The sequence below is a fragment of the Lepus europaeus genome, chromosome 21 (genome assembly GCF_033115175.1).
Source record: "Lepus europaeus isolate LE1 chromosome 21, mLepTim1.pri, whole genome shotgun sequence".
NCBI classification, from domain to species: Eukaryota; Metazoa; Chordata; class Mammalia; order Lagomorpha; family Leporidae; genus Lepus; species Lepus europaeus.
Genome location: NC_084847.1, coordinates 13,244,056 through 13,386,425, shown reverse-complemented (window position 1 = coordinate 13,386,425; position 142,370 = coordinate 13,244,056). Strand labels below are relative to the sequence as shown.

Here is a 142,370-nt window from a genome sequence, read left to right as displayed (position 1 = left end):
TTGTTTTATTCATCTTAGAATCCTCAGTACCCAGCTCTGGCTAGGCACAGGCTGAGTTTTTAATTCCTGTGTTTTAGACGCTGTTTATATTCACCCATAACTATCATATCAAAAACATTTATTTTATGTTTTAAGCAATCATGTATTAACATTGACCTTTCATGGTGTACAGACAGGTTTCTGTAACCAGCACAATAATCAGATTACAAAACAGGAGGTGGGCACATGGTACAGCAGTTAAGATGCGCTCAGGATGCCCCCAGCCCATACAGGAATGCCTGGTTTGAGTCTCAGCTCTGGGCCTGACCCAGCTCCCTGCTAATGTGTTCCCTGGGAGGCAGCACATGGTGGCTCCAGTACTTGGGTCCCTGCCAGCCATGTGGGAGACCTGGATGGAGTTCCTGGCTCCTGGCTTCAGCATGGTCCAACCCTGGCTGTTGTGGGCATTTGGGGAGTGAACCAGCAGATGGAAGATCTCTGTTTCTGTCTCTGCCTTTCAAGTTGAATAAATAAATGAATTTTTAAAAGAATTCAGAACAGTTCTCCAAACCTTGCACTTTTATTTATTTGTTTATTTGAAAGTCAGAGTTGAGAGAGAGAGAGAGAGAGATCTTCCATCTACTGGTTCACTGGCCAAATGGCTGCAATGGCCAGAGCTGTGCCAGAGGGAAGCTAGGAGCCAGGAGCGTCTATAGGGTCTCCCACGTGGGTGCAGGGGCACAAGTACTTGGGCCGCTTTTTTGCTGCTTTCCCGGGCACATTAGCAGGAGGTGAATTGGAAACGAAGCAGCCAGGACGCAAACGGGTGCCCATGTCGGACGCCAGCATCACAGGCAGCCGCTCTACCCGCTATGCCACAAGGTCAGCTCCTGCAGTTTTCCTCCCTCGCCCTCATCCCCAACCCCACAACACCCTTACTCCGTCACAGCAGCTTTCAGAATGTCACACAGCACATCAACCCTGAGACCAGCTTCTGCCATTCAGATTACTAAAAATATTCCTTTTTTTGGGGGGGGGGGGAGCACCTGCTGTGTGCCAGGTACCGGGGCTATCCCAAAGGCCAGGGCAGGTGTGGTCATAGATGTCGAGGTCGGACTCCCAGAGTCTCAGGAGACGCAACCTTAGCAACTCAAAAGGTGGTCTATGGGCGGGTGGCTCCCGAGAGCTGGGTAGGAAGGCAGACCCTCAACCCCACCCAGACCTGCAGAGTCAGGGTCCGCGCATGCGGGAGATGGCCCATCCTCCAGGCACGCGTGGGACTTAGAGACGCGCAGGGCAGGGATGCCAGCCCTGCTGCCTGGTGCCCGCTCGGTCTCCGCAGAGATGCCTCGCAGACAAGGCCCCTTTCTGTGCCACAAATGCCAGTGCTCTCCAGCCACGGGTGGCTCCAACTGTTTGCAGTTTTTCTTAGTCTAAACGAAAATTAGCTTTTGTATAAATTCCACCCTATGGTTCGAGTTCTGACTTTCTGGTCAACCCAGATCTCCTCTCTCTGTGGTTCTTTGCAGACTGCACATCCCCCCCCCCCCCCCCCCCCGGCCTACAGTAATTCTTCACGGTCATTTGTTCACCCCTGTGTGTGTTACTTTCACTGGTACCTACTATATCCAGACACTGAACTTGAGCAGCTCAGCACAAACTGACATAACGTTATAACGGGTTGTTTTACTTCTGGAAAGATAGAAATGATAGACAAAAGCTTTTATAGGAAGTATGGAGATGGTGGCATGATAAGAAATGCAAGGGCGGGCACCTTGGGACACCCACATTTTCTATCAGAGTGCTGGGTTCAAGTCTCGATTCCGCTACTGATTCTGGTAGCAGGTGGGGATCAAGTACTTGTGTTTCTGCAACCCACCTGGGAGGCCCGGGTGGAGTTCCTGGCTCTTTGTTTTGGTCAGACTGGGCACTGGCTGTTGTGGGCATTTAGGGGGAGGGGTGAACCAGTGGATAAGTACCTTCTCTACTTCTCTTTGTCTCTCTCTGCCTCTCACATAAATAAAAAATAAACACATTTTGAAAAAAGGATTATTTCAAAATTTTATATATGAGAAGATAAAATATATATGGTCTTTGTCCCTGGTTCTTGGCACACAGCTCCTAAAATCCTTGGACTCTCTGGCAGGTTAAGGCTATAGTTTGAATTTTATTTTATGATTTTTTTTTAAAGCAGCCTTTTTGAGATATAATTCACCTATTATACAGCCCACCCATTTAAAGTATACATCTAATGGCTTCTGGTATATTCAGAGAGTTGCACAACCATCACCATGATCAATTTTGGTACATTGTCATCACCCAAGAAAGCAGCTCCGTAACCTCAGCACGCATCCCCAGTTCTTCCTGCCCTCTTCCTACCACCCCAGCCCCAGGCAATCATTTATCGAATTTCTGTCTCCACATACGTGTGCTCTGTTTTATTTTTGTTTGAGAGGGCATAAGGGAGGGAGGAAGGAAGGGAAAAGGAAGGGAGGGAGAGAAACAGATGTTTCACCCCCTATTTAATTCCCCCAAATGCCTGTAACAGCCACGGGGTCAAGGCTGGGAGCTGGATCCTCCAACCCCGGTCTCCCACGTGGGTGGCAGAAACCCTGTCTCTCGAGTCATCAGTGCTGCCTCCCAGGGTCTGCATTCGAGGGGAGCTGGGGCCAGAAGCTGGAGCCAGGGATCTCACCCAGGCGCTCTGATGTGGGACTCAGATGTTCCAATATCAGGCTGAACCAATCTCACCTGCCTCATGAGACCGCTTGATTGACAAGGCGTGGAGAGCGTCCGGGTTGGTGAACGCAGGGAAGGGCTGGGCGGTGGGGGTAGTGGGGGGTGCTCCGGGAGAGGGCCTGGAAGCACCGCACCCAGCCCTGCCTGCATACCTTGGCTGTGGCTGTTTCTGTGTCCTCTCCTTTATAACGAACCACTTGGTGCCAGCCTGCTGTTCCAGCGTGGGCATCAAGGCACACAGCAATGGCCAAGCAGCAGGGGCAGTCCTGCCAGTGGGCACACAGCGGATCGCACCAGGGAATTCAAAGCCGACGTGGCACTGCTGCCGCAGCACCTTGAACAATGACCTCCCAAACCGTCAGCCCTGCAGCTCGGATATCTTCCATCTGCCCTCTTTGTTCAAAACACTGGGCATGTGTTCCAGTTGGGTTGTGTGTCCTAGGACCCTGGCTTCCAGGGAAATGGGGAGAGAATATAGAGAGATAAGGGAAAATAGACATCAAGATCTATTTTGGGGGATCCCTTCAACATAAAAATTTTAGGCACTGGGAGATTAAAAAAAAAATCTGAACACAGCAACCATATTAAGAATGCTTTCAGCTGCAAGGAACAAGAACAGCTTAAAACACAAGGACATGTTGGGCCGGTGCTGTGGCTCACTTGGTTAATCCTCCGCCTGCGGCACCGGCATCCCATATGGGTGCCGGGTTCTAGTCCCAGTTGCTTCTCTTCCAGTCCAGCTCTCTGCTGTGGCCCGGGAGGGCAGCAGAGGATGGCTCAGGTGATTGGGCCCCTGCACCCGCATGGGAGACCAGGAGAAGCACCTGGCTCCTGGCTTCGGATCGCTGCAGTGCGCCGGCCGGAGCGGCCATTTGGGGAGTGAACCATCGGATGGAAGACCTTTCTCTCTGTCTCTCTCTCACTGTCTGTAACTCTACCTGTCAAAACAAACAAAAAACCACAAGGACAGGAGCAATCAGAGCCGGCCCAGTGACTCCATGATGTCATCGGGCACAGGAAATAACACCGCACACCCCTAGTCATCAGGGAAATGCCAATCAAAACCATAGCGAGACACCGTTTCACTCCAGCAAGACTGGCTGTTAAAGATACCAAGTGCTGGGGAGGCTGTGGAGAAAGAGGACCCCTTCCCACTACTGATGGGAATGCGAGTCAGGACAGCGGTTGGGGAAAACCGTATCGAGGGGCCTCACAAACCAGAAAGGACAACTGTGATATGATCCAGCAATGCCAGTCCTGGCTATATATCCACAGGACACCAAACCCACCTGCCACAGAGCCGTGTGCACTCCCACATTTATTGCCACGCTATTCACAGGAGCCCAGATGTGGAAACCACCTGAGTGTCCAGGCACTGATGAATGCACACAGCAGGTGTGGTGCAGGGGAGCCCCCTGAAAGGATGCGATCTTGCCATTTGCGACAACAAGGATGGAACTGGACGTCATGATGTTAAGTGAGATGAGCGAAGCAGAGAAAGACAAGGATCACACGACCGCCCTGTGCGTGGAGTCTGAGGAGCCAGGTGATCTCACAGCAGCTGCAAATGCAGTGGTGGGTCCCAGAGGCCAGTGGGGAAGGAGGGATGTGGAGAGGTTGGTTGATGGGTACTGGGCTATAGCTAGGGAGGAGTGACGGGTTCGGGGTTCTGCTGCACAGTAGGGTTAACTACACTTAATGTGCTGTTCCAGCTCTCTGCTATGGCCTGAGAAAGCAGCGGAAGATGGCCCAAGTCCTTGGGTCCCTGCACCCCTGTGGGAGATCTGGAAGAAGCTCCTGGCTCCTGGCTTCGGATCAGCACAGCTCCAGCTCCGGCCATTGCGGCCATCTGGGGAGTGAACCAGTGGATGGAAGACCTCTCTCCCTCCCTCCCTCCCTCCCTCCCCTCCTCCCCCCTCCCTTCCTCTCTCCCTGTTTTCCTCCCTCCCTCTCTCCCTCCCTCCCTCTCTCCCTCTCTCTGCCTTTGAAATAAATAAATCTTTTAAAAAAAGTCATGTCATTGGTGCAAACAGCCAAATTTAGTCTGAGAGTCATTGGTTTGCCTTACCCACTTTAACAAAATACCTGATGCTGATAATAATGAAAAGAGGTTTGTTTAGCTCACAGCTTTGGAGGTCCCATCCGTTCAGCCTCTGGCGATGACGGTCTCTTGGCTGTGTCACAACGTGGCAGAGAAGTGGCTGCAGGTGGAGGGGGCCAAGCCCTGGGGGTGGGCTCCCTCTCCAACAGCGCACTCTGAAGAGAATGCTCCCACTCCCGAGACGGCATGAATCCCTTCGGAGGGTGGGGTCCCCGTGACCCAGTCGCCCCACAGGGGGCCCACTTGGTTTTTCTTAATTTTTATTTATTTTTTATTTTATTTGAAAGGGGGAGAGGGGGAGAAGAGGAGAGGGAGATGGAGAGGGAGACGGAGAGAGACTTCCTATTTGCTTGTTCACGCCCCCAAACACACAACAGCTGAAACTGGCCCAAGCTGAAGCCGGAAACTAGGAACTCTATAACCCAATCAACGTCTCCCATGTGAGCTGCAGGTGCTCAAATACTTGAGTCATCCATTTCCTGATACCTCCCAGGGTGCTCTTTACCAGGAAGCTGGGATGGAGTGCAGCTGGGACCCGAACCAAGACCTTGGGAAATGGGATGTGGACCTTAACCAGGGCGCCAAACGCCGGCCTCGTTAGGTTCCATTTGGGACACAGCCCTTCTGCTCCCAGGAGACTGAGAAGGGGGTTCAAAGTGGGGTGACCTGCATGGATGTCCCGGGCAGAGCCTGGAACCTGCCTGCACCTGCCACATACTTCTGAATCAGGCTCCCATCCGGCAGGAGGAAGGCTGGGATTTATTTATTTATTTTTATTTATTTATTTATTTATTTTTGACAGGCAGAGTGGATAGTGAGAGAGAGAGAGAGACAGAGAGAAAGGTCTTCCTTTGCCGTTGGTTCACCCTCCAATGGCTGCTGCGGCCGGTGCACCGCGCTGATCCGATGGCAGGAGCCAGGTGCTTCTCCTGGTCTCCCATGCGGGTGCAGGACCCAAGGATTTGGGCCATCCTCCACTGCCTTCCCGGGCCATAGCAGAGAGCTGGCCTGGAAGAGGGGCAACCGGGATATAATCTGGTGCCCCAACCAGGACTAGAACCCAGTGTGCCAATGCTGCAAGGCGGAGGATTAGCCTAGTGAGCCACGGCACCGGCCTGGCTGGGATTTATTGAACTCACTGATGCTGACCACCCACAGAGGACGGGATCCAGAAGCAAGATAAAGAGCAACAGGACTCAGCTGGGATTTGGGTTCCGCCAGGTGGAAGGAATAAAATCTGCAATTGGCTCCAAACACAAACGTCAAACAAAATCTCGGGCCATCACAGACATGGTTCTTTGCGTTATAGAAACGATTGAAGCAAAGGTGGAGAGACTCCTGTGTGGACCTCACTTTCCAGCTTTCATTGTCGGGGGCATCTGAGGAGTTGAACCTGCGCAAGGGAGTCTCTCTCTCGCTCATAAAAACAAGCGAAAGTGAAAAAATATTTTAAATTTAATTTTAAATGAAATGAAATTTCATGGGGTGCTGGATTCTGTCCCGGTTGCTCCTCTTCCAGTCCAGCTCTCTGCTGTGGCCTGGGAAGGCAGTGGAGGATGGCCCAAGTGCTTGGGCCCTGCATCTGCATGGGAGACCAGGAGGAAGCACCTGGCTCCTGGCTTTGGATCGGCGCAGCGTGCCGGCTGTAGCGGCCATTTGGGGAGTAAACCAATGGAAGGAAGACCTTTCTCTCTGTCTCTCTCACTGTCTAACTCTGCCTGGCCAAATATATATATATATATATATATATATATATATATATATATATATAATTTGGATACTTGGTGAAAGTTCTGTAAGTCTTTGTCCCAAACAATGGCAGCCTTGTCTGTGAGGTTATGTTTCCAGGGATGGGTCAGCACCATCCCTGTGCTCCGGCATCCACAGTTCCTTCCCTTGATCCAGTGCAGGCTGCAGCTTGGACCCTCTCCAAGCCTCAGGATCTCATCACATCTCTGGGCTCTTCCGGACCAGGCAGGGAGCCCTGGCCCTTGGGGGCTGCTGCCACTGCCTGCTTGGCCCTTAGGTCAGGAGACAGAAACCAAATCCTCCCCAAAGATGTTGGGAAATTAGTTCAGCAGCATCCGCTGGGGTGTGGTGACTCAGAGGCAGCCAGCCCATCGGTTCTTGGGGCTCTGGGGAGGGGATGAGACGGATACTGTTGCGAATGCGGAGCAGGTGCAGGGGGCCAGGGCTGGGAGGCAAGGCAGGCGAAGGCTTTCTGTGTGCTACTAGTGCCTCTTCTAGGTGAGCCGTGGTCCCAGGTTGTTGCATCGGCTACTTTCCATGATGGCAGAGAAGCCAGAGGGCTCTGAGGAGGGGCAGGGGAAAATGATGCCCTCCAGTTGACCTTGAAGAAGCAAACTGTCCACAAATGTATGTGTGGGTGGCATGTGTGGGGAGCAGTGGGCAGCCACCGGGAGCAGAGGGTCCCAGTCCTACAGCTACGAACGGATCTCTCAGCGACCAATAGAGCTTGGAGGAGGACCCACGTTGTAACCTCATTGAACATGGAGTCAGAAGGAGAAGCAGCCTGGACTGGCCCCAGCATCCTACCGTGTGCCGGGGAGGGGAAGCCGCATCACCAACGCTGTAAAACAAGCTAACGATTGAGCTGGAGCGAGACCCAGGTGTCCGGGAAACAGCAGGAGCTTTGGCGTTAGGAGGACGCTTGTTCAGAATCTGGGGAACATTCCTAGAAACCCCTGGGCCTCAGTTTCCTGATCTGTAAAATGGCCTGAAAAGCTTTTGCAGAGTCATCAGAGCTACATTCTGCAAAAACTTTACGATCCTGAATCTCTCCAGCGCTGTTACAGAGGCGGCGCCATGTGTGACAAGCAGAGCAGCTGGGGGTGGAGGGGGTTGCTTGGAGCTCCGCACAGTGCGTGCTAAGGGCCAGACACTGTGCAGAGAGCGCTATGAGAATCATTTCATGAACCTTCCTGCAAGGCGTTATTAGAGCCTCATTGGGTTCACGCATGCTCTAAACAGCTACAACAGCCAGGGCTGAACTGGGCCAGTCAGGAGCCAGGGACTCCACTTGGGTTTCCACATGGGTTTAGAGACCCATGCACGTGGGCCATCCTCTGCTGCTTTCCCAGGTGCGTTAGCAGGGAGCTGGATTGGAGGCGGAGCAGCCGGGACTCAACCAGCATTCCGTTTTCTCTGTGGAGGTAGTCTTTCCACTCTCTAGGTCCCACCCCAGGCTCTAAAAGTTGGCAAATCTCCCATGTCATCCAGTTAAGGTACCCCATCTTTCTGGCTACAGTGACTGGTTCAAGGATGGGCTGTCCCTCAAGCCAGGACAAGAGAATTGAATCTCAAGGCTATTGTTGGGAAGAGCAGTCATCCTTGCCTGGGGGTTACTAAGCCCCAGAATGATGTGGGGGTGGGGGGAGCTGCCAGCAGACCCTAGGCTACCCAGTAGGGAAGACTTTATGGGAAGAAGGCAGCACTGAGGAACATGGGGTTAGAGGTGGAGACTGATCCCCGGTGTTGCCCCACGTTCCTGGCTGGCTGAGCCCCTGTTCCAACAGGTGTGTCGGGAACTGGTGGTTATGATATTTTTAATTAAAAAAACAAAAATAAAAATAAAAAAATATCATTCAGGTGTGATAAGGCCAGCAGGTCAGGAGTCAGCTTGTTATGCTCACTGAGCCTGAGCGACGGAGTCCATGTGACACTTCAGGGGGCGACAGGGGGAGCATGGGCAGACAGAGGCAGAGGGAGAGGGGGAACTGTGGGCAGGAGCCTGCACCGTGGCTTCTGCAGGAAGGGATGGGTGGGTTGGGGCTGGCAGGCTGAGGACCAACTCCCTGGAAAGGTTTCCGTGGACTCTGGAGATCGGGGCTGCCCCTGGTGGCCTGGCACTGAGCCCTGGCGGCGTGGGCGCAGGCGGACATGAGGACATGAGGGCATTAGGGTTATGGCTCAGGGGTAGAGCATTTGGCTGCAGACCAGTGTGTTTCAGAGAGCTAATGGGAGGTGCAAGGGAAGCTTATTTTGGTGCAAAAACTTTTTTTTTAAGCTCTATATATTTATTTGAAAGGCAGAGTTACAGAGAGGCAGAGGTGGAGAGAGAGAGGGAGAGGGAGAGGTCTTCCATCTACTGGTTCACTCCCCAAATGGCTGCAATGGCCAGAGCTGGGCTGATCTGAAGCCAGGAACCAGGAGCTTCCTCCAGGTCCCCTACGTGGATGCAGGGGCCCAAGGACTTGAACCATCTTCCACTGCTTTCCCAGGCTATAGCAGAGAGCTGGATTGGAAAAGGAGCAGCCAGGACTTGAACTGGTGCCCATGTGGTGTGCCAGCACTGCAGGTGATGGCTTTATCTGCTAAGCCACAGTGTTGGCCCACAAAACCTTGTGTCACTTGTTTGTAATACATATTTTTCTTGAGCTTTTTGGAGATTTCTCATATGCATGGAGTTCAACTTTTTTGCACCAAAGTGAACTTACCAGTTATTTTTAAAAAAATTTTTATAAATTGTTTCACACACACACACACACACATTTGGAGGCAGGGGAGGGAAGAGAGAGAGCAAGCAGTGCTACTGTCCGCTGGTTCACTCCCCTAATGCCTGCAATGGCCAGGACTGGAGCCAGGAGCCAGAAACTCAATCCAGGTCTCCCACATGGGTTGTAGGAACCCTATTACTTGAGCTATTACTACTGTCCCCAGCTTCTGTGTTAGCAGGAAACTGGGGTCAGGACCCTTACATGGGAATTGAACCCGGGTACCCTGATATGGAACATGGACATATTAACATCTAGGCTAAATCCCCACGCCTAATAAACTAACATTTGAATCCCATGTTCCAGGAAATTCTTTTTTTTTAAATAGATTTATTTATTGATTTGAAAGTACACAGAGAGGAGGAGAGGCAGAGGCAGTGAGAGAGAGAGAGAAGAGAGAGAGAGAGAGAGAGAGGTCTTCCCTCTGCTGGTTCACTCCCCAATTGGCCACAACGGCTGGAGCTGTGCTGATCGGAAGCCAGGAGCCAGGAGCTTCTTCCAGGTCTCCCACGTGGGTGCAGAGGCCCAAGGACTTGGGCCATCTTCTACTGCTTTCCCAGGCCATAGCAGAGAGTTGGATCAGAAGTGGAGCAGCTGGGACTCAAACCGACGGCCATATGGGATGCCGGCACTGCAGGCGGCGGCTTAACCTGCTACGCCACAGCGCCGGCCCCCCAGGAAGTTCTTGAAGTACCCTGGTAGCCTCCTGGAGCATGTGTCCCCACGAGGGAAGGGTTAGGATTAGACTCTGGATTTGTCACTTGTGTTTGAAAATAACATCCCTGAAAGAGGACTCCTTCCCGGGGTGGGGCACCGGGGAGGCAGAAGGCCAAGGCAAGGTGACTCAGGCCTGGGTGGATCGTCAGGTTGTCTAGAACAAGAGTGTCCAGCGCATGCGTGCACGGCAGACGTTAAAGCACCAGGCTTCCAGAAGCCAGGAGCAGGGCTAATTCAGTGTCTGGGTCTGGCCGTTCCTTGATTTTGAACGTGGTCAGCTACAGGAGGCAATGCAAGCCCTGCTCTTTTGTGGAAGCCAGTTTAAATGTCATCACTTGCAAATGGGAGACTCACACAGATCATGCAAGGCAGGGTGTGGGAGCAAAGAAACCAGGTGTCTTAATGCCCAGGCCAGGGTGTCGAGCACGGTGCCTCTGTGTCCCAAACATATGCCCTGTGTCCCCTGGACTGCAAGAAAGCGTGGATGACTCAGTGGACATCGTAACATCTGGGTCGTCAACCACAGCCTCGCTGCTTCATGGGAGACCAAAGGAACTGTGGTGTATTTAGCCAGGGCTGTGAGCCCATCAGCCAGGGCTGAGCACCCAATCCTTCATGCTGTTCTCCAGGATAAGAGATAGACATTCCAGAAATGTGCACCTGCTCTGTAGTCGGGAGATTGTTTTCGTGCGTAAAGAGACCACTTGAGGCTCTGTGAGCAGAGACTAACGGAGCTGAGTTGTAGTCTGGCGATTTGATGAAGTAACATCGCTGGATGGATAGGACGCGTGGGCCAAGACTGACAGAGTAAGTGCTGTGGGCTGGTGACAGCACTGCAGCTGGAAAGCGCTTTCGTGTCCTGCGGGGTTTGTTGTCCATGCAGGGCCTCTCCAGAGGACATTGTCAAGAGCCTGCTAGCTCTCTGACTGCATGACGAGATTGGAGACTTCATCATATTGTGTGCTTAGCACAAGACTCAGGATAGCAATGGCTTCACCCCAATAAAAACTTGCTTCTCATGTGAAAGTCACAGCTGGTGTGGCAGTTTGTTCTGTGACATCATCGGGGTGCAAACTCCCCTTGCCTTGTTTCTCTGCCATCCCCGGGAGGCCATGCCCATCTCCAAATTCCAAGATGGCATCCCTGAACCAGCCAGGACAGGGCCAGGTGCACATCAGGAGCTGGGAACTCCATCCAGGTCTCCCACATGGTGTTAAGGGACCCAAGGACTTGAGGCATCACCTTCTGCCTCATAGGATGTGTATCATCAGGAAGCTAGCGTGGAGGGCAGAGCAAAGACTCAAACCCAAGCACTCTGATGCACTCTGATGTGAGATGAGAATGTCCCGAGTGGCATCTTAGTAGTCGCTCCCAATGCCCGCCCCTGGTACTTTATTTAAATTAGAAAAGTCCTCCCCTTCTGTGAGACCCTTTGCTGCCATCTGCTGGACCCCGTCACAGGAAATCGGTCATCCATCCCTTAAAGACAATATGTCCTGAGAAGTGTGTGGTATGCAAACATTATACGTGTGATCTATTTTTAAAAATTGCATTGCTACTGAACATTTACAGACCTTGTTTGCCATTGATCTCTAATCAATATGGCCTACCAACTATTCGCAAAGCATTTTGCAAGGTAGTAGGTGTTAGAAGTCACCTGGGGAGGAGGATTTGAAGTACGCAGGAGGATGGGCATGGGTTCTGTGCAACACAACACCATGTTATGCAAGGGATTCCAGCATCTGTGGATTTTGGTAGCCATGGTGGGGGTGTCCTGGGTCTGGTCCCCAAAGGAAGCGGAGGGGTGGCTGTGTCTTTATCTTTTTCTCTTCCCTCCTTCTTCTTTCTGCCACATGTATTCTCTCTCAATCCAGCCTGAGGCAAAAAGAACACTCATTCTGAGCTTCTGCCTGGTCAGTCTGAGCAAAAGTTACCTGCCCAGTGCAGGGAGCTCCTCCAGCAAAGGCTACTAGTGTGATGTCAGAAATGGAGTGCTGGCCCCTTGGCCGGAAGGCCAGTGCATCGGCAGCAGCTGGTGAGACTGGCTGCCTTCCAGACCACCACACCTGTCTTTCCAGGCAAGAGCTGTGATGTCCTCACAGTGGTTGCCGTGGGAGGCCACACAATTTTCCCCCAAGATGCTGCCTGCTGCAGAATTTCTAGAATCCTCCTAGGACTCATTTGTCAACAATAATAACATTGAAGAAAAGTGAACAGAACCTGCAAGACTGTGGAACTACATCAAGTAGATCAACACACATATTGTAGGAGCCCCAGAAGAAGGTGAGAGAGAGAGAGACAGAGAGAGAGAGACAGAGACAGAGAGAGACAGAGACAGAGACAGAGGGAGACAGAAAGGGAAAAAAGGAAATTATGGGGGCTGGTGCTGTGGCATAGTGGGTAAGGCCGGTGCCTGCAGTGCCAGCATCCCATATGGGCACTGGTTCGAGTCCCAGCTGCTCCACTTCAGACCCAGCTCTCTGCTATGGCTTGGGAAAGCCATGGTCGGGGTGCCGGATTCTGTCTCGGTTGCCCCTCTTCCAGGCCAGCTCTCTGCTATGGCCCAGGAGTGCAGTGGAGGATGGCCCAAGTGGTTGGGCCCTTGCAACCCATGGGAGACCAGGATAAGCACTTGGCTCCTGGCTTTGGATTGGCCCAGCTCCGACCATTGTGGCCAATTGGAGAGTGCATCAGCGGATGGAAGACCTCTCCCCCTCCCCCCACCCCCGCCTCTCATGCTCTGTGTAACTCTTTCATATAAATAATAAAATAAATTTTTTTTTAAAAAAAGGAAAGTATGGCTGAAAATTTCACAACATTGATGAAAAACATGAATATAAACATCTGAGATGCAAAACGAACTGCAGTAGGATGAACTCAAAGAGAGTCACACCAAGGCACATTGTAGCCAAACTGTCAACACCCAGTGACAAAGAACCTTTGCAAGGAGCAAGCGAGTAGTGACTTGTTACATACAAGGGATCTGCACCAGCCTCTTAGCAGATTTCTCAGCCGGCACATTGGAGGGCAGAAGGCAGTGGACTGATGTATTCAAGTGGCTGGGGGTAAAAAAAGCCCTGTCAATCAAGAATCCAGTATATGGAAAAATTGTCCCTCAACAGCAAGGGGAAAAGACATTCCCAGAGAAGCTGAAGCCGGGGGAGTTTATTCACAACAGCCCTGTCCTGCAGGAAATGCTGGAAGGCGTTCTGCAGGCGGACGTGAAAGGAACCAGTCAGAAACTCAAAGCTGCACCAAGAAGTAAAGAGCTCAGCAAAGGTGAGCCTGCGGGTACTCAGATTAGCGATATCAGTAATATGATTTAGTAATATCAGTCATTAAAAGGGGCTGGGGGGCCGGCGCTATAGCTCACTTGGTTAATCCTCCGCCTGCGGCGCCAGCATTCCATATGGGTGCTAGGTTCTAGTCCCAGTTGCCCCTCTTCCAGGCCAGCTCTCTGCTGTGGCCCAAGAGTGCAGTGGAGGATGGCCCAAGTGCTTGGGCCCTGCACCCGCATGGGAGACCAGGAGGAAGCACCTGGCTCCTGGCTTCGGATTGGCGCAGCGCCGGCTGTAGAGGTCATTTGGGGAGTGAACCATCGGATGGAAGACCCTTCTCTCTGTTTCTCTTTCTCACTGTCTAACTCTACCTGTCAAGTAAAAAAAAAGCAGTGTGTGTGTGGGGGGGGGCTGGGAATAGAGCTTATAGAAGCGGAGTTTTTGTACGTCACAGAAGTTAAGTGGAGATAAATTCAGATCGGAGTGTTATCACATTGGGATGTTAAATGTGATCCCCATGGTAACCACAAAGAAAATAGCTGCAGAATATACATCCATACACAGAAAGAAGTGAAAAGGAATTAAAACATTTCACTGCAAAAATAATCAGTTACACACTAAAGAATACAGTAATGCAGGAATCAGGGACAAAAAACTATAAGGCACACACAACTCCAACAGAAAAACAACAAAACAAGTCCTCCTTTGGCAGTAATTATGGTAAAGATTTATTTCAAAAGCAGAGTGATGGAGAAGGAGAGACAGAGAGCTAACTTTCTTCTGCTGGTTCACTTCCTAAAACCCCCCCAACAACCAAGGCTGGATCAGGCTGAAGCCGGGAGCCTGCAACTCAACCCGGACCTCCCAGGTGGGCTGCAGAAACCCAGGTGCTTGGACCATCGCTTGCTCCCTCCCAGGCACACTAGTAGCAGGAAGCTGGATCGCAGGATTGGAGTAGCCGGCCCTCGAACCAGGCACTCTGATACAGGGTGCAGGCTTCCCAGGCAGTGGCTTCACCCGCCGCCCACAATGCCCACTCCTCGGTCATTACTTTAAATATAATCCATCCTACAAGCAAATTAAGCTCTCTATTCAAAAGGCAGATGGACAGAATGAATTTTTAAAAACCCCATGATAGAACTGCGTGCTATTTACAAGACACTTCGGTTAGATCTAGAGACACAAATAGGTTGAAGGTAAAAGAATGGAGAAAGATATTCTGTGCAAATAGTAACCAGAAGAGAGCAAGGTGTCTGTCCATGAGCCAATCACAAAGAGGCAAGAATTGCAGAGTTGTGCATATGAGCGAGGCTCCCCTCCCTGAACAGGTGCTTTGCTTAGACAAATTCTAATGCCTAGAATATCCCTTCAACTATCCCTGTGAAGCTCTTTCTGCCATCCCTCCCATGAGCGAGCCAGCCAGCAGGGGAGAGGGTGCAGGCCATGATATGGGCTGGCTGTGGGAGGTCAGCACGGGTGACAGGTTCATAGAGCTGGCTATTCGCACAGCAGGGTTTACCAAGGAGGTATCAGCAGACATGGAGCTGCCCAGGCCCACGTGGAAGAGGGGAGAGCAGTGGAGTCTGTGAGGGCTCCCGCAGGGCCTCCCCCATCTCTTCCTGGTGCCCACGCTCATAGCACAGCTGGGGACTCAGCCCCGGGGGAGGGGGAGACCTGTGGTATCATTATTGCAGATGGATGCTCCCCAGAAGCCTGAGGTTTGACAGTAAGTGTGATCGGGGGATTCTTTTCATTGTAAAGCAAAAGGCAATGACTCCAGTGGGCGTGGAGCAAAGTGTAGGCTCCTGTGGCGGGGAGCTCACTGGCTGCCTGGTTGAGGGGGACAGGTGCTAATTAAACGGTCCCGAGGCTGTGGGAGGTTGGCATCGCCCCACCTCAGAGTGAGTGGAAAACTTGGCCCCCTCCCTCCGCCCCTGCCCGCCAGTTCAAGAAGATGACCAGGTTTGCATCCTCAGGGGCAATCAGAGAAATAGTAATTAAAAACAGGACCAGCGATGAGGGCTATTGTCTGCCTAGATCAGGATGAAAGTTGACTTTAGTTTCTTGGAAGCATTTTGGCCACAGCTATGAAGACCGTAAAAAAACTAGTGGGAAATCGCTGCTTCCCAGAGGCTACAGAGGCAGGAGGCTGGAGTCAGGGGTCTTAACTGGTGCCTTCACTTCCAGGCCACGTGCCCGTCCCGGTCACTTTTCAAACTGTACCTACACTGCCCAAAGTCACAGCCATGATTCCATCTGACTCCTGCAACGATCCTGAGAGAGAACGGCATGGTTGCTAGACCCACTTGCCAGATGGGTAAACTGAGCTTCAGAGGGGTTTAGAGGTATGTAATGCGCCACTGTGACTTAGGTGCAGAACCACACCCTAAAAATTATTCCCAGGGGATTCTTCCCTCCTGCCTTCTCTGTCCGCTCAGTGTCAGCCACACAGGTCAGAGGTCAGCAAACCACGGCCATGGGCCATGGTTGGACCACCACCCATTACTGTACGACTTGAGATTAAGAATACATTTTAGGGCCGGTGCCAGCTGTGGCTCACTTGGTTAGTCCTCCACCTGTGGCACCAGCATCCCATTTGGGTGCCGGGTTCTAGTCCCGGTTGCTTCTCTTCCAGTCCAGCTCTCTGCTGTGGCCGGGAAGGCAGTGGAGGATGGCCCAAGTGCTTGGGCCCTGCACCCCATGGGAGACCAGGAGGAAGCACCTGGCTCCTGGCTTTGGACTGGTGCAGCGCCGGCCATAGCAGCCATTTGAGGAGTGAACCAACGGAAGGAAGTTTTTTTTCTCTATTTCTCTCTCTCACTGTCTATAACTTTACCTGTCAAATAAATAATTTAAAAGAGGAATACATTTTACACAGTTGGAAAAGAAGCCAAAAGAAGAATATCTTGTGATACATGGTAATTCTGCAAAATTTAGATTTTGGTTTCTATAGTTTTTTTCTTTTTAATTTGAAAGAGTTACACAGAGAAAGGAGAGGCACACACACAGAGAGAGAGAGAGAGAGAGAGAGGTCTTCCACCAACTGGTTCACTCACCAATTGGCCTCAATGGTCAGAGCTGGGCTGATCTGAAGCCAGGAGCCAGGAGCTTCTACCGGGTCTCCCATGTGGGTGCAGGGGCACTTGGGCCATCTTCTACTGCTTTCCCAGGCCACAGCAGAGAGCCTGTTCAGAAGTGGAGCTGCCGGGACTTGAACTGGTGCCCATATGGGATGCCGGCACTGCAGGCGGAGGCTTAACCTACTACACCACAGCACTGGCCTCCATAAACAGAGTTTTATGGGACAAAAGACTACATCCGTATTGGCTGTGGTTGCTTTCCCCTATCCACTGCAGAGTTGAGCAGTTGAAACAGATGGATGCAGGAAGTCCAAAACATGACCGACTTTTATCTGTGCTTTTACAGAGAAAGCTTGCTGTCTGTGGGGTTAGATGTCGCTTCTCCGAAACCTCTTCCTTTTCCCAAGTGCAACTTTTGGAGAGGAAACCCAGGGAGTAAAATACTACTGCTCTGTCAATAATAGTAACAGCTCCTGCACACTGAGCTGCGTCGTTGACTCTCTCTTTTTAAAAAAGATTTATGTATTTATTTGAAAGTCAGAGTTACTCACAGAGAGGAGAGACAGAGAGAGAGAGAGAGAGAGAGCGAATCTTCTTTCCACTGGTTCACTCTCCACGCGGGTGCAGGGGCCCAAGGACTTGGGCCATCTTCCACTGCTTTCCCAGGCCACAGCAGAGAGCTGGATCAGAAGTGGAGCAGCCGGGACTCGAACCGGCACCCATATGGGATGCCGGCACTGCAGGCGGCAGCTTTACCCTCTGCGCCCCAGCGTCAGCCCCTGGTGTTTACTCTTTACAATACGATTGCTTCTACCCACTGCACAGAGAAAAAGAACAAGGTTCTCAGAGGTGCTTTTCTTGGGGTCACATAATCAGGGTGGGTAGAGTTTAGGGTTGAATTCAGTCTTTGAGACTCTGTGGACTCTGGGTTTTAATTAAACCTTCCCCGCCCTGCGCAGAACAGCTCACCACCTTCCCAAGCATTCTACGTTGAGCTGTCTCACCCCAGGGACTTACAAACAGGGCTCCTTGAAGAACTACTGCCTTCAGCCACGTCCATCCCATCTTGCTGTCCTGCAGTGTCACCTTGGGGGCATTCTGCAGCGTCCGGCTATTAAGAGGGCAGAGCAGGCCTAAGTCTCCAGGCTGAGCTGAGTTATGTATTTCTTTCTTTTTTTTTTTTTTTGACAGGCAGAGTGGATAGTGAGAGAGACAGAGAGAAAGGTCTTCCTTTGCCATTGGTTCACCCTCCAATGGCCGCTGCGGCCGGCGCATCTCGCTGATCCGAAGCCAGGAGCCAGGTGCTTCTCCTGGTCTCCTATGCAGGTGCAGGGCCCAAGGACTTGGGCCATCCTCCACTGCCTTCCCGGGCCATAGCAGAGAGCTGGCCTGGAAGAGGGGCAACCAGGATAGAATCCGGCACCCCAACCGGGACTAGAACCTGGTGTGCCGGCGCCGCAAGGCGAAGGATTAGCCTGTTAAGCTACGGCGCCGGCCTGAGTTATGTATTTCATCTTCCATCATCAGTGGAGGCCAGGCTACAGCCCTAGGTACTCAGGGTGGATGGGGGCCACCATTCCCTCTTCCTCCTCTCTTCTTCTCCAGCCCCTTTAAGTGGAGTGGGACCGAGGATGTGGTCTGGTTCTGGAACACAGGTCCCCCAGCCCCTTATCAAGGTCTGGCTCCTCTGGCTGCGAGCTGGGAAGGACAGAGAGAAGACAGCCAACTTCGCACAGAGCGTGTCCCCTGTGGGTGGTACGGAACGTCCCAGTGGCCCTTCAGCCGCGTCTGTAGCCAGTGTGACCTCTGATGAGGGTCAGTTTCCCAGTAGATGGCGGAGGTGCTTCTCTCAGGCCATGTTTTACCTAGACGCCTCCTCCCCAGATAAAGACCCCCTCCTTAGAGAGGGGTAAGTGGTGTTCCTGGGGCTCTGAGGGCGTTGATGCCTCCAACCCTGCTCTGGCCTTGATCTCACGACGCCTTCTGCACAGCCCCATAGCTCCTGACTTTCTCTGACCATACTCGTGTTACACTGGCCTTGATCCTTCACCCCTGCCTGCACCTGTACCCCTGCTCTGGCCTCAGAGAGATGACTTCGGGCTTGGTCACATGGCTAGTTTGGGCTAATGAGGCAGAGCTGACCCTGTGCCAGTTCTAAGCTCAGGCCATGAGAAGCCTTGCTGTTTCTGCTTGCCTTTCTGAAGCACAAGTGGAGCTGGACAATGTCACATAGCTGGTTAAGCTGCCACCTGCAGCACCGGCATCCCATACAGGCACTGGTTCGAGTCCTGGCTGCTCCACTTTCGATCCAGCTCCCCGCTGATGTGCCTGGGAAAGCATCGGAGGATGGCCCAAGTCCTTGGGCTCCTGCACCCATGCGGGAGACCTGGAAGAAGCTCCTGGCTTTTGGTTTTGGCCTGGCCCAGCCCTATTTGTTGTGGTTATTTGGGGAGTGAACCAGCGGATAGATGACCTGTCTCTGTCTCTCCCTCTATCTCTCTCTAATTCAGCCTTCCAAATAAATAAAAACATCTTTAAAGAAGAAAAGAAGCACAAGGCCAGCTAATGCATGCATTTAAGAAACACGAAGCAGTCGCTCGCGCTGTCCCCAGCATCTGCAGAGAGAAGCGTTGCCCTGTGGAGCTAAGCCTAGATCAGCCCAGCCCCAGCTGAGCTGCAGAGGCATGAGGTACGATAAATGATGGTTATTTTAAGTCACTGAGTTCAGGGGTGGCTGGTTCCTCAGCGTGTTTGTGAAACTAGCCAACCAACACAATAATAATGGTGTGTAACTGACACAGCACCGTCTGCAGGCACTGCCCAAAGCCACTTCTTGTAGCAAATCCTGGCCTCTATGAGACACGTACTATTACTGTCTTCATTGTGTAGATGGGGAAACTGAGGCACAGATCAGCTACTCGGACCTCTGCGCTTTTTTATTTTATTTTTTAAAAGATTTTATTTATTTGTTTGAGAGGTAGCGTTACAGACAGACAGAGGGAGAGACAGAGAGAGAGGTCTTTCATCCACTGGTTCACTCACCAAATAGCTGCAATGGCTGGAGCCAAGCAGATCCGAAGCCAGGAGCCAGGAGCTTCTTCTAGGTCTCTCACACGGGTGCAGGGGCCCGAGGACTTGGGCCATCCTCCACTGCCCTCCCGGGGCACAGCAGAGAGCTGGACTGGAAGAGGAGCAACTGGGACAGAACCGGTGCCCCAACCGGGACTAGAACCTGGGGTGCTGGCGCCGCAGGCGGAGGATTAACCTACTGAGCCGCAGCGCCAGCTGGAAGTATCTTCAATCTCTACAAATAATTGTAATACTAGCCCAAGTTATTTGACTCCCTTGCAATAGAAATTGACAAGATGTCCATGTGCAACCAGACAAGGTGTACTGGGAGCACAGCAGGGTTCCCAACAACTGGCTCACGACAGGAGTCGGACACGGGAACAGAGGTTTTCATCGGGCAGGGGTGGCATGGGGTACCCTCTTAGTGGCTCATCCCCCTGCCCTTGCCACATGGCAAACTGGTTTGCACCTGGCTTGGTGCTGTGTACCGTCATGGTTGCTTGTTTCTGCACATGACATAATGGCTGTGATACTCACAACGACCTCCCTTAGGGAGATCATCTGTCAGTCCTCCTGGGCATGGGTGCAGGTTGGGGAAGGCCCTAGCAGGACATTAGGGTTTGTGTGTGTGTGTGTGTGTGTGTTAGGTCTGGACACTCCTTGCTCCTGATCGGTTTTGGACCTGGAGATGGAGCGGCTTGGCTTAGCGGATCCTGTGTCTGTCCCGTCTCACACAGGACGTGGACAGGAAGCATCTCTCTCTGGGCCCTGTCCCCCTTGAGACCTAGGGCCCCAGGTTTTCACTGCTCCCACCCGTGAGGCCCATCTTGCGAACTGTTACACAAGCTCCGAGGGCCGGTGACGGGCTCCGCCCTCCTTCAAATGAGGCATGATTAGTACCTGTTGTTTTCAACCACAGGCCCCAGGCTCAGTTCTGAAGCAGTAGGTAAGCCCCATGTTAGCAGCCTTCACAGAAGGGTATTCTTGCAAAATCTGAGAAGCAACACAACGTGGCAAACGTCAGTTACTGTTTTTATTCTCCCTCTGCCTTCTCACTGGTGCCCAAGGGCACAAATGGGTCCAGAGAATCATACATAGAACTCAGCTGCCTGCCTCACTGTCCAATGCCCTATTGATAAATAACCATCGGTTTTCAGGCCTGGCACGTGTACTTTTGACAGTGGGTGTCCTTTTGCTGGGCTCCTCATGGATGCTCCATACATAAAAACGTCTTAAGAGTCCCCATTCTTTCCCTGAAAATGTCCCCATTTTACGCTTTAACAGTGGATCAGATCCTATTTTTCAGGTTTCTGCTTTTTTTTTTTTTTTTTTTTAAATGCATGCTAGGAAAGAACCCAGCGTAGGGCGCCACCTGGTGTTGGTCCTGGGCACATGCAGAGCAGGGTCCGCCCATCAAATTTGCCTTGTAGGTTATTTCCGCTCGCCAGCTATCTCCTTCATGAGCTATAAACACTTTCACCTGCTCCACAATCAGGAAAGCAAATTGGAGATGTTTTCCTGCTTCCCTATTTGTGAATAATAATAATAATAATACCACCTTCTGTTCTCTAAAGACTGTGGCTGTGCAGTGACCAGGGGCCTATAACACTTCCTCCTGGTATCATTCTTAAAAATTGAAATAAAATTCATATAATATAAAATTCACCATTTTAATCCTTAAAAATGTAAAATGCAGTGACTTCTATTACATTCATAATGTTGTGCAGCCGTGGTCACTAGCTGCAGAACATTAAAAATTATTTATTTATTTTTGGGAGGGAGGGAGAGAGAGAGAGAGGGAGGGAGGGAGAGAGGGAGGAAGGAGGGAGGGCAGCCACTGGCTCGTTTCCCAGATGGCCAGAACAGCTGGGACTGGGCCAGGCCAAAGCAAGAGCCTGGAACTCCATCCTGGTCTCCCATGTGGGTGGCAGGGTCCCAGTACTTGAGCCATCCTCTTCTGCCTTCCCAGGCACATTAGCAGGGAGATGGATGAGAAGCAGAGCAGCCGGGACTGGAACCAGCCCTCTGATACGAGATGCCAGGTCACCTGCTGTGCCACCACACTGGCTGCTGCAGAACATTTTTCACCACACAGAAAGGAGCTCCATGGCTGTTAGTGCTCCCCTCCTCCCCCTCCACCCATCCCCTGTCCACGCTCTCTCCCCATAGAGTGGCCTTTTCTGAACATGCGTGGCATCCTATCATGTGTGGTCTGTATGACTGGCAGCATCGTGTGTCCATTCAGACTGTAGTAGGTATCAGTACTTCACTCCTTGTTGTTATGTTACTATGTTGCTAGTGACGTGTTACTATGCCTGAGTAACCATCCATTGTACGGATACACCTCGTTGTGTGGATCCATCCACTTGTTGGTGGGCATTTGAGTAGTTCCCACTTTTTTGCTATTTTGAACAAGGCTTCTGTTACCATTCATAGTTGGGCACCTGCTCTCAGTTCTCTGGGGTGTATATCTAGGCGTGGAATGGCTGTGTCCTATGGTAACTCTGCTTAGCTTTTTGAGGGAGTGCCCGATGGTTTTTCACAGTGACATCACTATTTCAGCCTCCATCAGTAAGAACCGAGTTTGGGTGATTGCTCTGGTCTTGCTTCCCAAGCTCATGAGGACTTTCAAGCTCAGTCATAGGGTAACGGTGCTAACAGTGTGGGATCTTGATCCAATGAAAGCTCAGAGGTGGGGCCTGGTGGGAGGTCCTTAAGTCCTGGGGGGCGGGTCCTCAGAAGCTAATTCTCAGGAGAGGGTTGTTATGAAAGCCCAACTAATGGCCCAGCTCCCTCTCTGTGTCCTGGCTCACCACGTGATCCTCCCTCCCATACACTCCTCCACTTCCATCCACCGCCCTCACAGAGGCCACACCAATGGGACTGTCTGAACTTGGACTTGAACCTCCACACAGTGAGGTAAATCAATCTTTTCTTTTTATAGTTAGTTTCCTTGAGCATTTTGCTGTGGTAATGAAAGGCTAACACAGCGATATTTTCATTTCCCTTTGGAAAACCAATGTCCTCTGTGGGGCTGAGTGGTTCAGAACACACACACACACACACACGCAGAGTAACTTTATTTATTGATTAACATATTTTATTAAGGTAAGAGGGACTAATACAGCATCCACGGAGGATGTAGAGCCTGGTATACACTGTGAAGTGATGGCCACCATCAAGTTCATTAACGAACTACATATTTACCTCTGATCCTGGTGAGGGTACTGAAGATCCACTCTGGGCAAATTTCAAGTCTACTACATATCACCCTGAACTATGATCACTGCTGTGCATTACAACTCTAGATTATCTGATTCCAGAAAGTTTTCACCCTTTGGCCAACATCTTCCCCGGGGTATTGACTCCCACCCCTTTCTATCCCTGCGATGTCTACACTGGGCCTAGCCTCTGAGCAAGTGCCAAGATTGAATCAGGGTTGGGCATCTGACCCAAACCAGGCCAGTGGGATTCAACCCTGAATCTAGATCAACTCCTGGACTCCTGATTCTTGGGTCATTTTGACTTGGGCTTCCTGTTATGTGGCCAAGAGACAACCCTGTAGAATTAAGATTTACTTGCTCCAAATCTCTGTTTGGGATATTGGCCTCCTATGTGTGTTTTACATTTGTGTGGGGTCAACTCTCCACTAGGTACAGCTACGAGCTGATGCTGAAGCCGAGCTCAAGCGGGCAAGACTGGATCAATGAATGCTCAGAGAAGGGATCTTGCAGACAAAGGGGAACCTCTGGCCGCAGGCGTTGTCATTCCAGGACCTCAGAGCTGTGTGGGAAGAAGCAGAGAACCACAGTGAGAGTGACCCCCATCACTCTCTGGAGGAAGAGTTTTCCCAGTAGGTCTCACATCTGCACTGGTAGCCCTTTCTTGATGATACTTGACAAGGTGGCTGTCCAGCTTTCCTCTCTCCTAAGGTTGAACTTTTTAAGATTTCTTTTTTATTTGAAAGGCAGAGTTACAGAGAGAGAGAGAGAGAGATCTTCCATCTGCTGGTTCTCTCCCCAAGGGCTGAGTCAGGCTGAAACCAGGAACCTGGAACTCCATCCGGTTTTCCACATGGATGACAGTGGCCCAAGCGCTTGGGCCATCTCCTGCTGTGTTCCCAGATACATTAGCAGGGAGCTGGACTGGAAAGGGAGCAGCTAGGACTTGAACCAGTGCTCATGTGGGATGCTGGTGTTGCGGGGAGGAGGGAGTGGCTTGCTAGCTTTACTGTGCAACAATGTTCGCCCCTATAGAGCTATCTTGACTTGCCACCATGGCTGGGTGGGAAAACTTCACCTAACCCTGAGTACCAGGCTATAGGATGGCTCCCAAGGTAAAAAAAAAAAAAAAGTCATTATTCCACATCCATATCCCCTCCCCTAACCAGGAAAAGAAAAAGAAGCAAAGAGGGCATAATAGTAAAATGCTTGGACTGGAGTTTTGTAGATGTAGATTTGAAACCTAACTACTATGTTTGCGTGATGGGTGACCTTGAACAAGTTGCTCAACTTCTGTGACTCAGTTTCCTCACCTGGAAAATGCGCATAAGAGTAGTTTTATTTCTAACATAGGTGGAAGGGGTGAGGACGGCGGATAGCACGTGATAACCGTGGCATGTACACTTTGTGCACATTTTCTCTTTTCTTTATATCAACTCTGTGAGATAAACCTTAGCCCCATTTTGAAGGTGAATAATGAGACATTGCCCTTGGCTGTGTTGGTGAGAAGACCCAGAAGCACCACCCTTTGACCACTTGCTGTTCTAGTCTTTTCCTTATGTTTCTACTTCTAACGTCTTTTTATCCAAGTGAGAGTCTGCCTGCCGACAACACCCACTAACTGTTGTTAAAAATGTATTCTCTGAGAATGGCCACTCCCCAGGCACCCCCAATTGCTCTCTAAGCTGCTGAAAACATTGTCTGTCTCCCAACCATTCGTGATGCCTCCCCAGTGCCCCCGTGAGAGCCCTGGTCTTGGGGTACCCACCGCTGGTGGGCCGGTACCACATCTGCACACAGTCCTCCTCTTCTGGGCTGGCATGGATGCCATCATCCGGCTGGCTCCCATCCCAGTAGCTGTAGTCATAGGCTGAGCCGTCGGTCCACTCAAACTGCCCTTCCTGGGGGGTTCCGCCCAGAGGCAAAGAGGCAAGCCAAGGAGAGGAAGATCAGGCATTGTCCAAAGGATGGGATTCTTTTTTTTTTTTTAAAAACTGAATGTGTGATTTATTATATTTAAGAATTGGTCTATCAGGCTTAAATATGTCTGTCATAGTTAACAGCAAATGAATGCAACTTTACAAAATCAGTATTTTGATATAGTACAGGACTAAATGTGGCAACTGTGCATTGGAAAAGTAATATTTCCTCAATGCAAATATCAAATCTGCAGCACCGTTAAGAAGCTTCCACTAAAAACTCAAGCTGCAGTATTTATTACAAGCTCTACTCTGAACACAAGACTACCTAAATCAAGCATTAGAGAAAAACAGTGGAGTCATTCAGGAATAATATGTCAGATTTGGTACAGGATTAAAATACTAACTTTTGGATGGGATTCTTGTGCCTCCATAGGTGGCACCTGCTTGCAAAAGCCCTCACTTTTTTTTTTTTTTTTAAAGAAACCTTTTATTTAATGAGTACAAATTTCGTAAGTACAACTTCAGGAATACAGTGATTCTTTCCACCATACCCACCATCCCACTCCACCTCCTCCTCTCTCTCCCATTCCCAGTCTCATTCTCCATTTAGATTCCTTTTCAATTAACTTTATACACAGAAGACCCACTCTATACTTGGTAAAGATTTCTACAATTTGCACACACACACACACAATATTTTTTAAAAATCTGAGAACAAGTTTTACAGCTAATTCTGATAGTACAACTCATTGAGGTCAGAGGTCCTGCATGAGGAGTAAGTGCACAGTGACTCCTGTTGTTAACAATTAACACTCTTATGTATGACATCAGTGATCACCCGAGGCTCTTGACATGAGCTGTCAAGGCTATGGAAGCCGTTTGAGTCCACAATCTCCATATTTGGACAAGGCCATAAGAAAAGTGGAAGTTCTCCTCTTCCTTCAGAGAAAGGTACCTCCTTCTTTGATGGCCCCTTCTCTCCACTGGGGTCTCTCTCGCAGAGATCCTTCATGTAGGAGCCTTTTTTGCCGCAGTGTCTTGGCTTTCCATGCCTGAGATGCCCTCATGGGCTTTTCTGATCTGATTGCTACGACCACTACCACTGTTATTAGCTGCTGTTTGCAGAGGGCTTATCATATGCCATGCTGGGCACATTACTCATTTTCTTCTCACCAGCTTACAGAGCAGGCATTGCCAACTTTATTTTAGAGAGGAGAAAGCTGACACTCGGAAGGGTCTACCTAAATTGATACAGCTAATACAGCATTAATGCTGGGATTCAAACTCCATTGCCCAGAATACTAATGCTACACCTCACCAGTGGATGGGTCATTCTTCATCTCTTTTATTTTTGTCCAAATAGTCTGTTTTTCTTGCCTGATGTAGAACCACTGTGGAATTGCAAGAAAAGTCCTGTTGGCAATTTGATTAGTGTTGCAATAAATGTGCAAATTAACTGTGGGAAGCACTGTATCTTTGTAACATCCAGAATGAAGAGCCATTTCTCTCTGAATTCAAGGTCTTAGAAAAGCAGCCTTGTAAACACTGATGATTATGGAGCTCATCTCGTATAATGAGTGTAGTGTATATTTCTGAGACACACAGGCGGGGGTTGGGGAAGGAGAGAGTAGGGGAGGGGGGAGAGGGAGGAGGGGAGAGATCAGAGCTGGAGATCCCGTCTCCAATCACTTCCTGTGACCTGGACCAGTCGTTTCACCTCTCTGAGCCTCAGTTTCCAAGCCTGTACAAGGAGTCTATATCTACTTCGGAGAGCTGCTGTGAGGGTTGGATGGATTAAAGCTCGTGACGGACTTGCCACAGCGCCCCCCACAGGGTGCCCAGCCCTGAAAAAAATAAAAAAGCTCTTTTTCTGGCGCCCCAATCGGGACTAGAACACAGGATTAGAACCCAGGGTGCCAGCGCCGCAGGCAGAGGACTAGCCTAGAGAGCCACGGCGCCATGCCTGCATGGGAGACAGGAGGAAGCACCTGGCTCCTGGCTTCAGATTGGCGCAGCGCACCGGCCATAGCAGTCATTTGGGGGGGTGAACCAACGGAAGGAAGACCTTTCTCTCTGTCTCTCTCTCACTGTCTAACTCTGCCTGTCAAAAAAAAGTTGCTATTGTCAATAGAAATTGTGGGGTTTTAAAGAGGTACAACTTCATACGATTCTTGCCAAATCTATTGATTAGAAAACTGTCTGCTGTTACCTTTGCTGCTTTAACAGTAATGTCCACCATCCCTGAATTCTCAGTGTGCCAAGCAGCACGCCAGCTCTTTACATATGTTACTGCATCTATTTTTCACAACAGGCACTCTTGTCATTATTATCCCCTTTGACAGACAGAGAAACTGAGACCCAGAGAGAGGTAAAGCTGCCTAAAGTCCCCTACCAGCCTTTAAGTGGCAAGGGGCATTTATGTGAAACGCAGACTCAGCATATAGTCTGCCCAGGGAAAGTCTATGGACAAAATCTCCAGATGGAATTTGCTGGGAGGCTGCCTAGGGGATATGATCCAAGTCACTCTCTTCAGCCTTATTCTCCACCGTAACTCCACCCAGCTGCCACTGTAACTCTGCCTACATGATCCTCAGCTTCCTCGAATGTGCCAAGGTCTCCCCCACCCCAGAGCTTCGACCCACGCTGTTCCCTGCACCGGGGATGATGTTCTACTTCTGGTTGACGTCCATCTACCCATTAGACACTGGCTTGAAATGTTTATTTTACCCAGCGACGCTGTGGCTTCCACGGAAGTGCTTGCTGCTCCGATCACCTTCCAGAGAACCCACTTGATTGACAGCTCGGCTTTCCTGCCTCCTTGGCGTCACCACCTGGTGTTGGAACTGCCATTACATTCACCGTGAGAAGGAGCTTCCTGCAGGCTGCTCCCAGTGTGACTCAGCATGACTCAGCATGACTCAGCATGACTCAGGGGTACCCGTGCTGGTCCATTCCCGGCCAACGCAGGAGCCTTTGAATGTGCACCCCTCGCTTTGGGGCTCCCCAGGGGCCTCACCAAGCAGTGACCCGAGACTCTTCAGGCCCAGTCCTATCGGCCCTCTTGGTGCGCACGTCTCAGACACACAGTTTCCCTAAGGCCTCACCCACTCCTCGTGCCCCTTCCTCGTGCTCCGGTCATAGACGTTTCCCCTCAAACGCCTCTTGCATCCCCAATCGCACTTTGTTGTTGGCGTTTTGGAGAAACCACGGCAAAGCAGTTGCCTTCTCTGACCAAGAAATGCGTTCCCATCACATCCCTGAGCCCTAGCCACTCCTACCGTGTCTTGTTTCTCTCCCCAGGCTCGGTGCAGAGCAGTGACCTGGTTCCTGTGGGAAAGTTCAGCACATCAATGGGGAATCTTGATTTGTGCTTAGGCCCCTGCTTCCTCACCTGTCTGTGATCATGAAGGCCTGTCCAGATGTCGGCTGGGATGCCAGGAACACAGCTGTTGACAAGGTCGTACACAAAGACGTTCTCCTCCCAGCTGTAAGACACGGAGCAGCAGGTTTTAGGATGACATGGAAAACTGAAAGCAATCCTTGTTAAACTTCTGGAAATATCTATAAGACTGAATTTGCATTATAACAGCAACTATTTTTTATTTTTATTTTTGCCAGGCAGAGTTAGACAGTGAGAGAGAGAGACAGAGAGAAAGGTCTTCCTTTTTCTGTTGGTTCACCCTCCAAGTGGCTGCTACGGCCGGTGCGCTGTGCCGATCCGAAGCCAAGGGCCAGGTACTTCCTCCTGGTCTCCCATGCGGGTGCAGGGCCCAAGGACCTGGGCCATCCTCCACTGCCCTCCCGGGCCACAGCAGAGAGCTGGACTGGAAGAGGAGCAACCGGGACAGAATCCGGTGCCCCGACCAGGACTAGAACCTGGGGTGCCGGCGCCGCAGGCAGAGGATTAGCCAAGTGAGCCACGGCACCGGCCTATAACAGCAACTTGAAAGTTGGATTATAATTGCATCAACTCAGAGTTCAAAGAACTAATAATAGCAATAGCAAATAATACAGGAAAATGACTTGGTTCTAGGCTCTGGGTTAAATCTTCATGTATTTTCTTTTCTTACATAAGAAGCAGACAAACATACAGAAAGAGAGAGAGAGAGAGAGAGAGAGAGAGAGAGAGAGAGGCAGGGGAGAGTTCCAATCTACTGGTTCATTCCCCTCAAATGCATGCAGCAGCTGGGTTAAATGCCCACTCCATCTGCTTTATTTTTTACTTTTACTTTTTGTTTTAAAGATGTATTTTATTTATTTGAAAGACAGAGTTACAGAGAGAGGTAGAAGAGAGAGAGAGAGAGGTCCTCCATCTGCTGGTTCACTCCCCAGATGGCCTCAACGAACAGAGCTGCGCCAATTCAAAGCCAGAAGCCAGGAGCTTCTTCCGGGTCTCCCACATCGGTGCAGGGACCCAAGGATGTGGGCCATCTTCTACTGCTTTCCCAGGCCACAGCAGAGAGCTGGATTGGAAGAGGAGCAGCCGGGACTAAAACTGGCGCTTTTGTGGGATGCCGGCGCTTCTATCCAGGGCATTAACCTGCTGTTCCACAGTGCCGGCCCCTTTTACTTTTATTTTTAAAGATTTATTTTATTTATTTAAAAGGTGGAGTGACAGAGAGGGATCGAGAGAGATCTTCCATCTGCTGGGTCACCTCCCAAATAGCCATACCTGGGGCTGAACCAGACTGAAGCCAGGAGCCAGGAACTCCATGTGAGTCACCCACATGACCATCTTCTGCTGATTCCCCAGGTGCATTAGCAGGGAACTGGGTTGGAAGCAGAGCAGCTGGGACAGGAATCAGCACTCCAGTATGGGATGTCAGAGTGGCAAGCAGTGGCTTAACCTTCTGCACCACAAGGCGGGCTCCACGTGCTTTTATTTTTTAATGAGGTCACCTGTATGTAGCTGTCTGTACCTGGTCATCTCTGGGTTTAAACCAAACCAGCTCAAAGATGGACTCAGCATTGCTATTCAACCCTAAACATTTAAATCCATCTCAAAAACACTGGTAAAGCAGGTGGATTATATTGAAGATATCACAAAGAGACAATGAAAGGGGTTTCCATTGCCTGCACACACCACTTAACGCACACACCACTTAACGAACATCTCCACCAAACGTGCTTGCTCTCTCCCAAAGGCCCTTTCCACACTACCCGTCCTTACACACCTGTCTCATCTAGCCTTTTCTCACACTCTGCCTCTAACATATTTCCTGTTTCTCTGGGAAACTCAACTGCAGGTTTGAACTCCCAGTGCCCACTCGGCCTTGTGGTCAACAGCCCACCTTCCTTAGAGCCCCCTTCCCATAGTGTCTTCTTGGGGGATTCTCTTTCTCTATTTCAAAGAGCTTATCAAATGATTCACTCAACAAAAGACTCATTAGAGGACCCTGAGGACAGTCCACAGCTAAAACACCAAAGAAATAGAGGTGGAGGGAGGGATGGATGGATGGACGGACAGTTAAACAGACACATACAGGCTTTCACCATTGAAATCTTTCCCGAGCCCTTATTTCATGCCAGATACTATGCTTAATACTTTATATATGCATGAATTCATTTCATCTTCACACCAGACATGCACTGGGGCAGACACTACTGTTGTCTATCCTATAGCCATTCCTAATCTGTTTACCATTGTCTACCTTATAACCTAGGGAAGCTAGATTTTATTTTCCCAGTTCCCTTTGCAGCTAACATTGGCCATGTGCTCAAGTTTGATGAATTCAATATAAGAGAACACTTCAGTTGATTAGATATAGGGGCATCTTTGAAATGCTCTCCTCTGTGGTGAGTGGAGACGGCCCTAGTCTCCACCACTGTGCTTCCTCTGGTCGCAGCTACATGTAGACACCAAATTTGGAGCTGCTGTGTTGGAAACCTTGGAGGAATGATGAGCTAACTCCTCACCCAGTGCCCTGATTTCATTCATCCTGGAAAGGTCATTTGCAGGAGTTGGAAGAGCGAGGAAGGGTTATGAAAACAAATGGACAAGGGGTAGGCACACTCCATCAAATCCTTCAATCACAGATGGACAGATCCAACTGGACAAGCGATTCCTGTTATTGGCTTCTACCTACCACTAACAGGTGGACTTCAGTTTGTGCAAAGAAGCTATTATAAAATAAAAATAATAAGCCCTAGACTTAGCACCTAACCAATAACTCATTTCAAGGCAGAGCTATGCTGAAGTTCCCTTTATGGTGCAAAAAGATCTATCTGCTCCTATTAGTTTCTTCCAAATGACTGCTTTCCAAAAGATGCCACCTTGTCTAAAACCCTCTCATTAGATTTCCTTTTGCTTGAGGCATTGGTAGCAAACCAAAGCACATACATTTCCTCTCCTCTTGTTTGCGGATGACTCTGCTGATCTAGTCCATGTTAGCAGCACTTAGAAGCCTTCCCAACACAGTGCTCCAGGAAGTCGAGTGCAGAGTTGTTTATCAGATACTATTGGGGCTGAGGAGGAAAGGGGCGGGAGTGGGGGTTGAAGCAAGCTTGCATGCCCTCTGGAACGCTAAGAAAAACTGGGCCTCTTTGAGAGACTGAGAATGACAGTGAACGAAAATGATAACGGCTGACATTACTGAAGTTCAAGTTAGGTAAGCACTGTCTAAGAACTTTGGATACACCGACACCCACAACTTTTTAGAGGTCAGCGTGATTACTGCTACAGTGAGAATGATTCGTCACTTGGTCAAGATCGTGCATCCGTGAAGCAGTGGAGCTGGGGCTCGGGTCTCGGACTGCCTGCCTCTCCTGCTCCTGACCAGTGCCCCCAATGTCCCCACTGGTGTCTTCATTTGCAACACTGACTTGTCCTCATCCTCTGGTCCTTCCAGATCCTGATCCAGGGCTGATTTCCCCAGGAAACCTCCCTCCAATGTCCTCGAATCAATCCTTGCTTATCTGCAGCCCAAAGCCCCCTTCCCCTCTGCGGCTGGCTGGTTGGTTTAATTCTCCGTTTCTCCAGGGCCAGCCCTGCAGAGACCCCACAGGCTGATGTCATGTCTCATTTCTATTGGGCATCTTCTCCCAGGCTGTCACCAGGCGCTAATCAATGCTGGTGCTTTGGAAGCGTGTGTTCTGCCTGAAATGAGGGCAATGAAATTTCTGGGGACAAGGTATTCTTCAGTCCAATGGGTTTTTGACCTTGATCCTATCCAGCTGGGTAAGTAGTGATGTCCCCAAATGCCTCTCTCATGCACAGTTTTGTTGCTCCTAGCTCAACTGCTCATGCATTTTCAACAGTCATCTGGTAGACCAGCAGCCTCGTCATTTTATCATCCTCTTTGTTCAATGGCACCTGTTTGGACAACTCTGAATATTTTATTGCCTTTCTCCCATGTCTGATCAAAATAACTGAGAAATAGAAAGGCCCAAGCAAAGATCAAATGAAAATTCAGTTCAGCAGTCATTTGAGAGAAAGATGGAAAATATTAGGGAAGCTGGAAGTAGGAGAATCCTAAACCCCAATCAGATGTTGCAGGCACATAAGCTAATTGTGTTTAGTTCTTAGTGGAAAAAGCAAAATGCAAACGCATGGAGAAGTGCTCTGTTGAACTGGATGGTGCCTCAGAGCCAGGATGAAGGCAGGTGTACTGCTTAGCTTTATGAGACCTGAGCGCCACACATACCAGCCAAATGTGTTCTAATTCAACTCTTCTACGTGCTCTCAGGAAAGCAAATGGGGAACAGCCTGTATAAGAGAGAAAAATTGGTCTAAGTGCTTAAGACGCCTGCATCCCATATGTGTTGAATTGTCTGCATCCCATATTGGATTGCCCGGCTTTGACTCCCAGCTCTGCTCCCGATTCTGGCTTCCGGCTGATACAGACCCTGGGAAGCCATGGTGATAACTCAAATGCTTGGGTCCCTGCCACCACATGGGAGATCCAGATTGACTTCCAAGCCCTGAGGGTTAGCCCTGGCCCAGCAGCTCCTCTCCCTCCACTGTTGTGGGCATTTGGGGAGAGAACCAGTATATGGAAGCGCTCTCTCTCGCTCTCTCTCTCTCTCTCTCTTTCGCTCTCAAATAAATAGATGTAAAGAAAAGAGAGTGGGAGGGGGGAATAAGTTGGTGTCAGGGAAAGAGGGATGGCAGGAGAGGAGAAGACCGGAAAAAAGTAAAGTTGTGTCGGAAAGAACAGGAATTTCTGGAAAACTCCTGAATTTGCCAGGAATCCTTTCTGATGCAAAGAACAAGGAGGCAGGTTGGGTTGACCTCCCTGTGGGCTGGCTGAAGTGAAATCTTGATTTGGAATCATTTTTATATATTTACCCTTTTATAAGGGAGGTCTCCAGAACCGTTTGCAGAAAATGTATATTATGGAAAAACTATGTATGGATTTCAAAACTTTTTTTGCACCAAAATAAACTTATCGTTCAATCGCACTTCACCTTCTTACATTTCATTTTCCTCTATAAGCTCATTGGTCCATCTCTGTAAGTGCTCGTCCCGTACTGTGTTCCTTTCTGTCACAGGAGATTTGGCCCCTAAGGAATGCCTTTCCTAGTTTTCCACGTGTAGGGCGTCAAATCACAGTGAACCCATACTGAGACACACAGTCAACGCTGGTCCCACGCCTGTGTGAGGGAGAGGTCTGAAGGACCACTTCCTGGTGAACAGTAGAGGGAGCTCTAACCCAGGGTCCAACCTCCAGCTCTCCATCCGTTTGCAGAAGGCTACAGATTCCCGGGTCTGGAATCCCCTAGGGAAGTGGCCCCCGTAAGCTCTTTTATTCTAATATGGTGCTCCCTTCTTCAGTTTTTTTTTTTTTTTTTTTTTTGAAATCTCAGGATTCCTGTTCAGGTTGGAGGCCTCAGTTGCTGGGCCCCAGCGGCGCCACATTCAAGACACTGTGTCAGCTTCCTGCCAGCTAATGGGAGGCACTGGTGAGCCTCCTGGGGGGGGGGGGGGGGGGGGGGGAAGGAGGGAGAAGCTTGGAGGTCTCTGGCAGGGGCTGCCTCTACTTTGTGGCTCCAGCTCCCAGACAGAATGGTCTAGCCTCCAGCTTAGGGCTGGAACTGGCTTTGTGTTTCTGTGTGTCTCTACCTCACTACGTCCTCTTTAAGTTCTGAGCTTCCGTCATGTGTGTGTGTATAAATCTGTCTTAAATACCCATCGTGGCTATTTTCCTGGTCAGACCTTGTCTCGGCATATTCTTCAACTCCATGGAGAATACAGTGGAGAGAGTTTGATCTCTCTGTTGGATAATAGATGGGTGTGAATTCAAGACTCATCTAGGAGCTAAGACCCAGGACAACTTCTCTATTCTCAACAAAACTCAGTGACTCTAAAACATAAAGGAAAACCCCTCTTGCTCTCTTTCTATCTCTGAGAATCTTGAAGAACACACAAGAAGCCCGCAGGGAAGTCAGACGGAAAAACATGCAGTACATGGGGATGAATGAAGATCGCCAGGAGAGAGGGGGCATGAGGACATCGAGGTGCCGGGGCCACAGGCTACTTCAGTAAAGAGATCCTTGGTGATTGAGGCGGCCATTGTGGCTGTGAAGGACCCTTATGGGGGAGAGGGACAAGAAACTAGGCCTGGGCAGATATCAGGGGCTTCTTAAGAGGTTAGATGTTCCCCAGAGTCCAGCGGGCAGGACGTTCTCTGGGAAGGAAAAGTCAATCCCCTTCAGATAACCTCTGGGCATGCCCAGAGCAGAGTTGCCACTCCCCTTCGGAGAATCTCAGCACTCTCCTCAGCACTCTCCTCAGCTGGTTCCCTCAGCACTCTCCTCAGCACTCTCCTCAGCACTCTCCTCAGCTGGTTCCCTCAGCACTCTCCTCAGCACTCTCCTCAGCTGGTTCCCTCAGCACTCTCCTCAGCACTCTCCGGTATGCTAATTGTCCCTCCGAACCAGCCAATCCCGTGCCACCTCTGCATTCCATATGCTAATTCGTTGCCTATATAACCTGTGTGAAACTGCCGCTCGGGGCTCCTCACTGCCTGAGGTGGGGGCCCGTTTGCGCAAACGTTCAATAAAAACCTCGTGCTTTTTGCATCAACTGGTCTGGATCTTTGGGCGTCCTCCCGAGCAAGTGGGCATCTCTGCAACTGAGAGGTCCAACAGCTGGAGCCCGAGAGACACACAGCACTATGGGAGCAGGACTTGGAGGGGGAACTGTGCAATCTGATCACTCAGGTTCAAAACCCATTTCTCCCGTGTAATAGCTGTGTCATTTTGAACAAACTACTCACGTTTTCAGAGCCAAGGGTTCTTGAACTGTAAAATAAGGCTATCCACCTGCTATGGTTTGAAGGTTTGCGATGTGGTGATGTATGTGACATGCTCAACAAATCAATGCCAGTCATGTTTCCTTACACTATATTCTACATATGCCCAGTTGTATCACAGGGTCTAGCTCCCTGTGATATGGAGAAAAAATTGGCTCTTAGCGGGATGGATCTTTCTGCATGTTCTTAGCTACTGCTGCTAAACACTTTGCTATCTACTGTCAAAGATAATTTAACTGAGAAATTGGGCTGGTTAAAAAGTAGCTTCAGTGGAAGGCATTTGGTAAAGCAGTTAAGACATTGCTTGGGATCTGCATATCCCATATCGGAGCCCCTGGGTTGAGTCCCAGATCCTCTGCTTCCAATCTAAATTTCTGCTATTCACATCGTGGGAGGTGGCTAATGTGGCTTAAGCATCTGGGGTCCCTGCCACCCCCATAGGAGACTTGGATTAAGTTCCTGGATCCTGGCTTCAACCCAGCCCAGGCTTGACTGTTGTGAGCATTTGGAGAGAGAGAGAATCAGTGGGTAGAAGGTTCTCTCTCTCTCTCTGTGTCCCTCTGCCTTTCAAATAAAAACAAATAAATAAAATTTAAAAAGTGAAAAAAGAAAAGCCAGTAGCTTCAGTTACCAGAGAGAAACGTTGGTGGGAAATGCCGTTCTCCACTCCCTTGTCCAGGAGGTGCTTGGTTGGACCATGGGGGGCTGAAGAGCTCTCACCTGTGGATGGAGGCCAGTTTGGCAGACCTCCTGCCGATGGAGAACTCGGAACAGTGCAGGTCGGCCTCCGCCCAGGTCTTGTTCAGCGGGAAGAAGCGATAGCAGTGGCCTTGGAACTCCATCCAGAACAGGGGGCAGAGGGGAGCCCGGGGCAGCTCTGCAATGGCTGGGGACAGAGAGGAGACGGGCCGGGAGTGGGGTGGTGGAAGGCGGGCTGGGAGTGGGGTGGGGGAAGGTGGGCCGGAAGTGGGGTGGGGGAAGGAGGCCCGGCTCACGTTGTTTCCACAGCTTTTCCCATATCCAGGGACGTAAAAAAGTTTACTGAAAATGGAATTCAAATATACATTTATTTTGCTACAAAAAATTGAAAATCCATGCATTCAAAGATCAAAAAGTATGTATTCTTAAGATGCTATGCATGGATTGGAAAATCTTTTGCACTAACAAAAAATGTATGTTTCAATTCCATTTGCTGCCGACATGTTAGAGTCCCCTTATATTTTCAAGAAAACACGTCCTATCATAACAAATGCAACTCTACGCTTGAGGTTAAAACACACCCACGCACACACACACACACTCACGCACACGCACACACACACGCATGCCTAAATTTCAGAAAATAACAAAAGTCATATATGCTCGGCTTGGAACATTTGGAAATCATTAGTGCTTTGGCTCACTTTTCCTCATGTCAGGTTTGTATGTGATGAGTTATAGATGCAATTGCTATTACACTGTAGTATAAATACAAATCTGTGTTCTGATTTTCCAAAATTAAAGAGTGTAAGTATCTCCCCCTTGCCATTCTACATTTTTGTAAACATTATTTTAAATATCTCTTGACTACGCTCCTGAGTGGCACTCCTGGAGTTTATTTAATCAGTTTCTTATTTTTGGATAATTAGATTGCTTCCTTTTTTAAAAAAAAAACCATTACAATAATTCTGAGATGAACAGCTTTGTGCATAAAGCTTTTTTGGCATTTCTGATGATTTTCTGAAGAGAGGTTTTTCAGGCTGATACAATTTGCTAAATTGTCTGCTGAAAGCAATTTATACTCCCACGGCCACAGCTGAGAGTGCCTGTCTTGCTCTGCCCTTGGCTGGCTCTGAGTATCATCCCTTCCATGGCAATCTTCGCAAATGTTACACGCAAGGAAGGGTGTCTCATTTCGATTTGTATTTCTAGGCTCTCTGTGGAGGAGTGCCCATTTTCCCATGGGTATACCGGCAGGCTGGAGACAAGACTATTTATATCTCTGGCCCATTGAACTACGGGGGTTCAGGGTTTGTGGTTAATTCGGAAAAGGAGCGTATTAGAAAAATCTGTGTTTGCGACACTGAAACTCTCCAGTCTCAGCCCCTCTGAGATGCATTCTTAGGAGATGCTTTTTTGGGAAACCACGACACCAGATGATTTCTGGGAGAGCCAGGCAGGCTGAGAACCCTTCTCGCTGTGAGCTGGCCGGTCCATTCTGGAGCAGGCAGCGGTGAACCCGGTTAGAAGGGGGTTGCCACTTGTGGGTCCCACCCCGGATCTGTGCTCCCTCCGTCTGCCCTGCTTGTTATGAAACCAAACTAGCTGATCCCCGGGGTCACCTTGGTGGTCCCTAGGGGTGTGCGATCTTTGCTTTCAAGGCCACTGCAGTGGTTGGCTGGGTTTGTGGAAGAATGAAGCAGTGGATGGGCCGTGCTGTGTTGTAGCAGGTAAAGCCGCTGCCTGCAGTGCCAAAATCTCATATGGACGCTGGTTCGAGTCCTGGCTGCTCCACTTCCAATCCAGTTCTCTGCTATGGCCTGGGAAAGCAGCAGAAGATGACCCAAGTGTTTGGGCCCCTGCACCTGTGTGGGAGATCGAAAGGAGTGCCAAGTTTTGGATTGGCGCAGCTCCGGCCATTGCAGCCATTTGGGTAGTGAACCAGTGGATGAAAGGCCTTTCTCTCTGTCTCTCTCTCTGTAACTCTGCCTTTCAAAGAAATAAATGAATCTTTCTTTTATTTTTTAAAAAGATTTATTTATTTATTTGAAAGTCAGAATTACACAGAGAGAAGGAGAGGCAGAGTGAGAGGTCTTCCATCGGCTGGTTCACTCCCCAATTGGCCACAACGGTTGGAGCTTCGCCGATCTGAAGCCAGGAGCCAAGAGCTTCCTCCAGGTCTCTCATGCAGGCGCAGGGGCCCAGGTGCTTGGGCCATTTTCTACTGCTTTCCCAGGTCATAGCAGAGAGCTGGATCAGAAGTGGAGCAACCGGGACTCGAACCGGCGCCCATATGGGATGCTGGCACTGCAGGTGGCAGCTTCACCCTCTATGCCACAGTGCCGGCCCCAAATAAACAAATCTTAAAAAATAAACCAGTGGACAACATCCCTAGAGCATTGCAGTGGTCTAAGCACATTCAGGGAAACTGAGGCTTGAACAGGTTAAGTGACTTGCCCAAAGCATCCTCCAGATCAGTGGTGGGGTAGGGATTTGGGTGCAGGCCCCATGACTCCAAGGTCTTTGCTTCCAAAGTCCCTGTGCTTCACGGTGGCACGTCAACAGCAGGGAGCATGACCAGCGGTCTCTATAGCACTGCTCCCCAGGGTTTCTGGACCAATTCATTGGGCCAAATATAGTCATGGAGTGCCTGGCTTATATAGATTGTACCCTAATAGCAGGATTATCAATGATCTGATAGGGTTTGTGGACCTGAATGCAATTCATGTAAATCGTGCAAAGCCCCAAGTGTGCACGTGTGTGTATGCATGTCTATGTATGCGCATGCGTGTCCATGTCCATGTTCATGTCTCTGTGATTTTTCTGGAGAAAGAAAAGCACGGGAGAGCCATGCAAGGCAGGCAGTTTGCAAGGCACGCTGTCCAGGACTGGTCAGAGCCACGAGGCTTTCCCTTGTGAATGCTAATCAGCCCTGGAGAACCTCACCCCTCCTGGTCCATCCTGGCCAACTCTCTCTCAGTTCACGCCGGTATCCAAACTGGAGTCAACTGGTTAAGGATTTGCTCACTTGACCCTCTCCTGTAGCACAAAGGTCAGGAGCTCTGCTTGTGGAGTTGGGGAGCACAGTGGCCGAGGCCTGTCCTTGTCCCTCCCTGGGCCTCAGGCTCCTCCCTTCTCAGTGGAGAGCATCTTGATCCCGAAGGACTTGGTGTCCAATGAGGCCTGGAGGACTCCTTGTAAGGCTGAGGGTGGCCGAGCTCTTTGGGCTTTCTGGCACCACCTGCTACACAGAGACTGAACTGAATCCCTCCCTGGGGTCTGAACTGAATCCCTCCCTGGGGTCTACATTTGTAGCAACTTCCGCCTTAGCAAGGATGGGAAACAACAAACCATTCTCATCCTCTTCCCTCTGGCAACCCCTGCCTCGGCTCGGAACCAAGGACATTGATTGGTGAAAACTTGTCTAAGTTTGTCCAGGCGTGGCTGGCTGGGATGATTCACTACTGACCCCCTTTCCCGCCCCCACCCACCCTCAAATGACTTGGCATCCTGATTACTTACATTACAGAGAGAAGGGGGGTGATCCGCTCACCCTAGCGAGTCCAGAACTATCCCAGTTGTAAAACCAAAGGTCTCATATCCTAGGCACCCTCAGTTTCCAGCAAACGGGAATGGTGGTTTGCCCTCAAGCAGCGTGGGAGGATTTGGACCTCAGGGCCACTGGGCAATGCCTGGAGGTACTGTTGTCACAGACGGAGATGGATGCTACTGGCAATAAGTGCGCAGAGACCCGAGACTGTGATAAACATCCACAACAGAGAGTAACCTGACCCCAAATGCCAGTGGCATCCAGATTGAGAAACCCTATCCCAGTGGAGAGCAGAATCCCCAAATATAAAATAATCCCTCATGGCAACAACACCCTGATCGCATCTCACTGCACTGTCCGGGGGTCTCCACTGCTCACCCCTCTTTCTCTCTGCTCCCAGTTTGCTCAAACTCCTGCATTTCTCAAGCACATGCCCGGGCCTTGCAGATACTGCCCATGGCCTGCGTGCAGCCAGGCCCTGTTTCTTCTCCAAGTCTCGGCTGCACAGTGACTTCTCCAGGGAGGGCAGAGAGGAGCTCCCACAGCCTCGTCGCTCTGCCCTTCACACAGCCTTGTCAGTCCCTGTGCAGGGCTGGCGCTCTGGCCCCCATCAACGTCTGCACTGATGATCTCCCCCACCCGGCGCCTTGGCGCACAGTACGTGCATGGGAGTTAGTATTGAATGGATGGCTGCACGTAGGGAATCAGATACCACGTCTTGGGGAATCGGTGCACAGGCTGTGTGCCCTGCCCACGTGTCCTGATGCCGCTGACCCTGGCAAGTCCTGACACTGGGATGGCAATTTCTGGAGTTTCCTAAGCAAGCATTGAAGGCGAATGGCCTTCTGTGGGTTTGCGGGAAAGGACAACGCCAGCATGCCCCTGGGAGCTTCCTCAAAATGCAGATTCTCAGGCCCCCAGGCCCACACATTTAGAATCTGAAGTTTAACAAGGGTCCCAGGTGATTCTAGCACGTGTGAAAATGTGGGAAGCACCGGCCTACACAGTGCCAGACTGAAAGATGGCCGGCCCCTGTGCAATCAGCCATCGGGTCGTTCATTCTCTCCCCTAGTAGGGAGTGGGGAAGAGAAACTAACAATGAAATGAAGGGAGCTGGGTGGGGAGAGGAGGGGGGAAGGGTCCTTGGTCCTAAAGCCTGACGGGTGTTTCACAGGAAGCTGCTCCCAAGCCCCCAGGGTGGAAACCCAGCACCCTCTCCTCCCAGCTGCCGGTCCCAGCCCAGGCTCTGGATGCCTGGGGTGAAACACACCAGAAAATGGGGCTAGGACAGGTCACTGCTCCATTACTCCCCTTTCCACCTGGGCAGGCAAAGGCAGCCTGGAATTAGCAGGACCTGGGTGGGGGCAGGAAGGAGCTGGGCTTGCGCTGCCCTGGGGATTTAACTCCTGCCTGCCTCTGGGACTTTGGGAACTGGGAACCCGGCCCCAGCCCGGCTCCCTCGTCTCTTGCAGAGGGCTGTGGATAGCTTTGGAGGTGCACGGTCAGGGAATGATGACAACCCAGTAGCCAGAGCTAGCCCCAGGGAGCACGCACTAGCCAGAGCTAGCCCCAGGGAGCACGCACTAGCCGGAGCTAGCCCCAGGGAGCACGCACTAGCCAGAGCTAGCCCCAGGGAGCACGCACTAGCCAGAGCAAGCCCCAGGGAGCATGCATTGTGTGCTTTTGACACAAGGCATCTGCAAAAAGTCACGACAAGAAAAGCCATGCGTGGACTTCAGGGATTTTTTTTTTTTTTTGCACCAAAATAAATTCCATGTCCCATGAGCTGTTTGAAGTACTCTTGGATTTTTTTCATTTTTTTTTTTATAGAGGAAATGACTCTTTGTTTGTTTGTTTTTTGACAGGCAGAGTGGACAGTGAGAGAGAGAGACAGAGAGAAAGGTCTTCCTTTGCCATTGGTTCACCCTCCAATGGCTGCTGCGGCTGGCGCACTGCGGCTGGCGCACTGCGGCCGGTGCACCGCGCTGTTCCGATGGCAGGAGCCAGGTGCTTCTCCTGGTCTCCCATGGGGTGCAGGGCCCAAGGACCTGGGCCATCCTCCACTGCACTCCCTGGCCACAGCAGAGAGCTGGCCTGGAAGAGGGGCAACCAGGACAGAATCCGGCGCCCCGACCAGGACTAGAACCCAGTGTGCCGGCGCCGCCTATTATTATTAGCCTATTGAGCTGTGGCACTGGCCGGATTTTTTTTTTTTCATTTTATCAGCACACAACCTACGAGGGAAGTACTACTGTCACACCCCCGCCCCCACCCTTTACACACGAAGAAACCACAGCACAGAGAGGCTGACTAACGTGCTCAAGGTCACACAGCTTGTAATTGGCAGAGCTGGGACTTGAAGCCAGGCCGTGCGGCTCCAGCCCTCAGGACTCGCACTGCATTTCAAGCCATTCCCTTGTGCCCCACTCCCTTGTCGATTCCACTAAGTACTACAGCAGCCCCTGGCTGGTGGCAGGCAGTTGGCTCCATGTGGGGTTGACAGTGGCAAACTCTGTCATTGTGACTTCTGCCCTAACAGGTCATGCCGTCTGCGAGGACCACGAGCAAGAGACATAAGCATAGAAATCAAAATGTCGTTCGTTTGCCCTCTGTGGGTGTGTGCCAGGCGAGGACCTGAGGACGAGGTGGCCAAGGAGTTCTGTCGTTTGCTCCCGCCTTTCCTCTCCCGAGTAGAGTGGGTGACTGCCCCTCCCTGTCTTCATGGAGTCGGCGGGGTGACGAGAGCCCGGCAGGCCCCTTTTCCGGACTGGGGAAATACAGGGTGCTGTCACAGGGCACTCAGACCCAGAGATCCAGGGGGCTTCCTAGAGGAGTGAGGCCTCAATTCAGACAGCTGGGAGGAGAAGTCAGGGAAAGAGCATTCTAGGGGAGGGCAGAGCATCTGCCTAGGGCAAAGGCCTGGGGGTGGGAGACAGAATGGAGCCCCGGGAGAGCTGGAAACGGTTTGGTTGGGAATCTGAGCGCGAGGGAGGGGGAGAGGTGGGGCTGGTGGGGGGTGGGAGGGGAAGGAGAAGGCAAGGACATGCTGGGGTGGGGGGGATACACAGGGGTTGTTGCTCTGGAAACCAGGAGACCAAACTTCATGGTCTTTTAGCTCAGTTAGCAGCGCCAAAAGCCCACAAGTCCCCCAACCCTGGAGAGAGCTCTGAGTTTGTTAGGGAAAGAAAACACAGCAGTGGGATTCAGGGCTCTCCCTCCACCTCCTCCCTTTTAAAAAGAATAAATTGCCACCTTCCTACTCACTCTGGCTGCTCAGTCCCCTGGTCCCCCCACTCCCAGCCGCCCACAGATGCACTCCCCACTCTGCATCCTGCCCTGTTCAGCCTTGAGGCTCAGCCAGGGGAGGGGGTGGGGAGGCTCCGGGGCCACAGTGGTCTGCCCAGTCCCTGTTCTGGGCCCTGGGTGCTTGCAGCGGGCCTGGAGGACACACTGTCACCCTCATCACCCACCCCGCTGCCAGACTGCCCTGGCTCAGAGAGCGGACAACACAAGGTGCAGAAGCAAAAGCACCGGACGATGTCTGGCCTTGCTCGTTAGGTGCTCGGAAGTGACTCCTGGAGACTAAACTATAGGCGGTGTTAGTATCAGCCCCATTTCACAGATGAGGAAGCTGAGGTTCCAGAGGGTAAGAACCTTGCTCCCAGGATTAGCAAGGGGTTGCGATTCAGGTCTAACGACTACCCGGAAAGTCCTCAACACTACAGCAAATACCTTGCTCTTGGCTTTATCATTTGCAAAATAAGGATATTGAACACCAAATGTAATGATTAATTAATTAAGCAAGTTGGTCATTGATTCCTGGAGGCCTTTTTGGCTTGGAGTCTGTGGCCTTAAGTTGCGGAGTCTGGATGGAGGAACGTACATGTGTGGCGACAGTGAGCATGCGCGAAGACAGGTTCTCGATGCTCTGTGACCACAGAGGTGGAGCGGGTGTGGGCCAGAGTGTCCAAGGGACGGTCCAGGAGGGGGTCTGCTCCAGGGGTTCCCCAGGCCTCTGGGCTCTGGTTAAAGGGCTCGGATGCCGGCATCAGATAGCCCCTGCTGGAAACTCAGCTTTATAGTTCATTTTCTTCACCTTTACTGGGGGCGTGAGAGCAGTGCCCGGCTCCTAGTAAACATTAGATACGATGGCAGCAGAGAGAGCCTGGGACCCGGGGCCTTCCAAATGCCGGCTTTTGGAGGGAAGAAGAAAAGACCACAGAACTTTTGCTTATTCCCCATCTACACGCCCTGGAGCCCTGCAGAAACAGGCCCTGAGTTCTAAATGCTTTTCTGGAATTGCTTTGCTGTGGGGAGTTCTAGGCTCAGGCTCTGGGGAGAGGGATGCTTTTGTTGCTTGAAGAATTACAGAACAGCAATAACTTAGGCACGGTGCCCGCCACTGCCCCAAGCATTTTACACTTGCTACTCCGCTTAAACAATACAATCAAAGGCAAGTTCACGGAACAGGTGTTGGGAACAGGCGCTCATCTGGTGAAATCCTTGCAAGTCTCTCGATGGGGTCTACAGAGATTTTGCTTATTTCTACAGCAAACTTGGGGGTGTGGATGAGTTGTGCTATTTGCATATATTTGCATATCCAAAGGGTAGGCTATAAAAGGTCTGCTGCAGAGGGGTGAGTGACTTGTTCTGTTTTGCTCCAAAAGGTAGAGGAAAAAGGCCAGGCCTACCCTCCAATGGGAGGGCTTTTGGGTGTGCAAGGGCCCATGGAGACACACAGTGTCATGCTCACTCACACTGTCTGGGTTGAAACCCCTGTCCTCCAGTCTACAGGGTTTATCTGCTCCACCTCCAGCTGAGCTTTCTGCCCGGCTGGTAGCCTGGGGAGCAGCAGAACGGCTACTTGGACCAGTAATGACCTTGACCAGGTCAGCTGGCCTCCGTAGTCCGTTTCTGCAGTGGTGATGCGGAAAACCTTGGGCTGGATGGGTTTCCAGGACCCTTCTTTCCAACTCTGAGACCGACAAGGCTGCCAGGTTAGGTGTGGCCTCAGTCCCCTTCTGCGTGAACCAAGCGTGAGGCCTGCGGATGGATGGATGGACATCTGAGGTTCCTGTCTGTGATGAAGCCATTTGTCACTGCCGGAAACTGCCCTGGCCAATTCTACTGCAACATCGCCAAGCTTGGGGCCAGAAGTGGTAAAGGCGCTAGCTCTCATTTTTCAAGTCGTGCTGCGTGCAAAGCACTTCACCTGCAGGATTTCTGTGAAGATCCCCGAAGCCTAGGTAGGCACCCTCTGACCCACTTTCTGCAGGAGAAAACTTGAGGCTCAGAGAGGCACTGTGGGCAACAAAAGTTAATGAGAGAGAGGTCGCTTCCCTGCACTCAGAGCCAGCCTCAGCCCCTTCCCACGCACACTGGGCACAAAGGCAGGGGCTTGGGCTACACAGGGAAGCCTTCGAACACATTTCGTCTACCTTCTCTCTGGGGGAGAGGGGAACCAAGGCCCAAGAGCAAGGTCGCAAAGACACTGTCGTGGGCTGGAAGTCTCCTTCTCAGTGTGACGGTGTTGGGAGGCACGGCCTTTGGAGGTAAGTAGGTGTGGATGTGACATGAGAGTTTTATTATTATTGCCATTATGGAAAAGGAAGAGAGGGGCTGGCATCGCGGTGCAGTGGGTTACACTGCCGCTTGTGACGCCGGCATCCCGTGTTGGAGCACCAGTTTGAGTCCTGGATGCCCCACTTCCATCCAGCTTCCTGCTGATACAACTAGGAAAGCAGAGTTGAAAGTTGAAAGGCAGAGAGAGATAGAGAGAGAGAGATAGAAGGGTCTTCCACTCACTGGTTCACTCCCCAGATGGCTACAATGGCCGGAGCTGTGCTGATCCAAAGCCAAGAGCCAGGAGCCAGGAGCCAGGAGCCAGGAGCTTCTTCCGGGTCTCCCACATGGGTGCAGGGGCCCAAGACTTGGGCCATCTTCTGCTGCTTTCCCAGGCCACAGCAGAGAGCTGGATTGGAAGTGGAGCAGCCGGAACTCAAACCGGTGCCCATACAGGATGCTGGCACAGCAGGCAGGGGCTTTACCCGCTACGCCACAGCGCTGGCCCCGATGAAGATCTTTTGCTCTCTCTGATTCTCCCTGCCCCCCTCTCTTTCTGTCACTCTGCCTTTCAAACAAATAAGAGAAAATAAGAAGAAAAGGAAGAGAGAGCAGTGCTCTCTATCTGTGTCATATGAGCCACCGCCATGTGCGCGTCAGGAGGATGGCCCTCACCAGAGCCCGGATGTGCTGGTTTCCTCTCTTGCACCTCCAGCCTCCATGACTGTGAGCCACAGGTGTCTGCAGCTGAAGCCCAGGCCCTGGGAGTTTGCTGACTTGTGCACTCAGAGCTTCTGCAGCGCTGAAGCCCTTGTTGAGCTCGCGTGAACTACGCCTTCCCCTCACCCTTACTATGGGGGTTGTCAGATTAAAAAAAAAAAAAGAAAGAAAGAAAAAAGAATGCCAGTAAAATTTGAATTTCAGGGGCCAGCGCTGTGGCGTAGTAGGCTAAGCCTCCACCTGCAGTGCCGGCATCCCATGTGGGTGCTGGTTTGTGTCCCAGCTGCTCCTCTTCCGATCCAGCTCTCTGCTGTGGCCTGGGAAAGCAGTAGAAGATGGCCCAAGTGCTTGGTCCCCTGCACCTGCATGGAAGACCCAGAAGAAGCTCCTGGCTCCTGATTGGCCCAGCTCCAGGCATTGCGGCCATTTAGGGAGCGAACCAGCACCTGAAAGACCTTTCTCTCTGTCTCTCCCTCTCTGTCTGTAACTCTGCTTCCCAAATAAATAAATAAAAAAATCTAAAAACATAATTTGAATTTCAGATAAACAACAAATAATTTTTATTATAAGGATGCCCTGTGCCATCTTGGGGACACACTTACACTAAAAAAGGATTTACTGGTATTTATTTACTGGTATTTTATCTAGCAACTCTGTTTGAATTCACTCCCACACTGTAACAGCCCAATAACTGTGGCCTGATGAGAATTTCCATCTAGGTATTTCATTATTAGCTTTAATTTAGTGAGGATAAAAAGTAGTATTTCTGCCACAGGGTTACTGTGAGGATTGAGTAAGTACAGACATGGAAAGCACTTAGAATTGTCCCTGGCCCATGCAAAGGGCTACATAAGTCATGGAGACTGACACTGATAGCTCTATAGACGGCTCTGTAACAGTACAAGCAGAGGGAGCTTGTACGGTTGAGGTGCCTGAGCCCCCTATCAGAGGACCCGGGTTTGATTCCTGGCTCTGGCTCCTGACTCCAGTTTCCTGCCAGTGCAGACCCTGGGAGGCGGCAGTGATGGCTCGAGAGGCTGGGTCCCTGCCATCCGTGTGGGAGACCTGCACTGAGTTCTGAGTACCTGGCTTCAGACGGGCCCAGCCCCAGCCACTGCAGACATCTGTGGAGTAAAACAGAGGATGGAAGTGCGCTCTCTTGTTCTCTCTCTCTCTCCTGGCTGCGGCCAGTGCATCACGCTGATCCGAAGCCAGGAGCCAGGTGCTTCTCCTGGTCTCCCATGCGGGTGCAGGGCCCAAGGACTTGGGCCATCCTCCACTGCCTTCCCGGGCCATAGCAGAGAGCTGGCCTGGAAGAGGGGCAACCTGGATAGAATCTGGCTCCCCAACAGGGACTAGAACCCAGTGTGCCAATGCCGCAAGGCGGAGGATTAGCCTGTTAAGCTACGGCGCCAGCCTTTTTTTTTTTTTTTTTTTCTGCCTCTTAAATAGAAAATACCTATGTGTTTTCAGACAATGTTTGAAAAGATCCCAGAAGAAATAAGGAGGTTGCAGGATTCAACCCCCTCTGCACCCGAGGTGGGGGTCCCCTGGAGCCAGCACCCCGGCCTCCCTTTCCCAAAGCAGAAGATGTGCCTGGTCCTCTACATGGGACACTGGGAGGCCACAGGCTTGAGACTGATGGCTCCCCAATTCTGGAGACACCCCATACAACCCACAGGGCTGGGAGTCACGAACCAGACCTCCAGGAAGGCCACCCAAGGGACAGCTGTGTCCTCTTCATGTCTGAACTCCAGGGTGAGGGTAGGGGGCCCAGATTCCAAACCCAAACACAAGAATACGATTTGCAGAGTGGCGCGTGGTGCTGGCACTGTGCCAAGCATTGCGCCCGCGTCATCTCGCTGCCCCTGCGCAGCAGCCCCCCCAGAGTGCTCTCTCAACCTCCACTTTCCAGGGAAGCTCAGAGGAACTTGTCTGGGCCACAGAGCTTGAAACCTACAAAAGCGGGACTTATACTCTAGGCTTCTGGGGCCTGGGTCTAGGTCAGTGTCTGCGATGGGGCCTGCGGGACGGAACACTGCCAGGAGGCTCAGTCGGTGTCCTCCAACACCCCTGTGGCCAGGCAGGCAGCGGCCCAGGCAGCCAGGCCTCACACTCAAGCCCGTGGAGCTTTCCTCCTCTGCACCTGCTCCCAACCTCCGCCCCCGTGCTCACCTGGGCTGATATTGATGTCCGTTGGTGGAAAGGCCCGCGCAGACAGAAGCGTCAGGGAGGCCATGGTCCACAGCCCCCACCTCTGCATCCTGAGCCCTGAGAAACCACGGCGCAGCCTGGGAGGAGGACAAGGGGCTCTGTGGCCGGAGCTTGGGTCCACAACTGCCCTCCCAGGTTCAGGCGGGGCCTGTCGGGAGCTGGGACAGACAGGGTGGACCCCAGTCCCCCCCTCCTCCTCCCCGTGTCTCCTCCCCTCCACTCTGCCCTGCTGGAGACAGCTCAGAATGACAGCTGAGAGCTAAGCAGCCCCAGGTCGGCTCCCCTCCCGAGCCCTTAGCTTCCGGCCCTGCTTCTAAGCTGCTCCGGGCCTGCGGCAGCCGAGTCGTGCTCTGGGACTCAGTTTCTGCCTCTGTGAGATGGGATAATAATGGAGCCCACATCCCAGGCCGACGCAGGATCCACTGCATCTCTGCGTTTGCCAGATGGTAAAACAGGAGTCAGCCTTGGGTACAGAGCACTCCTGGGCCATCAGGTACCAAGGGGCCCACAGTTCTGAAGTCTAAAAATTTGTGGTCAGGGTGCAAAATCGGGGGATGTCTGGGCTGATATTGTGGCCCGGTGAGCTAAGCTGCTGCCTGTGGCGCAGGTATCTCATATTGGATTGCTGGTTGGAGTCCTGGCTGCACTGCTTCTGACCCAGCTCCCTGCTAATGCTCCTGGGAAAGCGGCAGAGGATGCCCCAGTCCCTGCCACCCATGTAGGAGACCCGGATGGAGTTCCAGACTCTTGGATTTGCCCTGACCCAACCCTGGTTCCTGAGACCATTTGGTGAGTGAACCAGCAGATGGAAGATCTTTGTCTCTATCTCTTCCTTTCTCTCTCATTCTGCCTTTCAAATAAATAAATACATCTTTTTAAAAAAATGACATCAGGAGACCTGGGGAGATTTTAGGAGATTTTTGGTTTTCTGTGAAACTGAAGATCTGGTAGGATTTGATTCTCACTCCCACAGCACAGCAATTGCAAGGAGCTGAGAAAGAGCGCCCCCTTCAGGTGATGCCTGCAAGTGTCAGTTTCCCGGGGGGAGGTCCAGGTAAGTCAGCCTCCTCCCCTATCCCATCACCCCCCAGGCTGTCCTGGTCTCAGGGTCCCTCAGGGATGTCAAAAGCGGATGTCCGTAGAAGGTTCCATGCAGAGTGTGACATGGAGTAGGTACTCAGCCAACAGCAGGGAATGTCACCATCAGTGCACAGCTCTGTCGAGGGGTTGCTTCGGCTTAAATGCTTTTAAATCTGCAGACATTTCATAGGGCTCTCGTCCCCGGCATACAGAATGCATTTTTTTGAAATATACTTTTAAAAAATATTTATTTATTTATTTATTTATTTGAAAGTCAGAATTACAGAGAAGGAAAGAGAGAGAGAGGTCTTCCACCCGTTGGTTCACTCCCCAGTTGGTCACAACAGCCGGAGCTGCGCCAATCCGAAGCCAGGAGCCAGGAGCTTCTTCCAGGTCTCCCATGCAGGTGTAGGGGCCCAAGGACTTGGGCCATCTTCTACTGCTTTCCCAGGCCACAGCAGAGAGCTGGGTCAGAAGTGGAGCAGCCAGGACTCGAACCGGTGCCCATATGGGATGCCGGCACTGGAGGCAGCAGCTTTACCCACTACGCCACAGCGCCGACCCCTAGAATGCATCTTTCTAAAAGCCAGAATTGCTTTATCTTTCACATCCTGTGGCCTTAGGGGAGTCACTGCTTCTCCGAGCCTCAGTGTGTCCCTCTATAAAATGGGGGCTACAATGCGTCCCCACTGCCCCAAGGAGAGGAAACACAGCTGTTCCTTCACACCACTTAGCACAGAGGCTGCAAGGGGAGACACTAGGCAAATCATGCTATCCTCATGGACCTACCGCAAGTCTTCCTCCGGCATCACCCCACCACCTTCCCACTTCCTCTCCAAGAATGCTCAGTCAGGTGCCCTGACATTTTGTGGCTGGCATTTATGGGGGAGCAATGCAGCGTGTCACTTCGGCTTCCGTCACTGGTCTTCTGTCTGGAATGTCTGCCGCCGTGCCTGTGAGGAATAGCTTAGCCAGTGCCCGCTTGGCCCTGCTGGCACTGGAGCTGAAAGTCTGCTGAGGCCTGACTCAGCCCCACCTCCAGCAGGTTGCAGGCCTCAGGTATACCAGTTGTCCCCAAAACTATTCCGCTGATGCTACCCACTGAGCATGTGTGTTTATTTATAAATGACATGCATTTACTGCATCTACTTTTTGAAATATTTTTTTAAAAAATATTTTACTTGAAAGGCAGAGGGGAGGGGGTCTTTTATCTGCTGGTTCACCCATCACCTGCCCGTGTGCAGCCAGGACTGGGTCAAGCATCCATGTGATGTGTAGGTACTACATATTATACTAGTATATTATGTTTGTACTAAAACACATACTCCAAAATTGGCATGCTTAAAGGCTGATACAAAATGTAAATACTACAAAGAAGGCTTGGGGATTCTCCCCCCGCTCCCCATTGGAGGCCCCTGCTGTCCCGTCCCCGGGGCCGCCTGGAAACGACATGCCTGTCTGGACCGTTTCTGGCTGCCATCACGAATGCCTGTGATGGAGTAACTTATAACCAACAGCACTTGTTTGGCTCACAGTTCTGGAGACTGGCAAGTCTAATATCAAGGTCCTGGCATCTGGCGTTGACCTTCCAGTTGTGTCATCTCACAGTGGAAGGTGAGAGGGTGAGATGATGACAAGAGGGGGCAAACGCACCCCCGTCCCCCCTGAGGCCTCTGACTCCAGACCTAACGTCTCTTAAAAGGCCCTTCTCCCAACACCATCACAGGAACGCTGACATTTCAACGTGACTTCTGGAAGAGCAGACTTGAAACCATAGCAACATCCCTCTGAGTGTTACTGGACTGGGAGGATGGAGGGGGTTGTCCAAAGCAGGCCAAGAAAAATCCTTTTTAAAAGTGGACAGGGGTCGGTGCTGTGGCACGGCGGGTTAAGCGGCTGCCCCTGGCACCGACATCCCATATTGGTGTCGGTTTGAGTTCCAGCTGTTCCACTTCCAATCCAGTTCCCTGCTAATTCACCTGGAAAAACAGCAGAGGAAGATGACCCAAGTGCTTGGGCCCCTGCACCCACATGGGAGACCTGGAAGAAGCTCCTGGCTCCCGGCTTCGGTTCACCCCAGCCCTAGTTGTTGCTGCTATTTAGGGAGTGAACCAGCAGATGGAAGATCTCTCTGTCTCTCCCTCTCTCTGTCTGTAACTCTGCCTCTCAAATAGATAAATAAATAAATCTTTTTTAAAAAGTTGTATTCATTGAGTGATAGTGAACTCCCACCCAGCTACACACACACACACACACACAACCTGGGAGCTCAGTGAAGATTCATACCTAGTCTATCATCTATCACACATAATCTATCGCCTATCTACCCACCCACCCACTCGCATCTCTACTATCTATGTATCATCTATTACCTCTGTCATCATCTATCCATCCCTATTGCTACCTACTATCTATTTTCCTATCTCCCTTAACTACTTAGCCTTAAAAACATGTTTATTTATCAATTAAACAAAGTCCTGGCCATTTCGCCATAATTACAAAAGAGGCAACAGAAGGTACTTAATTCCATGGCTTCTGATTCAGATGTATCCACGTTCAGATTCCAGATCTGCTGCTACGTGGTCACACACTGACTGTTTAATCCCTCTAAGCCTCTGTTTTCTCATCTGAAAAATGGGAACAAATCAATATTTCTCTCACACAAGGGCTTGACATCTCACAAGTGACTGGTATATGTTAAACCATTCTTAGATTATTCTAGAACATTTGAAAACACTGCATAGGGAGGTAAAGACTTGGGTAGTAAAATCACCAAGGGATAGCCACTGCCGACCTTTAGGGCACTGCCTTCCTGCCTTTTTCTCCAAGCATGGTCTTTTAGTTTTTACCTACTAATCATTCCGGAGTTGATTTCAAATGGTATTTTTGACCACAGAATCTAGGTGCAGGTATTTAGCCTAATGGTTCTGGTTTTGGTTCAGGTGCCCTGGTCCCATATTGGAGTGCCCTGGTGTGACACCAGGCTCTGGCTCCTGATTCAAGCTGCCGGCTAAGGGAGACACTAGACAGCAGCAGGTGATGGCTCATATAGTTCAGCCTCTGCCACCTACATGGGACTGAGTTCCTGGCTCCTGGCTTCAGCCTGACCCAGCCTCAGCTGTTGCTGTATTTGGGGGATGAATGAGCAGATGGGAGTCTGTCTCTGTCTCTCTACCTTTCTCGTGAACTTGGAAATGAAGGGGCAGCTATCCCCTAGTGGTGGGAAAACAGACCACCCAGCAAAAGAAAGCAGAGCTTCTTCCACGCAGCGATTCCCAGCTTTCTGGAAGAGAAAATACCAGTACCCAGAGAGCTGGGCAGGGCTGGGCAGGGGTGAGGAGCCCAGCTCAAGTCCTAGTGCGTGGGCTGGAATCCCGGGGCACTCTGGGGTCAGGAATGCACTTGGGGCTGCTGCCCAGGAGGAAGAGTATAATGTCTTTCCACCGTGAGACGTGAGGACCCAGCATGGCCCTGGTGCAGAACCACAAGTGGTTCTGCAATGCCCACCCCCACCCTCCGTCTGCCCTTCGTCTTTGCACTGGGGTCCCTACGCCCGGAAGAAGAGTGCGTTAGTGTCCTGTGTAGCTCTTCTCCCACATGACACTGGGAGGAGGAGGATGCTAATTAAAACAAGTAGGTAGCCCACGCCAGGGCACCCTGGGTCCAGGTTTCTATAGAAACTCGGATCTCCCTTCACCTCTCAACAAATCACTCTCGTCTCCCAACAAACTCGAGTCCTCAAGATGCGGATGACGCCAACATGTCCCACATCTGTCCAAGTTACGTGAAGATGGCAGGCATCTTCTAGCTAAACTCCACATCGATCCTACAGGGCTGTTTTCTGACAAGACAACCAGCAAAGCTGTTAGCCATGCTGGCTTAGAATGAATGACTCCTGTGGGGGCTGGGTACCAGGACCCCCTGTGGATACCCCAATCTCAAGGCACTCCAGTCCCTTACATAGGGTGCAGTATTTGCACAGAACCTAGCCATATGCTCCTTTATACTTTAAACCACCTCTAGTACAATGCAAATGATATGTGAACAGCTGTTTTCCTGTACTGTTTAGGAAAGAACAACAAGGAAAAAAGTCCAGACACGTTCAGTACAATTATTTATCAGTGTCTCAGCTCTGGAAGCTGAAGTCTTAAGTCAAGGTGCGGGAAGGGTTGATTGCTTGTTTTATTTTAAACTTATGAAAAATCTTGATCCACAGAGAGAAGAGAGGAAGAGATAGGAGAGAGAGAAACTCCCATCTGCTGGTTCACTTCCCAATTATGCACAATGGTCCAGGCTGGGTCAGGGCCACAGTAAGGAGCAGGGAACTCAATCCAGCTCTCCCACATAGGTGACAGGAACTCAGTTACCTGGGCCATCACCCCTGCCTCCCAGGGTCTATTAGCAGGATCCTGGAGTCAGGAGCCAGAGTTGGGAATTGAACCTAGGAACTCTGATGTAGGATGTGGGCATCTTAACTGGTAGACTTAATGCCCGCCTCCTGGGGTTGATCGTCGGGGTCTCAAGCCCAATGCTAGCCCCTGACCAGCAGGGGCAGCGCAAGCACTCCCCAACAAGGCAAACGGGAGAGGTAAGGTCGACAGGCGATGAACACACCACAAACACCCGTGAGGTCTGTCGAAGCAGGAACCGCTTTATTGAGGAAGTGTGCAGGCTTATAAAGCTTATGAAGGACATGCGCAGTAGGGGAGCCACTCAGCGAAAAGGTCACGCAGGCATGGGTGGACCACGCACAGGGGCACCTTAAGTGAAGTATAGGGATCACGCACTGTCCACGTGACCGGAACTAAAGTGGACCTATCCCTGCCGGTGGTCTGATCTTATGTAGCTTAACCGCAGCAGCCGCAGACACGCCCCTCGAACATCCGCCAGGCGCCATGTTGTAATGGAGGTTTTAGGCAGTGCCCAACAGTTGATTGCTTCTGCAGGCTGCAGGGGAAGTGGGTCTCAGGCCTCTCTCCTTGGTCTCTCCTATCTCTCCAAATCTTCCTGCTGTGTGCTGTGTCTCTGTGTCCACATGCCCCTCCCTCTCTTTGCCTTATTGGATTGGGGTCTACCTAATGACCTCTCCTACTTACCTTTATAAAGACCAAGCTCCAAATCAGGTTACCTCCTGAGGTACAAGGGCAGGGCTCCAGAAATCCTTCTCGGAAGACAGAATTCAGCCCATCACAGGCTCCAATGGAGGCCCGGGCCGGCCGTCTGCCTCTGTTGCTTTCTCACTACTTACCCTGATCGAACCTGGTCATCTCTTTGGACGGGTCCTCCTATCAGTCCTCTTATGGGTATACTTCCACATGCAACTGTGCTTCCTTCTGGGGCTGTATGCTAATGTCATGAGCCATGCCCAGCAGGACTGGCTGTTGGACTGCACCTCCCGTGGCAGGCTATATTTTTCCAAAGATGGCTGCACTACATAGAACCCATCTCACAAGCTCTGCATCCAACCTAACTCTCTCCTTTCCTTCCATTTCCTGTTCTCTCCCCTTCCTCTGAGCAGGAGCTGGTGAACACTCTGACCAAGACAGTATGACAGAGTATGTGAGTGTGTGGCTTCCGAGGACAGAGTATCAAAAGGCAATGGCATGCACCTGTGTCCCTCTTGCTCATGGATAATTTCCTTGGAACCCTGGCACCATGCTGCGAGGAAGCCCGAGCTATCTACATGGAGAGTCCTCATGGAGAGAGCTCAAGCTCCCAGCTGCCAGCCAGCAGCAACCACCATGCAGGGAGGGAATACACTTCCAGAAGATTCCATCCCCTAGCCCTCCCCTCTTCCATACGAGGCCCCAGCTAGAGCAGAGATAAACCCTCCTATCAGACCTGGTCTGATCCACATCACTGCTGTGAGTGATTGCGATGGTTTGTTTTGTAGTAAGGCAGCCGCAATACCCTCCTCCGTTGTGTCCCATGTTCACGAAGAAAAAGGTATCTTGAATGCATGGCACAAATAAATAATCTTTAATTTCAATAAATAGCTCCCCATCACACCAGACAATATACTGTGGGAAAAGATACAGAAGCTTCAGAGAGAGAGAGAGAGAGAGAGAGAGAGAGACTACAATAATTCTTTAGCACATGAGACATGACATTGGTTCACACACAGAAATATCCTGAAAGTGATTAAGGAAGGAGATTCCCGTGGATGGGATGTGTTGCCATTTAAATCCAGGTCTTTTGTGGGTCACAATCACCATGATTCGGTCAAAGAGTGTTACTTTTGCTCTATCATACCCTACTAACGTGATGTACGCACACATAACCACTGCCCAAGGTGGGGTCTTTGACGGACAGGAGGACACTGGGGGGACAGCTCACCGGATGAGAGAAGCAGAGAGAAGGGAGTGTTCAGGGTGCAGGTCCCGAACCATCCCCTGGTTCACCAAGAGGACACACAGGCACACACACATGTTCCCCTGGGAGGGCACACACATGAGAACACACGCACACGCAGAGTCCCTGGAATAAGCTAACACAAGATTCAGTTAAGCCGAGGGGGGTTTCTTATACTGGAACATTTTTGTTGCCATTGGTTTCTCCAGACAGGCTAACCTATTTATCACATTTACTAAGGAGAAGACGAAGATACTTATACCTTTGGAGAAAGGGACTGGGTGTGGGGGCCCTCGGGACACAGAAGTTCCCCAGAGGGTGTGTGGTTTGGGAGCAGGGAGACGGGCCTCCCACACACTGGCCAAACTGGGTCTTGATGGAGCTTGGCACCTTCTGGGAGGCCTCTTCTCCAGCCTGAGGGTTGAAAGTGCCTTTAGGGGTAGGGTATCAACAAGAGAGGCACTGCCAATAAGTCCCCAGCAGAGCCCCCTCAGCTCATGAGCTATGAATGGGGCTTCTGGAAAGTTCTCAGGCCTCGCTCATCGAAGGCGGCCACTCTGGGATCACTAGTTGGCTTCCCTTCAGTTGAGAGAGGACTTCGGGGATGTGTGTGTGTGTGTAGGCAGGTGTGGATGTAATAGGATGGGACACATTTGTTTATTTTTTTCCCCTACATATGAAAGCTGTGTTCCCCGTGGGTCACCTCAGGTCACCTCCAAGGAGGCCGGAGACACGCGGTCGCACTCGGCTCGGGACCGCAGGCTGTGCCACTGCTCCACGGCCGTGCGGTGCGTGTTGAGCATGCGCCGCCAGTGGTTGGACTCGGAGGGGCCGGAGGAGTACTGGCCAATGACGATCCTTCCGATGAAGTCGTTGCTGGTCTTCATGTTGTGGCCGAACACTGTGGGGCCAGAGGGGCAGGGAGGAGACAGCAGCCATTAGACCACACAAGCTCAGCTGCAAAGACAGGCCACTGCTGTTAGGGCTGCACAAGCGTTTGCTGTCGGAGGATGATCAGTGTCTTGTGGGATGGTTCGCAGCATCCCTAGCTGCCCCCGCCCCCACCTGGTGCAACCCAAAATGCATCCAACACATGGCCAAAGGCTCTTGGAAGGCCTGTTCATCCCAGATGAGAAACAGTAGGTTAAGCCATGGGGCAAGACATCCTTGGGTGAATCCTGGCTCTGTCATTTGGTGCTCTGAGACTTTATGGCAAATGAGGTAATTTCTTGGAGTCTCAGTTTCCCTATGGGTTAATAGGAACCTTAGTAGTACTTTACCTCACAAATCTATGTGAAGTTTCCATTAAATTATGTGTGTAAAATTCGTAGCACGCAGTGCTTAGCATGTAGGAAGTGCTCAATAAACATTATACTTTATTTATTTATTTATTTTTTATTTTTTTACTTTTTGACAGGCAGAGTGGCTAGTGAGAGAGAGAGGCAGAGAGAAAGGTCTTCCTTTTGCCATTGGTTCACCCTCCAATGGCCGCCGCGGCTGGCGCGCTGCGGCCGGCGCACCGCGCTGTTCCGAAGGCAGGAGCCAGTTGCTTATCCTGGTCTCCCATGGGGTGCAGGACCCAACCACTTGGGCCATCCTCCACTGCACTCCCTGGCCACAGCAGAGAGCTGGCCTGGAAGAGTGGCAACTGGGACAGAATCCGGCGCCCCGACCGGGACTAGAACCCGGTGTGCCGGTGCCACTAGGCGGAGGATTAGCCTGTTGAGCCATGGCGCCAGCCCATTATACTTTATTTTTAATGCTATTTATTTTAGAGAGGAGAGAGAGGGAGAGAGGGAGAGAGGTACAGAGGGAAAGAGAGAGAGAGAGAGAGAGAAACACCCATGTATTAGCTTACTCCCCAAATGCTTGTAATAACCCAGGGCCAGACCAGAGCCAGGAGCTGGAAACCCAATCCATGTTTCCCACGTGGGTGGCAGATACCGAACTCTCTGAGCCATCACTTGCTGCCTTAGGAGGAAGAAAAGGGAGCAAAGGCTGGGAGAGAAACCCACGACCTGGGAAGTGATACGGACATCCTAACTGGTGCATTAACTGCTAGACCAAATGCCCACCTCCACATTGCATTTTGTGTCTCCACTTCTGGCTGTTGGGCATTTATAAAGGAGCCCTCCTGTGTGCTCCATGGCACACAGCGGAGGCGAGTCTGCTGGAAGACACGGCTATGGCAGTTTCTTCCACCCCCTAGATGTGCTGCACGCCTCCTTGAGAGGCTTCTGTGTTGATTCCAACACAAGTTTAACTTGTGTCTTTCAAGCCTAATGAGATGGTTAGCCTGATTTATCTTCCTGGCCAAGTTCTGCTTAGTTCTCAATCTGCATGTGGGCAGTCCAAGCGTGCCATCTCACTGCTGTGGAAGCGACGGTGTCTGTGTTATAATGAAGGGCTACAGAAGGGGAAATAGCACAGCTTCGCTCAGCAGGGGCAGAGCAACCGCAGGCTGGGTCCCAGGAGGGGCGCTGATGATCAAATAAACCAGCGAAAATATGCAGTCCAAAGCCGAGGCTGAATACTAACAAGTCTCTGTTCTTCTCTGTGGGGTTCACACCAAGAATTTCAAATGATTAAAAAAAGGGTGGGGCTGGTAGTGGTAAGAAAACTGGAAAACCAAAACCAAAAACCCTACCCAATGCCTAAACAACAAAAAAGACCAAGGGCAGAGTGAAGTAGAGCACGTTGTCAATCCTATCTGGGGTATCTGGGGCTTGGCAGCGCTGTGCAGAAAAGCTGGACCATGTATGTTTCTTGTACTTGTGGAATCTGTTTACTAAAAATCAATTGCTAGGGCTGTGCCATGGCTCAACAGGCCAATCCTCCGCCTAGCGACACCGGCACACCGGGTTCTAGTCCCGGTCGGGGCGCCGGATTCTATCCCGGTTGCCCCTCTTCCAGGCCAGCTCTCTGCTATGGCCCGGGAGTGCAGTGGAGGATGGCCCAAGTGCTTGGGCCCTGCACCTGCATGGGAGACCAGGAGAAGCACCTGGCTCCTGCCTTCGGATCAGCGCAGTGCGCCGGCCGTGGCGGCCATTGGAGGGTGAACCAACGGCAAAGGAAGACCTTTCTCTCTGTCTCTCTCTCTCTCTCACTATCCACTCTGCCTGTCAAAAAAAAAAAAAAAAAAAAAATCAATTACTGATGAGTTCTCTGATGCACCTGGGGAAAAAGTGTGTTTTTTGTTTTGTTTTGTTTGGAATAGGTAACACTCAGGATGTATTTTTTTAACTAAACAGAGTGGGTAGTATAAGGTTTGCTCTCCCCAAATAAGAAACAAGTTGCCAGTCTCCTTCCCTGTAGACTTTGAATCTAAAACAAGAATCCATTATGCAACCTGTTGGTCTTCTTTCCTTGCAGAACAATGTTCTCACTTCCTGTGCCTCTTCAAAGCTTACGCAGGGCAATGAAGAGGGCCGACGTTTGGCACAGCGGTTAACTCACTGTTTGGGACGCCTGCAACCCGTGTCGGAGTGCCTGGTTTGAGTCCCGGCTGCTGTGCTTCTGATCCAGTGTCCTGCTAGTGTGCACCTTGGGAGGCAGTAGATGGTGGCGCACATACTTGCCACCCACATGGGAGACCTGAATTGTGCTCCTGACTCTGGCCCTGGTCTAGTCCTGGTCATTTTTGGGGAGAGAACCAGTAGACGAAAGGTCTCTGTTTCTTTCTTTCAAATAAATTTAAAAAAATAAGCATGGTAATGTAGAAACAACCCTTGTAAAATGGCATAGGTTTTATATCCTTGGGAAAGGGGCTTATTGAAACATCACATTGTAACCCAGAAATGAATGCAATTAACACATAAAAAATAAAATACATTTTTTTAAAAGCACATCTCAAGCACTGTCAGGTACGCTGGTGGGAGAGCAGTTTGACTCCATTTTTGGAGGAGTATGTAGTGCGTGTTCCCGTGTAACTGCACACATGGGTGAAGATACACATATAAGGACATTTTGCCCAGCAGGGGCTGGCAAACCACAGCCTCCCCGCCAAACCTGGCTAACTACCTGTGTTTATAAATGAAAGCTTGGGTGGAACATGGCCAAACCCATATTTTGTCCTGATTCTTTTAAAATCTGACGCTGCCTTTACGGCGGTACAAGGGCAAAAGGGATGTCTTAGTGTGTTCCGGCTTCCACAACCAAATGCCACGAACGCTGTGGCCTCACTGATCTTGAGTGGCTCATGGGGCCCAGTTAGCAGAGACCGCAGGCATGGCCCAGGCAGACAGCTGTGGAGTTCGATGTGGGACACCATCCACGGAAGCTGCCTGGAGCCCCCCCAGGGTGGGCTGAGGGGCGAACTCCAGCTACGCATCCTCATGGAGTACTTTTGTTTTTGGTCATTCTCAGCTTTTTAGTCTTAAAAACAATGCCTTCACCCAGGAATTGCACGCTTCTCTGGAGGGGACAGAGAATGACTACGGGAGGCTCTGAGGGCCACACGGTGTCTCCTGCGATTGCTCCGTGGTCTGAATGTGGCCCCCCTCCACTGAAATTCTCACCCCCAAAGTGACAGTGTTAGGAGGGGGGGCCTTTGGGAGGTGCATATGAACCAATGCCCTGTTGAAAGGGACCCAGAGGACTGGTGGGTGCTTTCCATCTCGCAGGGATGCAAGGAGAAGTGGCTGTGCATGAAGACGTGGGCCCTCACCAGAGCCCGGATTTGCCCGGGACCTTGAACCTCTGCTTCCCAGCCTCCAGAACCGGGAGAAATAAATGTCCTCGCGGGGTGGGAGGGGGGGATGGCAGCCCCCAGCCTCATTTTCAAGGGCACCAATCCTGTTCACGAGGGCTGTATCCTAATACCCTACCACTGTCCAATGACTCAGCTCATGCGGTCAACATAGCAGGGATCAGCATTCAACGTACAAACTTTTGGGGACACAGACACTCAGACGGCAGCAGCGACTGACGTCAGGCTACACCCTGCTGCTGTCATCAATGGGGATCGTGAGTGTCAACAGCTTTGCTGAGTGCTGTGAGTCCTTCTAATGAATCACGGGAGCGAGGACGTCCCAAACTGCAGACCTGCACGTGTCACACACCTTGAAGGATTTGCCTGCCTTGCCCGTCTCATTCCTCGCCCCCTGATTGGTGCTGCCAGGGGCCACCGTCCTCCCTGGTATTCTTCTTGAACCCAAGTCATCGCCTTAGGCTCGCCTTCGGGAGGCCCCTAGGTGAGGGCTGGTGGGGATGACTCAACAGCTTCCTGGGGGCAGGCATCTGCCACAGCAGCTTCAGCCGCTCGGGTGCCCACATTGGCTCTCGGAGTGCCTGCTTCAAGTCCCAGCCGCTCTGTTCCTGATCCAGCTTCCAACTGGCGAGCAGCTGGGAAAGAGCACCGATTGGCTCAAGGAGCTGGGTCCCTGCCACCCAGATGGGAGACCTGGACGGAGTTCTGGGCTCCTCCTGCCTTTAGACTGGTCCTGTTCTGGCTGTTGTGACATTTGGGAAATGAACCAGCAAGTAGAAGATCTCTGTGTGTCTTCTGCTTTTCCAATACAAAAATGAAAGAACATACACAAAAATGAAATAATTTCTTTGAAAGAAATGTTATTGGCTGAAGGCAATGAAATAGAGACTATATTCCACTGACTACATCTTTGTAGCCTTCATATATTAACCTGGTAAATGATTTTTTTTTTTTAAATACGATCTATTTAATTTATTTGAAGGCAGAGAGAGTGAGCCCATCACTGGTTTGCTCTCCAAATGCCAGCAAACTACAACAGTCAGGTCTTGGTTAGGCCAAAGCCAAGACCCTGCACCGGAAGTGGAGCTGAGTCTTGATCCAGGCACTCCGAAAATGGACACGGGAGTCCCTGGTGGCATCTTAACCCATATGCCAAACGCCCACCTCCAAATCACTCCCGATGCAATAATATCGTGGAAATCCACGTCACCGTTAAACACAAAACAGAGCCACCCACACGGAATGGAGAAACCTCTAAGACTTACTGCTAGGAGACAAAAGCACATTGCGAAACAGTCCACGTACACACCATCTCTTTCTGTTAAAAGGAACGTTAATGTATATAAAGAAAACAACCTGGAGGAATGTTTGGCAAATTGTTGAAAAGTGACTCTCGAGGGGGAGAGAGAGAGAGAGAGAAATGTCCACTTCTATGTTGCGTAAGTCTACACAGTTCGAACCTTCTTATGACAAGTACAGATTGCTTTGGAAAAAAAAAACAAAGAGAGAAAGAAGTTGCTATTAGAGAATCCACATCTAAACGGCCAGAAGGGAAGAAAACACAAAGGAAGTCTAATAGCCCACGCTCCTTATCCCAATCGGCAAAGTAACTTGGCTGCTGAATCATCTGGCCCGGGACAGGTGGGGGATGTTGAGTGATTCAGCTTTTCTGACGCGCGGCACTTGCTGCTGTGGCCATCTGAGCTAATTGGCAGGCATCGGCAATTGCTAATCACTTGGTAAAGTGATGGCAATCGTACCAGACTTTCAGAAAAAAAAAAAAAACACCAAAACTGAAATGCAAATTATAAAAAGCTGAAGCTGAGTACAACTAACCACCCCTGTTGTCAAAGTTGCCTGGGAGAGTATCAAGATTTGCCATCCCTAGGACTTGTAAGGAGGGTGTTGTTGGAGGGCAGAGAGAATTAAGAGTAGATGTGCAGAATTGAGACAGGGGCTCAGAGATGGGGGGCTGAACATCCCTTCCATTTAACAGATCAGAAAACCAAGTCACAGAGCTGGCTGGTGACAGAAACTTGCAGTACTTGAAGCCAACGATAACCTGTGAGGGAAGTCAACTCTTTGCAACTAGACCCCTAAATAAATCCCTTCTCTGCAGAAACACAACCCAAAGTTTTGTTCTAAGGGACACCTCCCTAACATCACTACTTATTGTAGGGACTCACTTCAATGCAGTCACTAATACACACTGGATAATGTCTGAGAGTACTCCAGACATCTCAGAGAAAGATAAAACCCAAAGTTTGTTTTGATGTGACAATTTTTAAAAATCTCTGCATAGCTTTCCCATAATACACATTGCCGCAAAATCTTCGAAGATCTTTGATACACAGGGTGCGTGTACCCATCAACCCCTGTGACCAAGAATACGCAGAAAAGCATCTAAACATCCAAACAGACGTCCCACAGTCAGGCCTGGATTCTGTGGGCTTGCTCTGAAGCCTACTTTCTCTTCATGGATGTAGATGGGATTTGAGTAAACCTGCTTATTTGGTTTCCCCATCTGGGCTGGACTGTGACTACCAGACAGGTGCAAGAACTCGAAACAGGCCAGTCGGTGAAGGGGCAAACTCCCTTCACTCTCTCACGGAGCTGAGGGCACTCACTGTGTGGTTACTGTTTCTGCTTATAATCGTGACTCTGAATGCACGAGAGAGCTCAGGCCCGGGTGGACGCCTGGCGTAGCACCCGTGACTCAGGTTAAGATGCCTGCGTCCCACATAGCCGGGACTCCAGCTTCCTGCTAATGTTGACACTGGGAGGCAGTAACAATGGCTCAGGGAGACCTGACTGTGCACCTGCTGCTGACTTCTACCCAGGGCAGCTCCTGCTGTGGCAGGCATTCGGGGAGTGAACCCACAAATGGAAGATCTTTCCCTATATGTCTGTCTGTCTCTCTTTGCCTCTCAAACAAGAGACTAAGAAATCTCAGTGTTTGGGGGTAATGGGTCAAAGGATGTTCAATGTTACAACTTTAAAGCTTTTTTTTTTTTTAAATTTAAGGGGGAAGTGATCATGAAGTAGAGGATGCACCTCCTACATCAGCTTCCCCGCGATCTGTCCCTAACCCCCATGGATCTTGGGGATCCCATAGGCGAAAGCCCCGGAGGATCACCCTCTGTGGACGGGTCAGTGCACACGCACAGCCAACTGACCTCTCAGGAGCTATCCACAAGCCTGCTTCCCTGGTGCCAACCACCACAGCACCTCAGGGTAGGCAAAGTGGCCAGAGGCGCCCCGTAGTGCTCAAAGAGCAGGCTCCGAGGGAGCCGGGGAGTGCCACTGCTTTACTGAGCACCTGCTGTGTGTTGGGCCCAGGGCTAAGCAGGTCCCATGGATTAACCTGCTGCATCCTTACATCAGCCCTGCAGGGCAGGGTCTCTGGCCCTGGGCACTCTCGGTCTTTGGGAACAGGTTGTTCTGTCTTGAAAGGCGCTGCCCTGGGAGCTATAGGAAAACCAACAACCCAAGGCATCTCCCAACACTGCCACCCGTCCTCTGAGTTACCAGTATCACCGCCCCTCCCCTGCTGAGAGCCGCTGCTCTGCGGCAGTCACCACCGCTGGCCCATTTTACGGCTGGGGAGACTGGTCTCCAGAGAGGTGAAGGGAATGATTTCACTGCTCCAGTCACGATTTAAGTGCTGTGCCTGAGTCAGGGGCAAGTTGATATTTGCTGTGAAAATGAATTCGTTCTTCGCTCTAACAGCTAAACTCTTTAGGTTGCTAATTTAGTTTGCCAAGGCAGACGGATCTGGAAGGGAAGCTGGATGACTTAGAATGTGGGTGTGATAAACACTGCAAATTAAAAGAAAAAAAAAAAATCCCGATTACTGCCAATGGGAAGGAACAAACTCACCAGCTCCCCACTTGACATGTTTGGTTCATAAGGGAACAATGGACTCCCAGCTGCACCCCCCAGCTCTCACTGATCCTCGACCCCATGCACCTTTGAGCCTGACAGCGTGGTACAGGGATACCCCCAGACTATGGCTGGAACCCCAGAGGTTCATCATTGTGACCTGTGGACCACCTCTTGGGTGCTGGGTTAGGGTGTGCCCCCATTTCTTTCCTATGAGAGAGAGAGAGAGAGAGAGAGAGAGAGAGAGAGAGAGAGAGAGAAATGCCCACAGTAGCTGGCACTCAGTCAAAGCCAAAGCCAGGAACCAGGAACTCAACTCGGGTCTCGCATGTGGCAACCCAATCACTTGAGCTACCACCTGCTGCCTCCAGGATCCGCATCAGCAGGGAGCGAGGGTCAGGAGCTCCAGGTATTGAACCCAGGTACTGCAATATGGAGCTCTGGTGTCCTAACCAGCACCTTTACCCTGGGTCAGACACTTGCCCTTACTCCTGCATTTCTGAGAATGAAAATGCATGGAGCCCTCATTCCTCACCCCAGAGGGGACCCCCTCCGCCCCCATACTTCAGCTGGACGTTCATGAGTCCTCTCAACTGTTAGAGGAGACCCAGTGTAGCTCACAACTCCCTGTTGTCTCCCGTCCCCCCCAGCCTGGCTCTGGCACACGTCACAGAGGAGGTCCCCACTCTTTCCAACTTTTTCTAAAGCCCCCTCAAACGACAGCACTTTCTGAGACCTTGAAGCTGCTCCAGGTGTGTCTTCAAGACCAGGTAGAGCACATCCGTCCTGGTCCTCAGCTTGCCCAGTTATACAATGGGTACAGACACGAAGGTGCCGAGTCCCCGCTCAGCTACCCCATTTCCTTGCTTCTGGGAAGTTTCCTCCGTGAGTTAAGGGGGATGTTTTGCAAGTGTTCTTGGCTCATTTTGTGAATCACAGCAGCTGCTCAGACAGAACTTGTCCCCCATGTTTTCCCTTGCGACAGTCATAATGACACTCCAGATGACTCTATTATCATGATACAAATCAGCAACACCAGGCCCTGGTTCTGGTACTGGGCATTGAGCAAAGCCCTTTCTGTACGTCTTTGACTTAATCCATACCATGACCCGATTAGGGGAGGCACTATTTCTAGCCCTACTTGGTAGATTGGGAATCTGAGCTTCAGAGATATTAATTGGTTGAGTGTCTAAGGTCAAACCCACCCCACCCCTCTGCCCCCAGCATGTGACCTGGTAGGAATTGAAACTCAAAGTTCAGCATCATTTCTCCTTTTCTCATCTCAAAAGGAAAGTCTCACCCATTCCCTCCTTCCCTTGACCCTCTCAGGTGACAAGGACAAGATTAGGAGCATAAATTTACAGAAACTCCTTGACTTACAATGGGGTCCAATTAAACCCATGGTCAATGGAAAATATCTCAGGTTAAAATTGCACTCACCTAACCTACTGGACATCATAGCTCAGTCTCACTACCTTCAGTGCACCCACAACACTTGCTTTAACCTATGGTTAGGTAAAGTCATCTCACAGAGAGCCCCCTTAATGATCAAGTGTTGAGCATCTCACGTAATGAATAATGCGCTGGAAATAATAAGAACCGGAAGGAGCGGTGGATATGCTCTGGCCCCACCATGAAGCAGAAAATCCTAAGGCTGTTGGCACTGTGTGTGTGCCTGGAAGGGAGGCGGATCCTCAAAAGATACCAACAGTGAGGATGGCTCCGGCAAATCCCAAGAAATCCCTCATGAAGGCGCCATGTTAGAGACCTTCATAGCAATTCTCTAGGGCCCAGCAGAGTAAGGTCCCCCCGCCCTCCCCTGCCATGTCTGAGCGGGTGGCTGCTTCTTTGGTTGAGCAGCAAACAGGAAAGGAAGTTGTCTTACGTTTAGGAATTACTGATAGGAAAAAAATAATACTAGCAGCTAACACGTCCATCGTGCTTATTAGATAGTGGCTCCTGTGTATGGACTTTGAGCGGACTAAATTTTTTTTACACTTTTAAAACTTTACTTATTCACATTGCTGGAAAGAGAGACTTGCCTTCGGCTGGTCACTCCCCAAATGCTTGCAACAGCCTGGGCTGGGCCAGGCTAAAACTAGGAGACTGGAATCCAGTCCTAGTCACCCGCATGGATAGCGGGGACCCGATTACTAGAACCATCGCCTGTTGCCTCCAGGGATGTACATTAACAGCAAGCTGTAGTGGAAGCAGAATGCCATGGCTCAAACCAGGTACTCCAACGTGGGACGCGGGCATCCCAGCACATTACATCATTGAATCCAACAACAGCCCTGGAGCTACTGTATTATCTCTATGTTATTGCCTTTTTGGACACACAGGGCATGCATTGGCATCCTGGGCCTCATTCCTGGGGATGGACCCAGAAAAGCCCTGACCAGCCTTGGAAACGGGGGTGGCGATGGTTTGCAGGGGAGTTCTAGGATGGTGGTACACAGAGGTGACCTAGAAAGGTAGACGAGGACCCTTCACGCCTTGGATTCCTCCCTCCAGGGCCTGCCTTGCTCTTGGAAACCTTACCCCTTTGAAAGCAGCAAGCCCAAGGTAGCGGCCTCCATGTCCAGGTCGCAGGCCACGCTGGCTTAAAGGGAACTGCTGAATTTTTTAATGCAGTGGTTCTCAGGGGGGCCCAGTTTTCCCCTCCAAAGTTGGCAACATCTGGAGGCATATTTTCTTCTCAAAGGGGTACTGATGGCATCTGGTGGGTGGAGCCCAGGGACACAGCACAACCCCCTACAATGTCCAGCGCAGTCCCTGACACCGGAGGGTTACAGGGTCCCCACGATGCCAGCAAGTGCCAAGGTGGAAAAGCCCTGCCTTAAGGGACAAGCATGAGTGATGGAATTTCCCTACATTAACATCACATCTGCCCTCCCCCACCACATACCCCAAAGGAAAGCCATTAGAACTCAAGAGGCCACGCAGATGGCCAGGGCCAAGGAGCTGGGAGACCTGGGGAAAGAGTGGGGAGGAAGCCATGCCAACCCAGCGAGCGAGGGCTTGGGAGCTCCACATTGGAGAAATTACAGAGCAAACCCAGGGTGAGAGGAAGGGGCTTCTGGGAAACATCGCCGTGGTCCTGGACCAGATCTTTCAAGATAGCAGCTTTCTTACAAATCCCTCTCGGGCTGCTGGCTCACTTCTTTGCGCCTCCGTGGGAACACTGAGCCACGCGGAACGGGCAGGCAATGAAGGCGACATATGGGTGGGAGCGTCACTTTCAGATCTGGGTGTGACACAGCAGCCACTGGGAAGCGTTTAAAGGCGTGACTGTAAAGCAATGCGCTGTTTTCACACGCACCACCCAAATGCCTCCATGAAGGGGGACGTCTTCGCACCTGGCTTTTGGGGATGTTGCCACCGATGTCTCCAGGGCTGGGTACAAGACACCTGTTGAAGTTTTAGGGGAACAGCGAACTGTAGGTTCTGCCCTCGTGGTGCCTGGCGCTTCCCCAAGAGATCCTGCTGACTCAATCCAAACTGCAGGTGGCCTGGTGGCTGAGCGGGACTGGAGAAAGGGGCCTGACCCTACAGTGTGAGGAAGACGGGACTTTTCTGCCCATAGCCGTGCAGGTCTTGTGCCTGCAGGAGCCTGACCCGGAGGTCACTGAAGGAGCTACAGAGAATGGTGCCTGTTGCAGGTTCCAGAGAGGAGAGGGGGCAAGGGGACCTTAAACATCTTAACCCCCCCCCCCCCCCCCCCCCCCGCCCAGCAGGGGCCCAGGGACCTCTATTTGCAAGCCACTTCTCCCCTAGGAGGAGTGGATTAGGATTGAGAGAGTTAAAGAGAGGTGTTCCTCTAGGGTCAGGGTGGGTGTGTTTTTCCCACAAAGGGCCACACAGAAAACATTTTAGGCTTTGGGCCCTAAACCTTCTAGTCGCTGGCTTCCGCAGACCCCTCCCCAACCCCCACACGGTAACGACAGGCCTCCAAACCCAGGCTGCTGGTGCTGCACTAACTGGGGACGCCACAGACAAGGCTGCCTCCTCAAACGTGTCCTGCAGAGTGGTGGCATGATGGGCCCGAGGTGGCACCCCTCCGATGCACAGACACAGCAGGCCTGCAGCGCCTGGCCCTGCTGGATCTCACGAGGACCGTGGTCAGTGGGAGGAATCCAAGCCTCCACCTCTTTGCCACTGTTCACCCCATGCAACGACTCCTTACTCGCCAACAGAGTCTGGCCCTAAGCTACAGTGTGGCTCAAGTTGGCTTCCGTCTCTACCTTAGCATAAGACAAGGCATCAAGTCCGAGCACCCACAGTGGCTCTGTGGCTCAGTGGCTCTGGGGTTTCAATCTGGGTCCTGCTGACCTCCTAGAAGTTCCTCCTTATCTCATTTGCTTTGAAGGAAACGATACTTATTCTGCCGGCCACAACTCCAGTGTGTTTAAAACTCGCCCTACCTCCAGAATGGACACACACATCATAGCACAGTCACCCCTTGAAATACCAGATCCAAGACCTGAACGGGAAAGCGACAACTACACACAATGAAACGAATCAAGTTTCACAAAGATGATGTTGGGTGAAAGAAGTGGTATGATCGCATTTCCATAAAGAGCAAAAAGAGACAACATGAGCACACGGGGAGGGAAGGCAGGACGGTGCGCTCCCGGGTGGAGGGGAGTAATTGCAAGGGGATAGGAGGGAATTTTTGGAAAAGCTCATTTCTTGATCTGGATGCTGGACACATGGGTGTGTTCACGTTGAGAAAATTCATGAAGTGCCTTATCCTTATGATTGACGAACTTGGCTTATGGTTGCTGTTGACCTTGGGAAAAAACCTGACACTGACTTTGAAATGCGTGATAGAAATTTGAGTTGAGAGATCAGTTGGGGATGGACTGACGTGCCGCAAAGCCAGCAGCCAAGTGTTCCTTGTAGAGTTGAGGGTGCGTATTCACAAAACCATTCTTTCAATATGACTTCAGAGTTTCTTACTGAAATGTCAAGATTAAAAACAAGACAACTAGACATACAACCAACCAATGGTTCTGCTCCTATATCCTTTACTTGCTAGTTTATCCTGCAGAAGTATGTTTCTGAGTCAGGACACCTGCTATGGTTTGAATGCTTGTGCCCTCCAACACTCACGTTGAAATTTGATTGTCACTGTTACCACATCAAGAGGTGACTGGGTCACAGGGGCTCTACCCACCATGGGGGGATTGGTGACGTCATGGAAGAGTGAGGTCAGGGCCTGTTGGATCCTAGTGTAGAAGGGGACCTCGGCAAATCAGCTCGGGTGGGACCGTGAGAAAGATGACTCCACCTGGAGAGACGGCAAGGAGGGGTCCTGCCGGGCTGTCCCCATGACCACAGGAACCAGGCCACACACGGCCAGAAACACCTTCCTGGTTGGACGGCAGGGTCCTGTGCTCTGCTATTCGTCTACTCAAAACACCAAACAGGGCGTTAGGCTGGTAGTTAAAAGGCAGAGTCTCGCCGGCGCTGTGGCTTAACAGGCTAGTCCTCCGCCTTGCAGCGCCGGCACACCGGGTTCTAGTCCCGGTTGGGGCGCCGGATTCTGTCCCGATTGCCCCTCTTCCAGGCCAGCTCTCTGCTGTGGCCCAGGAAGGCAGTGGAGGATGGCCCAAGTGCTTGGGCCCTGCACCTGCATGGGAGACCAGGAGAAGCACCTAGCTCCTGGCTTCGGATTGGCGTGATGCGCCGGCCGCAGCGGCCATTGGAAGGTGGACCAACGGCAAAAAGGAAGACCTTTCTCTCTGTCTCTCTCTCTCACTGTCCACTCTGCCTGTCAAAAAAAGAAAAAAGGCCGAGTCTCAGCTCTGCCTCCACTCCAGCTTCCTGCTACTGCACATCCTGAGGCAGCAGGTGATGGCTCAAGTTCTTGGAGACCTGGACTCAGCTCCCAGCTCCTGGCCTCAGCCTGGCCCAGCCCTGGCTGTTGTGGGCACTTGGTGAATGAACCAGAGCATGGAAGATTCTCTCTCTCTCTCTCTATCTCTCTCTCTCTCTCATGGTCACCTGCTCCAAGAGGCCTTTCCTGCTACCTTATAAAAACCTATAACCCTCACGCTTCCCTTTCTCTGGGCTGCTTTCTCCTTAGCCTTTAGCGTCGTCTCTAAACTCTGAGTAAGTTGGATCGCCGCCTGTCTTCCCACGTTCAGGTCTTCAGCGGAGGGAGCTGCGGTGTTCGCTGAATTTGCTCACTATCACAGCCACAGCGCATGGCTCGTATGAGGAGCCTGTGAATAAGCACATACGTGCTACCGTGGAAAATGCCAAGATACGTTAAGTGACAAGAGTGAGCTGCAGTGGAGTTTATACGTTTCGGGTGCTAACGTGAGCCAAGACACACGTGATTGTGTGCGCTCTGGAAGCGGCCGCAAGAAACTGTGAAAGTGGGGGAAGTCAGACCCTGTTCCTCTTTAGTCTACCCTCCCCCCTTCGTGGTTGTACACATACACACGTGTGCATCCTATTCTGATACACAGATGATATTTAACTGTATGTAAATATCTTTTACAGACAGTTACTATTAACTGCTATCAATTTATTAACATTTGTTATGCTAATATTGTTATATTTGTAGAGTATATACATATAAAACATATAAATGTATATGCATACATACATACCATATAGTATGTAGAAATACCAATATTTTATAATGCATAAATAAGTATCTTTTATGGTACATGTAAATACATATCCTTTACTTATATCTTTATATATTAGAAAGCCAGCAGTAGGGGGTTGGTGTCATGATGCAGCAGGTTAAGCTGCCACGTGGGACACTGCTAGCATCCCACACGGGAGCACCTGTTCAAGTCGTGGCTGCTCTGCTTCTGATCCAGGCCCATGCTAATGCGCCTTGGAAAGCAGCAGAAGATGGCCCTAGCACCCGGGCCCCTGCCACCCATGTGGGAGACCTAGATGGAGTTCCAGGCTCCTGGCTTTGGCTTGGCCCAACCCCAGCCACTGTGGCCATTTGGGGAGTGAACCAGCAGATGGAAGTGCTCTCACTCTCTCTCTCACCTTGCCCTTCAAATAAATAAATAAATAAATAAATAAATAAATAAATAAATTTGTTTAAAAAGATGAAGATAGGAAATTATAAAATATAACCTTAAAACAAAGCCATCAGCTCCCCTTCCTTCCCATCACCACATGCCTGTGACATGCACCTGTAAACCTAACATGGAAATTATGCCCAACATAGAAGTGAGATACACACTCTCCAGGCCTGGCCCATAAAACCCTGCCCTGTAACCCTCAGCTCTCCCTCTCCCCTACCCACCAGCTGCCAGGGGACCCCTCCAAGGCCTGAGCCACGAGGGGGAAGAAGCCTGGGCCTCCAGATCACTGCACGGAAGGCCACTCACCCAAGGACCCACAGAGGACCACTGCGCAAGCGGACAATAAGCTCCTGTTGTGTTAAACCACGGACGGATGGACCTGCGGCCGAGCCCCAGTGGCACTCATGCAGTGCCGCTCAGCTTTTGAGCGCTCCGAGCTGGACTTTCCTCCCCTGTGAGATGGGATGGCGACAGTACAGGCTGAGCACCCAGGTCTGAAGATGCAGCCCAAGAGAACCCTGCAGAAAAAAGCCCCAAAGCAGACACGCCGTGGGAACGCCGGCAGCTAAGTCAGCGGACGCTGCTCCTGCTTCCTGGTCCCTTCTGGAACCCAGGATCCGAAAGAGGAGAGCCAATGGTGAGGCCCGAGAGTCCCCCCCCAACCCCCGAGCCAGTGCAGGGCTCTGCTGCTTACGTCAGACAGGAAGCTGAGTTGGTGCCCTACTGCCCACTCTGCTGCTTCTTCCCCCGCCTGTCGGCTTTGCCTTGCGTGGTCAGTAATGCCCATGGCCAAGCCTGTCTCTAAAAATGGCTTCCGTTGCAAACCAACCACGGACGGTTTTCTGCTGTGATGGGGGGTGGGGTGGGACGACGCACAGGCAGAAAACGAGGAAGCAGTTTTCATGTCGGTGTACAAACGGGCAAAGAGGGAAAGTTACACACATGCATGTTTGTTACGTGCCAAATCCTTGCCTGCACGCCGTCTCGCCCAGTCCTTAACAAGACCAAGAGCCGCAGCTGCCTCCCCAGTGCCTAACAGCCATGGGCACAAGGGAGGTGTTCACGACACCCCCGTCATCTACGCTCTGATCGTGGTCCCTACTTATAGCTCTGCCCTACCGCATAGCTCACTCCATTTATTAAGACCTCTGGACTTCTTCCTCTTTGAACAAACAAGCTCATTCCTGCCCCGGGGCCTTTGCACTGGCCACCTGCTCTGCTTAGAATGCTGTCCTCCATCTTTGCACAGCAGGGCTTTTCATACTTTATATCATCCAGTTAAAAATAATTCTCCAGGCCCTCTCCAGCACCTCTCTCTGTTAATATTTACCTGTTTATCGTTCGCCTTGGCCCAACTGGAATGCCAGTACCATGGAAGGATGGGTCTTTTACATCTTTCTGCTATTTCTTCAGCAACGTACACAGCACCTCAACATGTTAGGGGCTACAGAAATATTTCAGACACTGAAGCCACTGGGGAAGACCCCAGATTCTTGTCCAGATAACCAGCGTTTGAATCCTGGCTCCCAGGCAAGCTCCTGATCTTACTGTTGCCTCAATTTTCTCGTCCGTAAAATGGTAATGACAATGATTCCTGCTTCAGAGCGTTGCTACGAGGAGTAAATGAGTTATATTCATGCAAAACACTTGGTGCGTAGGAAGCGCTATATAAGTGGTTGCTATTATTGTTGTCAACACTGCATGCGGGGACAGATTTTATGCACGTCTCATAGAAGGAACCACAGGCTGCCAGAGACCAAAAGGCTCCGCTCAAACGACACAGCAACCAGGCTCCGGGAGTCTGGCTTTCTGACTTGTTTTTATTTAAAGATTATTTTTAAAAATGTATTTGAAAGTCAGAATTACTGAGAGAGAAAGAAAGAGATCTTCCAACTGCTGGTTCACTCCCCAGTGGCCACAATGGCTAGGGCTGGGCCAGGCCAAAGCCAGAAGCCAGGAACTTCTTCCAGGTCTCCCGTGTGGGTGCAGGGGCCCAAGCACTTGGGCCATCTTCTGCTGCTTTCCCAGGAGCATTAACAGGGAACTGGATGGGAAATGGAGCAACCAGGACTCGATCTAGCTCCCTGCTAATGGCTTGGGAAATCAGTGGAAGATGGCCCAAATGCTTGGGCTCCAACACCCAGGTGGGAGACCCGGAAGAAGCTCCTGGCTCCTGGCTTTAGCCTGGCCCAGCCCTGGCTGTTGCAGCCATTTGGGAAGTGAGCCAGCAAATGGAAGCTCTCTCTCTGACTCTGACTTTCAAATCAATAAATAAATCTTAAAAAAAAAAAGTGAGGTGATGGACACAGCACTGTCTGGAAAGGACACTCTTGGCTTCTGATTTTATTCCATGCACAAGCCTTCATCCTTTTTTAAAAAAAAACATTTTATGGAGGGTTATGCATTTTAAATTTTGTTTACTAATTTTTATTTTGTTTTAAAGCAGAGAGAGAGAAAGAGAGAGACTCCATCTGCTGGTTCATTCCCCAAATGCCTGCAACAGACGGGGCTGGGCCAGGAACTCCACCTGAGTCTCCCAGTTGGTCGCAGGAACCCAAGTACCTGAGGCGTCGCTGCTGCCTCCCAGGGTGCAGATCTCCAAGGAGCTGGAACTGGGAGCGGAGCAGGGAGTTAAACGCAGGCACTCCGATATGGGATACAGGTGTCCCGAGCTATGACTTCACTGTGCCAAGTCCCGCCCCAGGCCTCCACCTTTGAAGCTACCCAGGTGCTGGCCTTGGCTGCCGAGCCCATGATGGCTTCTTGCCAGCACTGGGGCACAAAGCCAGGCTGCAACCTGGCCTCGGCCGGCTCCACTTTCCCACCCCATCCAGCTCGGGCCCTGTGGGAACTCATGTGGTTGGCTAAATGCTCAGCTCCCTGATGCTCTGGCCCCTGGGGACTTGCCTGGAACAAGACTCGAGCAAAAGGCACCACGATCACTAAACAGCCATTCAGACGGAATCAAACCCCCAGGGGCCTGGCAGCCGGCCTGGCCTTCAAGCCTGCCATGAACTCCAGATGCATGTTGAAGATCCAGGGAACCTGCCCTGCCTGTCCGGACTCTGGCAGCCTCAAGGAGCTCTTGGAGTGGGCAGGAGGGAAGCTGGGGTGGGGGTGGGGGTGCTGCTGTCAGCTCTGCCAGGAGACCCTAAGGTGCCATGCCCCCACTTCCTCCTGCTGCCTGCTTACCTGGAGTTCCGGCCTCTGCCCACCTCCAGACTCCATGCCCCATCCACGGAGCCCTTCCTGAGCTGAGCATGTCACACACATCATTTCCTTTTGTCCCCAAAACAGCCCGGGAGGCAGGAGTGGAGATCTGCAGCCTGGAAATCCTGATTCTCCAGGGTTGACTAACTTGGCCAATCAGGGCAACGGTCCTTGACATCTCATCCATCGCAAATGTCGCTGACTCCACCCCCACGTTGGTTTCCCACCGAGTTACCTCTCTGCCACCTCCCGGTCCAAGTGACCTGCGCCTCTCCTGGACCAACATCGTGGTCTCCCCTGGATAGCTCGCCTCCTGCTCTCCTTCAACCGCTCCCCACTCCACAGCTGGAATGAGCCTATCATCCAGAGCCTATCACTTCCCGGGTCCAAACCCTCAAGATCTCTCAATGAACTTGGATCAACCACAGCCTTGGTAGCCTACAGGCTCCGCCTGATCTGTCTGCTGCTATTCCTGCAAATTCACAAGGCCTCCCTGCTCTGATTGTGGGCGGGGGGGGGGGGGGGGGGACTGTATGTGCGAGAGCAGAGAAGGAAAGGGTCTTCTTGCTGCCTCTTCCATGTGTGGTCCTCAAATGAGCCTCGGAGTCCCCTGATGCTCACCAGGAACACAGACGCTCAGCTGCTGCCGCAGGCTTCCTGGGTCAGAGTCTGCATCTCAGTAAGATCTGGGGGGACCCCCCCATGACACGGTGCAGGGTTAGGGCTGAGGCAGGCTCTGGAAGCAGCTGGGCTCAATCACCGATGAGCTGGAGGACTCTGCACACGTTACCCGTTCCCTCTTGCAGAGGGGAGAGCTCATTTCAGCCACACAGAGGTCTGGCCTTGGCCTTGGCTCTGGCTGGTGATCTCTAGGCCCCCGGTGTCTGCCAGGGGTGTGTTGTTTGCCTGGAGGCTTTGGCTGTGGGACCCTTGAGTGGTTTGACTGATGAGGACTGGCTGAGAGCCGAGAAGCTGGCCACTAAAGGCATTGGCCACACCTCTGGGTGAGGGGGGGCTGCAGAAGGCAGGTCAGACACCTAGGATGTGTGTGATCGAGCTCCAGTTAAACACCGAGGCGCCAAATGCCCCAGCAGTTTCTCTGGCTGGCTGGGCTCTGTATCGTTACACGCAGTGACCGGAAAGTCCCTGACTCCTTGGGGACAGGATGACTGGTGGCCTGGACTTTTGGACCTCCTTGGACTCTGCCCTGTGTGTCCCCTCCCTTGGCCAATACAAAATAATTGTATCCGTTCACTGTAACAGGTCTACTGCAACAAGTAGCACTTTCGTGAGGTATAATTCCAACATCTGGGCCATCTCATGGTTGGGTCTGTTGACTGGATTCTTTGTAAATCAACTCCTTTTGGGCACTTTGAACACAGGCATAGCTCAGTGGTGTTGTGGGTTCAATTCCCAACTACTGCAATCAGCCAAATATCACAATAAAACTACTCCCATACATTTTTGTATTTCCTACAGCCTATAAAGTTATGTTCAGGATGGGCATTTGGCCTAGAGGTAAAGACACTGGTTAGGATGCCTGTGTTCAATATTAGAGTGCCTGGCGTTCATTCCTGGCTGCAGCTCCTCACTCCAGCTTCCTGCTAATGTGGACCCTGGGAGGTAGCAGGTGACGGCTCAAGTAGTCAGGTCCCTGTCACCCACGCGGGAGACCCGGATTGAGCTCTCGGTTCCTAGCTTTACCCCTGCAAACTACTCCCCCTCCCCCTATCTCACCCCCAGACATTGCAGGCATTCGGGGAGTGAACCAGTGTATGGGAGTGTCTCTCTCTCTCTCTCTCTCTCTGGTCTCTCAAATTAATTAGTAAAAGAATGTAAAGTTCTGTTTATACTGCAGTCTATAATGTGCACCACGGCATACCTAAAAGAACAATGAACATACCCTAATAAAAATATTTCATCGCTAAACGTGTTAATGATAATCTGAACTATTGATGCAATGTAGCCACAAGCTCTCATGCGATATATACAAAGCGCAATAAAGTGAGGCACGCCTGTACTATGCCGTGGGCCTTGTTTAAACTCTATTGAGTTGTTCGTCTTGGCAGGCAACTGAACAGGCAAGGCTCGGAGTACAAGTTCCAGGCCCTTCCCATGTGTTGTCAGTCCAGTGTCAGCCCAGTTTCCAAAGCCTTTGCAGTGCCTGCCTCTCAGAGGTGACCCCAGGGACCAGGGGGATGGCCTGCCCTACCGTTCAGGTCTTAGCACCTTGGGCGCACTGTGTAGAGTGGCAGTCACCCGTGTGCAGCTTGCAGTCAAGCCCAGGAGTTCACACGCTGGTCTGTGGGTCCCTTCTTGGGCCCCTCTCCCTTCCCCATGCTCTGGCTCCCGGGTCCCCTGTCGTGGTCTAAAAAGCAGACACATGAGTCTTCCTGCACTGCTGCTCACTGCTCAGTGCTGGTTCAGAGTCTGGAGCCAAGTGCCCACCGCCAGCCCTGGCTCTGACCTGTTTCACACTGCCAACCCCAGGGAGCTGCAGGGGAGCCCAGACCGGGCTGGTGCTGTGGGCTGGGTTGGCACAGAGTTTGTGTCAACCCTTGGCTCCCCAACACCACACCAGCTGGCAGCTTTGGGGTGATGGTGATTCGGCAGAGCTGTGACCCTGCCAAGGGCCAGCATTCAACTCTCCCACACCTGCGATGATTAAAATGGCAATGATTAAAATGGCAGATTTTTCAATCACTTCTGGGCTGGAGGGAGCCACGTGCCGATTTTCCTTTAATGTCCATGCTGGGAGTGCTTCCCTACATCTTACACAAGGAGAAGCTCGGCCCAGAGACGGGAGTCACTTGCTTGAGGTTTCGCAGCTGATAAACGATGGGGCCCATGTAGAAACCCAAGCGTGTGTCATTCCAGGGTCTGCTGTACGTGGCAAGGCCCATCCATCCTCTTCTTCCTCCCCTGTTCTCCCCCCACTCCATCCCCCTCATCCTCCTCCTTGTCATTATTTTCATCAGCATCACATCTGGTATTTACTGAGCACCAACTACTGACAAGGCACTGTCTGAAGTTCTTTACACACAGTACTAAGACTGGGAGCTCAGGGAAGGGCACCTGGTACAGTGAGGAAGATGCTGCTTGGGGGAGGGGTGCATTTGGTGCAGTGGTTACGTCACCACTTGGGACACCTGCAACCCAATTTGGAGGGCCTGGGTTCGAGACCCAGCTCTGCTTCTAATTCCAGCTTCCCATTAATGAGCACCCTGGGAGGCAGTAGTGATGGCTCAGGTACCTGGGTTTCGGCCGCCCATGAAAGAGACCTAGATTGAGCTCTGGGCTCCAGGCTTCGGCCTGGCCCAGCCCCAGCTGTTGTGGGCATTTGGAAGGTGAACCAACAGATGGAAGATCTCTCTCTCTCTCTCTATTCTCTCTCTGCCTTTGTGAGTGAGTAAATAAAGGAAGACAGTGGACGCTCACAACAGAGGAGGAGGCTGACGCTCAGACTCACCGCTAGGAGGGAAAGGTGCAATGTGAGCAGAATCGCAGCTCACTCCCATCTGTACTCGGAAGAGGCTGTGCAGCCCTCTCTGTAGGAGGCAGGGCTGGGCTGCTGCCCACTAGGCTGGGCGCAAAGGGAGAGAAGGTGGGAGGTGCTAGGCGGGCTGGCTAGGTGGCTGGCACCCTGGGGCAGGGAGACATCTGTGTCCCAGAACAAACCCCAGCCTGGCTCCCTCGCAGCATGGCCTCCTCTTCCTTCCCCTGTGGGGAAAACCCTCAGCTTCCTCACCATCCTGCTTCTCAAACCCTCAAGCTCCTTAAGCGTGGCCCTGCTGCCCACTAGAGCCCGGGTCTTCCCAGGCAAGAGGGCAGCATCAATGGACCTCCAGGTTCCCGTGGGGTCCCCGCTGTGCCTCCCCAGCCCATCTCATCTCCCCAGCACATTCAATTAACTAATTTGAAGCTGCAGCTGCACAGAGCCCGGAATTGCGGACCACAGAGCAGGTGCCTTGGGACTCGCTCTCACAGGGGTTCTGGAGGCCTCCAAGCAGATGGTGGACATGGAGGGAGGCAGAGCAGCCCAGGGAAGGGCGGGCCAACCCAGCCTGCACCAGACGCCGCCTGGGGAGCCTTGAAAAACACAGCCCTCCCCCCTGCCAAGTCACAGAAGCAGATGCCCGCGCTGAGTCTGTTCATCTGAGCCAGAGGGCTCGGGCATCAGGATTTTTCCTACATCCTTCAAGTAATGCCAATGTACAGACAGAGTTTGGCTCCTTTGACGCTCACACATGCGGCATGGCTATCACTCACTCTGATGCACCTGCTCAGTGTTCCCTGCGTCTGCTCCCTCACCGGGCTTCACCTCCAGCCTCCTGGATTGGAATCTGCATTTTAACACATCCCTGGAAGAAGCCTGTGCATCATAGGATGAGCGTTCCCTAGGCTTTGAAACTGCATCTCCACTGGGCAGTAGTGAGAGGGTGGAAACAACGTGATGGTGATGAGAATTAGAGAAATGTATTAGGAGGGAGCACCCCCCCCCATTCAAATCCTAGTGGTTTATGAGAGGGAGACCAGAGAGATCAGATATTCCTCCCTACACATACACACACATCCTGCACCCTCCTTGTCTCTCTCCCTGTGATGCTCTGTGCCCCCTGGGACTCCGCCAGTGAGACGGCCTCCACCACATGAAGCCCCTAGACCTTGAACCAAAATATCGCCCTTTTCTTTACAAAGTAGCCTGCCTCAGGCCTTCTGTTACAGCAATGAAAAATGGACAGACACACCACTACAGTTGCCAGGTTTCCATGGCTGCCTGGCACTGGTCACTCCTGACGGGTCCTGCTTGAAGCCCATGCCCCCAGTCAGCCAGGCAGGATCTTCCATGCAGACCCCCAGCAGCTCGCTGGCTCCCAGGTTCAAGTACAAGGTCTGTCTCGGTTTCTGTTCTGGGGTAGAGCCCTGCCTGACCCCTCTCACTGGCTGCGACTCCCTGCTGATGAGCATCCTTCACCTCCTCTCACTCCCCAGGCAGGGTCGGGTACCTTTAGACCAGTCCTCAACTCAGTGGTTCCTGGCATGGTGCTGATGACCTTCGGTCTGTGCCCTCGCTAGGACTCAGTTCCATGAGATCCCAGGCCACGGCCATCTGGGTCTCTGCTGATTCCTTAGCATCTAGCAAAATGCCAGAGACAAAGCAGGTGCTCAAAAAGAAAAAAAAAATCAACCAGTAGGGACTGGCACTTGGATAGCTCCTCTGCAGGGGGCTGGATCCCACCCCCTAGCACCCCTGCCATCAGCAACACCCGACCAGGCACTGCCCCTTAACCGGGTCTGCCCTGGGAAGAGGAGGGAGACACGCCTCTCAGAGGGCCAGGAAGCCCCGGGAACCTAGGGGAAGTGGGAGGTGATAGAGGGCTAGAAGTGCCTGACGGGCACTTGGCTCCCTCTAACCTGGGGGCTCCCACAAACCTTCACCTCCAAGGAGGTGCACATTGGGAGGGAAGGGGCCAGGCAGGTGACCCGGCCTTCTTTCTTTTTTTTTGACAGGCAGAGTGGACAGTGAGAGAGAGAGACAGAGAGAAAGGTCTTCCTTTTTGCTGTTGGTTCACCCTCCAATGGCCGCTGTGGCCAGCTCATCGTGCTGATCCGAAGCCAGGAGCCAGGTGCTTCTCCTGGTCTCCCATGCGGGTGCAGGGCCCAAGGACTTGGGCCATCCTCCACTGCCTTCCCGGGCCACAGCAGAGAGCTGGCCTGGAAGAGGGGCAACCGGGATAGAATCTGGCCCCCCAACCGGGACTAGAACCCGGTGTGCCGGCGCCGCAAGGTGGAGGATTAGCCTGTTAAGCGCCGGCCCCGGCCTTCTTTCAGACGAGCCTCGAGGCTGCAAAAGATTGCACGGATCTGGTGTCTTTTGAGTAACACTAACAGCTAACACCGATGCAGCACAGCACTAAGACAGAAAGAATATCACAAAGAAGTTTAACCATTTGGGCTCAGACACAACTCACGCAAAGAAGTGTCAATGGCCCCAGTTTGCAGACGGGGAAGCTGAGGTAAAGAATAGGAAGGAAAGTGCCAAGATGACACAGCCGGTAAGTGGCAAACAGGAGCCCCAGCCCAGCACCTGACCCCTAACCACCAGGCTGTCCTCCCTCTCAGTGGCCTTTTCCCAAGAAGGAGGGGGGCCTGCCAGGCTCCCACACCTGCACCTGGCTCTTCTCAATGGCTCCAGGTCTATGCAGCTCTAGCTGCAATTTTTTTTGCTTATTAAAAAAAATAGCAAAATACATCTAATATAAAATGTTTTTAGGCAAACAACCCGGTGGCACTAATTACACTCACACTGTTGTGCCACGTTCCCTGCCCCCGGCCCCCTGCTACCCTCTGTTTTACACTCTGTCTCTGATGTTTTAAATCTTTTAATTTACTTGAGGGAGTGGGAGAGGAAGAAAAAGAGAGAGAAAGGAGAGCACAAGAGTGCTTCCATCTGCTGGATCACTCCCCAGATGCCTGGGAGCCAGGAGCTCAGTCCAGGTCTCCCAAGTGGGTGGCAGGGATCCAGCTATGTGATCCAGCCCCATTACCTCCCTAGGGTGTGTGTTAGCAGGAAGCTGGGGTCACAACCCAGCCAGGACGCGAGCCCAGGCACTCCCACGTGAGTGGTGGGCATCTTTGCCACCTGCTGGTCTCTATGATTTCTTTTCTTTTCTTTCTTTTTTTTGACAGAGTTAGTGAGAGAGAGAGAAAGAGAGAGAGACAGAGACAGAGAGAAAGGTCTTCCTTTGTCCGTTGGTTCACCCCCTAGGTGGCCACTACGGCCGGCACATGGCGGCGGCGCACTGCGCCGATCCAAAGCCGGGAGCCAGGTGCGCGTCTCCTGGTCTCCCATGGGGTGCAGGGCCCAAGGACTTGGGCCATCCTCCACTGCCTTGCTGGGCCACAGCAGAGAGCTGGACTAGAAGAGGAGCAACTGGGACAGAATCCAGCGCCCCAACCGGGACTAGAACCCTGGGTGCCAGCGCCGTAGGCAGAGGATTAGCCTAGTGAGCCGCGGCACCGGCCAGTCTCTATGATTTCTGACTACTATAGAGTCTCCAAACAGCATCACACACTACTTGTCCTTTTATGACTTATTTCACTCTGCACGACGCCTTCAAGGCTGACCATGCCATAGCATGTGTCAGAATCCCTCTGTTTTTAAAATGCCGGCTAATATTCCACTGGATATGTCAAAACACACCTGACGTGCTTGCCTCGGCAGCACATATACTAAAACTGGAACGATATGGGGATTAGTAGAACATGCAAATTCTTGAAGAGTTCCATATTTTCTTTTTTTTTAAGATTTATTTATCTATCTGAAAGTCAAAGTTACACAGAGAGAGGAGAGGCAGAGAGAGAGAGAGAGAGAGAGAGAGAGAGAGAGAGAGATTTTCCATCCAATGGTTCACTCCCTAATTGGCCACAATGGCCAGAGCTGCGCCAAGCCAAAGCCAGGAGCCAGGAGCTTCTTCTGGGTCTCCCACACAGGTGCAGGGGCCCAAGCATGTGGGCCATCTTCTACTGCTTTCCCAGGCCATAGCAGAGAGCTGGATCGGAAGTGGAGCAGCCGGGACTAGAACCGGCGCCTATATGGGATGCCTGCGCTTCAGGCCAGGGCATTAACCTGCTGCGCCACAGCGCTGGCCCCAAGAGTTCCATATTTTAAAAAAGCCACACCTGATGTTTTTCATCCACTCACCCATCCTCTCACCTGAATAGTCTCCGGACGTGAGCATATAGGTGTCAGGATGGGTCCTGCTTCCTGTTCTTTGCAGAATACCCTTTCTATCCCAAGACCCGGACATGCTGGGTCCTACGGGAATTCCATTTTCTATTTTCTAAAGCATTGTCATCAAATTGCATTTCCTTCCATCCTTCCACCCTTTTTATCTTCCCTACTTCCAGTGACAGCCCAGTCACCTCCCCTTGACACTGGTTCACTAAAACCTCCCTGAATTTCCCAGAATGCCGCTGGACCACGTGTCACTGTCTCAGGGGCTGAGAGGCAATTTCCCCCTTCTCTTCATCCTGCAGACATCACCTGACCGCGAACGACAGGAGACTCCTCATCCCACACAGGAAGGGAGCCGTTCAGAGGCCCACCCCGCCCGCTAATTACGGCTTTGACTGGAGACTCCTAGCAATGCTTAAATTGCAGCTCAACCCTACTGTGGATCTGCAGTGTTTGGAAACATGCTAATGGGCTGGGTTTCACAGCCTCAGCCTGGAGGTGACAGCTCTTTCCCTCCACGGGTGAAGAAAATAAGTCAGAACCTTACACACTCAAATTCAGGAGAACCGCAGCTTTGTCTACAGGTACAGTGGCTTGATCCACATTTCTTATTATCCCAGCTCTGGGTCCGAATCCTGACTGAGCATCAGAAGTAACTGGCGTGCTTTAAGAACAAACATACTCAGCCGGCGCCGCGGCTCACTAGGCTAATCCTCTGCTTTGCGGCGCCTGCACACCGGGTTCTAGTCCCAGTCGGGGCACCGATCCTGTCCCGGTTGCCCCTCTTCCACGCCAGCTCTCTGCTGTGGCCAGGGAGTGCAGTGGAGGATGGCCCAAGTTCTTGGGCCCTGCACCCCATGGGAGACTGGGATAAGCACCTGGCTCCTGCCATCGGAACAGCGCGGTACGCCTACCGCGGCGGCCATTGGAGGGTGAACCAACGGCAAAAAGGAAGACCTTTCTCTCTCTCTCTCTCTCTCTCTCACTGTCCACTCTGCCTGTCAAAAAAAAAAAAAAAGAAGAACATACATACTCAAGGCTCGGTGCTGTGGCACAGTGAGTTAAAGCCCCAGACTGCAGTGCAAGCAACCTATGTGGGCGCAGGTTCGAATCCTGGCTGCTCTACTTCCAATTCAGCCCTCTGCTATGGCCTGGAAAAACACTGGAAGATGGCCCAAATCCTTGGGCCTCTGAACCCATGTAGGAAACCTGAAAGAAGTTCCTGGCTCCTGGCTTAGGATTGGCTCAGCTCTGGCCATTGCGGCCATTTGGGGAGTGAATCAGTGGATGGAAGATCTCTCTCTCTCTCTCTCTCTCTATCTCCCTCTCTGTAACTCTACCTTTCAAATAAATAAAATAAATCTTTAGGGGCCGGCGCTTTAGCGTAGTGGGTAAAGTTGTCGCCCGTAGTGCAGGCATCCCATACGGGCACCAGTTCGAGTCCTGGCTGCTCCACTTCCGATCCAGCTCCCTGCTGTGGCCTGGGAAAGCAATAGAGGATGGCTCAAGTCCTTGGGCCCCTGCACCCATGTGGGAAACACGGAAGAAGCTCCTGGCTTCAGATTGGCGCAGCTCTGGCCGTTGCAGCCAACAGGGGAGTGAACCAGCGGATGGAAGACTATTCTTTCTCTCTCTGCCTCTCCTCTCTCTGTGTAACTCTGACTTTCAAATAAACAAATAAATCTTTAAAAAATAAAATAAATCTTTAATAAAAAAAGAGAATGTACAGACTCAGCAGCTGGCATGGCAGGTTAAGCCACCACTTATGACACTGGCATCCCAGATCAGAGTGCTGGTTTGAGTCTTGGCTACTCCACTTCCAAGTCAGCTCCCTGCTAATGTGCCTAGAAAAGCAGCAGGTGGGCCAGCACCATGGCTCACTAGGCTAATCCTCCACCTGCGGCACTGGCACCCCAGGTACTAGTCCCGGTTGGGGCACCGGATTCTGTCCCAGTTGCTCCTCTTCCAGTCCAGCTTTCTGCTGTGGCCGGGGAAGGCAGTGGAGGATGGCCCAAGTGCTTGGGCCCTGCACCTGCATGGGAGACTAGGGGAAGCGCCTGGCTCCTGGTTTCGGATCGGTGCAGTGCTGGCTGTAGCGGCCACTTGGGGGGTGAACCAACGGAAGACCTTTCTCTCTGTCTCTCTCTCTCACTATCCACTCTGCCTGTCAAAAAAAAAAAAAAAAAAAGCTTCTGTACTCCTATTTTTCTGGGGAGGGGTCTCTAGCATTTTTAAATTTTGGAGGGATTTGTTGGGCAGCGATAGATAAGTGATACACCACAGAAACAACAGGTTCAATCACAGCCTGGGAAGATGGGCTAAATTCCATGTGCCAGTGGTCCTGAAGCTGCTACTTACATCCCATAAGCCCTGGGATGCCTTTCAACACCCTCCTCCGTGACCTAGGCGACCCTGTTTTCTCACATGCTTCTTTGTTAACTGTAAGCTATGTAACTCATCAGCATCGTTGTCATCAAAGCCAACGGAGTGAGTACTTCCTAATCTAAGTACTAATACTACCTATGCTAAGCACTAATACTACCTAGGCCAAGTACTAATACTACCTATGCTAAATACTAATACTACCTATGCTAAGCACTAATGCTACATATGCTAAATACTAATACTTCCTAAGCTAAGTACTAATGCTACCCATGCTAAGTACTAATACTACCTATGCTAAATACTAATACTTCCTAAGCTAAGTACTAATACTACCTAAGGACTGCTCCCAAGTCATGGATCATTTCCTCTTTACAACACTCTGTGCCACAGAGACTATTATTGTCCACATTTTACAGATAAGGAAACCGAGGCTCAGGTGAGTTAAGAACTTGCCTTCGGTTACTACACAGCTGTGCCAGGAAATCTGGCTTCAGGGCCCACATTCGTCACAATTACGTTGCACGGTTCTGCGACTCTCACACAAGTTCACAGATGGCCACTGAACACCGGCCATGAAGCTCTCAAATACAAGGCTCTCTCCAGAGGCCTTTTGTCTTGAGGCGCCTTCTGTCTCCATGATGTGCCTCCCCCAGGGCTCCTGGCACGCCACCTACCTGTAAACACTAGGCTGGCGTTTTCCAGTTCTTCCTGGGGCACTTTGAAGCTGAAGGATTCATTGTAGAAGGGATCGATTGTGCCTCTTAAGAAGGAGGTCTTCTTGGTTTTCACAAGCTTGAGTCCATGCACCAGCTGGATTTTCACAAAGGGGTCTGAAAATGGGACAAAGCATCACAGAACGTTAGACACCATCAGACCCAAATCCTCTGTCCAGCCTCCATCCATCTCTCAGTCCATGCATCCATCCACTGATCCACCATCCATCCATGATCCACCATCCATCTCTCAGTCCATGCATCCATCCACTGATCCACCATCCATCCATGATCCACCATCCATCCGCTGATCCACCACCCATCTGCTGATCCACCATCCATCCTTTAGGTGACTGATCCACCCATAAATTCCTTATTCTTTGATCCACCCATTCAGATATCCATCCAAATTCCCCATCATCCAAGCATCTTTTCATCTTCACATTTGTCATCAGTCCATCCATTGAGTCACTGATCCATCCACCCATCCATCCATCAGCCCAAGCAGCCACGCCTCCTCTCATTGATTCATTCCCCCATCAATCTGTCTACTGCTCATTCATCATTTTCTCATCCATCTGCTTATCCATTCATCCCTTTCTCTGTTCCTTCAGCCACCTGATACTTATGGAACTCCTCCCATCTGTTAGGTGCTGTGTTCACCGTACACATGAGAAAACTGAAGACTCAAGATGAGAAATGATTTGCTTAAGACCAGATGGAGAGGCTGTCCCAGCTACCTGAGGACTCCCATTATCACGTCAGTGAGCCCATCTACAGGAGAATATAGATGGTATAATTATAACTATCATTCTCCAGTCACACTATAATGGGATTCCTGTACTTTATCCACTTTAGTATCTGTTTAAACAAACCAACGAGATGAATATTATTAATGTGTCCATTTCTGAGATGGCAAAGTTGAGGCACATGGAGGCATCCTGGGGGTAAAATAACTTCTCTAAGGCCACATTATTTGCAAGCTGTGAAACTGAGATTTTGTTCCAGGCAGCCTGACATCAGAAGCCTTAATCACTTTATCAAACTGACTCTCCTATTGTGGCATGTCTGAAATTCTCCAGCCTCGATACATTCCTGTCAGTGGTCCCTCGGAAACCTCTATTTTTGTAATGTGGCTTTTGAGGCTGTGAGGTATCTTCTAGCTTCAGCTGTCACCTTATAGAAAAGTAATTTATTTTTGCTATTGCACTTAGAAAAGGCAGCATTTCTAGCACTATGCGGAGGGGATCCAGGGACCATGGCTGCTTTCACAACAATATCTCCAGATGGAACGGAATCTGCTCTGTTTTATTATAAGTCATGTTGGAATTGGTTTTTCTATAAATCAGACACTAAATACAACAGTCATTTCAGAGCTAGGATTTATAAAGATTCATGGCACACATGAAGTGGGCTGTGAACAAACCTTCATGCTTGTGTGTGGGCCGCCATGCTGTCTCTGCACACTATCGCCACCTGGAGCATACTGTCTTTATTGCAGACACAGTGTTTGGAAAGGCAAAAGAACTTCCTCCCACTCTAGGTTTTTGGTAGCACACCAATCAATCCCACCAATCAATCCCAGTCAATTCCACCAATTCAAACAGGGTTCCTGCTTCACCCTAAGAATCACCTAAGGACTTATTTTCTCTCTTGAGCTGGCAGCCTAGTTCTGGATGCTGTACACTGCCCCAGGTATCATCAGTGGTACCCAGGATGCAGTCCCCTGAACACACGCAGGTGCCCCATTCACGATGTGGAGGGGAGGGGATGGCACTGTACCTGACCCTTGGCTCACATCCGTCTGAAGAAGCTGCTTGGCTCGAATGACATCAACATTCAGTCGCCCAGCACTCGGGAGGTAATTCAGAGACAGGAGCAGCTCCCCCAGCTCCACCTCGTTCTGCGGGGAGAGGAGATGTTCAGGAACAACTTTCCTTGTTCTTTTGTTCCCTCTGTACCCCTCGTGCAGCTCACAAATGAACTGCTGGTGGGGAGATTAGCTGACAGTGGGTGCCTCCTCTTCTTCTTTTAGCCTCTGCCTCCAATTATCTTCATCCATCTAGCTCAGAAAGTTTTTTCTGCTCTTACAATGTTTAACAGCAACAGCAAAAGTAGCCGTAATAAAAAATAAATGCAATATGCCATGTTCTATGCTAAGTACCTGATATGTGATTAATTTAATCTTCATATTAAGCCTCTAATGTAGTAGTATTAGCCCCATTTAACAGATGGGAAGACTAAGCTCAGAGTGCTTTAAATAACATGTCCAAGGCCATCCATCTGGAAAGAGGCGGAGCTGGCCATTGGCGCCAGTGAGGCTGACTCCAGGTGCTCTGACCACTATGCTACGGGATCCCCAGCAGGCAGAATACCCTGCAAAGTCACTCTCTGGGTAAGAACTCTGTTCTCGACACACAGCCCATGACAGAGCCTATGCTTCTAGCCCGTCAAGGCAGGACTTGACACTGTTATATCCCTTGTTGGAAAGCACTGACCAAGGCCCCTGTCAACACTCCCACGCTTGCAGAAAATCCACACAAGCACCAAGTGCACAACTCCACACTGCCAAGTTCCTAAACAAGAGCAGCTGCCCTCCCTACCATCTGCTCCTTTTCAAAAAATGATAGAAATTATACAAATTTGCCAGCGTAACATCTCCCCACATAGCCATCACTCAGCTTTAAGCACTGTCACCGTTTTGCTCAATGATGTTTCACACATACCTATATTTGTAAAAAAAATGTTAGCTGAATATTTAAAAATAGGTTCTAAACATGGTGTCAGTTTCATTTGAGTCCCGGCTGCTCTGCTTCCGATCCAGCTCCCTGCTAACGCGCCAGGGTAAATCAGTAAAAGATGATCCAAGTCCTTGGGCCTCCAACACCCACATGGGAGACCAGGATGGAGTTTCTGGACTCCTGGCTTCAATATGGCCCAGCTCTGGCCATTGTGGCCATTTGAATGTGAACCAGCAGATGGAAAATCTTTCTATTACTCTGCCTTTCAAGTGAATAAATACATCTTTAAAAAATATCTTACATAGAACATACAGTGTGCCCTCCCTCTCTGCAGGTTCTGCCTCCACAGACACCAAGCACCACAGAGTCAAAGCATTTGAAGAAGAAATCACACCCATACTGAACAAGTACAGACCGCTTGTCTTGCCATCCTTCCCTAAACAATAAGTGCAACAAGGATTTACATGGCAGTTACAGGGTATCAGGGTGTTATAACACATCTGGAGGGGCCAGCGCTGTGGCGCAGTGGGATAAAGCCCTGGCCTGCAGTGCCGGCATCCCATATGGGTGCTGGTTCTAGTCCCGTATGCTCCACTTCCAATCTAGCTCTCTGCTATGGCCTGGGAAAGCAGTAGAAGATGGCCCACATGCTTGGGCCCCTGCACCCATGCGGGAGTCTTGGAAGAAGCTCCTGGCTCCCGGCTTCAGATTGGCGCAGCTCTGGCCGTTGCGACCAATTGGGGAGTGAACCATCAGATGGAAGACCTCTCTCTTTCTCTCTGCCCCTCTTCTCTCTATATAACTCTGACTTTCAAATAAACCAATAAATCTTAAAAAACAAAATAACACATCTGGAGATGATTACAGTCTACAGAAGCCCCTATCCACGTGGAAATCCTTCCACGGGAGACGAGAACTGAGATGGCCTTTGTCATTCCCCGTAACAATAATGATCCAACTTAATGTTCAGAGGACAGTGAGCAAAAGAGAGATCATGCAGGAGAAATGTGGTTGGGCTTATCGCTCCCATTTTCACAGGAAACGGGTTATAGGAAGCAAACACATACATCCAGACTTTTCTAGTAAGTGTTAGTATAGGGACGCCTAGTCACTTGTCTCAGACTGTTAACTCCTGGCATAGAAAGAAAACATAACATCTACAGAAAGATGTGCACTGATTCTATGCAAACATCACCCCTTTAAGGGACTGGTGCTTCCTTGGATTTTGGTGTTCTTGGTGGTGACCTGGGGAGTCCCTGGACCAATCCCCTGAGGTTGTTGAGGGATGACTGCATTTGAAACTTAAAATATGCATTAAAAAGGAAAGCAGGACAACTAGAGAGGGTGAGAGGGGCGAGTGGTAGGGCACACTAGGGGGTGAGAGGTGAGCTTTGCACAGAGTGAAGCAGAAACCTTGGGAAATGGGGAGGGGACTCACAGGCCAAGGGGGCAGCCAGTGTAAGGCAGGGAGGAGTCAGCAGAAGCAAGGCCACTGTGGCTGGAGTGCAGCAGAAGGTTCTAGACACGTCCATGGGAGCCAAAGGAGGATGCCCAGGGGCTGCCCCGGGGGGGAGTCTGCCGGAACCCAGCGCCTCATGGGAATTGTAGAAGGCAGGCAAGGGCACCTCCTGAGCCCTGAACCCCCAATGTCCTCCCTGCAGCCTTCAAGAGTGGACAGAGCTGCTGTTCCCCTCCCCCACACCATGGATCAGCTCCCTGGAGTCCAGAATGAGTCCATCGGAGAAGAGCCAAGCTCTTTCGCTCCTCCTCCTTCCTTCCCTCCGTGGGCTGCGAGCTCACTGCCTCACCGCCCACCCACCCACCCACCCAACACCACAGCTTTCCTGTTGTATTTTTCCAGCAAAGCCTTCCCATTGATCCGGCCGCTCTCTCCGCCTCATCTTGAGAGTGATCAATTTGCAAGTCGGGAACAGATGGCAGAAAATAGAGGGCTGATTGAGCAGTATTGATGGGTGAGCTGATTCTCCTAACAGACATTCATCCTTACTGGATCCTGGGTACCGGGCACATCATGACCCTTACTGCAAATCTAGAGTGAGAAATCCCCGCGGGCCACCGTCGGCCCCGTCCCAGGTGTGAGAAGGCTGCCTTTCATCTCATCCGTCCAGACACTCCAGGGGTTTCCATCTCACAGGGGAGGGAATCTAGGCTTACAGACACTGGGCGATTGTTTGAGATCATATCACAACTCTAAAAAGAAGATTTCAACTCAGCCGCCCCATGCTCTCACACCACGTTGCTGGCAATGAAGGCACAGTTGCAGATGTTGAGAAATTCAGTTTTTGAAAGGACAGAAGGGAAGACAAGAAAACAAATAAAAAATTTCAGGGGCTGTGCAGCCACTCGAATGACCACAATAAAAAGAAACACACACATACAATCAGGAAATAATGAGTGTTGGTGAGGAAGTGGAGAAATCGGAACCGCTGTGTGGGGCTGGTGGGAATGGCAAGTGGTAAGCAGTGTGGCAGTTCCCCCAAAGGTTACACAGAGCCACCACGGGAGCCAACGAGTCCACTCCTCGCTATACATCTAAGAGAAGAGAAAACATAAACTTAGACTTGAATGTTCACAACAGCATTCTCACACAGCCCGAGAGTGGAAACAACCCAAATGTCCATCAACACATGGATGAGCAAAACATGGCCAATCTATACAACATAGTGACATCGGTGACAAAAAGAAGGAGACTACAATGCAGAGGAACCTCAAAAACATACTAAGTTGGGGCCACCATTTGGGCTAGTGGTTAAGACATCTGGATCCCCATGTCCAACTCCCAGCTGTGGCTCTGGCTTCCAGCATCCTGCTAACCTAGGAAGGCAGCAGGTGATAGCCTAAGTAATTAAGTCCCTACCACCCACATGGGAGACCTGGATTGAGCTCCCAGCTCCTGGCTTCAGCCTCAGCCCTGCCCTGGCCATCATGGTCATTTGGGGAGTGAACCAGAGGATGCCAGCTCTCTGTCTCTCAAGCAAATAAATAAACATTAAAAAAATGCTACATGAGGCCAGCGCCATGGCTTAACAGGCTAATCCTCTGCCTTGCGGCGCCGGCACACCGGGTTCTAGTCCCGGTCGGGGCGCCGGATTCTGTCCTGGTTGCCCCTCTTCCAGGCCAGCTCTCTGCTATGGCCCGGGAAGGCAGTGGAGGACGGCCCAAGTCCTTGGGCCCTGCACCCGCATGGGAGACCGGGAGAAGCTCCTGGCTCCTGGCTTCAGATCAGCATGATGCGCCGGCCGCAGTGGCCATTGGAGGGTGAACCAACGGCAAAAAGGAAGACCTTTCTCTCTGTCTCTCTCTCTCACTATCCACTCTGCCTGTCCAAAAAAAAAAAAAAAAAAAAAAGCTACATGAAAGAAGCTAGATGTAACAGATGACACAGTGTACATTATCCTTACGAAATATACAGGATAGAGACCAAATGCAGATCTGTGGGTGCCAGGGAAATACTGTGGGAGAAGGGGAAGTATAGAGTGGCCGTTAAGTAGGCACAGGGTCTCCATTGGGCAATGGAAATGTTTTGGAATTAGAGGTGATGGTGGCTCACCATTGAGGATGTAATAAGTGCCTCTGAATTGTACACTTTTAATTGACTGAATTTTTTCTACTTGAGTTTCACCTCAATTTAAAAATATAATAGAGTCTAAGTGCTGATGAGCCTTGTGCACTGGATCCAAGACACTCCTATTCGTAAGAGAGATGAGGGCAGAGAAGGCTTCCTGGAGGAGGAGGTATCTGAGTTAACCTCCAAAGAGAAGATTTTGCCCAGCAAACATTGCAGGGAAGGGCACTCCGTGTGGATAGAACAGGAGGAAGGAACCCTTCACTGTAGCCCAAGTACCCTGGGCGGCTCTGACCTTGAAATTCTCCATCTCATAATGAGGTCCCAAGTAACTGACTATGAACAATAGTGAAACACTACTTGGATTTTAAAAACCAGTTCATGAGAATTCTCCTTACAAATGACCTTACACTCATTTGCTTTCCAGGCTTCTTGTATTGTTAAGTTGGAAAGAAAATGAAGACTTCCCTGGGGGGCCCAGCAGGTGTGTGCTCCAGCCCCCCCCCCCAGAAGCAGGTGGGCCCCTCCCCTCTAGCTCCACTTCAAATAAAGGAGAGAGAAAATATTTTTGATGAGAATTGACATTTCAGCAATAATACCAAAGTAACTGTTGAGAAATCTCAATGAGCACTGGAATTTTCAGTAGAAAATTGATATTATCTTGAATGACATAGGGTATGAGGCTCCGTAGTTTTCAGGGCTTAGAGTCTCAAGATCTCATCCTGACCCAGCCGTGCAGAAAGTGGAAAATCCCCACTCCACTCAGGGCCTCTGCCCCAGCAGGCAGGGCACCGCGAATGGCACCATTCACTCAGACCCAGAGGGCAAAGCATTCCTGGAAGATTCCTGGATTGGTGTCTTCCAGTCCCTCTTCTCCACAAATAGCTGATGCTAAATTGATTTTTAATTTAAATTTATTTATTTGAGAAACAGAGAGAAAGCTTCCATATGCTGGTTTACTTCCCCGATGCCCACCGTAGCAGGGGCTGAGCTGGGTCACAGTTGGACACTGGGAATGCAATCCAGGTCTCCCATATGGGTGGCAGGGAACCCAACTCTTTGAGCTATCACCTGCTGCCTCCAAAGGTGCACATTATTAGGGAGGCAAAGTCAGGAGCTGGAGCTGGGTATCGAACCTATGCACTTCAATGCGAGATGTGAGTTCCTTCACCACCACGCCTGTCCCTGATGCTGAATGTAAAAGCTGCAAGCAGACAGCTGATACATCATTTGGGATGTGGGCACAGAGAGTGGACCACCTAGTCCAGTACCTCCTCAACCTGTGCCCGCCCCAGGAGGTTCATGAAATTACTGGTGATCTTTGTGGATACCCCTGGACTGTTGACACCTTGGACCTGCAGCACCTCGGGCAATTCTGACCATATCTGGAGATGGTTTTCGTTGTCACAACTGAAGGGGGAGGGAAGTGCTACTGGCATCCAGTGGCAGAGGCCAGGGGTGTTCCCAGACATCGTGCAAGGTGCAGAAGACAAAGGACAGCGTCCCCTCCCCCAACAAAGAGTGATCAACAATGGCAACGCTGAGAAGTCCTGGAGGAAACCTGTGAGTCTTGGGATGAGTCACCCTTTTCTCTTACATACGATTCTACCCTGGACAAGTTGTTAATGGGAAGTGAAGACTGAACAGTGCCTCAGCTGGGTCTGTCTCTCTTCTCCCCCACACCTGAAAAGCTCACAGCAGCAGCTGCAAACCAGAGCCTGCAAAGATCGAGCTTGGATTTCTTCCTCCTGCCTCCCCCTAAGCCTTCCTTCCCTGCTGCAAGGCAGAAATCCAAGTGCCAAATTCACAAACCATCGCGGGGAGGGGGCTCAGCTGTCCCGAGGAGAACGTGTCCCTCCTTCCGGGGGGGACCTTCAGCTCAGCAGGGCCTCCTTCTCTGAACAGTACGGTCAGCCGAGGCTGGGATGTCCAAGGGGAAATCATTTAGCACAACACCCTAGGTTTATAAAAGAATGATGGCACCACAGCATCTTGCATTCTCCCGTCTCAAACCCTCCTTCCCTCTTAGAACAAAACCCGAAGTACTCGGCCTGGTCTACCTCCGCTCTATGTACCTCAACGCTATCCTCCTTCTGGGCGGGGTCATTCTTTGTTGCAAGGAGCTACCCCGTGCAGGACAGGATGCTTAACTGGACGCCATAATGCTGACAACCCAAAACAACATCCAAACATGGCGAATGTCCCCGGGGGGCAAAATCACCCCCACTGAGACCCACTAGTCTCTAAGAATCTACAAGGATCTAAATGATTGAACCTCTGTCTATCTGGGACTTGACCCACAAACTACATCTGCCATCTTTCTTTCCCTTCAAAACACAAGAGCACACCCGCCCCCCCCCGCCCCCCCCCCCCCCCCCCCCGAGCTTGGACCTGCTGCTCCATCTCCATTCAAATCTCAACTCAAACATCCCTACCTCAAGTCAACCTTCTGTTACCCACGGACTGAGGACAGCGCCTGCCTCCATCACTTTGGATCACAAAATCATCTTGTTTGCTTTTCTTCTGTCCTCACCTGAGGTTTTCTTGGTCCTCATAAAGGCAAGGACAGTGCCCAAGCTGTCCCCCACCCTACAGACAGCCCCTGACATAGGAGGATCGCGTTTTACAGTGCTGCAAAAGCATATGCTGCCCGTAAGAAATCATACCTGGGGCTCTGAGCTTTGACTCTTCCCCAGGGCTGGGATAGGCGGTTGGGTGTTCTTGTGTGATGCCGGGGGGCAGCAGGAGCCAACACATGAGATAACAAGGGGAAACAACATCCTACATTGCTGTGTGTCTCTGCTGTGATGCAGCGTGGGATAGGCGGATTCGATGGGTTTTTGACATACGATGTTTTCCGTTTACGATGGGTTTGCCAAGACACAACCCCACCACACACTGAAGATCATCTCAATGCATAGCCCCTGGGTGACAACTTCAACCCAGATGACCCCAGGAGCAACTCAGGCAGCCCCAGCATGGAGACTGAGTGAGTGGTACACGGTCCCCTAGGGGTGCTCAGCGGGATGCCTGCCCTGCCTCTCCCGCTGAGGTGGGATGGGAGGAGGAGCTGGGTGACTGGTGTCCTTTCTGCTTCTCCTTCTCCCCTTTGGAGGCGGTATCACAAATAAGCAGATCCCGTTTCCTTTTTTATAAAAGCCTGATGAGCTTAATTTGGTCAAACCACATGGGGTGGGCGAGGGAGAACCCAAATAGCCCATCTGTGAATTACTCAAATGAATCCAGAAGCCCTTGGGAGCACCAGCAAGGTGTGTACTGGGCAGTGCCCAGGGCAAAGGTTTTCTCTCCCTCACCCCCACCCCCGTCCCCGTCCCCCGTGCCTCTGAACACAGTCAAGTTCTCATCAGTAAAAAGAAAACCATCTGGGACAAAAGACATTTCCTGGGGGGGGGGGGAGCCCAGCTCCCCTCCCTCCGGACTCCTCCTTTGAACTGCTTCTACAAGGCACTTCCACGCTCTCTCCTAGCGAGGCTGCCAGGGGTGCACCCAACATGCAACCCTGCCCAAACACAGCCATGCTTGCTGCCCTTGGCCTCCGTGCCCCTGGGCCAGGGGAGCCCTTTGTCTCTAGATTTACTGCACAATTAAAATAGGAACAGATTTTCTTAAAGGAAAAAAATCTACCCATAATTCTAACACTGCACATTTCACTGAACATGTTCTTCCCCCTCCACAAAGCTTTCGATTCCGGAGTCCTTGCAAATACAACAGTGCAAAAACAATATTTGTGTAGCTGCACTGATGGCACAGGCATATTCTGACACTCTTTTTTTAAAACCTTACGGTTTACCGTATTACTACCTAGAGGTAGACATTATATGTATCATTATACATACATATTTACATATATAAATATACATAAGACTACTTTTAAAAGTTTGTGGAGGATCAAATTAAAAGATATACTTATTTTGGTGCCAAAAAGTGTTTAAATTCCTAAGTAGCTTTTTCATACTATGAATTTTCCATGAACTGTAAAAAATTATTTATTTGAGAGGCAGCAGAGAGACAGAGAGAAGCACCCCCATCAGCTGGTTCCCTTCCCAGATGTCTGTAATGCACAGGGCTGGGCTGGAACTCCATCCAGGTCTCCCCTGTGAGTGGCAGGAACTCGATACCTGAGCCGTCCCCTGCTGCCTCCCAGGGCACACTTGAGCAGGAAGCCGGAACCAGGAACACAGCCATGACCTGAACTCAGGCATCCTGGTGTGGCATGCAGGTGTCTTGACTGTTAGGACAAGCGCCTGCTCCCACGAACTTTCTGAAGATCCCCTTGCATCCCTGCGTACCTGGAGTCGCTTCGGTGTATGGTGTGAGGTAAGGCTCTGGTTTTATTTTTGAGGCAGTGACCACCTGTTCTCCTGTCTTCTTGCCCCACAGGCTATCAGCTCACAGAGGGTAGTGACCTGACTCTTCTCCATCTCAGCAGATCTGGCTAAGGGAAACGTTTGCTTATGTCCTGTGTAGGGCTCTACACCTTCCAGGAAAGCTTTGAGAGCAGCTGGCTCTTTTGATGTTGGAGAGTTTATGTTTCAGACTCAATGGCCATCCAGATTCAATCAACCTCCATTGGATGCACTTGAGCATCTCATGAGGGTGAGATGGATTGTACCTGAACTTGGGCTTCCAGTGAGTGTCTTGTTGCAGACAGGGTTGGGCAGAGATAGCTTTAGAACTTGCAACATTATGGCTTCAACTATGACATGAAACCTGCCATGAAAGCCTAGCAGGCATGCAGCTTTGCCTCCAGCCACCCCAAGCCCAAAGGAAGGACCAACAATGGTCAGGATTACACTCAGAGAGCATCCTCTCCCAGGGAGAAGCAGCACCAGCCAGGACAGCCCAGGGTGCTTCCAAGGAAGTGACTGGGAGAAGGGGAGAGCCTTGGAGACAGCAGTGTCCAGCCACAGCCTCCGCTGCCTCCTCCTCACTCCACCTCTGCAGAGACCTCTCTCTGTTCCTGCTGTCTCCCCAGCTCTTTCCCAACCCACATCCACCCCAATCGCCCTGCCTACAGATACCTAGAGAGCCAACCACATGACCAGTACATAGTAGGTGCTCAATAACTGTCCAGTGACTGGGCTAGTACAAAGGACACAGCAGTGACCAGGGCAAACAAGGTCCCTGGAATGGAGTTCAGGATAGTCACAATTCCTTCATAATGATCACGCTTTGTTAGCTAACTCGGCGATTATCTCATTAGCATGGTGGTGTGTGCCATGGGGAATAAGAAATGCTATGGGAATTGACCATCCAGAAGCACCTGCAGAAGTGGGGCTGAGATGAGATGAGGAGGAGGAGTAGGGGCTGGCAACAGTGGAGGAGTGGGAAGGCTGGGAGACACCCAAGTTGAAGGGAAAGATAGGTGAGCTCCTATTCCGCCTCCAGGTAAGGGGTGTGCACATCTCCTGCAGAGGAGGGAGCCACACAAGGCTTTATGAGTCACCTAATTCGTCTGTGCTTTTAAAAACCTCCTGCCTGGGGCTGGCCTTGTGGCACAGCAGGTCAAGCCACTGCTTGGGATGCCTGCATTCCATGGTGGAGCAGCAGTTCGAGTCCCAGCTGCTCCCCTTCTGATTCAGCTCCCTCCTAATGCACCTGGAAAGGCAGCGGAAGATGGGCCAAGAGCTGGGGTCCCTGCCACCCACGTGGGAGACCCGGATGGAGCTCCTGGCTCCTGGCTTCCGCCTGGCCCAGCACTGGCTGTTGCAGCCATTTGGGGAGTGAACGAGCAGATGGAAGATCTCTGTCTCACTCTGCCTTTTAAATAAATAAATCAAGCAAACCTCCTTCCTCTGATGACAGCTCTGTCTCACCTTCCAACTCCCTCTTCCATTCATGTGTAATTGTCCACTCTTCTGCACTTTAGGAAAAAAAAAATTGTGTATGTGATCATCTTCGCTTCTGTACATGAGAGACAAAGAGACCTGGATTGAGTTCCAGGCTCCTGGTTTTGGCCTGGCCCAGTCCTGGCTATTGTGGGCATTTAGAGAGTAAACCAGTGCACAGAAGATCTCATTCCATCTGTCTCTCTGGAATGAAAATAAACTTAAAAATTGGAGAAGAAAAAATAAAAGAAGAGATACAGACTCAGACCCCTGGGGGATGGAGCCAGGCACAGCAGTGATGCCGCCATGATCTAGGGGAACCCCAAGGGTTGGCGGCAGCACCACAGGGACATCTGTGATGACCCCGGCACTGGCGGACTGGCAGGGAAGATGGCCCCGGCCCCTCAGGGCTCACACTGCAGTAGAAGAACCAGACCAGGGAGAATCATTGTGCAATGACTGGCAGCAGGAAGTCCGGAAAAGACCTCTCTGAGATGCTGACTGAGTAAGGGAAGGAGGGAGCCACAGAGGAATCTGTGGGTAGGGCATGCCCAGGAGAGAGCAGCAAGTGCCAAGGCCGTGAGGCAGGGCCACGCTGGGTGTGCCTGAGAGGCAGTGTGGCTAGAGCACCTGCAAGGGAGGCCACCCACAGGGGAACGAGGCTGGGGGAGCAGTAGGGGTGGAGTCGTACTTCCCTTCCACGGTGAATGAGACAGGACACCCCGGGAGGGCTGGGAGCAGGGGAGGGGCCAGAGCTAAGATTTACTCTCCTGTACTCCTTGCTGCTCTGTCGAGAAGAACAAAGAGGGATGGGCTTGGGGGAGGGGATGAAGCAGGGTGACCCCTAAGGAGGGTGCTGGGTGACAGGTGCTGGTGGCCAGGCCCTGGTTGGAGGGGAGGAAGGGGTCTGATGTGGTTATAGTGTAGGACTCCTGGGTTCTGGGGGTACACGGTGGCACCACACAGACGGAGGAGCAATTCAGTTACCAGTGTGATGTCAGCCGGCAGTCCGGGCGGGGGCAGACCTAGGCCTGCACAGCTCAGGGTTGCCAAGGCTGCCACCCACTCGGGATGCCTAGGGATGCTGTAAAACATGGGATTCCAGGCCTTCCTGCAGCCAACGCCATCAGACCCTCAGGAGAGGGGCCTGATAATCAGCAATTCAGCGTTCTCCCCTTATGCCCGGTGGTGACAGCGACCTATGGTCCCCTGGCACCGTCCCATCTCACATCATCATAGGGAGAGTGCAACTACAGTGGATTTTTGATGTTTGTGGGCTGCTTACTCCATGAACGGGAGAGCTGGGCACTGGTGCGGTGCTGGGCACAGAGCAGCAAATGTGAACCCCACCCCAGGGAGCAGTCACCATGGAACACATCTTACGACTCTCGATTCGGTCACCTTCGGCCTAGGCTACGAGCCCCTCACTTACTCCTTTGTCCCCAAGTCCCACGCAGGGGTCGACACATGGGAAACCACCTCCACTCTGACGGGTTCACCAAATAAACGAATGAAAACCACAGCTGAAACTATGGCTGAGCATGCCACATGGAATGCTTGGTGCAGAAGATGTTGGTGATGGCGATGGCGATGGCGATGGCGATGGTGAACAATGTCACTGAGAGCTCCCTGCATGCCAGGCTCAGGGTGCCGAGTGCTTTTGCTTTAGTTTTCCAATTCACTTTCACAACGCCCCTCTGGAAGAGGCACCGTTACTACTCACGTGGTCCACGCGCGTTCCCAGGGGCACCGGCAGGTTCAGGCACGCGTCTGATGCTACACAGCACACAGGTGGCAGAGCTGGGATGAGAACTATAGATATGTATCTGGCCTTTGGACGTGGCTCCTGGTGCTCTGGAGAGTCCTACCATGTTCCAAGGAAGGAACAAGGCCAAGGTCAAGAGCGGATGCTTAGGATTTCAACATAGCCTCCTCCCTTGATGAACTTCATGGTCTTGGGCAAATTCCTCACACTTTTTGGGCCTCTGTGTCGTCAGCCATAAACCAGGATAATGGCAGTCCCTGGTGGCTTTCAAATTTAAATAGAAGCCACTAGAACAGTAGTCAGTTCCGGGGAAGCACCCAGCAAGAGCCGGCCTGTGGTTATTAGAGACCCAGGTCACACTTCCGGAAGGAATAGGGCTGGCTCTGACCTGAGGATTACTGGCTTGTGGGTCTTTGCTCTTGACCATGATATGGCACCACTGTATACACATGCCCAGCACCCTGTTCTTAGCGCCTAGGTCTCTGAGGGTCCACAAGGACATCTGAAATGACAGCTGCCGTGATCAGTGCTGTGATGGCAAAGGCTGGGCCCTCAGGGCACTCGGGGGCTCGGATCTCACGGCCATGGTCAGTTTCATATGCCACGGCTGACTGTACACTACCAGGGTGACATGATCCGGCTTGCAAAATTCCTGAAAATCTCACAACTGACCCGGCGCCCACTGGTGCCGGCACACTGCAGGAGACTGTGGCTTGGAGGTGGTCAGCAGCTCGCCTGGGCCCATGCCTTGAGTCGGGGACTATGCCAGGACTTGAACCCAGGTCTGTATGACTCCAGGGCCTGTGCCACCGCCGGGTAACATCGCTGGTGCAGCGGGAGGACCTGCCTGGAAGCCCTGACTCCAGTCCTGCTTCTGCTGTGTGGCTCTGGACAAGTCACTCGACCTTTCTCATCTGTGAGACAAAGAAGCTAGCTCCAATCATCTCTGTCTCGCCTTCCTGTTCAAGGGTACGTGTGGATGTCTAGAATGTAAAACCGACTTCGATGTCAAGAGGACGAAAACAGGGATTGCATGGGAAGAACCTTCTAGCGAACAGCTGTGTTGCAAGGCTCTGGCCTGGGTCCAGCTCTGACTGCGCAGCATTTGCACATACTCCACTGCTCACCACTACCTGGGGCAGCAGCAGTGTGAACGTACACACGGAGGCCAGGACTCCACCGAGAGGGCTCGTGGCCGACAGCAGCTCAGGGCAAGTCGGAGAGGGATTCTCATTAAAAAGCCGGCACTGGCCTTGTCAAGGGCCTTGCCTGTTACAGTGTCGGGCAGGGAGGGATCAACGGCAGAGTGCAGCCAGGATCTGTTTACCCGGCTGTTTTTAGCAGCTGCTAGGCAGGCTGGGGGCGGTTTATAACTCCAGGCAGTCTCCACAGTGCAGGCCCAATCAGCATAGAGCTCCTAGCGCCTCAAATGATCAACTATTTTTGCTTTTTTTTTTTTTTAAAGATTTATTTATTTATTTGAAAGGCAGAGTTACAAAGAGTCAGATGTGGAGGGAGGGAGAGAGGGAGGGAAGAAGGAAAGAAGGGAGAGAGGGAGGGAGGGAGGGAGGGAGAGAGGGAGAGAGAGGTCTTCCCTCTGTTGGTTCACTCCCCAGATGGCCGCAATGGCTGGAGCTGCGCCGATCTGAAGCCAGGAGCCAGGAGCTTCTTCTGGGTCTCCCACGTGGGCGCAGGGGCTTAGCTCATGGTGCCACAATGCTGGCCCCAGGAATGTTTTTAAAAAGACACTTTTGGCCGGCACTGTGGCTCACTAGGCTAATCCTCCACCTGCGGCACTGGTACTCCGGGTTCTAGTCCCGGTTGGGGCGCCAGTTCTGTCCCGGTTGCCCCCTCTTCCAAGCCAGCTCTCTGCTGTGGCCCAGGAAGGCAGTGGAGGATGGCCCAAGTGCTTGGGCCCTGCACCCACAAGGGAGACCAGGAGGAAGCACCTGGCTCCTGGCTTCGGATTGGCGCAGTGCCATCTGGGGGGTGAACCAATGGAAGGAAGACCTCTGTCTTTCTCACTAACTCTGCCTGTCAAAAAAAAAAAGACACTTTTTAGGGCATTTTTAGGTTCATAAAAAAAACTGAGAGGACGGTGCGGAGGGTTCTACTCCCTGCCCCCATACACAGCTCTCCCATTGTCAACATCTCCAAAGAGGGGTGCGTTTTGTGCAGTGGGTGTACTGTACCCTTGTGTCGTTATCACCTGAGGTCCACGGTTTACATTAGGGCGCTCCCTTGTCATTGTCCAGTCTGTGGGTTTTGACAAGTATGATGACATGTGTCCCTGCTTCTGTATCACAGAGTGGTTCCACTGGGACTTCTTTACAGATTTATTTATTTGAAAGACAGTGTCAGAGAGAAATCTTCTATCCAATGGTTCACTCTGCAAATGCCCACAACAGCCAGGCTAAAGCCAGGAGCCAAGAACTCCATCCCTGATTTCCCATTTGAATGGCAGGGGCCTTCGCACTTGGGCCATCTTCTGCTGTTTCCCCAGGTGCATCAGCAGGGAGCTGGATTGGAAGCAGAGCAGCCAGAAGCCGGCATTCCAAGCAGCAGCTTAACCTGTTGTGCCACAACCTCAGCCCCATTGGGACTTTTTTAAGAAAGCAAAAATAGGGGTCTGTGCTGTGGTGTAGTGGGTAAAGCCACTGCCTGCAATACTGACATCCCGTATGGGCACCAGTTCAAGACCTGGCTGCTCCAATCCAGCTCTCTGCTGTGGCCTGGGAAAGCAGTAGAAGATGGCCCAAGTGCTTGGGCCCCTGCACCCATGTGGGAGACCCAGAAGAAGCTCCTGGATCCTGGCTTCGGATTGGTGCAGCTCCAGCCATTGCGGCCATCTGGGGAGTGAACCAAGAGAGGGAAGACCTCTCTTTCCCTCTCTCCCTCCCTGGAGCACAACCACAATGTAGGCACCTGCCCCAGACCCTGGCCCTGACCTCAGCCCTCTGCTGAGCTTCCTGTGGGTGGCCCTGGGGGTCCTCTCTGTGTCTATGGGTAGGCTACAGTGAGCTCCCCAGCAGGATGAAGCTCCAACTACAGCCAGTGGCAACCTGCGTGATAACACACCTTTTACTGGTCTCATCTCCCCCAAGCAAAATGCCTGCCCTGAAACCTTTGCCTGGAGATCTGCTTCCCAGGCAGCCCAAGTGAGGATGCTGGACAACATTCTGTGGGTCGGCGCACACCACAGAGGAGGGTGACATGCACAGACCCCGCCTCCCAAGCCACAGGATTCTGGATTCTAGGCCTCAAAGCTCTGAGAGTTTTTCATTTGCACTCGGCTTACAGGAATTTTCAGAAACATTAATATCCAGCCTGCCAGTGTGCAAATATCACTCTTGATGAAACACATTTTCTTCTTTTGGACCTAAATCAAACATGTCTCTCCAGTGAGCAAGCTGGCTTTGCAATACATGATGTGACACGCTGGCGAGGGCCAGAGGTATCGCCACGGACTTCTGAGAGCACTCCGGCTTAAGCATCCTCCTTCCAGAAGGGCTGCAGAAGACACAGTCCTAATGGCAGCCATGCATGGGGTGGACCCTGCACACCAAGCACACAGGAGCCGTCACCCAGCCGGCCAGCGCGTGCAGAGCGAATCGCCAGGCCCAAGTCTGTCCAGCTCACATGACCAAGCCCTTCCCACTCTCCACCATCACCCGAGGCTGCTCAGAGTGAGGCTCAGGGCTCTCCCGCATTACGATTTCCCAGTGCTCTGGCTCAAGTGCAAGTTCACAGGCCTCTGCCCGAGAATCAGTAAGGATGAGGTCTGGGGATCCCCACAGTTACGGTTCCCAGGCGGCTGAGACGCCAGTTAAAGAGAACAACCTCGGCCGTGGGAACCCTGGATTTGCAGGGCCTGTCTGCGGCCCCCGATGCTGGAATTCCACGTCCCAGGGCTGGTCCTCAGCCTCAAAGACTCTGCCTTCAAGCTGCATCCCAGAGCTGACCGCCCAGCACCTCCGCGGTCTCACCCACCACCTCCTCTTGCCTCGAGACCACAGCAATGACTCCGACCTGGTGCTGCCGCCTCCTTCTGTCCTTTGCTCCCCGACATTTCCTTATGAACATTTCCAACTGCAGAAAAGCTGCACAGTGGACACCCTCAGATACAGCACCCCAAGTCTACAATGAACAGTGACCGATAATCCTACGGTCATTTTTTCAATGATATCTTTGCTTTCCTGCATATCTCCCTCTCACAAGTTTTTGAATGCATTTCCACTTAGGTTGCAGGCATTAGCACACTCTTCCTTACCCCCATTCAGGCTGCCACAGCTGGGCAGCTTATAAACACCAAAATCGTACTTCTCACAGTTCTGAATGCGAGAAGTTCAAGATCAAGGCATCTGCAGACTCAGTGTCCGATGAAGGCCCAGTCCTCACCTCTCACTTTGCCCTCACCTGGCAGAACAGACGAGGTAACTCTCTTGGTGTTTTTTTTAATAAGGGCACTAATTCCCATACCTGGAGACTCTGCCCTCCTGACCATCCTAAAAGGCCTCGCCTCTTTAACACCGTCAACCTCGGGGTTAGAAGGTCAACAGATAAATCAGGAGGGGCACCAACGTGCAGCTCACAGCACTGCTAAATCCTTCAACAGGCAGCTCGCGAATCAGAGCTTGATGTGTATTGATAGTGGGGTTTTAAAATTAAGTTTATATAGGGCCGGCGCTGTGGCTCAACAGGCTAATCCTCCGCCTAGTGGCACGGGCACACCGGGTTCTAGTCCCGGTCGGGGCGCCGGATTCTGTCCCGGTTGCCCCTCTTCCAGGTCAGCTCTCTGCTGTGGCCAGGGAGTGCAGTGGAGGATGGCCCAAGTGCTTGGGCCCTGCACCCGCATGGGAGACCAGGAGAAGCACCTGGCTCCTGGCTTCGGATCAGCACGATGCGCCAGCCGCAGCAGCCATCGGAGGGTGAACCAACGGCAAAAAGGAAGACCTTTCTCTCTCTCACTATCCACTCTGCCTGTCTAAAATAAAAAAAAAAAAAGTTTATATATAGTAAAATGCACAGCCCGGAGCAGTACCAGAGGAATCCTGACGCGTGCACACACCTCCACAGGTGCTTCCCAAATTCTGTGAGTCTCCAACAGGGCATGGGGCACGGGAGCTCGCCTCCACCTCGCCCTTCCCTGCCCAAGCTACAGGAACTCAAGAGGGAAGGAGCTACTCCACCCTCAATACTGTGATGACTCCAAAAGAGTTGATTAAAGGCACACCTGTCTATCCGTGTCCACAGCAGCACGGTTCACAATTGCCAAGATAGGAACAACTCAAGTGTCTACCCATGGGTACATGAGTGTACAAACAAAATCAATCTCTCTCTCTCTCTCTCTCTCTCTCTCACACACACACACACACACACTGGAATATTATTCAGCCTCAAAAAGGAAGGAAATGCTGGCACACTACAACGTGGATGACCCTTAAGGACATTATGCTACGGGAGAGGAGCCAGTCACAAGACAAGCACTGTGTGATTCCACCTGCATGAGGCACCCGCAGGAGTCAAATGTATGGAGGCAGGGAGCGGAGTGGCGGCTGCCAGGGGCAAGGGAAGGGGAGTGAGAATTACTGCTTAAGGGGGACAGAGTTTCAGTCCTGCAAGATGAGGAGCTCTGGAGATGGACGGTGGTGCTGACTGTACAACCATGCAAATGTACTGAACACCCCAGAACCGCACGCTTAAAAATGGTCCAGGTGGCAAATTTAATAAAAAGAGTAGAGCCTAGGCATATATCCCCTCTAGGTGGGGATTCAGTCACTTGCATGAGCAGAGTTTCTCAAACAGCCTGTGTCATTCCATGCCCAAGTCCATCACCTCTCACACTTCATACTTCTGTATCATTGTTTCTATTACCTTCTGGCCAAATCTTATCAATGAGACCAAAATAAAGTCATAGCCCCATTGGCTGCCGACTTCCTGAATGCCAAGATCAAAGATGCACTGTGCAAAGGCACAGGACAGATGGGACATTCTGCTAAAGAATGCTCAGAGGCTGGCCCTGCAAGCCACCTGTTCATCTTCCACACGGGTTCCCTAAGGCACAGAAGGTAGAAATGGACCACAGCAGCTCCTCTGTCCCCGTCCACCATTAAGACAGGCCAAAGCAAGAACTTGGAGCATTTTGGCTCCACATTTTCACATTCAACTGATTCAACACCTTTGCATTCAACTGACCAGCCAGTTTGGGGAAGACAGACACTAGCTTCTAATGAAAATCGGCAATGACAGACACACACACTTGCACGGCCTCACGGCACTGTGTGAGTTTTCAGTCTCCCACCCAGGCCTTTTTTCCTGATCTGATTCTGCGTGTGGGACCAGTAACTCCTTTCCCACAAACGGAATGAAAACCAAAGCGACTACTCAGATGCCTGGTCCTCAGGCTTTCTGCTCCTTTGCTCCTCCCTCACCCCAAGCATTGTAGCCCTCCTGAAAAGCCCTCCTCACCTGCAGGGACCAGCCTGGCTTTCATCTTAGCTCTCGATGGAGACTGCTGCTGCACCCCTATGTGCATTTGCCCTTCGTCCACAGCAGGGTTGCTCAAGCTTTGTGCTACTGGGGTGTGTGTGTGTGTGTGTGTGTGTCCTGTGCACTGTAGGAGGCTTTGCAGCATCCCTGGTCTCCACCTACTCAATGCCAATACCACTAGAGTGTTACAGGAGCTATGGGGAGGCTGTGGCCACCCAGCTGACAATCAGATTCCCCGCTCTGGTTCCCAGACCATGACTGGCTGACCCGGGGGTACAGAGGGCTATGTGTCCCTTGTCTTGAGGAGGGACAACCCCAGCACATGTCTGTGAACAGGCGCCACTGGCCACTGTGGGCCAGGCTAAGGCTGGTTCTGACTTAAGGCCACATCCTCACTGGACTCTTTCCTCTTTTACCCAACCTGATTCATTTTCCCCCTTGTAGGCTTTTCATGTCCTGGGGTGGGTTGACTTGTGTCCTCCAGAAAGACGTGATCAAATGCTACCCACCCTCCCCTCCAAGCACCTCCAAATGGGACCTTCTCAGGAACAGAGTAGAAGCAATGACTTAAGTGTCATGAGGTCATCCTGGGGTAGGGTGGGTCCCAGTCCAACATGACCAGTATCCTTATGAGAAGGGACGCAGGGAGGAGAAGGCCTGGGGACAGCAGAGACTAAAGAAGTGTGGCTGCAAGCCAGGGATGGTTAGAGATTTCCAGCAAAGTGTCAGAGGACATGGAGAAGCTAGGGAAGGCATCTTCCCTATTGGTTTCAGAAAGAACGTGGCCATGGAAACACCTGGACCTTGGCTTTCTAGCATCCAGGACTGTGAGACGACAGAACTCTTGTCCGTGGTGCTGGCATATATAGGGCAGCCCCAGGAAACTCATCCATGCCCAAATCCCCGACCGGGGCCCTGCTTCTAGGGAACCTAGCCTAAGGCAACTCAAAGAGCAGAGATTCCAGGGTAAGCACGAGAGAAGCACAAGGCGTCCATTCTTCCCTCAGTAGCATTTCCATGAGTCTTTCTCTGCAGGAGCTTCTTGTCCCACTAAGTATGAGTCCGGTATTCAGACAGAGATGCTGTTCTGACTTGGAAAGGGTCAAAGGGGTCGGCGCTGTGGCAAAGAAGGTTAAGCCTCTGCCTGTAGCGCCAGCATCCCATATGGGCATGGGTTCGAGTCCAGGCTGCTCCACTTTTTCTTTTTTTTTTTTATTTTTATTAATCTCTCTCTCTCTTTTTTTTTTTTTTTTTTTTTTTGACAGGCAGAGTGGACAGTGAGAGAGAGACAGAGAGACAGAGAGAAAGGTCTTCCTTTACCTTTGGTTCACCCTCTAATGGCCGCTGCGGCCAGCGCACTGCGGCCGGCGCACCGCGTTGATCTGAAGCCAGAGCCAGGTGCTTCTCCTGGTCTCCCATGGGGTGCAGGGCCCAAGCACTTGGGCCATCCTCCACTGCACTCCCAGGCCACAGCAGAGAGCTGGCCTGGAAGAGGGGCAACCGGGACAGAATCCGGCGCCCCGACTGGGACTAGAACCCGGTGTGCCGGCGCCGCAAGGCGGAGGATTAGCCTAGTGAGCCGCAGCTCCAGCCTTGCTCCACTTCTGATGCAGCTGCTTGCTGATGCCCTGGGAAAGCAGTGGAAGATGGCCCAAGTGCTTGGGCCCCTGCACCCAGAAGAAGCTCCTGGCTCTCAAATTGGCCTCAACTCTGGCCACTGTAGCCATTTGGGGAGTGAACCAGCAAATGGAAGATCGCTCAGTGTCTGCCTCTCCCTCTCTTCTGAACAAAATAAACAAATCTTAAAAAGGGGGTGGGGCATGAGAGTGTGCTCCCCCAAGGGTTCATGTGCTAGGAGTTTGTTGAGGGGTGGTAGAACCTTTAAGAGGTGGGGCTTAGTGGGAGGTGGCACCGGCCCCTCCCACACTCTGGCTCCCCATCTCTCCATGTGATCTCTCCCCTTCCCAGCCTCTTTCCTCTACAAAGTACAGAAAACAGGAAGACAAAGACTCTAAGCGGCCTCCAAGGCTGATTTCATCCACGTGTAAAGCGCTCACGTGGAATACACTGCCCCCACTCCCAGGCCCGCCCAGATGCCCGTGAACTCTCCTAATGCGTGTCCCAGATCGGAGGACTAACTCAGCCCCCAATCTGGCCCTGCCAAGTGGTTTTCAGGGGCACATCTGTCCATTCTTAATAAAACAAGCCTCCACTCCACCTGCCCCCCTGCATGGGGCACGCGGCTACCCTTTGCTATTTACAAACCTGTCTCCGCCATGAGACGAAAATGACGTGATATTCAGTAGATTAATCTGCACAGAGATCCCTGGCACATCATGCAAACTCAAGAAAAAAAAATGCATGAGTCAGAGAAAAAAAAAAGAGTAACAAGGAGAGGTGAAGAGGAAGAACACATATCTCTCGATCCACGTGACTCTCCCATAAATAGCCATGAGCCCTCATAGAAAAACCCCATCTCCGTGAGGAAGGAGGCACAGGAGGAGTTCACGGCCCCGATGTGAGAGTCAAGACCACGGCGACAGGAATTAACAGCCACAATCTATGTGACAACCGCACCAGCAACGAGGTGAGATGCCCCGAGTGACAGACGAGTGCAAACCAGGTGCACGATCCCAGGGTTCCCCTGCTGGAAAGATTTCAGCCGTGTGCATGCTCCTGGCTCTCAGAGGCACCCCAAGCCCCCCTGGGAATGGAAGGCATTGCCTGCAGTTCACAGGAAAGATGAGAAGCCAGCCCTCCTGCGCTGGACAAACCTGCTCCCACAGTGACACGAGCCAGGCCCGGCCACCCCTCCTCAGAGGGATAGGGACCCAGCAGTCCTGAGCTAAGCTCAGCTCCTCTGCTCCCAGAGGGCACAGCAGCAGGACCCAGCACAAACCCTCCCCAGGAACCGACTTTCCCATGATGGGATCATCCTGATGTAACTACTGCAATTGTGGCTGGAAAACTAGGCGCTGAAGGCTTTCTCTGAATAAGCCCAGCACGGGAGACGTCCCCTCCCAGCACCGGAGCTGGTCGTGGTTGACGCCTCACGTGGAATCATCACCTCCACACTCGCCATGTCCAGCCTCCCCAGAGGCGGCCAATGGGGCCACCTGATCCTGAACTGTAGCCTCCAAACTGTAAGCTGGAATAAACCTTTTCTTTCTCAAGAAGCTCCTCTTGGGTATTTTAAAGTAATGAACAGCAAACGAATACAGGAGGGGTGAGAAGGTGAGGTCCAAGCCCATTGCCCTCACATGTCACGCTCACGGCTCCCCGTGAGAAGGCATCTCCCATGGCTGTGTCTGCACCGGTCCATCCCCTGGGACAAGGCAGGAGAGAAAAACGACAGTGATGTGCCAGGAAGGCTTTGTGGCAACAGTGACATCTGTGCAAAGACCCAAAGAAGGCGAGGTGTGCGGATGCCTGGGCTGTGTCTCCAGGGCCTTCCATTGTGGGCAAGTAGGGAGCTTGGCAAGATAAGCCTGAGTTTGATCAGTGGGTCTCCCTGTTTAAACTGCAAGTTTCTAGATGGTTGAGAGACGGAAACTCCTTAAAAACCAAAGGAAGACACACACCATGCACCCAACATATCCTGATTGCGCGGTGGGAAGAGCCATCAGCCTGGGGACCTGGCCCTGATGCCGGGGTGCGATGCTGGGAGACCCTGCCAGTATGGAGGTCACCACCTCCTCACCCTCACCACTGACCACCTGATGGTCGGCCGCCGGCCCCTGCCTTATTTTGCACGTGTCAATGTCAGAGGTCTCTCTGGCAGGAGGTGCCATTCCTAACAGCCCTCAATGACCACTAGGAGTTGGGTTACAAAGGGGTACAAATGCCCCAGCTCCTTGGCCCCTCTGTGACAGTGGCTTCCCGTGGTCTCCCAGCTTCCCCACAGGTTTTAGGTCAGGTTGCCCGTGGAGGCAGCCAGGCCGATACCAACACATCCCTTATAGGACCTTCCCGGTGTTTTCTACCACAGTGTTGCCTCCCTAATGAACGACTTCCCTTGTCTCAGAGGCTCTTTGGGGAAAACCCAAACTAGGAAAGGGACAATCTCCTAACATCCGAGACGGCCCCCACCCCGACTCCGGCCCTCGGCCCTGACACTGGAACAGTTCCTCCAGCTGTGTTTAAAACCTGCGTTCTCAAAAGGAGTGGAGCCCAGCTCCGGAAGTCCCTAGTGTATGTGTTTATTACCAAACACTCCTGCCTTCATCACCCAGGTCTGCTGCTCACAGCCCAATGGCCCACACACACCCCCCCTGGCTACCTGCGTTCCCAGCATCCCTCTGCCCACCACACCTCCCACTGGCTACCTATGCTCCCCACACCCCTCTGCCCACCACACCTCCCACTGGCTACCTGCGCTTAGCACCCCTCTGCCCATACACACCTCCCACTGGCTACCTGCGCTCCCAGCATCCCTCTGCCCACCACACCTCCCACTGGCTACCTGTGCTCCCAGCATCCCTCTGCCCATACACACCTCCCACTGGCTACCTGCGCTCCCAGCATCCCTCTGCCCATACACACCTCCCACTGGCTACCTGCGCTCCCAGCATCCCTCTGCCCACCACACCTCCCACTGGCTACCTGTGCTCCCAGCATCCCTCTGCCCACCACACCTCCCACTGACTACCTGCGCTCCCAGCATCCCTCTGCCCATACACACCTCCCACTGGCTACCTGCGCTCCCAGCATCCCTCTGCCCACCACACCTCCCACTGGCTACCTGTGCTCCCAGCATCCCTCTGCCCACCACACCTCCCACTGACTACCTGCGCTCCCAGCATCCCTCTGCCCACCACACCTCCCACTGACTACCTGCGCTCCCAGCATCCCTCTGCCCACCACACCTCCCACTGGCTACCTGTGCTTAGCACCCCTCTGCCCATACACACCTCCCACTGGCTACCTGCGCTCCCAGCATCCCTCTGCCTACAGCACGTGCACGCTTAGGCTCCAACACACAGCGAGGCCTGACAGCTCCTGGCGACACCGCCTGGCCCGTGGGTGGCTTTCTAAGCAGCCCTGGGCTGGCAGGGGGAAGGACGCCAATAGAACAATTGATTTGCCTGCAAAGCATCCATGCCCCATCTTGTTCTCTAGCCTGCACCGTTCTTCTCCCTGTCAAATCAATTCCTGAAAGCCAAAGTGACTGATAGCCACACTCCCGATTAAATCACCCAGCACCGATGGCATACAGCCTCCCAGGGAGGCAGCGGGGTCGGGGTTACACACGGCCCACGTGACAGTAAACTTCGCAGGATCACAGGGGCGCGTGCCATACACAGCCGAGTCGGAACAAGGCCTGGTCGAGTGACCCATGTCCTGGCTCGTGTCCTCTGGCCGTCCATGATGATATCATCAGGGGATACTGGATAAACAGAGCACAGGGACTCTCTGCTGCACTTTTGCCACTTCTTGTGGGTCAAAAATTATTTCAAAATTACACAATCATCACATCCCCCTCCCCCAACATGCTGTTTCAATAGTAGAAGAAAGATAGAAATCACCCTCTTTCTCTTGGGCTCCCAGGAGGAGATGTGGCCAGCCCAGCACTTACCTGGGAGCTGGGGATCAGCGCCTTCCACCAGTGCCCGCCCTTCACCAGGTCAACTTCGCACAAGGGCACGGACACTTTGCCGATGACACAGTGGCGCGAGAACTTGTCGAAATCCACCACGGTGAGCAGCAGGGTCCTCCTCTGGGCTTCCAGGAAGGGGATGTCGAAGGTGTAGCGCTCCTCGAACACGGGCTTCTGCGTCTTGCGCTTGACCCCCGTCTGCTTCGAGTTCTTCTGGTCGGGCAGGAGGCAGATCTTGACGTAGGGGTTGGAGTGCGCCATGTCCTGGCGCGAGCCGTCATGGGAGATGGGGGGTGGCAGGTCCCGGGCTTCGATCACCCTCACGGTGAGGTGGTTATGCAGCAGGTCGTACTGGGTGCTGAAGTGCAGCATGCCCAGCTGGTACTTGGACAGGATCTCCTCGTCCGTCAGGGAGTCCACGTCGTCACTGCTGGAGTCCAGCGAGTAGAGCCGGGGCTCGAACTTCCGGAAATAGTCGTCGGGGGCATAGGTCCGTCTGAGCACCGAGGGCTGGATGGGCTCCTTCTTGGCGCTGAGCACGCCGAACTCAATGGGTTTGATGTCGATGAGCGGGGAGCTGGGGCGTCTCGACTCCAGACCTAGGCAATGGCCAGAAATAACAGTGAACAGGGCCGCGTTGGGACGGGCCCGGCCACGCTGATGAGCCTGGCCACTCTGGGACGGACAAGCCCGGCTACACTGAGATGAGCCTGGCCACTCTGGGATGGGCCTGGCCATGCTGGGACAGGCCGGCCACGCTGGGACAAGCCTGGCCATGTGGTCACAGACCCTCCCATTGTTCCCTATGCTTCTTGGGCTCGCCACGCTTTGAAATAGACTTGCCTCTCTGTATCCACTGGGGGTCTGGTTCCAGGACTCCAGAGTATACCAAAACCTGCCCACACTCGACTCTCCAGGTCCTGACAGAAAAGGCGGGGGCAGGGGAGGGGGGAGAGGCTGTGGCCAGTGCCTTGGCTTAGTAGGTTAAGCCTCTGCCTGCAGCGCTGGCATCCCATATGGGCACTGGTTCTAGTCCCGGCTGCTCCTCTTCCTATCCGGTTTCCTGCTATGGCCTGGGAAAGCACTAGAAGATGGCCCAAGTCCTTGGGCCCCTGCACCTGCATGGGAAACCCAGAAGAAGCTCCTGGCTTTGGATTGGCCCAACTCTGGCTGTTGCGGCCATCTGGGGTGTGAACCAGAGGATGGAAGACCTTTCTCTCTGTCTCTTTCTCTTTCTGTAGCCCTACCTCTCAAATAAATAAATAAAATCTTTTTTAAAAAATGGGGGAGGGCTAGCATTTCCTCAGAACCCACACATCACAGGCTGTCAATCACCTCTAGGGTCCTTATGGTGCCTACGCCATGTAAATGCTACGTGGGCCATTGTCACATTTACTGCTTAGGGAACAGTGACAAGGAAGAAGATTTGTGCGTGTTCAGCACAGGTGCGACTTTCCAGCTGTGTGGATCCGAGGATACAGAGGGCGGGGGGCACCCCAGGAGTATTTGTTCTGCGAGAGGTGGACATCGCTGTCACCCACATCCCGGACTGCTGCTGTTCTGAAGGGACCGAGTGTGCGAAGCCATTCATCTGCCCGATCCCTTGGGTCAGAGAACCTTTTAATAAGGGGATCTTCCAAAAGTTCCTGGAAAATATTGTGATAACAACGTCTGGATTGCAAAATGCTTTGCTTGAAAATGAATTCTTCTTTTAATTGTATTTTCCAGCAACTTTCTGAAGTCTGGCTGTATATCCCAAAGGCTACCACTTGGACAAGTAACCAACAGAACGTTTGAGGAAGCCGATCGAAGTTCTCTTTCCTCTCCCACGCTATCTTCAAAGTTCAGCGTGTATTTTATACTAGCAGCCCTTCTGGTCGGGCACCAGCTCTGATTGGGTGCCCACCAGCTCCTTTCTCCTCTCCACCCAAATCACCTAGGACCCCAAATGTGACCCCTAAATACATTTTGTTTAGGTACAAAAGCAAGGGAACATGATACAAAAACCCAGGTCGTGAGTTTCTCTCTAGAAAGACAGGGCCACCCTAGATCCCCAATACACAGGGCTGGGGCTGGGTAGCAGCCATAAAGGTCCGGTTAGCCACAGTCTCCACCCTGCCCTGTGTAACTCCCCAGGCACAGTATCAGCTGCGTCAGAGCGACATTGGTCCATGTCCAATCCTCTGTATGTGACAGTGATGACAAACGATGTCAAGGTGATCAAAATGGTTATCAGTGAAGGCAGAAACCTCGCCTCCTCCTCCCCAGCAACAGCCCCGCCCCTCACGGTTACCCCTCCCCCAGGACACCACCGGTCTTGGAGAAGCAGCCAGGGCCCCAGGGCCCCAGCAGAGGGCTTACTTGAGATCCTCCGGGTCAGGCTGTACGTGGACTTGGATGTGTCTGAGGATGAGCGTCTCCCATCCGGGGAGTTGGTCCGTGGGGTCAGGGGGACATCACTGGCCGTGTGGACAGAGTCACCGTCCTTGTCACTGCTCCGGCTGGCCATCCTGAAGGAGAAGGGGAGGCCTCAGTGGCTGTCAAGGGAACCCCAGGGCCTGGCCTCTTGGTCCCTAGGAAGGTGCAACCCACAAGGACACTGTGCTCGGGCCCATGTCCTACAACTTCCAACAATGTCCATTTGAGACAATGTGGGGCTTAGCGCTGCGGCACAGCGGGTGGAGTCACTGCCTACAGCGCCGCATCCCACATGAACGCTGGTTCGAGTCCTGGCTGCTCCTCTTCCCCTCCGGGTCTGTGCTAATGTGCCTGGAAGGGCAGCAGATGATGGCCCAAGTCCCTGGGCCCCTGCCACCCACATGGGAGACCCGCATAGAGTCCCAGGCTCCTGGTGTCAGCCTGGCCCAGCTCCACTGCAACCATCTGTGCAGGGAAAGACAGAAAATCTCTCCCTCTTTCCCTTCTGCCTTTCAAAGAAATAAAAATAAACCTTTAACAATAAAGAATTAGCACGGGAATCCTTAAACTCTCCACGAAGTCTTATGTTTTGTACAAAATGTGAAATGCCTTGAAGGATTAGTCCCCCCCCCACCCCCGTTTTCAACAATCTGTTAAAGGATTCGCACACTGTCAAAAGCTGGGGTTGGGTGGAGGGCTGTGCAATGTTAGGTTGCTGCCACGTGGGGGCGCCACTTTGAGTAAGTGAAGACAGAGCCCTGTCAGGCTTCAGTCTGGAATGGACTGCGGGGTTGTTTACTGGCCTCCACACTCCAGCAAGCAGCTTTCGGCCAGGGTGTCCAGCTAAGTCACCTGTCACCGCGTCTTGAAAAGATGTAACATCTTTCAGAAATATCCCCATAACAGGTGTCACTCAAGGGTTCTTCTGAGTGGCAGGGCTGCAGCTGAGAATCAATGATTGGAGGATGGCGGCTCGATGCGAAGGAATGGCGGCCATGACTCAGTGCCCTCCCAGGGAAGCAGTGGGAGTGCGGACAGGGAATCCACCTTCCCCGGCTGCCGGAAACACGAATGAGCGCACACTGGCACTGTGTGGGGTAGAGCAGGTGCAACACATTGTGGCTGATATTCTTTATAACAGAGGCGGGCTTTAAGATCCCCCAATGCTCACACAGCCAGGGAAGGGTGCCAGGGAGGGGGAGAAAGGAGGAGAGGCTGTGGGCTGGGTCTCCCAGACTGCTCCCCCAACTGGACATTTAAACCTGCAGGGAAACTCATCCTGAAAAATGCAAGCTCAGAATCCTACGCGGTCTTCAGATGCCTTCTGTGTTCTTCCGAGCAAGGGCAGGGTCACAGCCAGGACAAGACCAGGTTTGCTGTCGGGCAGAAGTGAGACCTTTGCTGGCTCCCTGCTCCTCGCCTATTGGTGGTGGAGGCAGCCGGTGAGACGTGAGGGGCAGAAGTGGTAGGGAGACAGCGAGCGGCATGGGGTCACACTCTCTCCTCCAAGGGAGGCAGGACCACGGCGAGATGCCCCCTGCGCCCCACCCCTCTGCAGGGGCACCTTCCCAGCTGCCACACTTCACTACCAAGTCCCCCTGGCCTTCCCCAGGCGCCCGAGGGCCACTGTCATCCGGAGCTCCCAGACATGGGTCACGAAGCCTCCTGCGTGGCCACCAGGCCCCTGTCCCCCAGCTGTGCCAGCTCATGCTGTTCCTGTGCCGTTGCCCAACCTGGTTCCTTCCCATCACTCAGGTTCTGCTTCCGGGGCACCTGCGCAGAGAGGCCCCACCCCATCCCCATCGCCTCCTCCGTCGCCATCAGCCCCTCTCTGCGGCTGCTTGTCTTAACCCTCCACAATGCATATAACTCATCTTGGACTGCAGCTCGCTTCCCTTCTGCGGTTGACACTGAACCTTAGGAGTGTTCACCGCAGCGCACCTCAGCCCTAGCCTGCTGGGGGTGTTCCACATGTCTCTTGGTGGTGAATGAGTGAATGGACCCGCCCCATGGTTCTTGTCTATTTGGTGTCACAGTTGCCAGAGTGCAGGTCTTGCCCCTCCTCTCACACCAGCATATGGTTCTTATTGGTAGGATCTGCACCTACGATGATCAAAGGTACTAGGTGCTGAGTACCTACTATGTGCCGGGCAGGGTGTGAGCCATCTCATTCCAACCACCTCCACTCTACTCAAAGACGCTCAGTGGCAGCCCCAGGGTGGGTTAGGGGGGATGATGGGTAACCAAGCTGCACCTCTGTTGATACTTGCATAGAACCCCAACACTGCAAAACCCAGACAGTGAGTGCCACATTGCTGAGCTGGTGGCCCCTGCAAGACTTGCAGGAGCTCGGCACACAGTAGGGCCTCAACACATGCTTTAGGGTCCGTGCTGTGGCATGGCGGATAAAGCCACCGCCTGCAGTGCCGGCATCCCATATGGGCGCCGGTTCTAGTCCCAGCTGCTCCTCTTCCTTTCCAGCTCTATGCTGTGGCCTGGGAAAGCAGGAGAAGGTGGCCCAAGTCCTTGGGCCCCTGCACCCACATGGGAGACCTGGAAGAAGCTCCTGGCTCCTGGCTTCAGATCAGCACAGCTCTGGCCATTGTGGTCAACTGGGGAGTGAACCAGCAGATGGAAGACCTCTCTCTCTCTCTCTCTCTCTGTGCTCCTCCTCTCTCTGTGTAACTCTGACTTTCAAATAAATCTTTAAAAAATACACTTGCTGGACAAACCAAAGACTCAGCTTACTTCACTCTTCAAGGGTCTTTCTGGCATTGCCCCCTGCCAAAAAAAAAAAAAAACCCACACTGTTCCATCTCCCTGACCTTCTCCACCTGGCCTAGCCCAGCCATGGGAAGCTGGGGCCCATAAGCCATGAGCACAGGTGACCATCCAAAGGTGACACACAGCGCATACACAAAGGCCAGCTCGCCTGCCACATGCCAGTCCACAGAGGCAAGTCCCAGGGTCTAGGCTCAGAGGCCACAGTAGGAAGGAAGCTGCTAAGCCTGTGGCATTTCTACTCCTGCCTGTTTGATAACATGCAGCTGCCCACTTGGTAAATAAATCTGGAGAAAACACAAGCTGTACATTTGCTTTTTGACTGATGAATGTGCCTCTCTTTTACAGCTTTCTCTTACCATTTTGCATCATGTTGAATGCCAAAAATGGGTTGAGCCTGGAGTTCAAGGGAGACGTGGATCATCACGGAAAGCACGAAGGTCACATACAGCTGTTCAGGTTGTAGACTGCACAACCCTGGGTGGTAGTATTCAAATTGGCCACCATGTGACTGGTGCCACCTGCAGTTACCTGGCCCGAGGCCACTTCTCTGCAGGTGACAAAACAAAAACCCAACCCCTAGATCCCTGAAAAGGAAAGGATCCTCTACTTGCACAAAGCGGCAGCTGTCAAACCAAAACAGAGAGCCTGTGACCCTGGGGGCGAACAGGTACCTGACTCCGTTTTTCTCAGTGTCCAGCAGGAGTCTCCAGTGGCACGGAAGGAAATCCCAGGTCCTTCCTCGGGCATCCATGCTCTGACACTACTCCCCTCCCCTCCCCCTGAGCCTGCAGGTTTTCCACGGCCTGTGCACCTGCGGATTTACCCACCTGGGGCCCGTTCCCTCCTGTGGGTCACAGCACCCAAGCTGTCTCCTACAGGAGCCGGCCAGCTCTGGAGCCAAATCCACTGTCTGCTCTCGTGAACCAAGTGCTACTGACACAGCGCATCCACTCTTCTGCACATTACCCAAGGCTGCTGCCCTCTGACACCGCCCCAGCCAGCAGAGGTGACCAAAGCCACACGGCCCTTCACAGGAAATGCTCACTCGGCCCGCAGTCCACCAGCTTAGCTCAGGGGTTTCAGGGGAAGGTGACCTCGCCACGGTTCCCGGTGAGCAGGAAACCCAACATGATCCTAGGACCATTATCTCCAAGGCACAGTGATGGCGCCTAGTGCCAGGGACATGACCGCAGGCGGATGATGAGAGCCTTGCCTGGGTGTTTTGTTGTGAAGATGGTAAGATGTGAGCTTAGTGTTGCCCCATGCAGAGAGCAAGCTTAAGAATGAAGCTGGGGCCGGCGCTGTGGCACAGTCGGTTAACACCCTGGCCTGCAGTGCTGGCATCCCATATGGGCGCCGGTTCAAGACCTGCTGCTCCACTTCCCATCCAGCTCTCTGCTATGGCCTGGGAAAGCAGTAGAAGATGGCCCAGGTCCTTGGGCTCCTGCATCTGCATGGGAGACCTGGAAGAAACTCCTGGCTCCTGGCTTCAGATTGGCATAAATCTGGCCATTGTGGCCAACTGGGGAGTGAACCAGCAGATGGAAACCTCTCTCTGCCTCTCCTTCTTTCTCTGTGTAACTCTGACTTTCAAATAAATAAATAAATCTTAAAAAAAAAAAAGAATGAAGCAAATACAGAAGAAACAGAGGCACAGAGGCACAAGATATCATTTGAGCCCCCGGATCCAGCTATACCTGAAGTTTTCCCATAACAAGACTCAAGCAAAACTGTCGCCTATGTACACAGGGTGCAGATGGCTACTCTGGAGGGTAACTGGACTTGCAGACTTGCCTTATCTCCTAGACAAGATTCCAAATGCCCTGGGCGTGGTAACAGGACCCTATCTGGCTCTGTGCATGTCACAAGGCACTCGGTGTGTACTCGAGGAAAAACAGCAAAGAACTGAGACTACCTTCTCATTGGCTGATTGGCACTTTCAACATTCCATTTCAGCCTGTAGGTTGGTCAGCCAATCGACAACTGTTTGAGTAAACAAGACACACAAAAAGTTCCACCCTCAGGGAGCTGGCGTTCTTGTGAGCATGGTTTTAAAGACAGCACATGGGCTCAACCAACCTCTGCCACATGCGGTACTGACAAATGGTAATTCTCTTCCTTTTTTAAAAAAAGATGTATTTGTTTGTGTATTTGAAGGGCAGAGCAAGGGGGGGGGGGAGAGGGAGAGGGAGAGGGAAAGGGAGAGGGAGAGAGAGAGACAGATCTTCTATTCACTGGTTCACTCCCCAAATGACTGTGACAGCCAGGGCTGGGCCAGGCTGAAGCCAGGAGCTTCATCCTTGTGTTCCACTGGGTGGCAGGATCCTCAGTACTTGGGCCATCCTCTGCTGCCTTCCCAGGCACATTAGCAGGGAGCTGGACTGGAAGCAGAGCAGCCAGGACTCGAACCGGTGCCCACATGGGATGGCGGCGCTGCAAGCAGCTGTTTACCCTACTGCACAAGGTGGTCAGTCCCCACCTGACCCGCCTGCCTGCTATAGTCTGGCCATGTGTTCAACAAATCTAGCTCTGTTCAAAGAAACCAACCAACTAGAGCTCACTGCACCACAGCCGCAGCCCTGGTAATCAGCTCTTGGTCCATGAGTCGGTTTTACCAAATATCCCCAATCTCCATACACCTGTAGGAGTCAAGCTTCATCTGAGGAATAATGGAAGTGTTCCTTAACGCGGGCTTCTCATCCGGTTAATCTCTATTGCTACCAAGTAAAGAGAAAACGAATCTCACAGACTCCTTCCTGCTGCGCTAAGCGCCTTGCGTACACATCTCGTTTACTTTGTAACAATCCTATACATGCTTCTACTACTCCCACTTTACAGATGAGCCAACCGAGCCCAAACTAGGGTAAGCAGGATGCAGGGGTCCAGCTCGCTGAAGCACGCCCAGCCCTCCCTGCTTGCAGGTTCTGTGTCCGCAATCTCAGGTTGAAAACACTCCAAGGTAAAACATGCATCTGTAGTATGGATTTTGCTTCTTGGCATTATTTCCTAAACAAAACAGGCAAACAGCTATCCCCTTAGCATTCACACTGCACTGGGGATTCTAATGACCTGGGGGTGATGTGCGGTATACAGGAGCAAGTGCGTAGGTTCTAGGGAACATGACAGTTTAGGTAAGGGATCTGGGGATCGGCAGGGGCCCTAGAGTCAATCTCTCACAGACGCCAGGGGCAGAGTATCTGAGCAGAGGGGTGGGTAGTCGGTGTAGCCATTAAGATGCCACTTGGAATGTCCATTTCATATATTAGACAGCCTGGGTTCAAGTTCTGGCTCCACTCCCGAGTCTAGCTTCCTGCAAAGGCACACCTGGGGGGCAGCAGGTGAGGACTCAAGTACCTGCCACCCACATGGGAGAACTGGACGGACTTGGGGGCTCCTGGCTTTAGACTGGCCCAGCCCTGGCTGTTGCTGGCATTTGGGGAGTGACCTGGCAGGTAGAAGAGCTCTCCTCTCTGTCTCTCTCTCAAATAAAAAAATACATAAAAATTGTAAAAGTTCGTGGAAAATAGAATTCAAAGATAAAGTATATTCTGGTGCAAATTTTTAAAATCCACGCAGTTTCTGCCTGGCACACATTTCCCATGAACTTTTTGAGGATCCTCACACTTTTCCACACTCACACTCATTGAATCCCTCCAACAGCAACCCTATGAGACAAATACCATTCTTTTTATCATCCCATTTCACAGAGAGGACATAGAGGGACAGAGATCACACCACTTGTCCAAGGTCAATGACCCAGAAAATGGGAGTAGAAATTGGATCTGAACTCCCATAACCTGACCCTGATTCACTTTGCTATGGACACCCTGGATGCTTGCAGAAGCGAGAAGAGTGTGGCACAACCTCCGACTTAGAAGGAAAGACCTGGCACCAGAACTTCTGGAATCACAGCCCACGGGTTGAGCTGTGACAGCTCCAGCTGGGGGTGCTTCAGCCAAGAGAGATCGCACCCAGCGATTGCCAGTCCCTGCCCAGCCCCGGCCTGATGGGACTCTTCCCCCGGAACTCTGACCACATTCCTCTCCCAGCCGTGGAGAGATGGACCAGACACGTGGCTGAGAAGCTTCAAAGCTGCGTTCCCAAAATATCCGAGCGACTGGCAGATGGAGATGCTGTATGCAGGCGCGGGAGGAGAGCAAATTGGAAATAAAATGAAAGATGCCAAAGAGAACATAAACAGCGTTGGAGGCCAGGATGGAGCCGGGGGGTGCTTTCCTGCTCCCCTGCTTCTGAAGTTCTTGTGCAGACCAGCAAAAAAAAAAAAAAAAAAAAAAAAAGCCCTTGTTTGTTTGTTCATCCCACCCACCAGTCCAGGAACAAATATCCACTCAGCATCTAGCAGGTGCAGGCCACTGGTGATGCTGGCTTGGATGCAAACCCCTAGAATCTGGTCATCCCTTGCAGAAGCCTGATGCACACAGACCTCTCTGTCCACCTGAGATGATACCCAGTGTTGATTAAAGGTGCCCCTACAGGGCCACCACACGCAGCTCGCGTCCCTCAAGCCCCAACGTCAAACTATCGACGTTAGAATCTCCGCCACCAGCTGGTCTCACCAGCCTTGCCAAGCAACAAGAGGGCCACAGCTCACAGCCCCCACCTGCGGCAAGGATGCCCATGGCAACTCACCGTCCCCACCCTCGTCCACCAAATCCCGCCGCCGCCGCTGCCCAGGGGACCCCCCGACTCAGGGAGCACGCAGACCGGAAAGCGGTGGAGACGGGTCGTGGTGCAGTTTGACTTACAGCCAGGGCGGGGTCTGCGCGGGAAAAGGTCCCAGAATTTCCACTTCATCCTCACTTGACTGGCAGCAGCTGGACGCACAGCACTTCTCACAGCAGTGCCTGCAGGTCCACCTGCACAGCAGCAGATCAGAGATTCTGGAAAGAAAACCCTGAGGCCACGGGGGTGGGCGGGCGGGCAGTGGGGAGAGGAGGGAGAGAAGAGACAACACCCCAAATTACAAGCAGTCGACCCAGGCTGAGAGATGAAGACCCGCAGGAGGCGCGTCTCCGCGGCCGAACACTTAGAACAAAATGTTTTCCATGTCTATTTACCCACTGCAGGTACAAAGATGGCAAACACCAAGTCGCTGGAGCCGTTAATAGCAAGCAAAACATTTGCAGGTAATTTATAGTTTATGCGAGCCTCTCTCCCGCCATGTGGGTGGTTTATACAACAACAGGAGGGCTAGACAATATGTTCCCAAAACACAATGAATATTACTTTATCTTTTGGAAAGCAAGGAAAAAAAATTTTTTTAAAAAAATCTCACTGACATGACAGCAAACAGCGATAATCAGACAGGATAAGCCGGGGTGGGGAGGGTACCCTGTGCTACCAATGGGGGGGCTTTTCTTGAGGGCTTCCTTTCGGTAGAAAGAAATGGACCCTGTGCCATCATTGCCACCCAGTTATTGTCTAACGCTCCACACCCCCACGGCCCCCACGGAAGACCTCCAAATGACAGCCAGACATTGCTTAATTCAAAGCCCGGGCAGACCACCCCCCCTCCAGGAACCCACCTCGTTTAATGGCTCCAGCTGCCCTTTTAGAGATCGCGATGAGGCCGGGGGCGCAAGGGGGCGAAGGGGTTACAGAAAGAGAGAGACAAGACCAGTTTAGCAATATTCCAGCAACTCACAAAAGAAAAAAAAAAAAAAAAAGCCAGCAGCTTTTCACTTACCATCCTGCGAAGGGAGCTGACTTGCTAACAAGGTGTTGCTATTACCAAGGCTGCTGGTAGCTTCCCGGTTAACCAACACCGAGTAAATGGGAAACTTTAGCATCGCGATGTGCTTTGCACCGTATGCTGTTGTGAATCAGAGCGGGGGACACACAGTCGTGCTGTCCAACGCAGCCACACTTGAAGACGAGCCCAAGGCTTCCCCGACGGAGCCAGCCATGGGGCCACCCCAGAAGGACACAGTGAGGCAGCATCGCAGGCAGGCACGGACGCCATGGCCCCCCCACGGAGGCCCTACCTTCCCACTGCGCTCCAATGGGGATGGCGGGGAGTTTCACATGTCCACCCACAAGTGGGAGAAATCCAAAAGAAAGCCATGATGTAGGGCTCGTGAAGATGGGAGGGGGCCTCCTCCCTCCCCAACTCCTCCCCTCTTCCTCCTCCTCCTCTACAAAGCGTGCTGCAAGGCCCCCATCAACCAGGTAAGTTAGGAGTCCTGTCTCCTAGCTAGGACTCAGCCCTGTGGGACTATAACTCAGAGCTGGGAACCAGGAAGCCTGAGTACCATTGCATGTTAATGTTAATGTGGTTCCAACCTTGCTCCCTGCCTTTTTTTTTTTTTTTTTTTTTTTTTTTTTTTTTTTTTTTTGACAGGCAGAGTTAGACAGTGAGAGAGACAGAGAGAAAGGTCTTCCTTCCGTTGGTTCACCCCCTCAAATGGCCGCTACAGCCGGAACTACGCCGATCCAAAGCCAGGAGCCAGGTGCTTCATCCTGGTCTCCCACGCGGGTACAGGCGCCCAAGCACCTGAGCCATCCTCCACTGCCCTCTCGGGCCACAACAGAGAGCTGGACTGGAAGAGGAGCAACTGGGACAGAATCCGGCGCCCCAACCGGGACTAGAACCTGGGGTGCCGGCGCTGCAGGTGGAGGATTAGCCTAGTGAGCCGCGGCGCCGGCCGCTCCCTGCCTTTTAAACAAAGAAGGCAGACCGGAGCTGGGAGCCTTGGAGAAAACCACTTCCAGCTAGAATTTAATAAAGTGGCACGATTCCCACGGTGTATATTTTTCCAGTTGCCTTCTGCTTCTATCTCGTGATCCTGGTTTCCTATTATGGTCATAAAACATAAAGTTTCCTTTCCATATGAATTTTAAGTGGATAAAAAGGATCTATTTATAGAAAGCCATTGTATCAATATAGTACAGGTGGCACTCCAACGCCTAGTGGAAGGCACTGATCACCAACTCTGCAAAACCAAAACTCAAACCATACAGAGAACAAGACCTGGAAGCGGTGAGGGGCCTCACCTGGCGTCACCACCAGCCAACCAATCATGTGGCTCGGACAAGTGGGGGGCGGGGCGAGGGGGAAGCCTGAGCCTGGCTCACTTCTTCTTATGGAGGGAGCTGCTCCCTACCTACCTAAGCAGGTGTTGCTGGGGTGGGAGCCAACAGACAGCAATACTGCCCACATGCTACCCAGCTGCAAAGTAAAACACCCCCCCTCTCCTTGTGGTTTCATGAACACAGGGGGCTTGTCAAGGCCCCAGGGGAACCTGCCTGGCACCAGGTGTTGTCCCGGCAGGCAGAGCTGTGCACAAAACCGCCAGAGGCTATGTTCTCTCAGGGGCTCCATTAGAAAGTGCTTTGAAATGCTTAGGATGCCCTTTGAGGGCACGTCCACGGGCTTAACTGAGGGAAGCATTTCCTGGGCCTCAGGTGGTCAGAGGAGGACCTTCTACAACCACAAGGAACAGAGACAGGCCACTGCACGCCCCCACGGAGCACCCGCTTTCCGAACACCCAGGTTGATGACGAGTGTTGGGGGGCGAAGAGCCCTCCAAGGAGATGGAGAAGGAGAAGCAGCCTGCAGAGTCCTTCTTCACCCTGGGTGCCCCGGGCTCCTGCGCCGGACACTAATGGGGGAGAACTGGTTCAAGCCAGAAAGCAAGTGGGAGAAGAATGGACGTATTCTAAGCAGAGGTCGGGAAACCATGGCTCAAAGGCCAGAACCAGCCGCAGCCTCAAGCTAAGAATGACTGGCACATTTTTATATGGTTGAACCAAAAGAAGGTAAATATACTTCTCGATTCATGCCAAAGATATATATTGAAAAAATCAAATTGGTCTCCACAAATAAAGTTTTATTGGCACAGCCACGCCCACTCACAGACTCGCCTTTGTGGCTGCCTTCTTGCTACAGAGTGGCATTGTTGGACGGGATACCATGTGGGCCTGGGGGGAAAAAGTACTTTGTACTCAGCACCAGACAAAGTTGATACTTTGTTCTAGAAGGAGACCCAGCACCACTGGGCCATCCTCAAGCATCCTGCGTTTGAGGTCCCATCCTGACTGCCAAGCAGCTGTGTGCCCTTGGACAGGCAACTTGATTTCTCTGTGCTGCAGGTGGCCACTGAAAACCGGACATGCCCTCAAAATGCCCCTCTCTGACTGGATGGTGCAGGCAGAGGGGCAGAGGCTGTGCCGTCCGCACCTTGTGGGTAACCACCCAAATGTGCGTTGAGTGACGGTGGAAACTTTCAGCCCCCGGTGGGTGTCAGGAAATGGGAGCAGAAGAGACGTGGCCACTCCATGTAGGGGAGGCCACTGCAGGACTCTGGGCCAGCAGGGGAATGGGGAGGCTGCACCAGGTGGACAGAGCACCTTCCAGGCCCACAGGCTGCGGAGCCTGAGAACAAGATGAGGGGGTGTGGGAGTCCCCCGGGAGCCCCCGCTGTGGCCGAGGGGACAAGATGTGAGCACACGGGCACCCTGGACAGGTGGAGGAGTCGGGGGAGCCCCTGGCCTTCTCTGCCTGGCTGGGAGGAGCCAGCCCCAGAAAGCAGCAGCTCAACGGATCCGGGTGACCTTGGCGCTGACCTGTCGCCACTCCCCCCCCCCCTGGCACAGGAGAAAGGTCTCTAACCAAGCAGCTCGGCCTCCCCCAGTTTTTCCGCCCCAGGATTCCGGGGGAGCTCGCCTTCGCGCGCCCCCCACCCTGGGCACCCAGGGCCCGGGAAAGACGACGTCCTTGTCCCTTCTGGCCGGAACAGCAGCCTCGGGCTCGCTCCGCCGGCCAATTAGCCGGAGCCGTCACCACGGCAACCGCAGCTGGCGCGGCCCCTCCCCTGGGGTGGGGTGCCAGGGGGAGGGCGCGCGGGGAGGGGGAGAAAGTCTTCCCCACCCCCACTCGCTCCCCAGGCGGCGAGGGCGCGCGCGCCGAGTCCACCTAGGGCCCTCTAGCCTGGGGTCCGGGGGGGTCCCCAGCCTCTCCTCCCGGGGCGCACCGCCGCGGCTGCACAGGTTGCCTGCGCTGGGGCGCCCGTTTTCTCGAGGCAAGTTTGTGGGAGCCCGGCCGGGTGCCCTCCCTGGCGCGCGCTCGCAGCCCGAGGGGGCGCGGCACCCCCAGCCCACAGCCCGGACCTTGTCCCCCCAGCCTCAGCCTTACCTGGATGTACGCCATTTTCGCCCGCGCGCACTCACTCCGGCCCGGGCATGGCGCCGCCACGGCCACTTTGCCCTCGCCAACGCGGGAGGGGGGAGAAGGCAAAGGGGGAAAGGAAGAAGGAGGCAGCCGGGTGGCCCCAGACGTGACTGGCGTGGCTGATGAGCGGCGCCCGCCCCTCCGCCGGGCGCCCCGTCCTTGCCTTTCCCTGCGTTCCGGCTCCCGGAGTCGGGGCTGCCTCGCCGGCTCGCAGATCCGGGGCGCCCAGGGCCCCCGCCTCGGCCTCCCTCGCCGTCCCGCGCTCCCCCGCCCCGAGGCGCTCCCCAGGCTGGGAAAAGGGCCGGGGCGCCTGGGCAGGGAGCCTCGGGCGGCCGCGGGGACTGCAGCGACCCCGGCGCAGGCGGGGCCGGAGACGCTGGGGCCCGGGCGCGCGGGAGGCGGGGGAGGGACCGGGGCTGGGGCCGGGGACGGGGGTGGGAGGGGACGGTGCACGGGTCAGCCCATCTGGCCGGCCAGGGCGCCTCCAGACAGCAGAGACCCTGAGAGTAGGGGGGCGGGGATGTGAAGCCGCAGAGGGGCACCGTCCCCCGCCGTGGCGTCTGGGGCTGGGAGGGTCTTCCCCATCCAATCCTCTCCCCAAACCGGGTTTGGGAAAACTTTATTCCCGCGCCACCCGTCGCGCCTAGAACGGTGGCGGCGAGCTGCGGCAGAGACTCCGGGACCTGAGTCCGGAGCTGCGGTGGGCGTAGGGCGCCTCCGGGGGTGGGACTCCGCGGCCGGGGAGAGCCGAGCGCCCCTTCGCCCTAAACCTGCCGGAGTTGCGACCTGGACGCAACAGGTCCAGCCTGGGGCGGCCCGGCAGCGCCACCCAGCGTCCAAGCCCAGCCTCGTGCCAAGTCCGCCCGCGGGCAGCTGGTGGCCGGCGAGGGCCGTGCGCCCTGGGGCGTGTCCAGCGCGCACCCAGCCACCCGCCCTCCCGCCCGCGTGGCCGCAGCGCCCAGCACCCGAGGGCCTCCCAGCCCAAGGCCGCAGAGCTCGCGCTGGCTCGCCACCGCGGGATTCGAGGGCGCACATTGCCCTCCGCTGGTTCTCTTTAAAACGCCCGGCTGGTTCCCGGCTTATCTATCAGCTTTTCCAACGTTTTAACCTCCGGGCGCCTCTCTTGTCTTTTCGCCAGGAAGAAAACGGGGGAAGGCTCTGCCCCTGCCGGCGCGCCAGGGCTGTTTCCTGGGGACAAGTGAGAAGGTGTCATCCATAAAAGAGGTAGGGAGCGAACGAGGAGGTAGACACGGGTGTGCAGATGGCGCGCGCAAATGCGGCCGGCGTGTACGCCTTTGAGGATGGCGTATTTGTAGCGCCCAGCGCGTGGCGCGTTTAGAAGTCAGCGCTTCCCCTCCTTGCAGGCTCGTGTAGCTCGCTCACGCTGCACCTGCCGCATCCGCCAGGCGCTCCCTAGACGCTCAGTTCCCGCTTTGGACCCCTGGTGCCTTCGCCATCCCCCACTCCTCGGGCGGAGGCCCCGCAGGTGGGAGCGCAGGGCAGCCGCACTCTGCACTCCTGTCTACCACTCTGCTTTCTCCAGCCTGGTGGGAAGGGAGTGGGCTTCCTGGAGGAGGAGGAGTGTCTCTTGGACTGGTGCTCCTGGGAGGTGGGGCTAGAGAGGGAGGAGGACTTGAAGAGGAAGAGTTGCCAGGTGTTCCCAGGAATAATACGAAAGACTTGTGGGCAATGGAATAAAAACTTATTTCAGTTTTAAAAAATGTAAATCCATGCATACGTGGGGCATTCAAAAATTTCGTGGAAATGCATATAGTGAAAAAAAAAACTACATATTTTTGCACCAAAACGAACGTGTCTTTTAATTCCATTTTCCGTAAACTTTTTGAAGTGCTCTTGTTATTGTTAGCTTTTTTTTTTTTTTTTTTTTTTTTTTTTTTTTTTTTTGTCTGTGGGTCAGGCACCATTTTCCATCCTTTGCATGAATTCAGTCTTTTAATTCTCTGGCAGCCATGAGGTAGGCGCTTCCCGATCCCACTCTTTATTTGAAAGGAGACATAGACTGGGAAGTGCTTGACTGGGGTGTTTATGGCCTCTAAGGAGCTGGGATTCAACCCTAGACGGCTAACCTTGAGCCCATCCCAGGCCACCGTATGGAGCTGCTGTGTGTTCCTGATCATGGGGGAGATGAAGGAGCCCAGAAGGGTGGGCTTGGTGCCTTGGCCCCTTAAGACCTGGAATTGTTGGGGAATACTAAGCACCCCTTCCCCGAGAGAGAAGAGGTGATTTTAGACGGGAATAATGTAGTCCACCTGTGGTATCATCCAATGCTTTAACTGCATGGGAAGCACCTGGCATAGTAAGTGCTTAGTAAACGTTTGCCGAGTGAGTCGATGGAGGGAGTTGACAGCTACCAGGACCATGCCAGCTTTCCGGTCAAGTGGTGGTGCCCGAGGGCTGAACCTGGTTCAACCCCTCCTGGATGGGTGCTGCCATCCTTCCCATTTGACAAAGGAGACAGCGGAAGTTCAGAGATGGGAGGCAAGGTGGGTTGCTTAAACAAACAGGTGGAAAGGGACAGAGACCGGATTAAAATGCAGAACTGCTCAACCACAGGGGCCCAGCTTGCTGCAGCAGTGGAGCATCCCACTTGAGAGCTTGGGTTCGAGACCTGGGTTCGAGACCTGCCTCCGCTCCTGGGAGGCAGCTGGTGATCCTCAAGTAGTTGGATCCCTGTAACTCACATGAGTTTTGGGCTCCCAGCTTCAGCCTGGGTCTCAGCCTGGGTCCAGCCTCGTCTGTTGTGGGCACTGGGGGAGTGAACCAGAATCCGGGAGGTTTGAATCTTTGCCTTTCATATATATAAATCAATAAATACATTTTTAAAGAAGACTTGGGTCTTCACAGCTGTACCACTCCCAGATGAAGGGATGAATAGCTAAGCAGAATAATAACCCCATCTGGGATGGGGCTGGCGCTGTGGCGCAGTGGGTTAACGCCCTGGCCTGAAGCGCCGGCATCCCATATGGACGCCAGTTCAAGACCCGGCTGCTCCACTTCCTGTCTAGCTCTCTGTTACGGCCTGGGAAAGCAGTAGAAGATGGCCCAAGTCCTTGGGCCCTGCACCCACGTGGGAGACCGGGAAAAAGCTCCTGGCTTCAGATCGGCACAGCTCCGGCTGTTGCGGCCATCTGGGGAGTGAACCATAGGATGGAAGACCTCTCTCTGTCTCTCTTTCTCTACCTCTCCTCTCTCTGTGTAACTCTGACTTTCAAATAAATAAATAAATCTTTAAAAAAAAAAAAAACTTCATCTGGGGAATGTCAGCGGCCTCTCTCAGACTGATTCCAGGAGCCCACGGCTCTGTGAGCCCCTCCCAGCCCTTGGCAAGGACTGGACCCAGGCCCTGGCCGTGCCTGCTGGGACAGAGCAGTTGGCACCATCACAAACCTCACTGGAGAAGCCTCAGTCCAGGCGACAGTTACAAGCATGCAGCTCCGTGGGACCTGTGCAATGAGAGAGAGAGGCCCGGGGGCTCCAGCGTACAGCGTATGGTGGTTAGAGAAGGCCCCAGGAGGGGCTGGCATTAATCCAAGTCCCAAAGAACCAAAGGAGGGAGATGACTGTGGACCCCCGTGGTGCTTAGCTGGAGGTTGGATGGATAGACTTCTTGGGGAAGGTGAGGCATGAACTTAGGGGGAAAAACTTATATCTCCATCATCACTAGCTCCTACCTGAGGTTTATTTAATATTTCCTTCCATTAAAAACACAGGCAACAGGGCTGCCATTGTGCCATCCCATAGCAGAGCGCCAGTTCCAGTCCTGGCTGCTCCTCTTCTAATCCAGCTCCCTGCTGATGCCCCTGGGAAAGTAGCGGAAGATGGCCCAAGTCCTTGGGCCCCTGCCACCCACATGAGAGACCCAGATGGAGTTCCTGGCTCCTGGCTTCAGCCTGGCCTATCTCTGGCTGGTGCTACCATTTGGGGAGTAAACCAGGAGATGAGGGATCTCTGTCTCTCCCTCTGTCACTCTGCCTTTCAAATAAATTACATATAATTTTTTAAAGTGCAGGCAACAAACCAAAACAATATTAACCCTCTTTCAGTACTTTGTCATCCACAGAAATCTTGTACATTCACCTTACATTCCAGAGATGCAGAGAACTTGAAATTTCACTTATACTCTTTGCCATTTGAATAGGACAACAGTCATTAGGCCCATTGCTAAGTCCTTCTATTTAAGGAATTAATAAAGAAGCACATATATGATCATATTTAAATTTAAATATTTGATCACTACACATCCATATAATTATAATTTCATTATCATCTGTGTATTCTATGGTTTTTTAAAAAGCTTTATTTATGTTATGTGAAAGTGTTACACAGACAGAGAAGGAGAGGCAGAGAGAGAGAGAGAGAGGTCTTCCATCTGCTGATTTGCTCCCCAATTAACTGCAATGGCCGGAGCTGTGCCGATCCGAAGCCAGGAGCCAGGAGCTTCTTCTAGGTCTCCCGTGCAGGTGCAGGGGCCCAAGGACTTGGGCCATCCTCTACTGCTTTTCCCGACCACAGCAGAGAGCTGGATGGGAAGTGGAGCAGCCAGGACTGGAGCTGGTGCCATATGGGATGCCGGCATTTCAGGCAGTGGCTTTACCTGCTATACCACAGTGCCGGCCCCCTATGATTTTTAAGACATTGTTCTGAAATGGGATCTGTGGGCTTCAACAGGTTCCCATGGCACAGGAAACGTTAAGAACCCCTGAACTGGGGGTGGCGCTGTGGCGTAGCGGGTAAAGCCGCTGCCTGCAGTGCCAGCATCCCATATGGGCACTGGCTGCTCCACTTCAGATCCAGCTCTCTGCTATGGCCTGGGAAAGCAGTAGAAGATGGAAGACCTCTCTCACTCTTTCTCTCTCAATAAATCTTAAAAAAAAGGAACCCCTGAACTTTTGAGGGTACTTCAAACAGTTCATAGAATGAACTTCCATGAAGTTTTTTGAAGTGCCCTGCTAGCGTGTGCGTAGCTTAGAGGTGAAAGTGGCTGGAGCGTGGGAGAGCGGGGCCAGGTGAGGTTCAGCAGGGAGCGGGGGAGGGCGCCAGGAAGGAGCAAGGTCAGAGTTTGCAGGGTGATGTCGTGGTGCCGTGGTAAAGGACCCGCTTGCAGTGCTTGGCTCTGCTTCAGATTCCAGCTTTGTGCTAAAGAATACCCGGGGAGGCTCAAATATTGGATCGCTGCCACCCACGTGGGAGTTCTGGGCTCCTGACTTTGCTGACTGTCACGGGCATTTGGGGAGTGAACCTGCGGATGGAGGATCTCCGTCTTTCTCTGCTTCTGTGTCTCTGCCTTTCAAATAAAAAAAAAAAAAGTAAGAGAATTATTTTGGCAGGATGCGTGTTTGTGAGTGTGGCTGGCTGGCTGGCTGGCTGGCTGGCTGTGGGCATGGGGGCAAGGGAGACCAGTGGGGAGGCTGAGAAGTGAGGTGACAGTAGTAACCAAGTGTGTGGTGGGCGATTGTGGGAGGTAGAAAAGACTGGAGCAGGACAGATCTGCAGGGGCAGGAGAAGGAACTGTGTGTGCGCGTACGCCGGGTCTCTGCCGCCCAGGGCTGGGCCGAGTATGCTGAGCCTCCCAGGTGTGTTATCTAGTGTTCCTGAAAGACATCCGATTCTGTCCAGCTTAGCCGAAAAGGAGTTTATGAACTTGTTAACTGGGAAGTCCAGGGGGCAAATCCTATAGGCATGATGGAACTAGGGGCACAGTTAAAGTCGTAAGGGCTCCTTCTCTCTCCCTTCCTCCCTCCCTCCCTCTCCCTCTTTCCCTCTCTCCCCCCTCCCTCCCTGCCTCCCTCCCCTCTCCCTCTCTCCCTGCCTCCCTCTCTCCCTCTCCTTCTCTCTCTCCCTCCCTCCCTCTTCTCTCTCTGCCTCCCTCTCTCCCTCTCCTTCTCTCTCTCCCTCCCTCCCTCTTTCCCTCTCTCCCCCCTCCCTCCCTGCCTCCCTTTCCCTCTCCCTCTCTCTCTCTCCCTCTCCCTCTCCCCCTCTCTCCCCTCTCCCTCTCTTCCTGCCTCCTTCCCTCCCTCCCTCTCTCTCTCTACCTCTCCCTCTCTCCTCCCTCCCTCCCTCTTTCCCTCTCTCCCCCTCCCTCCCTGCCTCCCTCTCCCTCCCTCTCCCTCTCCCCCTCTCTCCCTTCCTCCCTCCCTCCCTCTCCTTCTCTCTCTTCCTCCCTCCCTCTTCTCTCTCTGCCTCCCTCTCTCCCCCTCTCCCTCACCCTCTCTCTCTCCCCCTCCCTCTCCCCCTCTCTCCCCTCTCCCTCCCTTCCTGCCTCCTTCCCTCCCTCTCTCTCTCTCCCTCCCTCTCCCCCTCTCTCCCTTCCTCCCTCCCTCCCTCTCCTTCTCTCTCTACCTCCCCCCTCTCCTCCCTCCCTCCTTCCCTCTCTCTCTCTCTCTCTCTCCATCTCCCTCTCCCCCTCCCCCTCCTCTTCTCAGCTCCCTTCTGAACATGCCATTCTTTTTCCTTGGAATGGCAGAAAAATGACCACTTAGACGTTTCTATGCTTGCAAGTTTATGTTTCAAAAGGAAGAAAGACTTAATGTTGAATTATGGAAAGCCTCAGTCCTGCTAAGGTCACACGCACACACACACGCATGCGCACGCACACGCACACGTCTGCTGTGTCCAGAGGACCCAGCCCTCTGCTTGAGTCAGCCTGGCCCACGTGATCAGAGATGGGGGGGCATCACGAGCCATGATCCCACCAGGACCACCCAGGGAGGTGGAGGCACTGGTTCCCTAAGAGGGGCTGGGAGATGGAAGCATGCCTGTGACAGGTGTTGTGGACCACACAGGTGGGTCTGCCCAGTGGGCAGCGTAGAATGGTTCTGGAACTCAGCTTGTCTTACATAGACACTCAGAGCTGATGGCCAGGGAATGAGGCTTCCGCCACCTCCCCTGGCCACGTCTGAGCCCCTGTCCATCTCCAGCTTCTGAAAGGCACAAGCCCTCGCTTTCCTCCCGAGAAGGCCCAGCCTTGGGTGGCAGGCGCCTGCACATAATAACGGTCTTCTCTTGGGAACCCTTCGTGAGGCAGTTAGGAGGCAGCACAGGCCCAGCCCTGGGTGGCAGGCGCCTGCACATAATAACGGTCTTCTCTTGGGAACCCTTCGTGAGGTAGTTAGGAGGCAGCACAGGCCCAGCCCTGGGCACACCTATGATAATTACCAGTGCCACGATGCCACAGTGGCCACTGGCTCCCAGAGGGACAACACGGGTCCTGGGGAGGTGACTTGCTATTTCTGCTCTGCCGGCTGGTGGCATTTGTCTCCTAAGTCAGCCTTGATTACACAGCTTCCCGATCCTGCCCCTCAGATCCTGTGTCAGCTACCCCAGCTGTGCCTGGGCAGTGTTTCCGAATGACAGGGAGGTAAGGCGTGGCCAGGCTCATTAAATAGCTCATGGGAAATCTTGAAAGGCAGCTACCTGCTGGAGTCTGATTCCAAAAATGGGCAGACACGATGGCGTCTCTGTGTGTGGGAGCCGGGCCATCTCATCTCCACCCTCGCCAGGGGCAGGGTGGTCTCCTGGGAGCAGGACATCCAGCTCCTAGCCCAGCCCCGCCTACGTAACAGCTGTGCAGCCTCAATGGAGCAAAACCACCTCTGCAGGCCTCAGTTTTCCTCATCTGCAGAATGGTTGCAACGCTTGTCTTAGTCTGTGTGCCGATGCTATAATGACATACCTGAGGCTGGGCACTTTGTCAAGAAAAGAGGTTGATGGGGCTTCCAGGTCTGGAGGGTCAAGGGTGCTGGTGACAAGGGCCCTCAATGACAGATGGCACACGTGCAGGAAAGAGGGAGAGATCACACAGCAAGGCAGGAAGCCCGAGTACAGGAAGGGGTCAGCCAGGCCCTCCTGCCGGGCCCGAATCTTAAAGGTCCCACCACCTCTCCACATCACCATACTGGGGACCGTGCTTCCAACACATAGTCCCTTGGAGGCCACCTGGAACTGTGTCCAAACCACAGCAGCGCTGCCCCATCAGGGCTGGTGTAGATAAAGCAGACAAGAAAATTGCCTTTGAGACACAACACATTTCCTGATGAAAGGTCGCTCTTTTCCCCTCCACCCCAAGCATCCGGTTCATCTGCAGCCACGGTGCCTCTTATTTTGTAGTTGGAATGGAAGAGCATCTCAGGAAGAAGGGGTGACTGAGAGATCAGAATCCTGGACTACAGCATCAGCCTGCCCGGGGCCTGCTTGCCCCGCCTGCCACGTACCAGCTAGGGAGTCTCCGATCTAATTCTCCGTGAGCCTGTTTCCTCCGTGAATGGGAGGTCAGCAGACATGTCTCTTGGGGGCGAGGATCCAGCTGGCCAATCCGTGTTTATCCCACGGCACAGTGCCTGCCACCAAGGAGGCACTGAAGAAATAATATTACTAGTTTTTTTTTTATTTATTCAAGAGACAGACACATAGACAAAAACAGTTTCCATTTGCCAAATGCCCGTGATGGCCAGGACTGGGTTAGGTCAAGGTAGGGATCTAGCAATGCAATCCAAGTCTCCCACGTGGGTGGTGGAGACCCAGCTGCTGGAGCCGTGTCTGCATTGACAGGAGGCTGGAATTGGGGGCCAGAGCAAGAAATTGAACACAGGTTCTCTGATCTGGGATGCAGGCATCTTAAACGAAGCCAGTCATGTGCCCCACTTTATTCTTTTCAAACTATGAATGCAGATAGCACTTTTGGGGTACAGCAGGTTAAGCCGCCCCTTGCAACACCAGCCTCTCATCTCGGAGTGCTGGTTCAAGTTCTGGCTACTCTGCTTCTGGCCCAGTTTCCTGTTCTTGCACCTGGGAAAACAATGGAAGCTGGCCCGAGTACTTGGGCCCCCGCCGCCCACGTGGGAGACCAAGATGGAGTTCCTGGCTCTCCTGGCTCCTGGCTTCAGCCTGGCCCAGGACTGGCTGCTGCGGTCATTTGGGGAGTAAGCCAGTCGTTGAGACATTTCTCTCCTTCTGTGTCTTCCTCTCTCTCTCATTGTGCCTTTCGTAAATAAGTAAGTCAATCTTATACACACGCAAGCACATCACACAGACAGGCTGCTACTATTACTAGTAACACCAGGTGCTTTGTTTACCCCGAACGGTTTTCCTCTTTGGTTCATGGCCAAGACTGAGAAGACAAGCAGACTGTGCACAGACAGAGGGCGCTGTCTCGTTCAGCTCTGCTCTCGGGCTCCTCTCCCAGGGGTCCTGAGGCAGGGGGTGTAGGAGCAGGGCCTGGGGATCTGCAGCTTCCCGGGAGGTGCAGGTGCTTTGAGTGTGACCCTGACATTAGCAAGCTAGGATACCACCTTCGTGACACTAACAGGCTTCCTACCTAGGACAACATGCCAGCCAGCTGCCCCGTGAATGTTGTCCCATTCGCTGGAAGGGGTCGGGTGGGAGCTGGCATGAGGTTGGGGTTGGGTCGTGCCCAGAAGCCCTGAAGATAACTGACTCACCCTTGAAGCTTGACCTCCAGCTGATCCCTGCGTGCTGTCCGACTTCTCTTCTTCCTGCCTGCCGCCTGCTGGCATTGCTCCTACGGCTCCTGCTTAGCCGCTGGAGTCTGATAGGCTGTGCTCTGAAAGCCCCGGAAGCCCGCACCCCATCCTTCCTCCAGCCCCCATACTGTCTCCAGAATCTCCACTCCATACTCCCCCAGCTGAGGCTGGTCGCTATAGTCAGCCAAACCCTTTCCACCCCATGATTCAGGAGAGGGTAGCTCATTATTTAGTCTTTGAGAAGGAAAATCTGAGGGCGATTTAATAATGGGCTGCAAACATATGAGGGGTTATTAGCAGGAAGCTGGTGACCACCTGTTCCCTCTCTCGGCTACAGCCAAGAGGGCCAGAGATCTGATTTAACTGCAGAAATAGAAGGGCACGTCAGGGGAGGCAGAAGACACGACAGCGTGGCTGTGGTTTCAAGGGGGCAGCATAAAATCACAAAATCTGCTGTCCTACGATTTATGACAAGGACGGGAGCTCTGGGTTGGATGTGTCGTGTCTCCCGGAGGCGGGGAGGAGGGCCTGATGCTGTAAGCAACGGCCAGAAAAGCAGCCCTGATCCCAGGCAGCTAGCTGGTGCACTGGAGACCAGCGGTGTTCCGAGCACGGCCCCTGGGCTGCCTTGGCTAGAAATGCAGGCGCTCAGAACCCATCGCCTGCCAGCCGGATCAGAACCTCCGGGAGTAGGACCAGCAGGCTGTGCGTCAGCTTCCGAGGCCGACTGAAGTGGGGGAACCCACCTTGGCCGCGGATGCCTCACCTGCAGATCTCGTTCTGGACGAATTTCCGAGTCAGAAGGGCCTGCCACTCTGCATTTCTGACAAGTCCTAGGTGACGCTATGGCTGCTGGTCCACGGGGTAGAACAGGTGCACACACCTGCGAGCTCAGCTCACTTCCAGTAGCAAAGAAGAAAATACCAGAAGGCACAGATAGGCCCTGTCCACAGTCAGGCATGGCACACCATGTGGGGTCTAACAGGGACTTGGCCATGGACCAGTGTCCTTCAGCAGTGAGTGGGCTTGTGCATGCCAGGTGGCTGGGGGTGCAGATCAAATGGAGGAATTGCAAAACGCTGGCCTGGTGTCTGGTGTAGCTTCCCTTCCTCTCAACGACCACCTCCTGGTGGTGGCGTCAGGGTGGTGATGATTGGCAGTGTGCATCAAACACGCATGACAAGCTCTTTGGCTCTCCCTCTGCCCCCACCAGCTGTCTGCCTTCCGGAGCCTTGCATGTAGCAGAAAATGCAAGGGAGCCACCCTTCTGCGGAGACAGAGTGTGGCTGCTCACGCGGCTGCCCAGATGGAATCTACGTGATTGATTTATGGACCTGCGTCTCAGACAGGACTGGATTCGAGAGCTCAACCGGAGCGGCTGACTTGTCTCTGTCTCTCTACGTCTTGTTTCCTCTTCAGTCTAGCCCCAGAATTCCACTCTCCCCTCCCCACCTCCCCGTTTTCCCAGTCCAGGGGCCCTCTGAACTCTAGGACACCTTGTGTGAAATATGGCTCCATTTCTCCACCATTTAAGAATGGGAGTCTGCAAACCATGGCTGAATGTGGTGCCCCGTCTGTTTTGGTAAATGCAGCTACTTTGGAACGTGTGTTTTCTCTGGAAGCCTTCATGAGCTAATGGCAGGGTTGCGTCTTTGAGACAGAGACTGTATGGCTCACAGGGCCTAAAATAGTGGTGGTCTGGCCCTTTATAGAAAACAATCATCCAGTCCCTGTGTTGGGCGCATAAGCAAGTTTGTGTTCTGAAACCAAACCCGCCCTCCTGCCCCTTCAACCTGCCTCTTCTTTAAGTTGTGCAAGCCGGAACCTATGGAGTCACCACTGAGGTGTATACACACAGCCACGTGGTGCTTACCAGGGGGTGAGGTCCTAAGAAATGCAGCATTAGCTGATTTTGCAGTCCTGTGGACGTCCGGTGTGGTTCACACAGACTTCCGTGGCTGTGGCGACATTGCCGGCAATAGAATGTCGTGGGACCAGCGTCGTAGACACACAGCCCGTCACTGACTGCAACATCCATATGCAGTGTGGTGCATCCATGCGTTCTCTTGTGCCCTGCGCCCAATCAGCAGTGCCCTGTGCCCTCCTGTCTCCAGCCAGAGTAGCTGCCTTGTAGACTTGAGCTTTGTGGTCACTTTGTCTCCGTACCTTTCACACTTAGGAGGAACTCAGTAGATGCTTTTTGAATCCTGGGGAGATCCTTACTTCCCTTGCTTAATTTGTCTAATACATGTCACCCTGCGCTATGTCTTACATTCCTCGTATCTCACGGCCTGCCTCCCCAGCTAGAGGTAAGCTCTCTGAACATAGGGGAGTTTGTTTCTTTCACAGGCTATCCCTAATCCCTACAACAGTGCCCAACATATGGAAGACACTCTACTGTGGTGTTTGAATGAATGAATGAATGAATGAATGAATGAATTCTGCCGACAGTCTCCGCCCATGCAAGTGGACAAGTGCCTGTAGTGGGTGGCACCTTTACATTTTTTTCCCAGCACAGCAATCCCAATGAGTGAAGACATTTTTACAGACATCCATAGAAACCAATCCAAGGAAGGGGCGGTGGGCCTCACTTGGGTCTTGTCCCTCCCTCTTAGAGGAAACCCACACAGGGCCTGAGACCCTGATGCCCCCGTAACAACTTGGCCTCCGCAGGGATGGCTGGTGAGTTTTAAATCTCTCCATTGTGGTCAGGTAAGCTTGGGCCATTCCAGGAGAGAGCTTCCCTGTGGGGAGGAGGAATTCCGCGTTGACTAAAGCACCTGTTGCTGTGCGCAAAGACTTGCATGTGAATGTTCATAACAGCAGCTGTTATTCATGATTGCAAAAAGTGGAAACCATCCACACGTCCATCAGTGGATGAATGGATAAGTGAAATGTGGCAAAGTCATAAAATGGAATACTTTTCAGAAATGCAAAGGAATTCTCTCTGCGAATTATGTTTCCCTGTCTTTTAGATATGTTTCTATGACAAACCAATGAGAAGCATGCATCAGTGAGCCAAATCCGATAAGTTTATGCCCAAGGTTATGAATACAGGAAAAATACAGTAACGAGGCCTGGTTTCTGCACTGAGAGGCAATAGAAGGCACCGTAGCATTCTGAGCTTTTGGAAAGGTTCTCTGGTCGTGTTTGCAGGACCTTTGTCGCCTGACCTTGTCACTGGGTCAACCTCACCAGCTCCAGGGATCACTGTCCATCAGAGCAATTGACAAGTGCCTCGTTCCCATGGGGAACAAGAAACACTAAGAGCCAAACGTTACATTGTGACCACAGGCAACTGAAGAAAAGTGAAATACTCTGATTGGTCTGTCTCTGGGTGCCCTGCAATTTCCATTTCAACGCAATCAAAAGAGGAGGGAGGCAGCCTCACCTTTGGTAGCCCATAAAGCCTCACCCTGGATTTATCAAAGGTGTAGGGGAGGGGAGGCAGCAGTACGATGGGCACAGCCTGGATCACATGCCCAGACCTATGGCTAGAGGCGGCACGCCATGATTGGCAGCCCTATTGGCAACATATGGAACAACGGAAGGCTAGTTCACACAAAGGAAGTAAGTTGATGAGGAGACAGAAACACTAGGGAGCTCGTATTATTTCCTCAAGTAGAAAAATCATAATGAGTTAAGATGTCTTGTGATTAAGGGCTGGCAGTGTCACAGGGACAGCTTAATAGGTGCTTGTGGGAAAACGTCTATTTGGTTGTATTCAGATCCCTTTAAAAATTGTTTTTATTTATCTTCATTTTATTATTTGAAAGGCAGAAAGAGAGAGATTTTCCACCCACGGGTTTACTCTCCAAATGCTACCAATAGCCAGGGCAGGACCAGGACACAGCTATGAGCCTGGAGCTCAACCCAGGTCTCCCCTGTGAGTGGCAAGGACTCACGTACTTGAGTCATCACTGGCTGCCTCCCAAGCTGCACATAGTCAGGAAATGGATCCGAAGCTGTGGAGCTGGGACTTGAACCCAGCACTCTGATATGGGATGTAGCCATCCCAAGCAGTGTCCTACCCAGTGTGCCAAATGCTTGCCCCTCTCAGATCCCTCCTCAAAGCCATCCCCGGGCACATCCAAGACTTCTCTCTAAACAAAGGACTCACAAGAGCTGAGGATTTGGGGATGGTGTGTGGGCCACAGGTGACAGTCACTGGGGGACCCACATGGGTGTGCATCTCAGTTTTGGATCTTTTTTACCTCTCACCCTCACACATACACAGAATTAGCTAGAGCTCAGACAAAATAAAGATACAGGCACTTTATTCAACATCTTTCAGAATTTCAGAGACAATGACAATAGTGCATCAAACCAAGCACAGAGTCCTTGTGAACACGTCACCTGCGCCTCCACACCTCTTCCTTGTCTTGCCCAGAAAACTCCAGAACCTCTGTCCCTTCTCTTCTGAGTCACCTCTGCACCCCAGTTCTGATGCACCTCCCCAGCTCCCCTTTTAAAATATGAAACCTGCCACACACCCCTCGCTTTGCAAGCTCAAACCCCAATATCTTCGAGAACAGAGAGCCCTGAGAGATGTGCGCTTTCCAATGTCTTATCCTTAAAGTGTCCCACAGCTTAGGGCTGCTTGCTCTCATTCTTGCCCAGAAACTGGGCAAGAATTCTTAGGATGAAAGACAATGAAGAGAGTAGCGGCCAGGATGGAGCCCCCGTCATCAGAGCTGTCACCACAGAAAGAACAGCTGCCCCCACTTTTCAAGTAAAAAAAAGACAAAGATATTCAGTGGATTAAGCAAGGTGAGACAGAGGACAGGCGGCAGAGCTCGGTCTGATTCCACATCTGACAGAGGGCAGAATTCCCACCCTGTCTGCTGGACAAAACATCGGCTGGTCCTTCCGTTGCTAGCCCCACGGAGTCCTGGAGATGGGACACAGAAGGGACGAAGACATCATTATCCAGGCTGCACTTGGATGTCTTTTGCAATGATCAAATTCTGTTAAAATTTCAACATTTTCACGGGGGGAAACATCAAAGGCCAACCAACGTGATTTTGGTGAGAGGGTCAATGTCAACCTGTCCTTGACTACCCATTGTGCTAGATATCTGTGGGTTCAGAGTTAAGATCAAGGACTCGTGAGCCTCTGATCTCAGGGACTGAACCAAAGGTATCGTTGGTGACGTGAACCAGTGCCAATCACCCTGCAGAGAGAGGATGGTCAGAGATTGTTTTAGAGCTCTAGAGAAGAGGAAGCGCCAAAAATAGTGGAAATTTCCCAGCTTTTCTAAAACTTTGCTTGGATCATTTATTGTTCAAAGTGCAATGGGTGGCCAGCACCACGGCTTACTAGGCTAATCCTCCATTTGTGGCGTCAGCACCCCGGATTCTGTCCCGGTTGCCCCTCTTCCAGTCCAGCTCTCTGCTGTGGCCCGGGAGTGCAGTGGAGGATGGCCCAGGTCCTTGGGCCCTGCACCCGCATGGGAGACCAGGAAGGGCACCTGGCTCCTGGCTTCGGATTGGCGCAGCCTGCCGGCCGCAACGGCCATTGTGGGATGAACCAATGGAAAAGAAAGACCTTTCTCTCCGCCTCTCTCTCTCTCTCACTGTCCACTCTGCCAGTCAAAAAATAAAAAAAAAGGTTAATGTATTTGAAAGAGTGACAAAAAGAGATGATGGAGGAAGGGAGAGAGAGAGAGAGAGAATCTGCTGGATCATTTCCCAAATGTCTACAATACCTAGGATTGGGCCTTACTAAAGCCAGAAGCCGTAAACTACATCTATCTGGGTCTCCCTCGTGAGTGGCAGGGACACAAGTACTTGACCCATCATCAGCTGCTTTGCAGGCACATTAGCAGGGAGTTGGATCAGAGGTGGAGCAGCCAGGACTTGAACCAGCCCTCCGATTCAGGATGTGGGGGTTGCAGGTGGTGACTTAACCCACTGCACCACAGTGCCCACCCATGCATGAATTTCTGGGAGCCAGCACTCTCATAGAGGTGGGGTGTGAAGAAGACAAATTGCCCGTGGTGCCTGTGGTCAACTTGGCATCAAAGCCCCAAGGTCTCTTCTTAGACCGTCCCTTCCGGCTCCACTCCACACCCGATGTTACTTAGGGAGCCAGACACAAAGAATGACAGTTCCACTGGAATCAAAACATTTCTTTGTTAACAGTTGAACTTTGACCTAAAAATCACCAATGTGGAGCTCCTTTTCAAAAGTTAGATTAGAGCACTTGCTGTAAATGCCAGACTAAAACAAGCTTCCTTGCCAAATTTAACAGAGAACCCAACCCAGAGGTCGACAGGTGTGGAAATGTGCTAGAGCTCAGGGGGTCCTTAGGTCAGGGTGCTGCCAGGGAAGGGGCCCCTCCTGCTAATGACACAAGGCCCGGGGCATGTCCTGGGCGTTCATGGAGCTGATGTATACTTCCTCTTGGAGAGGCGCTAACAGGGCTGAGGGCAGAGGGTAGCCGGCCAGGCATGCCGTCAGAGTCCTCTCTGCCCACAGAAATGAATAAACAAATGACTCCCCACCCCCAGTAGCATCCAGACACCCTCGCTTTACAGATGAGGGAGGTGACACCCCCAAAGAGAAAACGGCTAGTCCAGGGTGACACCACAGCACCATTGGCATAACCAGAGTGATTACCTGGGCTTCAGGTTCTGATTCAGAGCGCGATGCATCGATTCTCTTCCCAGCTGGACCCAGCCCTCAAGATCTGACTCTCTAAAAGACCGAAATGGACTTCAGTGTAACAGAATCTCCTGGAAATGAAAACAAAACTCCCATTGGCCAAAACAGGATCACATGGCTACCTCTAGCTGCAAAGGATTCTGGGAGAGCAGGCATGGGATTGTGTGATGGATTGGCTTAGTGATCAGCCAAGATCCGTAGTCTAAAGTGAGCCCGTTCCTGCCTGGCAGGAATTCAGAGTAAGCAAAGAAGAAGGGGAAATGAGTCATCTGTAGGTGACATTGTTCAACTCAGCGATAATGTTATGTTCGTATTACAAATTAAGAGCCCTGATATTAAGAGCTAAAGTGATTTGCCTAAAGTCACAGATAATTAATGGTCAAATCACATTTCTGCTGATTCCTGAGCTTGAGCCTTTTGGTGACAATGGAATCCTGATGTTCAGAAAGAAACAAGATGGAACTCCTTGAAGGATTTGAGAAGAATCACCCTTTGCAAGGCTATGCTAATATTCTCTCTGATACTTGAAATTTGTACACATTTTTCATTGAAAGCAACAAGAGTAATTTTTTTAAGATGTAGCAGTGTAAGATAGTTTTTTCTTGACAACAGAGGCGTACAGAGCATCTCATTGTATGAGGGAACTTCAAAAAAGTTCATGGAGGATTTGTATTATGAAAAACCTACGGGGGCTGGTGCCACAGCATAGTGGGTTAAGCTGCTGCCTGTGTCTCCAGCACCCCATATGGGTGCCTGTTCGAATCCCAGCTGCTCCAGTTCTGATCCAGCTCCTTGCCAATGGCCTGGGAAAAGTGGTGGAAGATGACCTATATCCCTGGGCCCTGCACCCATGTGGGAAGTCCAGGAGAAGCTCCTGGCTCCTGGCTTCAGCCTGGCACAGCCCTGGCTGTTGCAGCCATGTGGGGAGTAAACCAGAGGATGGAAGATCTCTCTCTCTCTCACTCTGTTTTTCTCCATCTGTCTCTCTCTTTCTCTCCCTTCCTCTCTGTAACTCTGACTTCCCAATAAATAAATTTA

At 52.2% G+C, this 142,370-nt stretch overlaps 2 protein-coding genes across 2 annotated transcripts; both read right to left on the bottom strand.

Moving 5' to 3' along the window:
- Positions 1 to 23,180: 23,180 nt before the first annotated feature.
- Positions 23,181 to 47,667, bottom strand: CLEC19A (C-type lectin domain containing 19A). The gene is made up of 5 exons (XM_062180180.1): positions 47,580 to 47,667; positions 35,594 to 35,759; positions 28,012 to 28,105; positions 24,467 to 24,599; positions 23,181 to 23,260 (listed from the first exon to the last, which is right to left on the bottom strand). The coding sequence occupies exons 1-5, from the start codon at positions 47,665 to 47,667 to the stop codon at positions 23,181 to 23,183; spliced, it is 561 nt and encodes a 186-aa protein (XP_062036164.1).
- Positions 47,668 to 54,665: 6,998 nt separating this feature from the next.
- On the bottom strand, positions 54,666 to 125,289 carry SYT17 (synaptotagmin 17). The gene is made up of 8 exons (XM_062179977.1): positions 125,132 to 125,289; positions 121,524 to 121,541; positions 120,744 to 120,892; positions 113,137 to 113,285; positions 110,755 to 111,374; positions 86,532 to 86,652; positions 84,711 to 84,866; positions 54,666 to 55,950 (listed from the first exon to the last, which is right to left on the bottom strand). Exons 1-8 carry the CDS (start codon positions 125,144 to 125,146, stop codon positions 55,754 to 55,756), a joined length of 1,425 nt encoding a protein of 474 aa, XP_062035961.1. The 5' UTR covers positions 125,147 to 125,289; the 3' UTR covers positions 54,666 to 55,753.
- Positions 125,290 to 142,370: the final 17,081 nt, after the last annotated feature.

Excerpts from the sequence above, each read along its gene's own strand:
- CLEC19A (XM_062180180.1), bottom strand. The coding sequence starts at position 47,667 with ATGCAGAGGTGGGGGCTGTGGACCATGGCCTCCCTGACGCTTCTGTCT. Across the intron at positions 35,760-47,579 it reads GGACATCAATATCAGCCCAG|CCATTGCAGAGCTGCCCCGG; the intron begins GTGAGCACGGGG and ends CTCTGTCCCCAG. Across the intron at positions 23,261-24,466 it reads GTGGTACCGGCCCACCAGCG|CTCTGAGGTCCTGGAATGAC; the intron begins GTGGGTACCCCA and ends CTTCCCACACAG.
- SYT17 (XM_062179977.1), bottom strand. Across the intron at positions 113,286-120,743 it reads GCGCAGACCCCGCCCTGGCT|GATGGCCAGCCGGAGCAGTG; the intron begins GTAAGTCAAACT and ends CTTCTCCTTCAG. Across the intron at positions 86,653-110,754 it reads CGCTGATCCCCAGCTCCCAG|AACGAGGTGGAGCTGGGGGA; the intron begins GTAAGTGCTGGG and ends CTCTCCCCGCAG.